Here is a 123,227-nt window from a genome sequence, read left to right on the forward strand (position 1 = left end):
ACCCAGATATATATCATAATACGTACCTTAAAGTATCTTAAATTCTGGCGACTGTGTGCACTGTTATGTCTTTTTCAGGATAGACATGTCTTTCTCCTTAGATGAGTTATGTGCATTAGTCAATGTAAAATACAATAGGGCACTGAATCACAGGTGAGGGACAGTAATGAGGAAGGTTTGTAGACAACTAAGATTAAGTCAGCCAGAGAAAAGGATGCAAACTCAGCAACAGTGTATTGTATTGGATACATTGTACAAAATGTGTTCCCCTTTATCTTTTTAAGATTCACTTGAAAGGGAGGAGGATGATTCTTCTGAATCTTACTCACCAAATGAATCTCAAAATGAAGGTAGGTATTATTATTATTCTTCTTATTATTAATTATTATTATTATTATACATTTTTTTGTATGCTTTTTTGTCTGTTATGCTAAAATTGCATCTCAAAGTGCTTTACAGACCATAATGGAGTAAGATTAAGAATTAATAATAAAACAGCACTATAGATGCTCTTTAAAGAACCAAGAAAAGGGGGCAAGTTTGGTAGTTACTGTTTGTGTTCAACATTCTCTCTCACTCTCACACATACACAGAAACGGTGTGAGAGCAACATCCATTTACAGAATGTTTTTCTCTCTTGTTAATTTAATCAGAAGGAGAAGGAGTTGAGGACAGCTCCTCAGGTGGTGAGGCATGCCAGGGACAGCTGAGGAAGAGGGCAAATCCAGAGATATGGAAGGTGAATGTCCAGAAAAGGAGGAGAATGTGTGGCCAATCCTATCTTGGATCTAAATAGAGAACCAGTGTTAAAAGAGGCAAGGCAAATGGGGAAACCTTCCCAAAATCCAGTAAACTACACTGCAATGAAATGAAAGAATCAAAGAGGGAGGAGATCTTTAAGTACTTTAGGGAAATTGGACTTGTTATGGACAGTAAAAGGAGAGTGTGCCCTCTTCTACCAACCCACTTTAAAAAACACCACTGCTTAATGCCTAGGGTTGACAGGAACATGTGATGACAAAGTCCTGAGAAGACTGAGAGAGTGAGGGTGAGGACAGAAGAGCAAGACTTCCTGAAGACCTTCCTCCTGGATCTTCCAAAAGGTCCATTGCACTACTGTAGATCCTCTTCATCTAAGTTGTATCTAGAACCTGTATTCAAATCCATCAGTCACCTCCACACACAGTATAAGCGCTCCTGTGCAGAACACGGCATCCAGGCTCTGTCAAGGCTTCAATGACTTAGTGACTTAAATCTGTCTCTCTTTCACCCAAAAAAAAGACCAGCGCAATACCTGCTGTGCATTCAAGACTGGCAACATCAAAGCAGCCACATGGGAAGAGCACTGCAACACTGCATGAGCTGAGAAGAAGAATGACAAAGAAAAGGCAGGCGAGAAGACCTTTGCATTGCTTTACAGGGCCCACAACTGCAAGCCTCCACCCTCTGGTGTCCATAACTTCACCATCTTTAACATGGCCTCACATGATGAAACAAATTACTTGTGGCATGAGGATGAAGCTGGTCTCTCTGCCAATGAGTTTGCTTTGTGCATCCTGGACTTTCTCAAAGCAACCCCTTGTGAAGAATACGTCCTGCCCTTCACAAGTGAGACAGAAGTTTCTTGAGAGAGGTCACACTCAGATGGAGGTGTGACCTCCATCTGAGCTGTGCATAGAGAGAAGTTAGGGAAAGAGACATCTTTGTTCTGGCTGAGTATGCTTCAGTGATCCAGGAAGCCCACTCCAATCCCAAGTGAACTTGGCTGAAGTTCATCCGGCCTGCAAGTCCATCCAACCGGGTAGAAATGCTGACAGTGCATTATCTTTGTGCAAACAGGTGAATTTTATTAATACACATACAGTACACAATGAGAAATTGCTTTTGTTCTATAGATCTGATCAACATGATGTGTGTGATCTCTCTACTTTCCTCAACTGAGCTCTTCGGCTCTTTACAGTTATTGTTTGTTATGTGGTTTGATGCTACAGGATCATTCCAGTCAGTTATTGGTGAAGTATTTCATGTCCATTGATCAGCTGTGAGCTGTGTCATTCACTCAATCACTCTGACCTGTCTGCTCAACACTGAGTTTTCTTTTCCTCTTGAAGTTTCACATTTTCCTCCTCTCAAAACCTTTGTTTTCTTTCCCTATTCTACGATTTCTTTCTACAGGCCAACTTTATGAGATGATAGCAGGTGGGATGAGAATAGGTGAGATGATAACCATTCCTATAATATTAGCAAACAAACAGTGTCCATGGAAACCGTAAAATTTTACTGTTGTAAAGTCTGTCATTGCTGTAAATTCCTTAAAGTCTTCCCTTAAATAAGGGAACCTTTTAAGAGATTATGTGGAGCAACCTGAAGTAACTCCCTCAGCTAAGGAGAAAGTCAACCTTAAGTAGAAAACTTAGAGTAGAAAATTTAAGGTGTTTTGTTCAACTGGACCAGTTGTTTCCCCCTTCTGGCAGTTAACTTAATCACACAAACACTGTTGATGTCATGTTGTAGCTACATAGCCAAATCCAAATATTTTACAAATACCAACTTTTCCAAGAGCTGTAATGTGACATCCATATCTCTTCTTGTTCCTCTTGGACAAACGGGTAGGGACTTTCCGGGGTCGAACAAGATGCGCCTGCCTACATTGGGGTTTTTGAGTAATCAGAGAGAATATCTAGGCTCAATAATCTGCTCCAAATATTAACAAATACCAACCTGTCCTAGGGCAGTAATATCTTTCAGTGAGGAAAAACTCCATCAGTGGTAATGAGTGTCTGACCTTAGCATCGATCACTTTCACTTTCAGACTGGAAGTGTCAAAATCATTCCCATCCCATCTGACCATATATAAGTGACTTAAATGAGTTTAAGGGTTCACTGACTTCCTCTGTATACAGTACACATTGTTCCATAAAGATGTTCACAGATAATAAGCTCCAGACATGCTGAAGACTGAACAAACAAATCTGCCTCCCAGTCAGTTGATCTAACAAACACTGAAAACCTAAGAGACAAGCTCACAGGGCATGTGAAGGCTGCAGTTGTATCGTAGGTGCTACTTCTTAATATCTTAATTCACAGATATTCCTGTGTAAGGTGTCCTTGCTACTATTTGGAAAGCACATCAACTGTGCATTATTTCTGGATGTTATGGATGGTTGTTGTGAGTTGCGGGCAGCAGGGAAGTGTGAATGAGCTAAAGCCCTCAGAAACCAATCCTTCTGTGCTGCTAATTCAGAGCGCCCTCTAAATTAACTCAGGTACTGAGGTGCTAAGCAAGAAGGGAGAATCTGGCATATCTCCGACCACTGCAACAAACTTCTCATACATGTGTCTCCTTTTCTGTAGGCCTATGGAACCGCCAGCCTGCAGTTAATAAAACAGATTTCATTTCTAGCTATGCTTATCAGCTATCCCTTGAGCTTGTGTCGCTCACTGAAACCTGGATCAAACCTGAAATCACTGCTACTCCAGCTGCACTTTCCTATAACCACACATTTTCCCATACCTCCCGGCTGTCCAGCTGAGGAGGTGGGACTGGTTTCCTCATTTCCAACAAATGGACATTAACTCAAATGCTACCTCCAGACAAATACTCCTCATTCAAGCACCATGCTGTTGGTGACTACTCCGGTGAGAGTCTCTGTGGTTGTCTTCTACCATCCACCAGCACAACAAGGTTATTGTGTGGAAGAACTAGACATACTGTTGTCTTCTATTCCTGACCATGTCTGTTCATGTCTGTCCGCTACAGACATGGTCTAAGTGGATGTTCAGTATGAATAATTCACTCCTTTGACTTGAAACATGTCTGCAGCCCTCCAACTCACAAAGCTGGTAAAGTACTTGACCTCATTCTCACTTGACATTGTTCGATAAGTCTATCGAACAGTCGTCTAACAGTCAAAGCTGGTGCTGAGGTGAACACCTACTACCACTTCTTCCTCATTAGACTTCGGGAACATTTTCACCTGTTTCCAGACTGGTCAGGTAACTGCTCTGCTCAAAGAACCCACACTTGATCCTGCGCATGTGGAGAACTATTGACCTGTCTCACTACTTCCATTCTTATCTAAGTGTATAGAAGATACTTCTGGTCTTTAAGTAGGTCTCTTCTTTACCACAGAACAATCTTCTCGATCCAAACCAGCCTGGCTTTAAGAGAGGCCACTCCACTGAAACGGCCTTGTTGTATGTGACAGAAGCCCTAAGGGCAGTGAGAGCTGCAGGTCAGCCCACAGTTCTTATCCTGCTGGACCTCTCAGCAGCCTTCAATACAGTGAACCACCGCATCCTGCTCTCTGTACTCTCCAACATGGGCAACTGGGCAAAGTCCTCTCTTGGTTTGAATCTTACTGGGCTCTTCTTCAGTGTGTCATGGCAAGGGAAAATATCCTTAGCCCATCCCCTCCCAACTGAACAGCCCCAAGGATCAGTTCTGGGGCCCCTCCTCTCCTCTCAGAGAGACAAGCTGAGATCCATAAAGAGACCATGGGGTGATCTGTCTCACACCACCTCCTTGGGTCCAGTTATCTACTCCCATGGCTTCTCGTATTACTGCTACGCTGACAACACCCAGCGATACCTGTCGTTTCACCCAGATGACCCCACGGTCTCTTTATGGATCTCAGCTTGTCTCTCAGACATGGATGCAGGAAAGACACCTTCAACTAAACTTCTCAAAGACTGAACTCCTAGGCCAATCAGTCTCTTCATCATTATATGATATCAAAATCACCTCTTTATCCCTTACCCCATCTACGGTTGCAAGAAACCTGGGTGTCATGTTTAATGCCCAATTATCCTTCTCTCAGTTCTGCTGCTTTGCTCTATACAACATCAAGAAAATCAGGCCTTACCAGACTCAGTCCTCCACCTAGCTCTTGGTTCAGGTCATGGTTATCTCTCACCTCGACTACTGCAATGCTCTTCTGGCGGGCCTTCCTCTGTCCTCAGTGAATCACAAGACAATCTCAGTCCAGACTGTGGTTCCCTGATGGTGGAACAAGTTCCAAATTTCCATCAGAGCAGGGGCATCGCCTCTCTATCTTCAAGAATCTCTTGAAAACTCGTCTCTTCAAAGAGCACCTCCCTTCCTAAAACCTAAAATGTCTAACTAGCACTTACTATGCATTTTTGATGCTCTTCCTTATATATCAGAATATCTGACCACAGAACGTTTGAGCAGACTTGTGGCTGCTTTGTTTGTCCTGCCAACTCTATGTGTTCAGACTGAATCCAGACAGCACTGATGACAGGAAACAACTGTTTTATGACTGTAATCTGATGAGCAGTTAATTTATGAGGAGGGTTTTGAAACATGAAGGGCAGAGTGGCAAATAATTACAAACTGAGTGTAAAGCAGCTGTGTCCTCACTGTATCAGATACAGGAAGATGGGTCTTGATACTCTCATGTCCTTTGGTCCAGGACCTGCTGCCACACCATCAGTCTGTCCACAGAGAGGTCAAAGAAACTCTATTCTTAAACAGTCTTTTCTATCTGAACCAGCTCCTCATGGTCCTCCTCCTCTCTGTAGATGATCTGGTCACTGTAGATGATCTGGTTGGTTATTCACCACTTAATCAAAGACCCACAAAACACACGTCACATCACAACAGAATGTTATTTATTTCCCAAACAAGGACAGATAAATAAAGCTTCATTATTTATTAAAAACAAGTCAATCATCCACAGTCATCAATACTTTGGACTCAAATTTGTACATAAAACATATTTACAGCTTCTGTTGATTTGCCCTTTTTCTTTGTACATGAGAGAAAAATAAAGTTTGTACCTTCTGTTTTTTTTTTTTAGTAGAAATACATCTGAAGAAGCTCTGTTAAAAGGAATCAAGACGAGTGTCAAAATGTGACTGTCATTTGGTTTTAGTGGAATTCTAGTGTGCAAGTTTGACTCAGGCATGAATCAGGTGTGACTAAGGTGTAAGGCCCTGCAGGTACAGACATGTATGAACAACATGAGTAGGTCTGGAGTAATTAATGAGTATTTATTCAGTTCATATTTTCTCTGTCCTGAGCACCATCATCACCTGTTGTGTGGTAGTAACAGTTGCACTATGATGATTGTCGCACTGAGCTTTCAAAGTCTGTTTACACCTGAATAGATGATCAGCTGATTACCTAACAACAAGGTCCCCTGAGGACTCTGTGGACCATGAGACGAGCTCGCTCGTCTCTACAGACTCCATCTGTAGAGACAGGCTCGCCTGGTGACTGATGTGTCATTGATTGTGGCCACACACACTGAAGTTGTTTCAGACGTCTAACTGTGTGTTCTTCCCTCTTGTGTCAGGTTCACTGAAACTTGAGTAAGAGTAGATGTGAAAGGTTCCTCCAGATGTTCAGCCTGGGAGACAGTGTATGTCAACAACGGATGGTTGATTCATGGTAAAGTTGAGGTTGTGACTTGAAGCACCATGTCACCTATGACTGACAGATTCATCCTCTTCTGTTCCTCACTCTGCTCTTTTTGATCCTCCTGAGCTTCTATCACATCTGGAACTGATGGAAGGTGGGCTTGTTTGGGTCCTGGGGTGGTGGGGTCCTGGGCTATTCTTGGCATATTTGCTGATTAAAACCCTCCTGACTGAATCCTCAGCTCACCTGGTCATTACTTTTTTTTACCTGAGACGCCTGCAAGTCTGTGAGTCTGCCATCAGAATCTGGCTGGCTCCTCATCCATGATGGCACAGACTTGGTCCAGGCAGTCTGACAGGCTGCGACAGGACCCAGAGTGGTCCTGTTTCCTGTGCTGGCCAGTGGTCTGGTTCCTCAAGAAGGTCAGAAGTGCTTGGTTCTGGTCCTCAGCAGAAGAAGATGTCTCCATCATTCTGAGAATCAGACATCACTTTGTTTTCTGAGGAGACAGAGAGACACAGTGATGATCTGGACACCAAACAGCCTGCCACAGACCCTTCAGGTCCAGAGCAACAGACCAGGTCTGGACCAACAGACCAGGTCTAACAGAGGTGCATACTGAAACTGAATGCAGCCCAGCATTCAGTTTCTCACCCTTATGTAGGGATGACACATGAATGATGTGAATGTTTGTGATTTTTAATGACTTCTAATTAGTAATCAGAGTATGATTTTTAATTATTAATCAGCACATGATTATTAAACAGGGCATGATTTCTTCTTCAGCTTTACAGCAATTGGACGACTCGTCTACCTCCTGAACTTAATAGCTTTGCATGGCAATAATTTCTCTCAAATGAATCTGGTGGTTGAGCATGATCAACCTTTTATCTTCCATGCCCATGCTGTGAAAAAGACTAATATATTCCAGACTCGGGAACATCTGGTTCTCATCGTACCCATGTGAGTGTGCTCCCCCCCTTTCCCCTTCTTCTTCTTCTTCTCTTTGGGTTTGGCCAGCTGCCGCAGTCTGGAGGGAAGCTGGGACTCCTTCTCTGCTCCCTGAGGCTTTGTGGAGGAGGAGGAGGAGGAGGAGGAGGAGGAGGAGGAGGAGGAGGAGGAGGAGAAAAGGTTGAAGTTCTTGCCCATCCTCTTGGATCCGATGCGGAGAAAAGGCTCTTTGGTTGGGGCAGAGGATGAGAGCTCCACCTGTGCAACATCAAGAAAAGACTTCTTATAGTTGGTGTTGGACTCACCAAACACCCGCCTTCTGACAAGGACTTTAGTTTTACCTCTTTTGGCTCATCTGCTGCTTCCTTTGGATCCAGATCCAGAGGTCCTAAGCCATGGAGCCTTATGGAGTCTTCAGAGGTGGTGGAGGGAGTTCGCTGGGACCTCTGAAGCTGCTCCTGCTGGAAGAAATGACACATAGAGTCACAAGACCTATACCCAGAGTTTCATCTTTAACGCAGCAGGTTTAGTCTTCAGGGAAGACCTGGTGGCTTCTAGGTCCAGGATTGAACATTAGACCACAGAGACATGAAGAGCTGTGAAACCTGCACATCACCAGATTAACAGCAGCTGAGAATCTTTTGCTGAACTCCCGTGGTTTGACTCACTATGATGCACAGGTGCGTCAGCTCACTGACATCCAGCCAATCAACGTGGCCCCTGATTTTCAGCCTGCTGTAGCTCTAACACCTGTACCTGCACACTGATGAACTGCATCTGCATCAACCAATCAGGGAGCAATACAGATACTAAGAAAACTAAGGTCTGCTGTGGCGTTGCTGTCAGTACTGGTAACTGTGGTACACAGCCTGACAGCGAAGGCCTGGGAAAACTGTGACATCACAGTGACGTCGCAGTGACAGTCAAACCAACAGTTCATCTCTGAACCACTTTAACTGGAGGTCAGACTGAGAGCGTCAAACTGCAGTAGGTCAAAGGTGAAGCAAGAAGTGGCTCTGTGTTCTCTGATGGTCTGACTGTGTTTAGACATGAACTCAGTACAACATATGACCCCTGATTAGCTGGACTGAGGAGTCATCAGCATCTAAAATAAATATCTCTGTCCTACATGGATCTATCACTCTACATGTTGTTAGTCCTATAGTCATTTTTAACAACTGTAGTTTAACTGTGTTTATTAACTACATCACAGACACACACCTGATGAAGTGTGTCAGTGAGGATGGATGTGACTTTGAAACAAGCCTGGTCTGTGATGGGACCTGAAGAAACAGGCTCTGTTATTAACACAGGCCATCTTCTGTTCATACCAAGTTCACCTGTAGGGCCCTGTACACCCTCACAGCTGTTAGATCTCCTCTTACAGAAGGGGGGCATGGGAGGGGGGACCAGGGAGTGAGAGGATCTGTACTCCGCTCTCCCCGAGCTGACAACAGCACTGGACTGCATTTTAGTCAAATGTGTAGGTTCTGGACCCTGACCTGGTATGTCCTCATGGACTCCAGTCTCTCTGAATCTCTCCTCAGGGCCTCCTGGTCCCTCTCGAGCCTCCTCTGAGCCTCCCTCAGCCTCTCCAGCTCTCTGTGGTACTCCTCTTTCTTCCTCTGTAGTGTCTCTCTCTCCTCAAGCAGTACCCGGTGCCTCCTCCTGGTCTCCTCCTCCTCATCCCTTAGCCTCTCCTCCTGCACTGCCAGACTTTTCTCCTTCAGATCCCACTCCTTCTCTCTCCTCCTCTTCTCCTCCTGGTGTGCAGCCTGCTGTTTCTGAAAGCAACCACAGAGGAGTGCATATTACACACTGTCAGAAACACTGTGGGACACAGATGATGATGATGATGATGATGATGATGATGATGACATTCTGCGAACCTGCAGGCTGGCCGCCTCCTGTCGCTGTCTCTCCAGACTCCTGTGTTTCTCCTGCTCAATGAGGGAGGAGGGACGGGAGGAGGATGAGGAAGAGAGCGAAGAAGAGGACGAGTGTCTGGATGAGTTGGCGGTGAGCCGGTCATTCAGGGCCTGACGCTGGTCCTCGACAAAAGAATCCTGCTGGACCACCACCGCCTGGAGGAGGAGAAGGAGCATGTAGTGAAAGTGGAGTGGAGACATGATACCTGAGGAGATGCAGGAGTATTCCTGCAGGTGTGTTTCAGTCCGTGTGATCCTGTAAGTGTGTACCTATAGTTGTGTTACTACAGTTGTGTTACTGCAGGTGTGTTCCTGCAGGTGTGTTCCTGCAGGTTTGTTCCTGTGGCTGTGTTACTGCAGGAGTGTTCCTGTCCGTGTGATCCTGTAAATGTGTTCCTATAGTTGTGTTACTGCAGGTGTGTTCCTGTAGGTGTGTTACTACAGGTGTGTTCCTGCAGGTGTGTTACTGCAGGTGTGTACCTGTAGGTGTGTACCTTTAGGTGTGTTTCTGTAGGTGATTTCCTGTCGGTGTGTTCCTGTAGGTGTGTTACTACAAGTATGTGTTACTACAAGTGTGTTCCTGCAGTAAACACACTTTTCCTGTAGGTGTGTTCCTGAAGGTGTGTTACTACAAGTGCGTGTTACTACGAGTGTGCTCCTGCAGTAAACACACTTTTACTGAAGGTGTGTTCCTGTAGGTGTTTTCATGTAGGTGTGTTCCTGTAGGTGTGTTACTGCTGGTGTGTTCCTGTAGGTTTGTTCCTGTTGGTGTGTTACCGCTGTGACAGACCGTTTGACCTCGAACCTCTGCTGTGTGTTCACTGAAGGTGTTTTCATGTAGGTTTGTTCCTGCGGCTGTGTTACTGCAGGTGTGTTCTTGTAGGTGTGTTACTGCAAGTGTGTTTCTGTAGGTGTGTTCCTGCAGGTATGTTTCTGTCAGTGTGTTACTGCAGGTGTGTTCCTGCAGGTTTGTTCCTGCGGCTGTGTTACTGCAGGTGTGTTCCGGTAGGTGTGTTTCTGTAGGTTTTTTCCTGTGGGTGTGTTCCTGTTGGTGTGTTACTGCTGTGACAGACCATTTGACCTCGGACCTCTGCTGTGTGTTCCTGAAGGTGTTTTCATGTAGGTGTATTCCTGTAGTTTTGTTACTGCAGGTGTGTTTCTGTAGGTGTTTTGCTGTAGGTGTGTTCTTGCAGGTTTGCTCCTGCAGGTTTGTTCCTGTAGGTATGTTTCTGTCAGTGTGTTCATGCAGGTGTGTTCCGGTAGGTGTGTTACTGCAGGTGTGTTCCGGTAGGTGTGTTACTGCAGGTGTGTTCCGGTAGGTGTGTTTCTGTAAGTTTTTTCCTGTGGGTGTGTTCCTGTAGGTGTGTTACTGCTGTCACAGACTGTTTGACCTCGGACCTCTGCTGTGTGTTACTGCAAGTGTGTTCCTGCAGGTGTGTTCCCACAGGTGTGTTACTGCAAGTGTGTTCCTGTCCGTGTGATCCTGTAAATGTGTTCCTATAGTTGTGTTACTGCAGGTGTGTTTCTACAGGTGTGTTCCTATAGGTGTGTTACTGCTGTCACAGAGTGTTTGACCTCGGACCTTGGACCTCTGCTTTGTAGGTGTGGTCCTGTAGGTGTGTTCCTGAAGGTGTTTTCATGTCGGTGTGTTCCTGTAGGTGTGTTTCTGCAGGTGTGTTCTGTATTAATGTTACTGCAGGTGTGTTCCTGTAGGTGTTTTCCTGTAGGTGTGTTCCTGTAGGTGCGTTTCTGCAGGTGTTGTTCTGCAGGTGTGTTACTGCAGGTCTGTTCCTGTAGGTTCGTTCCTGTAGGTGTGTTACAGGAAGTGTGTTCCTGTGGGCGTGTTCCTGTCGTTGTTTTCCTGTTGTTGTGTCGCTGCAAGTGTGTTCCTGTAGGTGTGTTACTACAGGTGTGTTCCTGTAGGTGTGTTCCTGCCATCACAGACTGTTTGATCTCTGACCCCTTCTATGTGTTACTGTAGGTGTGTTACTTCAGGTGTGTTCCTGTGGGTTTGTTCCTGCAGGTGTGTTCCTGTTGGTGTGTTCCTGTAGGTGTGTTACTACAGGTGTGTTCTTGTGGATGTGTTCCTGTAGGTGTGTTCCTGTAAGTTTTTTCCTGTAGGTTTGTTTCTGCAGATGTGTTACTGTAGGTGTGTTTCTGCAGGTGTGTTACTGCAGGTGTGTTCCTGGTACCTGCAGTGATATCAGCAGGTCATGGAGATGGATCACACTGAGCTGGACCTGCTGGAGAGACAGAATTCACTGATGAAATCATGTCACAGACACAGAGAAAAAAAAAAGAGATAGATATATATAATAATAACCTAATAACCCAGAGAAAGCCTACTGGGTAATTTACGTCAAACAAAGTCCACCAATGTCAGAGAAGCAGCTCACACACTTACTTCATTGTTTCTCTTCAGCAACATCTGTAGGCTGGCAGTGGCTCCCTGACACAGACACAGACACAGACACAGACACACACACACAGACAGACAGACAGACAGACAGACACACACACACACACACACACACACACACACACACACACACAGACACACACACACAGACAGACAGACAGACAGACAGACAGACACACACACACACACACACACACACAGGCACACAGGCACACACACAGGCACACACACAGGCACACACACAGGCACACACACAGGCACACACACAGGCACACACACAGGCACACACAGCATATTAATAATGTCTAAACTAGTCTTATTATTTACGTATGTGTCTGACTCAATCCACAGTAGAAGTCCATGCCGGGTCTTCCAGATAACAAAACTAATTAACCAGGAGTCACTTTGATCATCGATGAGTCACAGTGTGTGAATGGATGTTGTGACTGTCGCAGATATTACAGATATTACATGACTGCACTCCGTGACTCTGACATTCATACAGACATCTGGGAGACACACACTGCACACAGACACGCACCTTCTTCAGCACGCTGTCGGACTCAGTCCTGCGGAGGTCCAGTGACTCTTCCCCCTCTTCTTTGTCTCCATCTGAGGACACAGGAGAGAAGTGTGAAGGAGTTCAGGGGAGTCAGGTGACCATCAGCTGACAACATGTGATGAACCTGCTGTCACAGACCGTTTGACCTCTGAGCTCTGCTGCTGTCACAGACTGTTTGACCTTTACTGCCACAGACCATTTGACCTCTGACCTATGCTATCACAGACTGTCTGATCTCTGCTGTCAAAGACTGTTTGACCTCTGACCTCTGCTGTCACAGACCTTTGACCTCTGACCTCCACTTTCACAGACTGCTTGACCTCTGACCTCTGCTGTCACAGACTGTTTGACCTCTAACTGTGTGTATGAACGAACATGAGTGAGTTTACCCTTCTTACTCTTGCTGCTGTTCATCTGGTGACTGTCGAAGCCTCCAAATGTCTCGGCTCTGCGGGGCAGACAGACCGGCCCCACATTTCCCCCTGTCAGGCCAGCGGCAGCACTGCAGCCTGCTGCACCAACTCCACTGCTAACCAAAGTGTGCAGGCTCTCCACTGGACACAGGAGGACACAATTACACTCTTCAGTTAAACTTAACATCTCATCTCTGGCATACACAACACAACTCCTGCTCACCTTCTCTCAGGGCGTCGTGTATGATTGGTTCCCCCTTTGTCACCTCCCCAGGTGTAGCCCTGAACAACATGCGCTCCCTGACTGGTGTGTTTGTGTCCTCAGAGGCGGGATTACAGTCTCCCAGCTCTCTGAAGATGTGGACTTTCTCCTCCAGTAAACAGACGATCTGCTCGTCTTTTCTCCGCAGGAGCTCTGGAATAAAACACAGAGATTCATGACAACACTGTTTCAAAAAGACAGTTTTGTTAAAAATAAAAACGTAACATAAAAAATTATACGATCTCTGTCACTTTATTTCATATCAGATGAAATCTACCTCCACTTCTTTAGCTGGGTCACATGGAGCAGTATCTTACAGCTGATTGGCTCTCAGTGTACGACCAGTCTATCTTACAGCTGATGTATATTCCTCATTATCGGCACACTGTTTCCTCATTCAAACATGTGCTTTCATGTTATAATGTAATACTGATTTTTTTTGGGCCTGACAGTGATAGGCTTCTATAGTTTCGTTGAGTTTTTAATCACACAATAATATTCTTTTCTTATCTTTTTAAATCTCACTTCTGACAGATTAAAAAACCTAAAACTAACACTGACACAAATAAAAACTAAACTAAAACTAAACATTTTCAAAAAACAAAAACCAAACTAAACTAAACTAAACTAAACTAAACTAAACTAAATTAAACTAAAAACCTGGTTTAAAAATGAATCAAAACCAAACTGAAAAAGTTAAAACAAAAATGAAAACTAATAAAAATCCACAATTATTACAACTTTGCTCAGTGTAACATGATAATACAACCCAACACAGTACAGTATGTGTGTTCACCTCTGATCTCCTTTGCTCTGTTCTCCTGCTGCCTCCTGTCCTCCTCTGTCTCACTAGGAACTCCTTCATCCTCATCTTTCTCCCTGTAAACACAAAGACACACAAGCACACTGTGATGTTCAGACATCATCAAGTCTCTCTGAGAACCTGCGAAAGTCACAGACGTCAATTCTTCAGTGAAAATCCCGACTCAACATGTTTCAGTCCATGATTTATAGACATTCATTTTCTCACTAACAGGGCCTCATGTTTGCAGTTTTTCTCCCTGACTTAATAGATCAGATCTTCATGTTTGTAGTTTTTCTCCCTGATTTCATAGATGAGATCTTCATGTTTGTAGTTTTTTGAATTTTAGTTTTTTCTCACTGACTTCATAGATTGGTGGCTGCAGGAACTTCACAGTCACTAAGTGTGAATGTGACTTTAAACCTGATGTTGTTCTCCTCATTGTGATCCTGTTTAACAGGATTACCACATGTTCTGATCATTGTCTCTCCTTGTGCAGTTCATATAGAAACTGACATCTTTGAACATGAATGTAACACATTAAAGTTTGAATGTAAAGTCCACTCAGTCATTAGCAGTATAAATAGCAGTTGAATGAATTCACATAGAGCATATAACTGATAATAGTGGAAACACACAGGTTCCTCTGCACACACTTTACTGATAAAACTAAACAGTGATACCGTAAACACAGTGGTCATGGTCTGGTCCCAGGCCACACCCACATGGTGTGGTCTGGATGTGATCTGGGTGTGGTCTGGGTGTGGTCTGGGTGTAGAGGCCAGAGCTCTGTATAGTGCTGCTACATCAGAGCTGAAGAGAGGCATCAAGGAGGCAAAGGAGGCCTACAGGAAAAAAAACTGAGGAACACCTCATACACAATGACCCGCAGAGGGTGTGGCAAGGGATACAGAATATTATGTAAACTATAAAGGCAGCACCAACAACACTGCCCCCACTGATGCCTTACTGGCTGAGGAGCTAAATCACTTCTTTGCCTGGTTTGAGGTCAATAGAACAACTACAACAGTCCGAGTTACCCAACCCAATGACAACACCCAGGAACACCAAGTGAGGTGCGTGCTGAGATCAGTGAATCCAAGGAAGGCTACTGGACCAGATGGAGTGCCCAGTAAAGTACTCCAGGCATGTGCTGAACAGCTTGCTGGGGTCATACCATCTTGCCTAAAGTCAGCAACCATCATTCCAGTCCCCAAAAAGCCAGCCCCAGTGGATCTGATCAACTAACACCAGTAATAATGAAGTGCTTTGAGAAGCTGGTTGTACAGCACATCAAGGCAAGCCTCCCACCCTCCTTCAACCCACATCAGTTCACCTATAGAGACAACAGGTCAATTGGGAATGCCATAAGCCTCACAATCCACACTGTGCTGAGCCACTTGGAACATCAAAGGAGCTACAGTGGGGCAAAAAAGTATTTAGTCAGCCACCAATTGTGCAAGTTCTCCCACTTAAAAAGATGAGAGAGGCCTGTATTTTTATCATAGGTATACCTCAACTATGAGAGACAGAATGGGGGGAAAGAGTCCAGGAAATCACATTGTAGGATTTTTAATGAATTAATTGGTAAATTCCTCAGTAAAATAAATATTTGGTCACCTACAAACAAGCAAGATTTCTGGCTTTCACAGACCTGTAACTTCTTCTTTAAGACGCTCCTCTGTCCTCCACTCGTTACCTGTATTAATGGCACCAGTTTGAACACGTTATCAGTATAAAAGACACCTGTCCACAACCTCAAACAGTCACACACCAAACTCCACTATGGCCAAGACCAAAGAGCTGTCAAAGGACACCAGAAACAAAATTGTAGACCTGCACCAGGCTGGGAAGACTGAATCTGCAATAGGTAAGCAGCTTGGTGTGAAGAAATCAACTGTGGGAGCAATTATTAGGAAATGGAAGACATACAAGACCACTGATAATCTCCCTCCATCTGGGGCTCCACGCAAGATCTCACCCCATGGTGAGCTAAAATCCCAGAACCACACGGGGGGACCTAGTGAATGACCTGCAGAGAGCTGGGACCAAAGTGACAAAGGCTACCATCAGCAACACACTACGCCGCCAGGGACTCAAATCCTGCAGTGCCAGACGTGTCCCCCTGCTTAAGACAGTACATGTCCAGGCCCGTCTGAAGTTTGCTAGAGAGCATTTGGATGATCCAGAAGAGGATTGGGAGAATGTCATATGGTCAGATGAAACCAAAATAGAACTTTTTGGTAGAAACTCAACTTGTTGTGTTTGGAGGAGAAAGAATGCTGAGTTGCATCCAAAGAACACCATACCTACTGTGTAGCATGGGGGTGGAAACATCGTGCTTTGGGGCTGTTTTTCTGCAAAGGGACCAGGACGACTGATCTGTGTAAAGGAAAGAATGAATGGGGCCATGTATCGTGAGATTTTGAGTGAAAACCTCCTTCCATCAGCAAGGGCATTGAAGATGAAACGTGGCTGGGTCTTTCAGCATGACGATGATCCCAAACACACCGCCCGGGCAACGAAGGAGTGGCTTCGTAAGAAGCATTTCAAGGTCCTGGAGTGGCCTAGCCAGTCTCCAGATCTCAACCCCATAGAAAATCTTTGGAGGGAGGTGAAAGTCCATGTTGCCCAGCGACAGCCCCAAAACATCACTGCTCTAGAGGAGATCTGCATGGAGGAATGGGCCAAAATACCGCCGATGACACAACTGTGGTGACTCCACTTCCTCAGTGTGCTCAGGAGAAACGATGTGGAGAGGAAGCTGCTTGTGGCATTCAACTGGGCGACAATTGAGAGCGTCCTCACATACTGCATCACCGTGTGGTATGCGGGCTGCTCTGCAGCAGACAAAAAAGCACTGCAGAGACTACTCAGGGCAGAAAAGATAATCAGCTGCCCACTTCCCCCACTCTTCCCCCCATTCAACCTCCTATTTTTGCACTATGCTGCACCTTACATAATGCTGCACTTAACAGTTAAGAAATTTGTTGTTGTTTCTTTTTTTAATGGTACTTTATTTATTTATTAGAATGTTTAATGTTGTGTGTTGAATGATGAATGAATACACCACTTGAGTTTCTGCTACTAATTTCATTGTATATACTTGTACAATGACAATAAAGATTCTGATTCTAATTCTGATTCTCTTACATCACAGGTAGAGTCTGGTGCTTCCCCTCAGTCCTGGAGGAAGACGTACTCACACTGTAGGACACAGAGTGGAGGACAGGTCTTCGTCCTAACTGAGAACCAAGTCCTGGATACAGCTTGGTGGTTCTGGTTCCTCTGTGATGACAACTGTGTGTATGTGTGTGTGTGTGTGTGTGTGTGTGTGTGTGTATATGTGCTCACATGCAGTGCATGGCATCCTGTATGATGGCCCTCCATGTGTTGCGCTCCTCCTTGCTGCTGGCCAACACTTCCACCATCTCTGGTCTCTCCGTCCCAGCTGTGATCAGGAAGAGACCTGAGGAGACGGAACCTGAGTCAGTGCTTCACCTCAGTGCAGCCACAGTCAGTGCGTGTATCACACTGTGTGAAATTCAGACCTGATGCAATACTAGAAAACAGAGGAGAACTGACCTCGCTCCTCGTTAGCCACTTCTCTAACGATCAGGTTCTGTAGAGAGATGACTGTGGAGCGCTGGTCCTGAGGACAGAGAGGTCCAGATCAAACTCAGGGCTCATGACAATATGCAGTGAGCACGCAGTGTAAATGTAAATCATACTGATTTACATTTGGTGTCAACAAATGTATAACTGCATAATTTATATGTAAATCATACAGTTATATTTAAATCACACAGTGAACATTTAAATAACTGTATTTTTAAAACACACAGTGAACATTTAAATAACAGGGTAAATTTAAACCGCACAGTGTACATTTAAAGAACAGTGAACACACTGAGCTACTTACCAAAGAGGCAAAAACATATTTCTGGTCCTTTTCCTGAAGAAAGACCAACACGTCAGAGAGGAGCATGGCACGGACATCTGCAACACCAAGAAACAAACAAGATGACAACATCCTGCGTACAGAATGACATCATCTACACAACCCATTGATCTTGTGTGCAGAGCACAGTAGAGACAGACTGAGAACCTTTGAGTCGTCCTGCAGAGTTCTTCAGCTGCACCACTCCGTCGTGCAGCAGCTTCCTCCCTCTGATCAGATCCTCTTTAGCAAACATCTGACCGCTCTTCATCCTCATGATGGACTTACTGTCAGTCCGACTGGAGAGCATAGAAAACTAAGGTTACACTGAGGTACAGAGAAGAGCACAGGTAAAAGACCCTGGACTGAGAGTGAGGAGTCAGCTGCTCCTCGTTTTAAATACTGTAACTATACATACAGTATGTAAACATCTGTATATACAGGATCTATACATACAGTATCTACACGTACAGGATCTATACATACAGCATATATACATACTGTATCTATACATACAGTACATGAGGCTACTTTGGATATTTACTAATTAATAAACAATGACTGTCTTTAAGACACGACACACAGACGCAGACACAAAATGTGTTTCTATTATCTATAGAGATCTAAATCAAATCACTGTGGACACCTGGATTTTATTGCTATTCTAGAGTTTTCAAGCATTTCACACGATTTTCATCAGCTACTACTGGATTCTGTGAGATTGTGTTGTCAGGGACAGAATGACCTTTGACTGTGTGATGGGATTATAGTCGGCCTCAGACAGTAACAGGGCTGCAGATGTCAGAACCCAGAACAAATGTCAGTGCTTCTGTTCAGTGCTGGAGATGTCCTGTCACATCCTCCGTATCCGCTGATTCTAGATCTCATCCTGGATTTGATACACTCAGGGCCCCGGTACCGGTAGGGTGAGGGTCAGTGTGTGGGTATGTGTACCTGTGGACTTCCCTCAGCCTGCGTTTCTTCTCCTGCTCATTGACTTTACTGTCAACAGCGGCGATCAGATCCTTCACACAGCGCAGAGATTCACAGACGCCACTGTGGTCTCCATCCGAGTCTGCTGCAGCAGAGTAACAGAGTTAGTCCATGAGCCTTTTACTCCTCTCATCAAACACTTACTGCAGCTACACTCACAGTGTTGATCTAACATTTGATCTAACTGTGGTACCAGTCAGTCTACAGCCTCTCACTGTCAGTGTTTACATGGATCCCTTCTCTCTGCAGCGCTGAGGGTTTGAGACCACAGAGCCTGTGTTACAGAACATGTCCTGGACCTCACCTTTCGTGTGCTGGAGGATTCTCTGGATCAGAACAGGATATTTGGTGATTCTCTGAGTCACCAACAAAATGCACTCTGGGATACTGAGCCTCCGCACAATGCTGCTGCTCATCGTCCTCTGCACAGACACAGATACACTGAGGTTACCTCAGGTTGAAATAAAGAGAGCAGCGACATCAGGACAACAGCTGACCTTGATGAATGCCTGGAAGCGTTTGTCTTTGGCCTGCAGGTCTTTGTAGAGATTGACAGCTTCACTGTGGCGACTGCAGAACTTCCCATAAACTTTCTTCATACGTTCAGCACTGCAGTCTGAAAACTGAAGGAACAACAACAAAACTTCTCCTGTGAATCAACAACAACCCTTCTGGAACGAACAGAGGTTACTGCAATGGGCATGCTCCCCCCCGACTCTCATGGTTAGTGTTAGTAAGACAGCTCTACCTTCTCTCTCTCTCCCTTCTGTAATTAAACTGTAATGTATGTATTTTAAAGACCTGCATGTCTTCCTGTCCTCTGATCAGTCAGGCTGTCTCATTTAACCTGTGTCTGATTTCAAACATCCTCCTACTGCTTTAATCCCTGCAGCCTCTGTCCTACCTGCTGGACGAGGATGTCCCCAATGCGGCAGATGAGGAAGCTGCTGCTGCTGTGTCCTGGAGCTGATGAAGCTCTCTTGGTCTCCAGGAGCCGGGTCAGGAACTCAGTGTGTGTGAGCAACAGGTCGTCCAAGACAGGGAAAATCTACAGAAAACGACCACAGCACAAGACTTTAATATGTGGACTTTAAAGAACGTTGTTCTCATTGATGAGTGGAAACTAAGGAACACTGTTCTCATTAAAGATTGGACTTTAAAGTACATAGTTCTCATTAATGTGTGGACTTTAAAGAACACTGTTCTCATTAATGTGTGAACTTTAAGGAACATTGTTCTCATTAATATGTGGACTTTAAATAACATTGTCCTTATTAACACGTGGACTTTCAGGAACATTGTTCTCAATAACGTGTGGACTTTAAAGAACATTGTCCTCATTAACGAGTGGACTTTAAGGAACATTGTCCTTATTAACGTGTGGACTTTAACGAACATTGTTCTCATTACCATGTGGACTTTAAAGAACATTGTTTCATTAACGAGTGGACTTTAAAGAACACTGTTTTCATTAACAAGTGGACTTTAAAGAACATTGTTCTCATTAATATGCAGACTTTAAAGAACATTGTTCTCATTAATGAGTGGACGTTAAAGAACATTGTCCTCATTAACGTGTGGACTTTCAGGAACATTGTTCTCATTAATATGTGGACTTTAAAGAACATTATTCTCATTTATGTGTGCCCTTCAGCCGCCCCCCTCCCACCTTGTCCAGAGTGTCGGTCTCCAGCTGCACCTCCCTCTGAAGTCCTTTGTAGTAAACCTCAGACATGATTTTCAGTGTCCTCACATGGTGGAACTCAGTCTGGTACAACTCTGAGGAGAAAAAGGACATGATAGGAGCTTTCACACCCACTGCTGGTCTTCCTCCCAAAATAAGTCACAACATATTTTACCATAGATGACGTCCTGTCTCTTGATCTCATCTTTCTTCAGTGTCTTCAGGAACTTCTTATCCACTGTGCTGCTCCAAGAATCAGCCTCCAGATCCTTCATGTCACACTCAAACTCTCCCATCAGCTGACTGTCTATCATCTCAGTGCCTACACACACACACACACACACACGCACACACACACACACACACACACACACACACACACACACACAGACACACACACACACAAACACAGAAATAGACATCCAGGAATCAACTTCAACATCAGCTTCATCAAACAAATACACAAAGAGTCTCTTTACTTGTTCTCACAATGTGTGTGAGTGTGTGTGCATGAGTGTGCGTGTAGGTGTGTGTGTCTGTTAGTACCTTCATCAGTAAGAGACTCGGTTGAGGCGTTGACCTTGCTGCCCTGATGGAGGGAGTCTGTGGACTGAGACAGAAACTTCAGGCCTCTCAGTGGAACGTCATCTAACCTACAATGAACAAAAGGTTTCTTCATTTTCACTGTGTCCACACAACCAGAACGCCACCATCACAGACTGCTCCACAATAACAGGAAATAATATATAAAATAAATAAAAGAAAAAGAGAAACATTCTAACAGACTAAACAACCACTTACTGCATACACAGTGTACAGATCTACTGCAGCAGTGACTGCAGTGAAGTAACAGAGGTAACAAAGAGATTGTGACTCAGATTAACACAACATTTCACTTATTATTCTGCGGCACAGAACCTAACCTACACTGTCACTGACACTCTGTGTTAGACACTGTTTTTAACTAAGTCCCTTCACTGGTTTGGGACATTTTAAAGTGTGACAGTGAATGTATCACAGCAGGTGAACAAACTGTTCTGTCAGGACTGACATCTGTCATCAGCCACTGCTGCTGCCCCCCCTTCGCTGAGGGTGTTAAGGTGAAGTCACTGAAGTAATATTAAATGTAACTGACAACAGTGAATAAAATGACTTATTGTGATGTAACAGGAGGATTCCAACAGATGGAACAGACACTGAACAGTCACTGAACACACACTGATCAGATGCTGAACAGTCCCTGATCAGACACTGCACACGCACAGAACAGACACTGCACACAAACTGCACAAACACTGAACAGACACTGCACCACACACACACAGAGTTGTTTTTTAGGCCCTGAACTGAAAAAGTTTAAAGCAGCCTCTCATGTTAGAGGAAGTGATGTCAAAATCATGTTTAACCATTCTGCTAATGTCCTGACTGAGGTGGTGGATCAACATCCTGTGTGTGTGTGTGTGTGTGTGTGTGTGTGTGTGTGTGTGTGTATGGGTCATTGACAAATAAAGCTTTTAAAAATGTTTTTTAAAAAAGTCTTTTTAAAATGGATATTATGCATATTTTTGAAATTAGAATAATGTGTTTCAACAAGCCTTATTTGTGTTACAACATTTCAAAGTTTTAAATTCATTTTTTGACTGTATTTTTAACTTCACCACCTGAAAAATGTCAGGTGGCGCAACCAAATTTATATACTTTCCTTCTATTTATTCTAAGTGAAATTTTTGGCAAGTATACCTGAGTGTGTCTATAGTGGCTAACACATTGTTACTTTGTGGTTGAGTTTTTTGTTAACTATAATTTAAGATTCTTGCATTTCAGTGGCCAGGTATTTAATATTTTTAATATCCAATTTTACATTTAAATACAGAAAAACTTGTATATAAATATACAAATGAATCTATTTAATACAATAGCTATATACCTCAGAGTCTTCAACCATTTGTTCACTTTAACCTATCATTTATTGGTTTAAATAAATATTTTACCTGGTCGCACCACCAGACGATTCAGTTATGTCACCTGACTTTTGCAGCTAATTTCAAATTAAACAGGCTTCTACTTAGACACCTGTTTAACCTTAAGCCTTTGCTAGCAAGTTCATACATATAGTATTTTAATAAAATGAAGAGTTTTATAATAAAATAACATTTTCCTAGTTTTACCTGGGTTGTACCACCTGACATGAAAAGTGTACCAGCCCAACTGAATGTAGGAGTTGAATGTAGCTATTTTTATCAATATTTGAGAGAGCTCTACAAACCTTTTCACTCATCAATAAAGATCACTTGGGGTCCTCTGGCTGATGGAATATCCTTTTTGATGTTGTAACTATTCACTTCAGAATAAAAGATGTATGTATACAGTTGCACCACCCTGACATTTGACAATACACAAATTCCCGGAAAAAAGTTTTTGAATTATCTTCAATTCAATTCAATTCAATTTTATTTGTATAGCGCCAAATCATAATATACATTATCTCAAGGCACTTTACAGGGTAAGGTCAAGACCTTACTTTGTTACAGAGAAAAAACCCAACAGTTCCCACAACGAGCAAGCGCTTGGCGACAGGGGGGAGGAAAAACTCCCTTTTAACAGGAAGAAACCTCCAACAGAACCGGGCTCGGGGTGGGCGGCCGTCTGCCTCGACCGGTTGGTCTTAACACCTTTGAAACTTATATTTGTGAATTTAGTTTATTTGAAAGGTCTCAAACATGAAATCATGCCACAGTATTTATTTTGAATTTATTATTATTGAAATATCATATTTCATACTTTTCTCAGGCTGTTCATTAACTCGGACGGTTGTGCCACCTGACATTTTGGTGGTTTGAGATGCCAAAATATAAAATATATACATTATTATAATGTACTGAAAACATGGTCAAACTACAGCAGTTTTATAGAATAAAATGATGCATGTCATGAATTCATTAAAATTATTTTAAAGGAAAGTAATACACTCGGACACAAAAATATGCACGTCATGTCAATGACCCGTATGTATGTATGTACAGGCTCTTCTCACCCTGCTATGTTGCTGGTGGAGATGCTCTTGGCCAAGTTACTGTGTGGGGTGAAGAAGCTGGGGTGTCTCCGCCCAGGAAACAACACTGTAAGCTGGTCATCGGGGATGGTTACCGTGGACCAGCGTTCCCGTGACGATGAGGAGGATGTGGATGATAAAGATGATGCTGAAGATGTAGCTAGACATGAAGATCAAAGTGCACATTTAGGACTTTCAGATCTTTGACTGGTCAAACTCACACTGTGGCTCTTACCCCCACCCCTGAATAATGTAATGATAGTCAGAGACACTGCAGGTGTTTCTTACAGTCATGTACAGGTGAATAGTCTGACACCTTCCTGAAACACATTTAACATGTCTCCATGTTAATTTATATGACAGAGACATGTTGTGTTTTAATGAGCCTGATTCTTCTACTTCCTGCTTGATCAGCTCTTTGTTGATACAGTCACATGACTGCCTCAGTGCTTGTTTGTGTATAAAAAGTTAGTGTGTGCTCACTGCTAGTGTACACAGGACCAGGTCGAAACCCAGGATCTGTCTAGACCGTGTCTGTTCAGTGATGGAGGATGTAGTTGAAAACTGTTGTAGAGCAGTGTTATGTGTGTTTGTGTGTGTGTGTGTGTGTGTATATATGTGTGTGGTCTTACATTTACTCCTCATGTTCACAGCTGACCCAGGAGCAGCTTCTGGCCCCAGCTGCTGCTGCAGCTGCAGACAAAAACAGGTGACACGTTTGGTCTCAGAACAGATTGGAATCATTCTTTAAAAACAAAAAAAAAATGTATCTAAAAAGCAGCCGCCCGTCCCTGTCTGCTGTCACCACCCTGAACAGTGTCCCACCCACAGCACCATGTGATTGGTTACATGTCACGAATAACAGCCTATCAACACTGAGGGCTACTGTGTACACTGAGAGTTAGAGATGAGAGAGAGAGAGAGAGAGAGAGAGAGAGAGAGAGAGAGAGAGAGAGAGAGAGAGAAAGAGAGAGAGAGAGAGAGAGAGAGAGAGATACAGAGAGAGAGAAAAAGAGAGGGCGAGAGGGAGGGAGGGAGGGAAAGAGAGAGGGAGTATTAATATTTTAATATTGATATTTTGTTAATTTCTGATAATAATTCAATAATTGATAACTTCCAGTGCCCCACAGTATTGATGAAGACAGAGGCTGAACTGCAGCTGAACTGGACTGTGTCTGTTTTTAATCCAGTGTCAGATTAAAAGTATAGGTGTGTGATAAGACCTACCTTTGCTTTGCTCTTTGTGCAGACAGACACACTCTCTTTACAGCTCTTATGGACATGAACTCCACAGTCTGCAAACAACACAACAACACAGTGATTGTCATTAGTGTTGGAGTAAACTAGCCCCAGTGCGAACCCTCAAACCAAATCTCTTTTCCCAGACACACACAAACACAGACAGGTAAGAGTGAGATTTGTGCAGAAGCTTTCTTGATGCTTGCTGACATTTTACCACGGGGGGGAAGGACTCCTGTGATGATCCGATTCCTGTGATGATGTTTCCTATAATGATTTGATTCCTGTGATGATCTTACTCCCATGATGATCTGATTCCTATGATGTTCTTATTCTGGGGATGATTTTATTCCAGGGATGATCTGATTCCTATGATGATCTTATTCCTGTGATGATTCCTTTGATGATCTGATTCCTGTGATGATCTGACTCATGTGATGATTCCTGTGATGATCTGACTCCTGTGATTCCTATGATGATCTGATTCCTGTGATGATCTGACTCCCGTGAGGATTCCTGTGATGATCTGAGTCCTGTGAGGATCTGGTTTCTATGATGATCTGACTCCTGTGAGATTTGACTCCTGTGATAATCGGAATCCTTTGATGATTCCTGTGATGATCTGACTCCTGTGATGATCTGACTAATAAATAACTTTGCTCTACTCATGAATAAAACACTGAGCATCATTAATAAGTCACAAACAGAGAGTTCAAGGGGAAAGAGACAGAAATGTCACAGAGAAAAGAGTACAAGAGGAAGAGGGAGCCACAGAGAGGAGGAGCTGGATAAAAAGAGGAAGAGGGAAAAGAAAAAGAGGAAGGAAGGAAGGAGAGAGAGGAAAAATGAGACTGACAGAGACAGACAGAAGAAAACTTATCTGTGAGTGGAGGGTGTAGTAAAACAAGGAGGGAGAGAGTGGAGGAGGAAGGAGAGAGGTGTGATCTTACTGTTGCAGAACAGAGAATCCTTATGCAGAGGTCTGGTGCAGTGCTGACAGGAAGTGGAGGGAGACGGACTGATGGGGATGAAGACATGATTGTTTAGATTCTTCTTTTCTCTCTCTTTACTCTCTCTTTCCTTCTCTCCTCTTCTCTCCTTCTCCTTCTCCTGGAAAATAGGCTGCTGTGAATAAAGACGTTCTGCTTTGAAGAGTGACCTCATGATCCTCAGTTCAGTTCAGAGTCAGAGTCAGAGTCAGATTTAGACTCAGATTCAGAGACAGACTCAGACTCAGACTCAGACTCAAACTCAGAATCAGACCCAGATCTAGACTCAGTCTCAAACTCAGAATCAGACTCAGACTCAGATTTATACTCAGAGTCAGATCTAGACTCAGACTTTACACAGTCAGGGCTGTACTGACTCCTGTGATGATTCCTCATCTTAAACATGTCAGAACAACCATCTGCACTCAGGAAATACAGAGCAGGCTTCAGTGCATCAGCCTGATGTGTGTGTGTGTGTGTGTGTATACTCACACTGTGTGATCATGTGTGTTGTGGACATGAATATTAGTGTCTGTTCAGGGCCAGCTGGTCTGGCCTCTCAGCTCCACGGAGCTGCATACTGATTGGCTGTCTTTCACCCTATAAAGTCTCATTTGAGCTGCTTCATTATCATCATCATCAAAGTCATTTTTATGTAAAAACAGTGAGAAGATTCTGAAATGAAAATGTTTTCAGTTTGTCTCCTTGACTCTGTGAAGCTGTGGCGTTTTTTCCTTCAACCTGTCATTGACTAAAAGAATCATGGGTCATCAAAGTAACTGAAACTAAAACTTAAACATCCAGACGAAACTTCAGTGGTGATGCAGCTAACAGAAAAAGTGATGCAGCTAACAGCATCACCTTAATTTACAGCTGTAAGCTGCAGCACCACTGAACTTTGGTCTGGATGTTTTCTTCTTTCTTCACGTTCTCATTTGACTTTTTTATATTTTATATGATATTTTATTATTAATGCGTCTGACCAGTAAACCCTCCCACCGTCCACTTGCTGATGATCTTGTTACCACTGAAAACACAACCTCTGCATGCTTCATGATAAACACTGCATCCTAACATCTCTGTCTTGGAACGGTGTTCATTTATATATGCAGTTGCATTTTTGGGGCTGTAGAGGGCGCAGTACTTTCATTTATGTGTTTTTTGCATCCATGGTTTTTGTGTCAGCTAACAGGAAGTGATGTAGGCTACCCGGATGTTTTGTCCTTTACCTGCTCCGTAGCATTGTGCTCTTCCTCCCCGACGTTTGTGTTTAGCGTTTGGTAGAGGCAATATCAGTAAGTAAATCATTATTTACCGTTAGTAGATTGCAGACTCTTCCGTAGTCTATCGTTGTGTAATTTGTTAATGAAACGAGCAAGGTGCGATCTCAGACCTTCCACGTAGATCTGTCACTGTTAGATCCGCTACCTCTGTAGTAGGTTACACTTATATTATTTTATCTTGTAGTAATTGAATGTTTCTGTATTTCTTGCAGTTTCACTATTTCTGGCATTAAATTCGATCCAGATACAACCCCGCCTGTTCCTTGGATGAAAAATGACAGAGAAAGTTTAGCTGGCTGAGACTTTCAGTACACGACACTGGTCACACTGGATGAATCAGTACAGTGAAATCATAGCACTTGGTGAGGGACGTCAACAAACGGTTGGACACTGACTGTGACAGACACATACTCACCTTCACCAGCCCTTCTCAGCCAAGCATAATGGAAGCATCGGAGGCTCAAGGTCAAGATTGTGAGGAGACCAGATCACTCTCCGCTCACTCCTTAAAGTCCTCAAAATCAGGAAGGCTGACAGTAAGATCATCAGCAAGAGCTTCAAGCAGGTCATCTACATCGAGCAGAGCAAGTATGGCAGCAGCAAAGGCTCAAGCGGAAGCACAGGCAGCCAAAGCCAGGCTAGCCTACGCTGAGAAAGAAATTAACATAAAGGTGGAAAAAGCTCGCTTAGAAGCAACTCTTGATGTAATTGAGCTACAGAAAGAGGCTGATGCTGCCATGGCCAAAGCAGAGGTGATGGAGTTGGCTGCTGCTCAGCTCGACGCTGCAGAGCAAAGTGGTGAGTTTGACTTCTTGCCTACCCAGGCAACCCCAGAGCAGAAAGTGACTGATTACATAAATAAACACAAGCTCACTGAACTTCCTCAAAGTCAGAAAGACATTTTTATGCAGCATAGTGACACCACCTGTCAACAGAAACAAGCGAAACCTTCGCCAATCACACCTTTTCAACAAGAACCAAATCGCCACCAATTCTCACCACGAACCACACAGCTTCTGACAACACTGCCAGTGACCTCGCAAGGTTCTTAGCAAAGAGTCAGCTTGTGACTGGAGGACTGACTAAGTTTGATGACCAACCAGAAACTTATCTGAGCTGGAAGACCAAGTTTCAGAGTACCATTGCAGATCTTGGACTAACTGACACTGAAGAAATAAATCTTCCCCCTTCCCCCTGACATGCATGATGGCTGGAGAAGCTGGCAAGAGTCACTGCAGGATCTCCAGGCACTGCATATCCCTCGCACATATGTCTCCTTCTCCATTTCACAAGCTAAGTGTATTGAGCTTTGCATGTTCTCAGATGCTTCAGTCAGAGCTATAGCTGCAGTAGCCTATCTGAAAGTCACACATGGAGATGGACACACTGAAGTTGGCTTCATCATGGGTAAGGCCAAGTTGGCTCCAGTACCAGAGCTCACCGTCCCCAGACTGGACCTCTGCGCTGCGGTGCTCGCTGTGGAGTTGTCAGAGATCCTCACAGAAGAAACTGACATGAAAATAGACAAAACTACATTTTACACAGACAGTAAAGTAGTGCTAGGATACATACAACCAGCACAGAAGATTTCATGTATATGTAAACAATCGTGTACAGAGAATCAAGCAAACGTCCCTACCAGACCAGTGGAGATATGTCTCAACAGAGCACAACCCAGCAGATCATGGCTCTAGGTCTGTAGCGGCAGGGAAGCTTGCCAGCACCACTTGGTTATGTGGTCCAGCATTTCTTTTGCAGCCTGAGAGCACTACAACTGAGAAAGGCCCATTTGAACTCATCAACCCAGAGTCAGATGTTGAAATTCACTCTAATGTGACAGTGCTTGCCACCACAGTGTCAACAAATCATTTGGGCTCAGTACGCTTCGAGCGCTTCTCTAGGTGGACATCTCTGATCAAAGCAGTAGCTCACCTTTGTCACATCTCTCACAGCTTCATCAAATCCAGAAAAGAAACCAGTTGTGCAGGCTGGTACCTCTGCAAGACAAGTCTCACAGATGAGGCTTTAAGTCAAGCAGAACACACAGTTATCAGATGTGTCCAGCATGAAGTGTATTCAGAAGAAATCAAAGGCATCATGGCAAAATGAGGTCTGTCCTCCAACAGTTCTCTTCACAAGCTTCATCCAGTGATTGATGAAAATGGCCTACTGCAGGTAGGAGGACGCCTTGCAGAATCAAAGGTGTCAAGTCGTGAAGCCAACCCTCTTCTGATCCCAGGCAAGCATCACATTGCTACACTGCTCATTCGCTATCATCATGTGGCTGTAAAGCATCAAGGAAGGCACTTTACTGAAGGAGTGGTCAGAGCAAGTGGCCTGTGGATAGTAGGAGCCAAGAGGTGTATTAGCAGCATTACCTATAGATGTGTGACCTGCAGGAAACTACGTGGCAGAGAGGAGCAGCAAATCATGGCAGATTTGCCAGCTGAGTGTTTACAGACTGACCCCCCGTTTTCTTATGTTGGCCTTGATGTATTTGGACCATGGGAGGTCATTGCACGGCGCACCAAAGGAGGACAAGCCAACAGTAAGAGATGGGCGGTTTTGTTTACATGCATGTCCACTCGAGCTGTTCACATCGAAGTGACTGAAACTATGAGCTCTTCCAGCTTCATCAATGCACTTCGCAGATTCTTCGCGATCAGAGGTGCTGCTAAGCAGTTGAGGTCAGACTGTGGCACCAACTTTGTTGGTGCATCCAGGGAGCTGAAGCTGGATCCTCCAAAGCCTGGTGAGATGAGTGTAGACAACTACCTCCTCAATCAAAGATGTTCATGGGTGTTCAATCCGCCCCACTCATCCCACATGGGTGGCACGTGGGAGCAGATGATAGGAATTACACGCCGCATCCTGGATTCACTGCTCTTACAAGTGAGCCACTCCAAGCTGACTCATGACATTCTGATAACCCTGATGGCTGAAGTTACAGCTATTATTAATGCAAGACCTTTAGTGCCTGTCTCCACTGACCCAGAAGCTCCTCTGATCTTAACCCCCTCAACTCTACTCACTCAGAAGTTTGGTGCCCTCTCACCTCCCCCTGGAGACTTCACCAAAGCTGACATGTTCAAATATCAGTGGAAGAGGGTTCACGTTCTTGCTGACACTTTCTGGGTTAGATGGCAGAAAGAATACCTCAACATGCTCCAGAGTCGTCAAAAATGGCAGCTCATCAGGCCAAACATGAAGGAAGGAGACATTGTTCTTCTAAAGGACAAACAACTGAAAAGAAATGAATGGCCAACAGGAGTCATAGTGAAAGCTCTTCCAAGTAAAGATAGACTTGTCAGGAAAGTGGAGGTCAAGATTACCCACAACAAGTCTAACAAGACCTTCCTCAGACCCATTTCAGAGTGTATTCTTCTCTTATCTCCAGGAGATTAGATTATGTAAATTTGTTATTGTGGCATTTTTAAAATAATGCCAGACGGGGAGTGTCTTGGAACGGTGTTCATTTATATATGCAGTTGCATTTTTGGGGCTGTAGAGGGTGCAGTACTTTCATTTATGTGTTTTTTGCATCCATGGTTTTTGTGTCAGCTAACAGGAAGTGATGTAGGCTACCCGGATGTTTTGTCCTTTACCTGCTCCGTAGCATTGTGCTCTTCCTCCCCGACGTTTGTGTTTAGCGTTTGGTAGAGGCAATATCAGTAAGTAAATCATTATTTACCGTTAGTAGATTGCAGACTCTTCCGTAGTCTATCGTTGTGTAATTTGTTAATGAAACGAGCAAGGTGCGATCTCAGACCTTCCACGTAGATCTGTCACTGTTAGATCCGCTACCTCTGTAGTAGGTTACACTTATATTATTTTATCTTGTAGTAATTGAATGTTTCTGTATTTCTTGCAGTTTCACTATTTCTGGCATTAAATTCGATCCAGATACAACCCCGCCTGTTCCTTGGATGAAAAATGACAGAGAAAGTTTAGCTGGCTGAGACTTTCAGTACACGACACTGGTCACACTGGATGAATCAGTACAGTGAAATCATAGCACTTGGTGAGGGACGTCAACAAACGGTTGGACACTGACTGTGACAGACACATACTCACCTTCACCAGCCCTTCTCAGCCAAGCATAATGGAAGCATCGGAGGCTCAAGGTCAAGATTGTGAGGAGACCAGATCACTCTCCGCTCACTCCTTAAAGTCCTCAAAATCAGGAAGGCTGACAGTAAGATCATCAGCAAGAGCTTCAAGCAGGTCATCTACATCGAGCAGAGCAAGTATGGCAGCAGCAAAGGCTCAAGCGGAAGCACAGGCAGCCAAAGCCAGGCTAGCCTACGCTGAGAAAGAAATTAACATAAAGGTGGAAAAAGCTCGCTTAGAAGCAACTCTTGATGTAATTGAGCTACAGAAAGAGGCTGATGCTGCCATGGCCAAAGCAGAGGTGATGGAGTTGGCTGCTGCTCAGCTCGACGCTGCAGAGCAAAGTGGTGAGTTTGACTTCTTGCCTACCCAGGCAACCCCAGAGCAGAAAGTGACTGATTACATAAATAAACACAAGCTCACTGAACTTCCTCAAAGTCAGAAAGACATTTTTATGCAGCATAGTGACACCACCTGTCAACAGAAACAAGCGAAACCTTCGCCAATCACACCTTTTCAACAAGAACCAAATCGCCACCAATTCTCACCACGAACCACACAGCTTCTGACAACACTGCCAGTGACCTCGCAAGGTTCTTAGCAAAGAGTCAGCTTGTGACTGGAGGACTGACTAAGTTTGATGACCAACCAGAAACTTATCTGAGCTGGAAGACCAAGTTTCAGAGTACCATTGCAGATCTTGGACTAACTGACACTGAAGAAATAAATCTTCCCCCTTCCCCCTGACATGCATGATGGCTGGAGAAGCTGGCAAGAGTCACTGCAGGATCTCCAGGCACTGCATATCCCTCGCACATATGTCTCCTTCTCCATTTCACAAGCTAAGTGTATTGAGCTTTGCATGTTCTCAGATGCTTCAGTCAGAGCTATAGCTGCAGTAGCCTATCTGAAAGTCACACATGGAGATGGACACACTGAAGTTGGCTTCATCATGGGTAAGGCCAAGTTGGCTCCAGTACCAGAGCTCACCGTCCCCAGACTGGACCTCTGCGCTGCGGTGCTCGCTGTGGAGTTGTCAGAGATCCTCACAGAAGAAACTGACATGAAAATAGACAAAACTACATTTTACACAGACAGTAAAGTAGTGCTAGGATACATACAACCAGCACAGAAGATTTCATGTATATGTAAACAATCGTGTACAGAGAATCAAGCAAACGTCCCTACCAGACCAGTGGAGATATGTCTCAACAGAGCACAACCCAGCAGATCATGGCTCTAGGTCTGTAGCGGCAGGGAAGCTTGCCAGCACCACTTGGTTATGTGGTCCAGCATTTCTTTTGCAGCCTGAGAGCACTACAACTGAGAAAGGCCCATTTGAACTCATCAACCCAGAGTCAGATGTTGAAATTCACTCTAATGTGACAGTGCTTGCCACCACAGTGTCAACAAATCATTTGGGCTCAGTACGCTTCGAGCGCTTCTCTAGGTGGACATCTCTGATCAAAGCAGTAGCTCACCTTTGTCACATCTCTCACAGCTTCATCAAATCCAGAAAAGAAACCAGTTGTGCAGGCTGGTACCTCTGCAAGACAAGTCTCACAGATGAGGCTTTAAGTCAAGCAGAACACACAGTTATCAGATGTGTCCAGCATGAAGTGTATTCAGAAGAAATCAAAGGCATCATGGCAAAATGAGGTCTGTCCTCCAACAGTTCTCTTCACAAGCTTCATCCAGTGATTGATGAAAATGGCCTACTGCAGGTAGGAGGACGCCTTGCAGAATCAAAGGTGTCAAGTCGTGAAGCCAACCCTCTTCTGATCCCAGGCAAGCATCACATTGCTACACTGCTCATTCGCTATCATCATGTGGCTGTAAAGCATCAAGGAAGGCACTTTACTGAAGGAGTGGTCAGAGCAAGTGGCCTGTGGATAGTAGGAGCCAAGAGGTGTATTAGCAGCATTACCTATAGATGTGTGACCTGCAGGAAACTACGTGGCAGAGAGGAGCAGCAAATCATGGCAGATTTGCCAGCTGAGTGTTTACAGACTGACCCCCCGTTTTCTTATGTTGGCCTTGATGTATTTGGACCATGGGAGGTCATTGCACGGCGCACCAAAGGAGGACAAGCCAACAGTAAGAGATGGGCGGTTTTGTTTACATGCATGTCCACTCGAGCTGTTCACATCGAAGTGACTGAAACTATGAGCTCTTCCAGCTTCATCAATGCACTTCGCAGATTCTTCGCGATCAGAGGTGCTGCTAAGCAGTTGAGGTCAGACTGTGGCACCAACTTTGTTGGTGCATCCAGGGAGCTGAAGCTGGATCCTCCAAAGCCTGGTGAGATGAGTGTAGACAACTACCTCCTCAATCAAAGATGTTCATGGGTGTTCAATCCGCCCCACTCATCCCACATGGGTGGCACGTGGGAGCAGATGATAGGAATTACACGCCGCATCCTGGATTCACTGCTCTTACAAGTGAGCCACTCCAAGCTGACTCATGAGGTTCTGATAACCCTGATGGCTGAAGTTACAGCTATTATTAATGCAAGACCTTTAGTGCCTGTCTCCACTGACCCAGAAGCTCCTCTGATCTTAACCCCCTCAACTCTACTCACTCAGAAGTTTGGTGCCCTCTCACCTCCCCCTGGAGACTTCACCAAAGCTGACATGTTCAAATATCAGTGGAAGAGGGTTCACGTTCTTGCTGACACTTTCTGGGTTAGATGGCAGAAAGAATACCTCAACATGCTCCAGAGTCGTCAAAAATGGCAGCTCATCAGGCCAAACATGAAGGAAGGAGACATTGTTCTTCTAAAGGACAAACAACTGAAAAGAAATGAATGGCCAACAGGAGTCATAGTGAAAGCTCTTCCAAGTAAAGATAGACTTGTCAGGAAAGTGGAGGTCAAGATTACCCACAACAAGTCTAACAAGACCTTCCTCAGACCCATTTCAGAGTGTATTCTTCTCTTATCTCCAGGAGATTAGATTATGTAAATTTGTTATTGTGGCATTTTTAAAATAATGCCAGACGGGGAGTGTCTTGGAACGGTGTTCATTTATATATGCAGTTGCATTTTTGGGGCTGTAGAGGGTGCAGTACTTTCATTTATGTGTTTTTTGCATCCATGGTTTTTGTGTCAGCTAACAGGAAGTGATGTAGGCTACCCGGATGTTTTGTCCTTTACCTGCTCCGTAGCATTGTGCTCTTCCTCCCCGACGTTTGTGTTTAGCGTTTGGTAGAGGCAATATCAGTAAGTAAATCATTATTTACCGTTAGTAGATTGCAGACTCTTCCGTAGTCTATCGTTGTGTAATTTGTTAATGAAACGAGCAAGGTGCGATCTCAGACCTTCCACGTAGATCTGTCACTGTTAGATCCGCTACCTCTGTAGTAGGTTACACTTATATTATTTTATCTTGTAGTAATTGAATGTTTCTGTATTTCTTGCAGTTTCACTATTTCTGGCATTAAATTCGATCCAGATACAACCCCGCCTGTTCCTTGGATGAAAAATGACAGAGAAAGTTTAGCTGGCTGAGAATTTCAGTACACGACACTGGTCACACTGGATGAATCAGTACAATCTCTAACCTTCACCATCATCACAGTCATCCTCATCATCACACACATCATCATCTTCTTACCTCATCTGATCCAGGTTCTCCTCTCCACCTCACAGAGCAATTGAACCTCTTACGAAGCTTGACTGTAACAGTCCTTCTGTTTGTCTGTTTATCTGTCGGTTCATGTGTTCATCTGTCTGTCTGTTCATCTGTCTGTCTTTCTGTCTGCTCATCTGTCTGTCTGTTCATCTGTCTGTCTCTGACGGTTCATCTGTCTGTCTGCTCATCTGTCTGTCTGTTCATCTGTCTGTCTCTAATCCTCAGTCTGATGTTTCTATGATGTGTTGTCAGTTTGCTTTAGTTGTTTTTGTTATCGTGATATTTTTTATTTTGTTTCATTGGATTGAATTTGTTTTACTGTTGTCAGTGTTAAACATGTTCTTTATTATACTCTGGTTTCACTTCAGTTTTCATTTGGTGTCAATTCTATTTTTATCTTGAGTAGAGGTCACATTCTCCTGAAGTTAGAGTTATGGATGACCCGGTATTAAACATGAAACTCACCTGAATTCAGACTAATAAACTCTGAGTGATTCCAAACAGGCTCTTTGAATGCAGCTATGACACAAAGTCTGTCAGCTTATATTACAAGAAACTGGAGTCACAGCAGAGTTAGCGCAGAACAGCTAACTCTGTACGGAGAACAAAGGAATGACCAGCAACCTCTTCAGTGTCACAGAAGTCTCACAGCCAGATAGGAATCCACCAGGAAGTCACACAAACTCACTGGACCTTGCAAGAAGGCTGGAAAGGATCTCTCACTCTTGTTCCATGGATTATATAACATTGACTGGGCCTAACCTAACCTAGCACAGCATAGCACAGCACAGCACAGCTAAGCACAGGTCTGTTAACCTTTGTTGATGTACATGTACTCATCTGGTTAATATAGCCACTAAGCTTTGTTGTTGTGATGTCTGCTTAGGTTTTTGTTAGACACACTGTTGACTTAATACTAGTATGTTCATCACAGTACTAGGACTTGCATGCAGCCAACCCTCTTTTCACCCTTTAGACTACTTGAAGTGGCCTAAACAAAGAAACTCACTCTCCCTCCCCCAAATACTATGTGGTCTCAGCAGCCATCTTTAGGTCTGCTATATTGTGTAGTTTCTTTGTTTACCACCAGCTTGTTTGTGGTCTGTCTTGTTTAGGTCATGGGGTCCAAGCAACCATGTTGAATCAGCCATCTTGCCTTTGTCTGTGTCCCAACAGACGTACATCCAAACCCACTCACTCACTCACTCACTCACTCACTCACTCACAAACACACACACACACACACACACACACCCCCACTCATTAGATTAGCCACTGCGTGTTTTTCCCTTCACCTTGTACGTAAAGTCTTTAATTATTTCTGCTGGTGTGTTTATTGTTGCATAATGAAGAATGGTGCCAACCTCTACTCAGTAAGACTCAACCCTTCAACCTTCACCTGTTGTTATTATGGTAATTTTGGCTGTAGTTATTAAGTTAATTATTAAGTTCAAAATTAATAGTAACATTTGAGACTGTACTGTAATATTGGCTATCCATTTCCTGTTTCCAGATGGTGCCCTCGAGGAACATTAATTCATTTTAGAGTTAGAGTATTAATATTAATTTAGTTAATTTCTGATAAGCAATCGCTGATGAACTTCCAATGTGCCCAACAGCCCAACCAGATTTCTGGGGAGAGGGGGATCACTTTGAATTTACTGGTATACGGTTGCATCTGTACATGTAAGCTGCTGTGACCTGTTGCAGGAGTTCTCACCTTGCCTTTCTTGCTCATCTTACTGCGGAGGTAACTGAACGTCCGGCTGATCTTAGCTCCTCCTTTTCCCTCGGTGTCACTCCGCAGGGGCCCTGGCTCCTCCTCTGAAATACTGACAAACACACAGAGCCATCAAAGCCTGTCTGCTGATTTTCTGTGCACTTTTATCAGTGGTGCAGCACTGTAACACGTTTGATTTAAAGTCATTGGAAGCTGTGTGATAGTGTATTCAAACTAAAATCCATGCATCAGATCACAGCTTGTGTCAGGACATATTCTAACAACACAGTAAATAATCATCATCTACATCTTACCTGTACTCTAGGGAGCCAGAGTTACTGGAGAATGACCTGCCCACTACAGGAAGCAGAGAGGACAATCATCATCTGATCCGACAACACAGCTGCTACTCTGCAGCCATACTGTCTCCATGACACCTGTAACAAAGTGCTCGAACACAGAGGTTAACAGCAAACACAGAGGGAAGACTCAGGGGTTCAAGATTATTACCAGCTGTCTCCACAGTACATTAGATGTCAGTATAACACACATACAAAAAATAAACAGAGTGCTCTTCTGGACGGCTACATTCATCATATGAGTCATGTCTTTCATATCTTTCACTCTCACTGGACAGAGTCATGTGCTTCCTTCATGACAGTTAAATTGAACTTAATGAACACAGACAGGAAACCGATCCTCTCAGCAAACACAAAATGGTTTTTCTCTTTCCCTCCCCTTTCAGTAATGGAGGTGTGTAATGTTAATGTGAGTCTACAGTCTGAGATGTGAACAGCTGATGTCTTCAGAGGACACAGGATGTGTCTCTGCCTCTCTGGTTCTGCAGCTCCAGGAGGATGTGAGCACAGTTTAGTCATCAAGTGTTGTTTTGTTGGGCAGTGTTACAGGACCCACAGACAGAGGAAACACTCATCATACTCACTCTCTCCCTCCTCCTCATCATCACAGGAGGAGGAGTCAAGAGAAAAGCAGTGTCTGTTTTTGAGGAGGAGTGGAGAGATACTGAGGGAGAAGCTGATTCGTTGCTTTGATGGAGGGAATCCTCTCACTAACAGGTGTGGATGAGGTGAAAGCAGGATGAAGAGATGAAAAAGTAGAAGTTCAATAAACGTCTAAAGAACAGGATGAAGAGCAAGAACACAACAAAGCAGCAAAAAAAAAAACACCCAAAAAAACCAAACAAAAAAACCCCACAAACTCACCATCTTCATCACGGTGACTGATGGTAACCATGGAGATGGATTTGGTGAGGGTTTGGTGATGGAACATGGCAGGACAGCTGGTTGTCATGGAGAGTACCTGATGTGAGGTCTACAAGCATGAGCGAAGAAGAACCAATAAATAACCAAAGCTGATGAGAGAACTGGGCTGATGTTCTACTGACGTTCAACTGATATTCTACTGATGTTCTACAGATAGTCTACTGATATTCTACTAATATTATACTGATGTTCTACTGATGACACCCCTTCTCACATATTCACTCGTTATTCCCTCATTCTACCTGCCGTGGCTGTCATCTGTCATTTCAGCTGTTCTGTCAGCTGTTCACATCTAACCAATAGCAGGGTGACACACTTTCTTTTTAGCCTATCATCTGCTAGCGCTCCCTTTTTAAAGATGTTCCTTCTGAGCTTTCAGTCTCCTGCTCCGCTGATGTGCGCCCCTCCTTCTTTCTATCTCCACCTGGTTCCAGAGTTTCTCGGGGAGATCTTCAGCCATCTCAGCATCAGGTGGATCTTCAGTCTTCTCAGTGTTGGAGGGTTCTTCGGCATCTCCATGTGACGAATAGTGAGCCACCACGTCATCACGTCTCATTCTATTGATGTTGTACAGATATTCTACTGACGTTCTGCTAATATTCTACTGATTTCTACTCATATTCTACTGAAATTCTACTGATTTTCTACTGATATTCTACTGAATTCTACTGATATTCTACTGAATTCTACTGATATTCTACTGATGTTCTAATGATATTCTACTAATAGTCTGATATTACTGATGTTCTACAGATATTCTACTCATATTCTACTGATTTCTACTGATATTCTACTGATTTCTAATCACATTCTATTCATGTCCTACTGATATTCTACTGATGTTCTACTAATGTACTACTGATATTTTAATAATATTCTACTGATGTATTACTGATATTCTAATAATATTCCACTGATATCCCACTGATGTTCTAATGATATTCTAATGATGTTCTACTGATGTTCTACTGATATTCTACTGATAGTCTACTGATAGTACTGATGTTCACACACACACACACACACACAGACACGCACACACACAGACAGACAGACACAGACAGACACAGACAGACACACACACACCTGGCTGTCAATACTGCTGCCGTCTCCTTCCTGCTCCTCCTCAGTCAGGGAGACCAGTGAGCCTCTCTCCTGGCTGTCCAGACGGAAACACCGGCCCTCAGACCTCTCCTCCTGGTCCCTCAGACCGGGACATTGAGTCTGGACCCCTTCCTGCTGCACCTCCAGACCCTCCAGACTGTAGCTGGTTTCAAACACACAATGACAGAGCTGTGTCTCTCCTGCTATCCAGCCAGAACATGTTAATCTGACAGCTGATGCTGAGAGGCCAGAATCAGGTGTCTGACCCCCCCTTTACCTTCTGTTGTCTATTGGCTGCTGATCAGGACGATGCAGGTTGGATGGACACCAGCTCATACTGGAGGGATGGAGGGATGGATGATGGGAGACAGGGAGATGATCAAGTGTTGAATGGATTAATGATGATGACAATGATGTTATGATGATGATGGCAGAGCTGTTTCATAGAGGGCTGTGTGTGTGTTTTAATTTGAGTGAGTGAGTCAGCTGTAACTGTACTGGGCCCACTTCTACTTCCTACTGGTCCCAGTAGGAAGTAGAACTGGGCCCAGTAATGATGATGTTACTGTTCCTCTTCACCCCACTGGGTAAAACACAAAACACACACACACACACACACACACACACACACACACACACACACACACACACACACACACACACACAAACATACACACACACAGCCTCTGTCTGCTCAGATCAATGAGGATCAATGAAGATCAATCAGTAGTATTGAGTACATTGACGTCACTTGATGATGTCAGTACTGTCATGATGAATGATGTAGGTCAGACATCTTTAAAGTGTTTCACTTTGATCAGCAGCTGCACTGTGACACAGAGCCTGGAAATACAGACCAGCTTTTATCCAGCTGTTGATATAGACACATATCACAGTGGTCTCTATAATGGGAGGTGAGGTGTGTGTGTGTGTGTGTGTGTGTGTGTGTGTGACTCCCCTGTTCTCCTTGTGAGACTGTTTTGTACAGGAGACAGTCCACAGCTGGACAGATGTTTGTCTCCAGCTGCTGATCAGCTGACCTGACACACATTACTGCACCACACTACACTGAGTCACAGTGGAGACTCCACCCTCACTGCTACCAGACTGTCACTCCATTCACGACTTTTCCATTGGACTATGTGCGTGTGTGTGTAGGCTGTCATGTGAGCAGGCTGACACTGCACAGATGATGAAATCACTCCAGTAAGTAAACACAAACTGTGATGGTGAATGATGAGATTACGATTTTAAAACATCTCATTGTGTCACTCAACAGAGAGACACATCAGGTATGAGACAGACTGTCTGCAGGACTGGATGGTCTGGAGACTGGACGGTCTGGAAACTGACTCACTGATAGATCAAGCACACTCTCCACAGCAGTCAGGGAAGAAGGTGTGGGTGAAAGATGTACCTTCGTCTGTGGAGGGGGGGCTTGGCTCTCTTCACCTCTGCTGGCAGGCTCTTCAACGAGCTGGAGAAGGGACAGATGGACAGTTAGTGGAGGGACAGACGAGGGACAGATGAGAAGATGAGAGACAGATGAAGAGAAGAGAGACAGATGAGGGTCAGCTGAACTTGCTCATGTTAACTCTCACAGCTGAACCTCACAGGTGAAGCTGCTCAGGTGTTTCTGTTGTTCACACCCATCCCTGGGTGTAATGAAGTGAAGGGTTAATGCCCAGTGAAGCACTTCAGGTGCTGGTCTACAAGTGGTGTGATGAGAACCCCTGCTGCTCTACACGCACAGCATAGTCCTGGTGAACAGTGAACAGTTCACTGTTCACCGCTCCACAGCTGTCCACAGAGCAGGGTCAGAGGTCATCATGTTCCCTCCATGTTAAACCATCATGGAGGTTTGTTAAAGGACAGGATGATCCTGTGACTGCTCTCTGGAGCCCGACTGGTACTGTGAGGTGAGGTGCTCTGCGTTGTCATGGCGACTAGATATTTTACTGCCCTCACTCAGAGAGCCTTGAAGAATGCCGATACCTGCGCTGTGTGACATCCAGATCTGCTGCAGCGTTGTTCCTGCCCGGCTCCCAGCTGTGACGGCGGAACGGAGACAAGGACCGGATGGAGCCTCGAAGTATGGCGGAGGAGACCGGATTCTCTGGAAGCCGGTCTTTCTCTTCTTCTTCTCCTCCTCCTCCTGGGTTTACAACAGAACAAGATGGTTTGATATCACCCACCACAGTGGCATTTTCACGATGACATCACCTTCATTTTTTGTCAAGTGAAGGGGAAAGACATGTAGACTTGCACTGATAGACACACATTGCTCCTGGTCCTGACTGCTTCTGATTTGTTCTTTCTGCCATGTTTTGTTGTTATTAAGAACAGACAGAATATATATAACTCCTATGTGCACCGAATAAATGCTATAAATGCAAACACAGTAAAATCAAATATGATTAGAACAGAAAATGTAGACATGAAGTAGAGGGAACAGAAAGCTTCAGCAGTATTACTGTGGAACATGTCTCACATCAGTGTGAGGACAGAGAGTCTAATAAAAGTAAAAATAAACTCATCAGTTCTCTGGTTCCTGCTATCAGAGGCTCTGGAGGTCATTTCAAGGTCACAGAGAGGATGATTCTGGGATTTAGAGCTGTTGTATCAGGAACATGAACATGTTGTAAATTGTGTGCTATACCTCTGTCCTCAGTTTCTGACTTCCAGGAGAGTCGGGAGCTCTGAGGGACCACAGTGTCAGGGGTGGCCCCTGACCAAGCCCCCTCACTGGTACTGGGGGCTGCCTGCATCAATGCATGATCTGAGGAACAGGAAAGACAGACCCCTCGGCCCCTTAGGCCAGCAGAAGGAGGGGGGTCCGGCTGGGGAGGAGAAGAAGACATCAGAGAGTTAATGAAGTGTCTGAGTCTGCAGATGAGAACTCCTGTACTACTGAGGAGTACTGAGGACTCCTGTACTACTGAGGACTCCTGCACTGCTGAGGACTACTGAGGACTCCTGTACCTCTGGGGACTCCTGTTCGACTGAGGACTCCTGTACTACCGAAGAGAAACGAGATCACATCTCTCCTGTGTTAGCCTCTCTGCATTGGCTCCCTGTAAACTCTAGAATCGAATTTAAAATCCTCCTCCTCACCTACAAAGCCATTCATGGTCAGGCACCATCGTACCTTGGAGAGCTTATAGTTCCCTATTTTCCCAATAGGACACTTCGCTCTCTAAATGCAGGTCAACTTGTGGTTCCCAGAGTTTGTAAGAGTAGAATGGGGGGCAGAGCCTTCAGCTATCAGGCTCCTCTCCTGTGGAACCAGCTCCCAGTGTGGGTTCGGGAGGCAGACCCCCTCTCTACCTTTAAGATCAGGCTTAAAACTGTCTTGTTTAGTAAAGCTTATAGTTAGGACTGGCTCGGGTATGTCCTGACCCATCCCTTAGTTATGCTGCTATAGAGCTAGACTGCTGGGGGATTCCCATGATTCACTGGGCGCTCTCTCTCTATTTCTGTCTCTCTCCCCCTCTCTCTCTCGATAACTTCATGCCATTAACTTTGTATTTTTTCTCTCCCGTAGTTTGTGCTTCTCCTCTCTCTCCCTCTCTCTGTCCTCATTCTGCAGGTATCTCTGCCCCGGGAGCGGCAGGACCCAGATCCACCACTACTCATCTTTACTATTAACCACTGTTATCTGTCATCATTATTATTGATAACACCATTACCGACACAGCTGTTCCTGGTCTCTCTCTCTCTCTCTTCTCTCCCCTCTCCTCCCCCTCCCCCTCTTTCTATCTCCTCCTAAACCCAACCGGTCGAGGCAGACGGCCGCCCACCCTGAGCCCGGTTCTGTTGGAGGTTTCTTCCTGTTAAAGGGAGTTTTTCCTCCCCCCTGTCGCCAAGCGCTTGCTCTTTGTGGGAACTGTTGGGTTTTTCTCTGTAACAAAGTAAGGTCTTGACCTGACCCTGTAAAGTGCCTTGAGATAATGTATATTATGATTTGGCGCTATACAAATAAAATTGAATTGAATTGAATTGAAGACTACTGTGCTACTGAGGACTCCTGCACTACTGAGGACTACTGAGGAACCCTGTACTACTGAGGACTACTGAGGACTCCTGCACTACTGAGGACTACTGAGGACTCCTGCACTACTGAGGACTACTGAGGACTCCTGTACTACTGAGAACTCCTGTACTACTGAGGACTCCTGCGTTACTGAAAACTAGTGAGGACTACTGAGGACTCCTGCACTACTGAGGACTCCTGTTTACTGAGGACTACTGAGGACTCCTGTATTACTGAGAACTACTGAGGACTACAGAGGACTCCTGCACTACTGAGGACTCCTGTTTACTGAGGACTACTGAGGACTCCTGTATTACTGGAACTCCTGTACTACTGAGGACTACTGAGGTCTCCTGTACTACTGGGGACCCCTGTACTAATGAGGATTCCTGTACTACTGAGGACTACTGGGGACTCCTGTACTCCTGAGGACTACTGAGGACCTCCCAGCTGCTCAGTACAGTCTCACACTGTATGGACTTGATTATCTCCACAATAACACACATGTTGCCACCTCTACACTCTTATGTTTTCCGGTGTAGGGATTGTGTGGTCCAAGGCGACACTCCACAGCTCCATGTACCCTCCCTGTGTCCCACAGTTTATGATCCAGAGTTTTCCTCTGGTCCCTGCTAGGCTGCAGAGTGTTTCCCAGTCTGTAACGTAACCAGAGGTCTCCCCTCCAGCGTCATTTAGAAAAGAGCAGAGGTGCCTCAACCATCTGCCACCAGACATCTGCGTGTGTGTGTGTTTCATACCTTTTTAAAGACGCTGTCATCCAGCTCAGCAATGATTGTCAGACTGTCAGTGTCTCTGTGCGACACACACACAGACACACACTCCTCTGTGGCTGGATTGATGTCAGGAAAAAGAAGGACAGAGACACAAACCCTCGGTCAGTAATCAGGGTGAGACAGCAAGACTGTCCCTCTTGTTAAAGGTGGGCCATGTTGTTCTTCAACAGAACTGTGTCTGTGCATGTGAAGTGTTGCAGCGCTGGTTATAATCCACCAAGACAGGAAGAGAACCAGGCTGATTGTGAACCAATCAAAGGGCTGACTGGACATCCTGTCACCTGTTACTTCACTGCTGTGGAACTGAGATGACATCATCACCAAACATAACATCAACATGACATGAACCCACAGAGGCTGAAAACCGGTGGTCACACCTTTTTGTTTCAGGATCTCAGACTGTAGAGGGAGGTTTATCTGTTGTGATGACCACTCCTCGTTTGCTCTGTCTGGCCCTGCTTAGTTGCCCCCACCCCCTTTGCTTTTCAGGAAGTAACTAAGCAGAGTGGTCATCAGCCAGAAGTGGTTCAACCATTAAAAAGCTGCATGCTCAGTCTGTCTCACGCTCTCTCCCATTTGCGATATCCCTTCATTGTTTCTTTCATTCGTTTGGTTATTTTTTGAACACTTAACACTTTCACTCCTCATGCAGGACCACATACTGATGTTACTGACTCAACATGTCCTGTTTTGGTTTAGATATGTAAATAAGTTATTTTCATAAACATACTTATGTTGTTTGATTTTGTGAGGTTTGATTTGATGTGTCCTCTCCCACCTTCTTTGTTGGAACTTTGAGCCAGTTTGTGATACTGTCCAGGTATATCCTGGTCTGTCTAGGACTCTCCAGGTCTGACCCACATCATGTTTTTTATGTAGACTAGGTTTTTTGATGACTGGTGTCAAATAGTCTCTGTCACAGTTTACCTCAGATCAGAATCAGTGAGGAGACAAAAACGTCTTCAGATCTCCATCCTACATTCAGGTTCAGGTTCAGGTTCAGGTCAAATCCTTCCCACTGTATTAATGGGTTAGGCTTAGGGTAACACTGACTCAACCTTTATGCATCAGTCTCTACTTCTATGAGTATCAGTATCTGATCAGACCGCCACAACAAGGACTTCTGGGAGCTGGTTGTCAGACAGTCTGAGGAGGTCGGGCCTGCAGCAGTACTGGTCTTGTATAATATGTGGTTGAGATCACAGTCTGAATGACACAGTCACACTGAGGACCACAACTCTCGGGTATCGAACCACCATCGACTGTCTGACAAGTGGGCGACCCGCCCTACCTCCTGAGCCACAGACGCCCATAGTGACATCGTACCTGCATATGATGTTCCTGTACTGGGCTGGGGACGGGGCTGGGGGCAGGGCTGGACAGGGTAGAAAACATCGCCCTCTCTCTGGATCTAACAGAAGGAAAGAGAGAAACACAGGGACATCACAATGAATAGGGTGTCGTAGCAACACAAGCCCCCCCCCCCCCCCCCCCCCCACACACACACACACACGGGTCACAAGTTTTTGATTGTTCCACCCCTGCAGCCAAACACAGACAATCCAGTATGAAGAGTAAGCGATGTAGGAGGGTTCTCTACAAGACGTCTCTCTCTCTCTCTCATGCATGCACACACCCACACAAACACACACACACACACACACAAACACACACACACTATGAGAGGTGAGAAGGGACACGCATACATATGTCCATTTGAACATTTATAAAACGTTTAAAATGTGTGTGTGATCAGAACATTTGTAATGATGTGCATAATTATGTGTGTAATAATGTGTGTAAAAATGTGTTTAATAATGTGTGTAATAATGCTTGTAATGATGTGTGTAATAATGTGTGCAATGATGTGTGTAATCTGGAGTCTGATGGATTTGAACTTGGTGATAAAACGGCTGTTTTACTTAGAAAGAATCCTCTCTTACTCTGTTCGCTCTGAACCTGTCAGTGGCAAAAACAAGGACTTCAATGCAGACACAGGGTGTGTGCACAGATGTACAGACACACACGTCTGTGTGTTTGGAGTCACACGTGCACACAAGTGGGTTTTGTACTAATCACACACAGACACAGACACAGACGTTAATTCTCCTTACTTGACATTGTGACTATTGCACATATCACAGTGTTGATGGTGCAGCCTGAGTCAAAGGTTTCTCTACAGTCCACCTCCTGTAGACCACATATATATGCTGGTATCTGGTCCATCTACCTTAGACTTATTTTAGTCCAGTTCATCAGGTCTGATCTTTGAGACAGGTGTGTTCAGAGTTTATTGTACACCTGGGTAGGGCCCAGTGAAGACAGCAGGTCCTGAAGGTGTGAGAGATCAGAGGCTCTACTCTGGAACAGGCTCTGGTTACCTGTAGTTCACATTGTCCTGAGTTCAGTTAATGTGTGGTGTGGACTGAATTCAACACAGGTGAACATATCATGTAAGTGTCAGTGATCAGTGATTTATTTATTGATCACAATGACATCATATGAAAGAAGGAATAATTGAATGTTGACGTCAGGTTCAGGATGTTTGTGCTTAGCTGTGGACTGATGAAGTGTAAAGTTGGTTATTGAATCTAAAACTGACAGACATCAGGCTGGGGGGCTTCCTGCTCGCTGTCACTCCACGGGCCTCCTTGCATTTGGGGCTGTTGCCTCTGTACTCCCTCATGGGCTCCCCTTTGGATCGGGCACGTGGCTATCGTGAGGACATGCTGCCTCGGGTCCTTGGGCCCCGGCTGCGGTTGCTGTTATTGTTGTTGTTGTAGTTGTAGTTGTTTTTCTCTGTCTCTCCACCCCCTTTTTTCTTTTTTCCCATATTCTCTCTGTTTTCCTCTTCCTGTCCCCTCTCATTCCTGATGCAGTCCAGTTGTCTTAATAAAGTTAAAATATGCAGCAGGAAAAGTATGCAATACTCCTCCTTGCAGAGTAAATCTGCCCCAACAACACAAGGCTTCTAGACCACTCATACTGCTTGCCTATGGTACCGGGACAGGACACACAAAAAAAAAAAAAAAAAAAACATAAATAAAACTGACTAACGTTTCCATCATGGCAGAAAGTGAAATGTCATGTACAAGTCGCTGATGGAGTCACTGTCACACTGGTCTCTGAATTGACCAATCCAAATCCAGGTACCTGAGATGGCCTGGTTACAAGTGAAGTCACATCTGGTCCTGATGTGGTATGAATGTAAATGATTGAAGAGAAAACAGCTGATTGAAAGTTATACATGATGGAAATCAACAAGCTGACCCCAGTGGTCTATTGTATTGCTCCTGTAGGTGGAGTCATCAGAGTGACATCATTTTTTGCAGTGAGATTATTAATCAATGAAGACAACATGTCTTTTGTCCCCTCGTCCACTTGTCTCAATGGATCTGTTGTCCCGGCTCTGTCTATTATCAACATCCTGCAGACAAGAGAGCAACTCTCCAACACACCAGAGACAACAGACAGCATTCATCAGCCTGCAGCCAGGCACCACATGTGGACGAATGTGTGGACACACGGTCATCTCTCCCCTTGATCCTCCATATGAGCGTTGAAGTTCAGCACAAGAGATCATGTGATATTATCTGATATCAGTGGATGTTAGCGGTTAGCTTAGACGATGCTTCGTGTTTGACCTCAATTCACATCCATCTGGGGGCGCCTTGGTGGCTCACCTGGTAGAGCGCATACCATTAAGGCAGCGGCCCTGGGTTCGAATCCGACCTGCGGCCCTTTGCTGCATGTCATCCCCTCTCTCTCCCTGACTTTCCTGTCACTCTCTCACTGACCTATCCAATAAAGGCACTAAAAAGCCAAAAAAATAACTTAAAAAAGAATTAAAAAAAAAAATTTCACATCCATCTGATGTTTCCTGGCAGATTGAGGGCATGACTCACACAGCCATGAGGGGCAGGGACCGATTATCAGCCTAGTTGATTACCAAAAAACATTGATCAATAATCAATGGATATTCAGCATTTTGATGATTATAAGAATCATTATTTTTTAACCAATGGTTAAAATAAATTAATTTGAAAAAAAAATAAAATCTGATGTGGGTGCCTCTCCCTGTCTATAGTCACATGTCCTGCCCACAGCACCATCTGATTGGTTACACTGAGGGCTATGTGTACACAGACTGGAGCAGAAAAACAACTGAAGTGACAAAACAACAAAACCTGATGAATGAGCTCATCAGTTGATCCAACATAAAGAGCAAGAGGCCATCGCTAACTGCTAAGCTAAAGTATAAGATCAGCATGTGAATGACTGTGGATTAGTAAGTCTCTAAAAGAAGCAGAGAGCTGTTGAGTGCAAAGTAGAACTAGTGTAAGTTTAAATGTACACAGGACGTTAACAGGTAGTAAACGGACTAAGTAACATAAAAACATGGACTGCAGCAGGTCAAAGAAGAAGGAAAATTACTGAGTAAAACTGGACTCAGTCAATTCAAATGTACTCCGAGTTACTGTGGGAGGGGGAGAGGCCATAATGCTACATAATGATGATGATATATGATATATGAACAGACTGACTGACTGATCATATTTCCACCACTGGTCAGCTGAATGTCATGTGACTGAGTTAGAGTTTCCTCATTGGTCGTTGCTCTTTCATTTCCATTACATTTTTACATTTACTCATCTGTCAGATGCTTTTGTCCAAAGCAACTTACCAATGAAGGACAATAGTAAAGAATCAGTGCAGTGGGAAACCTTCATGTAAGTATTAGGTGCCACATCTATTTAATAAGTGCAGGAGATTGTATAAGGAAGTGCATCAAAAGTACATACTAAGTTCTAGTTGGACATGTAAGGTTTTAGGAAAGGAGGTGCTCTCTAAAGAGATGAGTTTTCAAGAGATTCTTGAAGATAGAGGGACGTATTTTTCCCATGATGCTCTGCAGTACGTGTCTGTACTGATAATCAATTGAATGTGCAGAGTGAGACAGAGAAAAGAAGCTGGACAATACTTATCTACTGTCTCATGATTTTAACAATGTGTAGAAACTGGACCTCATTCTGTGACTGACATCACATTATCTAAGTTATGCCAAGCTAACTCGCACCCTTAAATACAATGAGCAATATTAACTGTGTGTATCTACAGCCTGGTGGATCCGATAACGGACACAGGCATCCGCTTGACCCGCAAAGATGTTTTACAGTTTTTACTTATTCCTCACAGTGACTAACATGTGACTAACAGTTAACATGTTAACTTAATGTATGTGGAGCCTTGTGTTAACTTCAGTGTGTTTGTCATTACAGAGTGTCAGTGTTGTTGTATTAACATAAGATCACAGGTAATATTGACGAGTGGTTACAGTCAGCAGCAGTGTAACACCAGAGTATTGTATTAAAATACACTCCTCACAGTTCAGACTCATACAGTGAGCTGATAACTAGTCACAGACCTGGAGCATCATGATCATCAGCTACAGGCTTAACTGTAAACTTCCAATACCGAAGGAATCATTAATAAATTTTAATTTTGATTCTCCTTATCAGTTCCTTTCCCTTGCATTTGTTTCAGTCTCAGTACCAATAATCTAACAAATGTTTTTCAGGGCAGGATGCCCTTCTAACATGGTTAAAAACCTTTGCCAGCATCAAGGAGTGTACACAGGTACACTCATGCCTCTCATGCCTCCTTGTTCTCACTTCAGGTATGTGACAGGTAAAGAAGAATTATGTCTAATCCTTAACAACGAGAAAGCTAACAAACTATAGGTGATCGAGTTGCTAAAAATCACTGTGACTTTAACAAACTGTGTGAAATTTGTGAAATACTGTAATTTATTTACAGGGACTGATGTCCTCACAGTGCACATACACAGATTCACTGGGTTGGTGCTACTATAAAGTGTTGTAGCCTCCACGTGAGACCTTCAGTCAGTGACTGTGTGTTTTTGAAACTTATTTCAGGGCTGCAGCTCACTCTGTCATCCCAGAGCTCAGTGTAGCCGCAGCATCTCTGGTGTAACAGCACTGCCCTGTACAGGTGTGTGTTTGTGCTCTGACACAGGACACAGCCTGTTCACCTGGGGTGAATGTCTGTTAGATTGTCCTGACTTGTGACAGCATTGTTCAGGACCACCACCTCATTGTCAAAGCACACTGTTGTCACAAGGTTTTTCAGTTTTGTGTATTTGTTATTTGGAGCTGTTGTAATTTTGTCAGTGTACTGAGCACCATGCACAGATGTTTGTACTTCTGTGTTGTCAAAACCCAGATGGCTGCAGCTGCCTGAACTGTACTGGTGAGTTGATTTTTAGACTGTTGTGGGTTAGAGTTACACTACAGTGAATGACAAAAGGACTGAAGTCAGTTGTGAATACGAAGAGACGTCATGACTTCTTAAGTCATGGTTTTGTTTTTTTAATGGTCAAGGTATTTAAAATAAATTTCTGTTAAATAAGCACATCACCTATTTTGACCTTGCCACTACCCAACACTACTGCTAAAAGCTTGTGTATAAATGAAAAAATGGACACCTCCAGGCGTTACACAACACACAACTTTAAAACATGACAATGTGCCGTCAGACCTGACCTGTGAGGCTGCAGATTAATAGATATTTCCATCACTTTTTAAATCTGTGGTTTCAAACACGAACGTGCTCAAAAACACATCAGATTGTTCACATCATCTATAATTCACAGACACACATGGACGGACACAGACACACACACAGCTTCCTACCTTGATCAACACCACGTCCACAGTGGTCTCTCCTTTGGCACAGAAGCTGTACCTGCGCCTGTGTCTCTCATACATACTGCATGGACGTGTTAACACACACACTGTGTATGAACCATTCTGCAGGTTTAGTCTCTCTCTTCACTCCGACTGTCAGAAAAACAGTGTGACGGGACGAGGGTGGGGCTCCCAGAGGAAGAAAGCTCCAACAGCAGTTTGCTGCCACAGATCAGATGAACCTTAACGTTATTGTCCCACTAACAGGCCACAGAAGAAGTGAGAGACGTGGCGAAACAAGTCAGTGTGTCACAGAGTCTAAACCAGAACACGATGAAAACTCCAGAGCTGATAGTTCATATTAAAGTAAAGATCCAGATCCTGGTGTGTAATGCAGTGAGTCTGCTGCTCCTTTTTAGTGCAGTTTGGATGGAAAATGAGCCTCGTTGCCCACATCTGTTCAACAGCCCCTCCCTCCATCCCTCCTTTCCACTCTCCCTTCCTTCTTCCTTCAGCCCCTCCCTCACACACTCCACCCATTACATCTGTCCTTCAGTGGAAACAAACTCGCTCTCATCCATTTGCTCCTCACAGCTCGGGAACAATGGACCTCTTTGTGATGAATAAGTGACAGACAGAGGAAGAGAAGAAGCTGCTGTAGCCACATTGTCAAGCAGTGGTAATTATGTATAATTCATTTATAATGTACTGTCAGTAATCTACTGTAATCTACCCACACAGAAAACTGAGTCCTCTGATTCATCTGGACTCTGGTTCCTGTTCTGTTCACATTAGAGGAGCAGAGGTGGTGTTTTCATGTAAACACAGTGTGTGTGGAGGTGGTGGAGGTGTGACCTGCAGAAAAAACTTCTAAATGGTGGAGCTGAACACAGACATTAAACTTCAGCTTTAAAAACATCTGAACTGAAAAAAGGAAAAAATGACATTAAAAAGAAAATTCTTATGTGTTTTTCAGTGTGTCTTTTTTCAGTATCACTGGTTTTCAGTTTCAACTGTCTGTCTCCATTTTGGTGCAGAATAAAGAAAAAAGACTGACAGTGACAAAGACAAAAAATACCAAAATACAATATGATATTAAGTTTGTAAGACTGTAGCTTAATGCCTCCGTTTTATTTTTCAGTAGCCAAGTGTTTTTTCAAAATAAGTTTAATATCTCTGTTTTATCTCTACAGTTCACCTGCTGTGAGACTGACTGTATTTTCAGCCTCATAACTCTGTCACTCTTTCATACATCTGTACTGTCAGGAAGAGTTGGTGGCGCTCTGACATGTGAAAATGTAAAAGTGTGTTTAAGGAAAAAATCAGTTGATGAAATTCAAAGATGTAGTCAATGAAAGCATTTGGTGTATCATTGCCGCTGAGCTGACTGTGTGAAGAATTACCTGAAGGTTACCTGAGAGTTAGCTGAGAATTAGTTATATTCTATGTGAATTATGAATGGTGCTCCACAAACCACTCACAATAAACCTCTCCCACATTCAGCAAACTACATTGTGAGTGTGATTTTGTGTGTGTGTGTGTGTGTGTGCGTGTGTGTGTAGGTACTATCAGTCAGCTCCATCTGTAACCAATCAGCAGCACACAAACACTGCTGTAACTGTGGCAACAGCTGTACACCATCCAGCTGTGACGCACAGAAGGAGAGACGGACACACATCTGCAATTAGGTACAGCTGCTCTGGCCACCAGGGGGGAGCAGAGGACACATGAAGACAAACACAGAGGCTTCACCTCTCTCTAAGAAAGACCCTGGTATCTTTGTATGAAGGGAAAAAAACCCTTCACATGACAAATGATCCACTACAGACACAACTAATTCACCATGGCAACCAACAGGTGACCAACAGGTCAATGTGACGTGTGCGGTGTCACGGTCACATGGTCAACACTGGGCTATATTTGTCCAGGAAACACTGACAGTCAAAATGTTGGTGATAAAATGTGAAAAACAACCACAAGACTCTACTGCTTTCACCTGTATTAAAACGCTTTGGTGAAGTCTGATATTACACTTACATAGAAATTAGAGTTCACACAGTACTGATTACGGTCACATACTGGACGTCACAGACTACCTGAAATGTAGTATGTACTATGTACCGTTCTGAACTGACCTTAATCTCACATCAGTGATGTGTTGAATCATATCAGCTCTGTAGGTGATTTATTTTGATTTGATCAACTCTCGAGAAATTTAGATTTATTGAAAAAGCCACACCCACTTTAATCAAACACTATCACTGCTGCCTAAGACTTCTGTGTCTTCTACCAAAGATAACGTCTCTTCATCTCTACACACACACACACACACACACACACACACACATACACACACACACAGAGTAAGGTCCAGGGCTGAAGGTTCTCATATCTCCTACTGTGACCTGCTTCTCCAGGAGACCAGTTACTGCGTCATTAGAAGACCCTGGACAATGATTTATATAGTTTCAGGTGACCCTGGTCTTGTCTGGTCTGGTCTGGTGTAACTTGTAAAGAAGAGCAGTGAGGATGTGTGCAGCTAACTCACGTAGGAGTGAGCAGGACCTGGGAGTCTGGTTTCACACCTGAGTGTAAACTCACCTGTACAGGCTGTGTGCTGTTTGAATCTCTCCTGATTCCCTCAGACTCTTGTTGGAAAGGTTCTGCTTCTGTAGAGGACAGAGAACATCATCATTACAGAAGAGGACAGAGAACACCATTGTAGATACTGATCTTAATTGATACCGATTTTGATTGATACTGATCTTGATTGAGACTGATCTTCATTGATACTAATCTGGTTGGTTACCATGGTTACCTTTGGTTACTGTAGTCCTGGACCCTCTAAAGCTGTGAACAGACCTACAGGTCACTGAAACATAGTGAGTGTGAACACAGAACATTACAAACATACACACACCTCTCAGTCCTTTATATTATACAGACAACACTGGAACATCACACACACACACACAAACACACACACACACAGCAACCATTTCATTTATGGTAACTTAAGTTATTTTTAGCTTGAAGCTTTCTGTGTTCTGCTCAATGCTTTTATCACCAGGAGCTTCAGGTTCAACTGACCCTCAGGGTGAGGTTCAACTGACCCAAAGAACCAGGTTCAACTAACTTACAGGACCAGGTATGACTGAACCACAAGACCAGGACCTTGTTGCTGTGAGACACCAGTGACCCACCACACACTCTGCTTCAAACACTGCAGGTCAGTGACTGAGTCACAGCTGTTTACAAGATGATGATGTGGCTGTGCATCACTTTCCACACACACACACACACACACACACACACACACACACACACACACACACACACACACACACACTTGTCAGCCCAACTCTAGTTTCACTGTCCACTGTTAAGTCTTGGTGACATCATCAGGTTGCCTGGATACAGTACTCCATACAAACAACTGTTACACACAGACACACACACACAGTCCCTGCCCTGTTGCTGACATCACTCCCCTGTCTCCCCTCTGAAGACAAAGCAGCTGAACCTGCACTGTTAAAAAATAACTTTAAATAAAGGAAGATGTTAGAGTGAAGTTTTACCGTGCTAAAACTCCAGAGACAGAGACAAGGTAGACAGAGAGAAAGACAGGCAGAGAGAGAGAGAGAGAGAGAGAGAGAGACAGAGAGAGAGACAGAGAGAGAGACGGAGAGAGAGACAGGCAGAGAGAGAGACAGAAAGACAGAGACAGAGAAAGAGAGAGAGATAGATGGAGAAAGATATAGGCAGAGATAGAGAGAGACAGAAAGACAGAGAGACAGAGAGAGAGACAGAGACAGAGATAGAGAGGGAGAGAGACAGACAGAGAGGGAGGGAGAGAGAGAGAGAGAGAGAGAGAAAGACAGAGAGGGAGAGAGAGAGAGAGAGAGAAAGACAGAGAGGGAGAGAGAGAGAGAGAGAGAGAGACAGAGAGACAGAGAGAGGGACAGAGAGATAGAGAGAGACAGAGAGAGAGATAGAGAGGGAGAGAGACAGACAGAGATGGAGAGAGAGAGAGAGAGAGAAAGACAGAGAGGGAGAGAGAGAGAGAGAGAGATAGAGAGATGGGTATTTACGTGTGTGGGATGTGTCCTCTTCTGTCACCTCCTGTCTCCTTGCCTCCTCTTCTCTTTCCCTCTTGTCTTTTTCTCTCTGCTTCCATCCATCCACTGTATCCACAGGCTCTGGGTCTTCATCCTCATCATCCTCAGCCACAGACTCAGGACCTTTGCCGTGGAACATGGCAGTGATGAGTTTCATGTCCACCAGTGACTGGGATGACTGGGATGACTGGGATGACTGGGATGACTGGGATTCAACTATTTCCACACTCAGAGGGACAGTTGGTTCTGGACAAGGACCAGCCACAGGAGCCCAGTCACAGGGGCCAACAGGAAGTGTTACAGTGGGACCCTTCCCCTCACATGGTGAGTCTGACCTGTCTGTGACACCTGGATGGCAGCCCTCTCCTGGACTGTCCTGCTCATGGCCCCGCCCCTCTCCCTCACCTTCAGCAGCTGCAGACTCCACAGGGAGACTCCCACCTCTATCCTGCGTCTGTCTGGCCTGATACTGGTCTTGGGGATTACACTTAGACTCTGGGCACAGTCTGTTAGGGGACTCTGGATCTCGTCCTGTGTCCACACCAGGACAGGACAGTTGGGTTTCTGTCTGCATGTGAGCTCGGCTGTCCCCCCCAGCTGTGATGGTTTTATGTGGTACAGGTTTCATGTGATCTCCAAGTTTGTTTTGTGTAGTTGCTGGTTGAACTTCATCTGTCTGGAGCTTTGGTAGTCTGGGGGTGTGGAGGTTGGCCTCGTCTGTGTGGTAGAGCTGTGCTGCTGTCACGGGTATAGGATGGGACTCCTCCGGTATGTCAGTGTTAGCTGGTCCCTCAGGGAGTGGGCGGAGCTGGTCCTCAGTATCAGCTGACAGGTGACGGGTCTCTGTGTGTGTGGACTGACCGCTGCTGTGCACACATTCCATCAGCTGTGTGATGTTAGCATTTTGTGCTAACAGTGGACCATCAGCAGACTGCTGACTGTCGGACCGACGGCCTGCTGCATGCTGCCTCAGCTCTACACTCACCACCGCAGATGCTATCGCCACGGCCACGACTGCAACCGCTGTGGCAACCAGGCTGCGCTCTGTTTCTCTGTGTGATGAGGGAAAGTCCTCGTCCTCCACCTTTTTCCCTTGGAATGTGAAAGACCAGTCCTCACCACGCAGCATCTGACTGTCCTTCTCTTCACCCGTCCTCTCCACGCTTGTCTCCTCACCCCAACCCTCCTCATCCCCTCCTTTCTGTCTCTCGTGCTCCTGATCTCTCAGCATCTCAGAGGACAAACGCTGCTCAAAATGTTCCCGCTCCATAGGCTCAATGCGTCCTTCCCGTGTCTGAAGTGGTGGACCTTCACATGGCAGAGCTACAGAATCCAGACCTGGTTGTGAGTCCACAGATTGAACATGTTGTGTATTGTGTTCTGGAAATTCCACCAGAGACAAGTCCTCTGTGAGTGCTGTCGGATCTGAATGTCTGACAGGAAGTTCCTTTAGACACCGAGATTCCAACAGACCTGTGGGGTCCACGGATGCTACAGCTCCACCAGCAGCGCTCAGATCCTTGGTCTCCTCTGCATGGTGGACTGGAATGGCAGCAGTCTGTGAGTCCAGCTCTGAAGGCTCAAGTGTTTCCTCTCCTCCTGGTGGCATTGCTCTTTGTAGGTCCTCTCTGAAGTCTGTTTCACTCAGGTCTGAAGCCATGGCAGAATCCGGGTCAGGGTTCTGATCCTCTGATGATTCTGTGGCCTCAGTCAGACCTTTTCTCCCGTGGTCTGTGGGACCAGTATAACTAGAATCTGAGGCTGTGATGTCACAGTCAGGTCCATGAGTGTCCCTGGACTGGCTTTTTGTCTGGCTGGGTGGATGCATGGCGTCCTGGTCCTGGGCTGGTTCAGACACAGTGGGAGACTGGACGAGTCCCCCTCCTGTTAAATCCTGGGCCTCTGGCTCTGTCTCTGACTGAGGGCTCAGGTTTGTCACTGGTTCCCTGAGTGCCTGGGTCTCACCCTGACTCTGAGACTCGATACTGGAGCTGGAGCTCAGCTTAGCCTCTCCTCTCCTCCCCCTCTTCTTCCTCCTCTTCTTCCTGCTCTTTGCTCCTCTCTCCTCGCCCCCCGGCGTCTCTTCAATGTCTGCTGGTTCACAGCTCTCTCTGCTGTAACTGGTCTCTGTGTGATCCCCCTCCTCTCCTCCTTCCTTACAATCTGGCTCCACTTCCTCCCCTCTCTGTGAGCCATGGACTTCCCGTCTTTGTGCAGCAGACCCATGTGACGGTGCTGGCCACGCTCCAGCAGTGTGTGGCTGAGTCAGAGCAGCACACTGTTGACGAGAACTGAGACCCTGTTCTGACAGCTGTGGAGGACTAAGACCAGGAGCTCGGGTTGAGCTCAGACCACATTCTGCCTGCTCCAGCTGTTCACGTTTTCTCTCATCCACTACGTCACTATCATACCAAACTGACTGGGAGTTCACTTCGTGTTTCTGGGAGTCCTTACTGACACCCTGGTCTAGGTTTTCACCCTGATACCAGACTGTTTTTGCTACTGTTTCTAGTCCACATGGGGGCGGTCCCATTGTGCTTCCGATCCACCCTCCATCTCGCCACAGCAGCCTCCGGGGTTTTCGTTCTACATCCGGGGACCTGAGGCTGGTCCTACTGCCAGACTGAGGACTCTTGTTGGTGGAGTCGGGTTGGCTCGGCTCCTCAGGGTCTGACTGGTGTTCCTGGGATTGTTCCTGGCCCATGGTCACTGAAAGAGGACAGGATCAGATTAAGGCCTGCAAAGGAAACATGTAGTTTTCTCTAAAGGACTCTTGTTGATCATGACTCAAGTCATAGTCCTGAACATGGTTTCTGAGGGTTACTCACCAAGTTCATTACTCAAGAAGAAAACCAACACCCTACCAATAACAACACACTGCTCAGAGACCTGCATGAACCCAGCTACAGAGGGTCAGGGGTCTGATGGTCTGTATGTGTATGTAAACTGTATATATATATATACTGTATATTGATGTGCATGTACACTGTATTCATACTGTACATTTTTGTGTATGTAAACTGTATATATACTGTATAATGATATGCAAGTACACCGTATATATACTCCATATTGATGTATATGTAAACTGTATATATACTGTATATGGATGCGTATGTACACAGTACATATAGTTTATGTACTGTGATGTTGTATTAGCTAACAGTATGAGCAACAACAAATTATGATTTGTTTGTTTATTTCATCATTTATTTGGCTATGGTGACACAAATACTTCTGCAACTGGACTGGTACTGGACTGTTGCCTAGCAAATCAAAGACATTTTCCTGACCCACACACTAGTTTGCTACTATATACACTCACTGGCCACTTGGCTGATGTCATATGAGCGCACCTGGAGGTGTGTGCTGAAGTATCCAGGCTTCTTTCCTTCCCTTCATTCTCTGACAACCAAACATCATTTAATTCAAATGTCATCTCTGGAAATATATTCAAGTTTGAGATGCAAAGTTTGTTACAATCTAAGATAATGTCAGTTAATGTAACGCTAATTAACAGGTAATAGAACACCTGTAAAGTGGAGTGATACATGTAGTTAAAAATTCCAGTGCTGTTGTACTCTATATCAGCACTTATGGACTGTCTTGTTCGTCCAATCAAATTACTTGGTTGGAATTAACTGCTGTATGAACAGTATACACTATGTATACAGTATGTCCATATACAGTATACTGTATATTCACTGTACAGTATGTATATAGATACAGTCTATATACTATATATACACTCACTGGCCACTTTATTAGGGACACCTGTTCAACTGCTCATTAATGCAAATATCTAATCAGCCAATCACATGGCAACAACTCAATGCATTTAGGCATGTATACATGGTCAAGATGACCCGCTGAAGTAAAGGTGATTTAAGTGACTTTGAATGTGGCATGGTTGTTGGTGCCAGACGGACTGGTCTGAGTATTTCAGAAACTGCTGATCTACTGGGATCTTTCCGCACAACCATCTCTACGGTTTGCAGAGAAGGGTCTGAAAGAGATATCCAGTGAGTGCCAGTTCTCTGGTCGAAAATGCCTTGTTGATGCCAGAGGTCAGAGGAGAATGGCCAGACTGCTTCGAGCTGATAGGAAGGCAACAGTAACTCAAATAACCACTCATTACAACCAAGGCATGCAGAAGAGCATTTCTGAACACGTTGAACCTTGAAGCAGATGGGCTACAGCAGCAGAAGACCACAATGGGTGCCACTCCTGCCACTTAAGAATAGGAAACTGAGGCTACAATTCACACGGGATCAACAAAACTGGACAATAGAAGACTGGAAAAATGTTGCCTGGTCTAATGAGTCTCAATTTATGCTGTGACATTCAGATGGTAGGGTCAGAATTTGGCATCAACAACATGGAAGCATGGATCCATCCTGCCTTGTATAAACGGTTCAGGCTGGTGGTGGTGGTGGTGTAATGGTGTGGGCGATATTTTCTTGGCACACTTTGGGCTCCTTAGTACCAACTGAGCATCGTTTAAATGCCACAGCCTACCTGAGTATTGTTGCTGACCATGTCCATCCCTTTATGACCACAGTGTACCTATCTTCTGATGGCTGCTTTCAGCAGGATAATGTGCCATGTCACAAAGCTAAAATCATCTCAAACTGGTTTCTTGAACATGACAATGAGTTCACTGTACAAGTTCACTGGGGCGGCTGTGGCTCAGAAGGTAGAGCGGGTCATCCACTTATTAGAAGGTCGGTGGTTCGATCCCCGGCTCCTCCGGTCCACATGTCAAAGTGTCCTTGGGCAAGGCACTGAACACCAAATTGCCTCTGATCACATCAGCATATGAGTGTGTGTGAATGTTAGAAGCACTCCACGTGTAGATGGCTTTGTGTGTTTGCTCACGTTGTAAAGAGCTTTGAGTGCTCAATAAGACCAGAAAAGCGCTATATAAGCAGTCCATTTACCATTTAACAAATGGCCTCCACAGTGACAGATCTCAATCCAATAGAGCACCTTTGGGATGTGGTGGAATGGGAGATTGGCATCATGCAACTGCGTGATGCTATCATGTCAATAAGGACCAAAATCTCTGAGGAATGTTTCCAGCACCTTGTTGAAGCTATGCCACAAAGAATGAAGGTAGTTCTGAAGGCAAAAGGGGGTCCAACCAAGTAATACCGAGGTGTACCTAATAAAGTGGCCTGTGAGTGTATATACAGTCTATAGCCTGTATGTTTATAAAGTCTAGGGTATTCAGATGGTTGCAACTATTCTGATGGCTGCAGTTTACAACCTCACGACTAGATGTCACTGGATCCTCCACAATGGTCATTTAATGCTCATCACAGCTAATCTAAAAGGTGACAGATGGTTCCTCAACACGGTCAGTTAAAGCAGCTTTAAGTTTGGTTGAACTCACTAACTAACCTGCTGTGTTAGTTAAAGCTCAGTCTAACATATTAAACTACTGATCAACACACAGTACAATGGTTACAGTAATTTCCTCTAGGAGATAATAGTTAATCAATAATCAGCAAGAGAGAGCCTGACTGATTCAACTGATGCTGAAGGATTCACCTGATCTTGACTGATTCGGGTTAAAGAGACCACATCTCTGTTCAACAGTAGACGTCATGTGACGAAGTTTAAATCAATCAAAAGCAACTTTTTATTGGCTGAAGAATATAGTGGTCACTGAGTGAGAAACTCACCTGTTCTGTGAGCAGCTGGTCCCAGAGGTGAGGTCACCTGGTCTCGTCCTTCAGGGGGATTCTCTCTCTCTGTCTCTGTTGCCTGCTCATAGATCAACACATCCACTTCCTTCTCCTCTTCTTCCTGTTTTTCTACCACGGTGGTGGTAGGCAAGGCAACTGCCTTCCTTCCTACAGACGTCCCATCACCACCTAGTGCAGACAATGGCTTTCTGGGTAATGGAGTCTCCTCTGCTCCGGGACTATGCTGAGTTTCTGTGACTCCTCTGTCACCACGCACAGATGGCGCTGCTGAAACAGTTTCTTCTTTCTCTGGTCCACTTCCTAATGTCTTGGTGGACCCTCGTGCAGTTTCTCTACCGGCCTCTGAGGTGTTTCTATTTCCTGCAGATTCTGTTGCACGTCTTGCGGTTTTTGTAGTTCTCTTTTTGCTTTTCCTGTTCTGGCCAGCAGGACAGTTGGCAGCTGGTGTGGCCCTAAGTCCTTTCCCGGCTTCCTGGCTCTGACAAAGCTGTCCTCTGGTACAGGATGTCTGAGTGACATAAGCAGGCTCTGCCCCTTGTGTTCTCTCCTCTAGTGATGGAGGACTTCCCTGCTCCCCTGTGGTTACCACAGCCAGGCCTGCATCCTGCCTGGTCCCTGGTTGTCTGTTGGAGCAGAGCTGCCGCCCAGAGGCAGGGCTGACCGGGGTCGCTGTGTGGGACTCTCCCTGCAGCAGGAAGTAAAAACACAGTAAGTGTCACTACACAAACGGCCTCACCAGCACTTTTAACAAACATATACACACCTCTCAATTAAATTCTCACTCTGACTGACACCACCTGAGCAGGTGCAGCTGATGTGTCAACATGACCTGAGGTTTAACTACGACGTAAGTTCAGCTATGTGTGTTTCAGCGGCACACAGTCACCATGACAACCAAACAAGCCTGATATAACACACACATCTGGGTCAGTAAAGACGAAAACAACTGTGTACAAAATTTAAATAATCACTTCACTGTTAATGTCACCTCCACATACACATATGTGTGTGTGGGTGAGAGATAACTGTGAATTCAACAACAAAAACTGCTACCAAGCCATAACTTTATTTGAATCTGTATTTTCTGATGTGGTTTGTACAGATATGTCAGCAGTGTGAGTGTGTGTGTGTGTGTGTGCGTGCTGGGGGGGGGGGCCTGACAGCAGCAGTTTAATAAACTCTGTCTCTGAGTCAGAAAACTGTCAGCTCACCTTTGAGTGTCTGTGGATCCGGATCAGTCTCCTCAGCTCCTCTACCTCCTCCTGTATGCTGCCGGTCTCTGAGCCCCCCTCCCTCTGCCCACAGCCAGTCGATGTTAGGGTGTAGGTATCAAGATTGGCATGGTGCTGAAACACTCGGCGTTCTGGGTACAGGTGCAGCTCCTCCTTTGGTTCCACCTGGATACCTGAAGACGCCTCATACCTGCAGTAACACCAAAGACCACACCCACTTGAGAAACACATGACATATCAAACATCCATGTAACTCAAACCTGCATCTCTCACCTGTCCACTCTGCGAGGACAGAACACTGACCCGTGAAACCAGAGCTGGACTCAGACTGCTCCACCTGAGTGTACGCTCCACAGTGTATGCTCCACATACACTGGAGCATACATGCTCCACATACACTGTGGACTGACTCTGAGACATAAACCTGGACTCAGAGCAGCACTTCTGCACTGCAGCCTGAGGTCAATGACTCTGAACCCACAGTAATACTGATCCAGTTAAACTCATCATCGTTCTCTCCTAGAACCAGAATCATCTGCACCAACCAGTCCAGTGTCAGGACACATGGTCACAGTCTCCCCTCTCTGAGTCACAGTGTTCAATAATGGCCAGAAGTTGTTGTTACAGAACATTATGATGTCACAGTGAAGTTGACCTTTGACCTTTCACCTAATTCTAATCAGTGAATCTTTCGGTTCCCCCTGAGGTATCACGTTCATGAGAGACATTTTCTCTTCTCCAGCAGCTCATCTTGACACTGATATCACACTCACTCAGTGAAGAGCTCCACTAGCTGCTGATGTCCTCTGCTCTCTGCCACACCTATTGCAGTCTGTCCCCGAGCGTCAGTCCTCCTCAGAGAGTCCCGGGCTCCTGGCTGCGACAGAAGGAACGACGCCACTGTCCTCAGACCGTGACCTGCAGCCAGGTGCAGCAGGCTACACAGCTGCTGACTCTGAGAGGCAGCTGGAGAGGAAGACACAGGAGAGGGTGGGGTGGGGGTGGAGTCAGCTGAGAGGCACACACCTCCTGGTGGAGAGAGAAATGTCAGAAAACATTCATCTGTGTTGCTGCTTTCACACTGATAGCAGTCTGAATTTAAACCTCATCACATGACCTCTCATCTGCTCTGTGACAACACATATTGTCTTGTTGGTACATTAACTTTATTGTTTGTATTTCCACATCAGCTTTTATATGGTTTGATTTCATTTTAATTACGCTGATGAATTAACACACTTTCCATCTGATATAAAAACTAATGAGATTCACCACATTTACCACTTTAAAACTTTACACAAGTGGTTTAGGGCATATTTGTGGAGATAGTGTCTGAACCCAGAGTCAGTCCACCATGAGGTCACCCACTGGTTTGCAAGCTGCTGTCTTGAAGCCTCCAGTATGTAATTTGTCCATTGCCATCTTGGCTTTTTGAAAGCTGAAGAAACCATATTTGGTTTATACAATCAGACTTCTTTCTACAACCAGTGGAGCTACCCCCCTGATGGTCATTAGATAGAATGCAGCTTTAAGGCTCTTCCGCATTGGTTTAACTTTTCAGACCCAGAGTCTGCATCCAGGTTTATAAACAGTCTGTGATCTGAAAGCATCAAGCCTATGAGTGAGTGTTGTGGTGACAGCTGAGTATGGACTGAAAGCCACTGTAGAAGACAGTGGCTATTGCTACTACTGGCTAACGCTAAAGGGTGGCTAACGCTACACAGTGAGCTCAGCACTCAGAGTGGTCGAGTAGCACACCGACCAGAGGACACAAGCAACAGTGACTTTCAAAATAAAAGCATGCTAACTCACCACTGCAGCTGTCCAGCTGGGTGGACACATCCATCCAGGACTCCTTGTGTATCTCTGTGCTGTTTCTGTCCGTGTCACTTTGTGTGTATGTGTCGGTTGCTTTGCTGGTGTGAGTCTGGTGACACATCTGTCTGTCCACATCTGCATTTGCAGTCCTGTGGTGTGGCATGCTGAGGTGTTTCAGGGCCAGGGCCAGGCTCTCATCCAACCTCTCACACTCCCTCAGAGGAATCTGACAAACACACACACACACACACACACACACACACACACACACACACAAAGAACATGCTTGACTGATGTCTTTCCTGAAGCAGTAGTAGCAGACCTCTCATGACCCCTCCCACTTACCTGCTCATCATCCAATAGTAATGCTTCCTGAGGACCTGTGCTGTCAAGCAGGAAGTGGGCCATGTCAAGGGCCAAGTCCTACACAAAATACAAACATTGATTCATTATTCTGGAAAACTCAGAAAAGCCCATTCGCATGACTGTGGTGATTTCAGTCCATTTCAGGGACATATGGTTTCAGTCTAGTGTCAGCTGGTTTCAGTCTAGTTTCAAGTGGTTTCAGTCCAGTCTAGTGTCAGTTGGTTTCAGTCCAGTCTAGTATCAGCTGATTTCGGTCTATTGTCAACTGGTTTCAGTCTAGTTTCAGTCCAGTATCAGCTGGTTTCAGTCTAGTGTCAGCTGGTTTCAGTCCAGTATCAGCTGGTTTCAGCCTAGTGTCAGCTGGTTTCAGGTCTCAGGTACAGAGACTACAGACTGAAGACATAAAGGATCAGATGTATAAAACAGGCTCCAACCCCTCAGACAATCAATATACTGTGGTCACAAAGGTCATTACAACATTATCAGCATCAACAGCAGCTAACCCAGGACACGGGCTGTCCTGCTCAGAAGCAGAATCACCTCCCTCCAGTTCACTGATCAGCTCTGCCTGATAACAACATGTTGTGCAGACAAGACTGATCCACATCGGAGAGTCCACCTTAAAGACAGGAGAGGCCAGAGCGGTTACCTGAACAAAACAGAAGGTCTCCTGGGAGTGTGAGTCCACTGTTCCACTAGGCCGAGCCCAACACAACGTCACCAAGACCTGCTCACACACATTATGGGCTGCACGCGCACACACACACACACACACACACACAAAGAAAAATTAAGTCAAAACAACATTACACATAATTTTAATCACACAACCACACAGAGGTTTGTACACTTGTTCACTTGCAGACACAGAGGAAGTGTACCTGTACACCTTCAGGTCAGTCCAGTTTCAGGTCTCCACAGAGATCCACTAACCTCCAGACCAACACATTTATCTGTCACAGTCAGTGACATGAGGCCAACATGCTCACCATGTCTTATTTTGAAAGTCCCTCTGCAGAGGAAACAATGACTGTGTTTATCATCGGGGGACCCACTGTGTGTGTCCATCTCCACAGTGAGAAGAAGAAGACCGACATCAACCAGAGGAAGAGACAAGACAAAGACACTTTCTGTCTTTATACTACATCACTGTCACCACCATCACACAGGAGAACAACAACTTCACCTCTTTTATTCTTCTACCTGGTGTCCCCCCCCCCAGCTTTAAAGGACTACAACCACATTTGTGGAATTTGGCACAGTTGCTCTCCTCCTTTAATCTGAGGTGTAACTACACCCAGTGTAATGACCCTGCTCATGCACATGCTCTGCCTCACCCTGTGACATCACGTCAGTGTTGAGCAGTGTGGTCACACCCAGAGGCGGTTGTAGGAGTTTGTAACTGTGGTGGTCCAGGGAGGAAAAGAGGCTCTAAACAAACCAAACATTAAGGTACTGTCTCCTTAACGTCCTTGTTGAGGGAGGGGGAAGCACCAGGTTAGATGTGCTGGTAAATAATTATCCTCCCTCCTGTTACCAAACCTGACAAGAAAAGATTTGGTCCTGTAAATAAAAGATTAATTGGTCGTCATAAACTGATGATGAGAGTGACCCACTTCTGGTCCAAGTTCTGACGGAGCTAAGTTTGAGTTCATTTAACTGCATCTTTAGTTTGGTCATGAGTCCAGTGCATCAGAGTGTGCTTTGTCAGTATCATGTGTGTTCCAGCTGCTACCAGTCCAGGTCTCTGGCACCATCCTACCACAGGGCAGATCCTTCATCCAGCTGTTTCAGTCTAAATCCAGGCTCCTCGAAAACTAGTTCAGCTTCCAAACTCTCAGTGACATCAGAATAATTTTGTTCTAATAAAATATGTTGAGCATATTGACACAGTACAAATATCAGACATGTAATAAGAACTAAACTGATCCAGTTCAGCCAATATTACTATGTTACTATGAAACTAGATTTTAACAAACCACAGTAAAATGAGCTTCACATGGAAATAACTCATAACAGAAATAATAGTTACTGGATGTAACTCAGTTCTATGAGCAGGTGTGTAGTGAGTGTGTGAAAATATTATGACAACTCAACAACAACTCAACCTGTTGGCACTATTCGTCTCATGCTCAATAATAATAATAATAATAATAATAATGTTATCATTAGATAGACCCAAAAATTTCATTCTTATGACATTTCTTTTTCATAACTGGCTCATGGTCACAGCACTGCACCTTTATATTTGTAGATTTGTATATTTATATAGTTGTATATTTGTATATTTCAGTGGTACAGCTTGAGGTTTCACTATTTCTTCACTTAACAACACAAACACCACACAGTTCATACACTGGAGAAAAAAGAAGCACATACTGGAGGCTGGCACTGTGTGTGTGTGTGTGTGTGTGTGTGTGTGTATGTGTGTGTGTGTGTGTGTGTGTGTGTGTGTGTGTGTGTGTGTGTGTGTGTGTGTGTGTGTGTGTACTTGTACTTGTTACATAGTAAGGACCAAAAAAAGTATTTTACTAAAAGAGTGAGGACATTTTGGGAAAGTGAGGACATTTTGGCCGGTCCTCACTTTTTGAGACACCTTCAAATCACATGTTGAGGGTTAAGACTTGGTTTTAGAGTTATGGTTAGAATTAGGTTTAGGTTAAGGTCAGGGTCAGGGTCAGGGTTAGGCTCTCAGGTGTGATGGTTATGGTTAGGGTAAGGGGCTAGGGAATGCATTATGTCACTGAGTGTCCTCACAAAGATAGAAGTACAAGTATGTGTGTGTGTGTGTGTGTGTGTGTGTGTGTGTGTGTGTGTGTGTGTGTTATACCTGGACACACAGCCTGCAGAGTGACACGTCTGACTCTCAGAGTGCTGCTCACATGACTCTGTGTGGAGCCTGAGAATAAAAGATAAAACTCCACCTCATCTTCCTCCTCCTCTTCCTCAGCTCGACACACATCATCATCATCAAGTTGAACTGTTAACACGCACTCCCCCTGAGAGGAGACACAGATTCAACTGTATGAAAGGTACTATACAAATAAATACAGTGAGTAGTGGTCATTGCAGTGATGATGTCAGAGCAGTGATTACATCAGAGCAGTGATGATGTCAGAGCAGTGATTACATCAGAGCAGTGATGATGTCAGTGAGGATGTCACTGCAATGATGATATCACAGCAGTGCTATGTCATTGTGGTGATGATGTCATTGCAGTAATGATGTCAGAGCAGTGCTGTTAGAGAAGTGATGTTAGAGTAGTGATAATGCATCCACACATTCCATTAAGTATCAGGGAAAATGGTCAGAGTCACCCCTTCCTCTGTTACAGTGTTGAATTGCTAACAGAGTTTATCTGAGGCTAACTGAGTTTATCTGAGGCTAACAGAGGTTAACTGAGGCTATCTGAGGCTATCTGAGGCTAACTGAAGCTATCTGAGTTCTCTGAAGCTAACTGAGTTTATCAGAGGCTAACTGAGTTTATCAGAGGCTGAATGAAGCTATCTGGGGCTGACTGAGGTTATTTGAGGCCAACAGACGCTAACTGACGCTAATTGTGACTAACTAAGGCTAACAGTGGCTAACAGAGGTTTACAGAGGCTGATGGAGGCTAACACAGACTAACCTGTTGGTCACTAGCACTAGCTCATGGATTTACTCAAGTCCTTTCACAGAAATACATTCATAGATAAATAACTGTACATGGTGTGATGCATATCAAGTGTCACTGTTTGAGACAGAGTCATTAGTTGTGAGGCAGTTAGCCACTATTAGCTTTAACATGTAACCAGACTGCTGACAAGCAGCAGGTAACAGATGTAGCTCAGTGACAGAAGACACCAGCTGCTGGAGGACTGAATCTAAAGACACCAGACATCTGTTCTGTCCAGACCGACCACCAAAGAACCCACATGTGAGGTTCTTTTTATCTTTAGGAACCTGAAAGAAACTGTTCCCAACCTGCACCAACCATCACCTGAGATGAAGAGGCAGCTACATATCACAGCTGTGCTGAGGTAACCTCCATGCTGCAGTGTTGGATACTCACATAGAGAGGAGCCTGCTGGGGGTTCAGTCTCATGGTGCTGGACTCTAGAAGGAAACATAGGAGACAGAGACATGAGCGATGACTCCGGAGGACACATGTCACAACTTATGATGACTCATGATGACTTTAAACAAGATGAGGCTGGAAGACACCGAATGACTCTGAGGCTGGAGCAAAACCAGGGAAATACTAAGCAGAATCCAACACAATACAATTAACCCAATCAACCCTGTTAACTTCAATACACAGCAGCAACAAACTGTCATGACAGTTTGATACTGACACTCCTGTTTCCACACAACGAAAACCTGAAACCATCACAGGAAGGCTGAAATACAGGTTCCTTATACAGGGCCCTTCAGCTGTCAGATATATCTACATGGTAAACATGGTGTCAGAGCTGGGTGTGTGCTGTGTGATTCATATCTGATTGGGCTGGCAGGTCACCAGACACTCAGACTGCAGCAGTTAAAGACCTGTGCAGACAAGGTCTCCAGGCTATTTTCATGAAGTCTTACACAATCAGAGAGCGTCACAGCAACATGAGTGAGTTCTGTTCAGCCGCACTGTGATTTACAGCTGAAGTCACCTGTCATCAGACACATGAGGAACAGTCACGTCACAGCTCATCAGTCCCATGTTAACCAGCTGCGACAACAGCTGCGACAACAGCTGCCCTGACTGGGCAGTTTACATTGTAGTTACACTCATCCACTCTGAGAGGACTCTGAGATGACCCTGTCTTCAGGTAAGACAGGTGACACTCTGAATCCCTTCATGTGGACATGTTCTCATTAACAGATTGAAAGAATACTGAACTTCAGTCCTTGCACACCTACACAGGTCTTTCCTGTCTTCTCAGGGTGATGAACAGGCAGAGACATGCAGGGACACACAGTGTCTACGTCTGTCTCCAGAGGATGATGAAGTGACCGTGATGTCAGTGTGTTGACGGCCACACAGTCCTGATCACTGACCTCAACTGTGTGGGAGGGGCATCAGTAACAGTCTCCACATGTAAACAGGACAGGACTCTGCCATCACAACAGTAACAGCTGTAAAGTTCACCATCACAGTCAGTGTCTGTGTGGAGGACGTCAGCTGGTGGGTGGAAGTGACACATGACTGAGGGTCAGACTCACAGCAAGTTGCAGTGTGTGTCCATTGTGTTAGTGTGCATGTCATTGTTTTTTTTTTCGTCCTGTCCCGATATCATTGGCAAGTAGTATGAGTAGTCTGGATGCCCTGTGTTGTTGGGGCAGATTTACTCTGCGAAGGAGGAGTGTGGGATACTCTTCCTGTCGCATATTTAAACTTTATTAAGACAACCCGACCGCATCAGGAATGAGAGGGGACAGGAAGAGGAAAACAGAGAGAATATGGGGAAAAAGAAAAAGGTAGTGGAGAGGCAGAGAAAAACAACAACAACACAACAACAGCAAAACAACCACAGTAACATTAACAATAACTAACAATAAAAAAAAATTAGAAACATCTATTTTCAGAGACCATGTCCCCAGAGAAACATCTGTCTCCAGAGAAACATCTGTTTCCACAGAAACATCTGTCTTCTCAGGAAAATCTGTCTCCAGAGAAACATCTGTTTCCACAGAAACATCTGTCTCCTCAGGAAAATCTGTCTCCAGAGAAACATCTGTCTTCAGAGAAACATGTTTCCAGAGAAACATCTGTTCCCAGAGAAACATCTTTCTCCAGAGAAATATGTTTCCAGAGAAACATCTGTCTCCAGAAAAGCATCTGTCCACCACCTGCTCATCATACAGACAGCACATAGACTCAGTCAGACAGCAGCTGTTGAACAGAGGTGCTTCTATCAGCAGCTGGAGGAGACCAAACACTGAGTTAAAACAGCAGGAACACTGGACTGAGATTGATCAGGTGACACAGACACCACAACACATGGAACATCATGTTGGTCTGTGACAGCTGGATGATCAAACAGCTGTTTGAGGTATTACAAGTGGGCCAAAAATCAACACTTTTGGTGAAAAGATTAAATTATATTAAAAAATGAAAATATAAATAATGTTTTAAAATGAATGAAAATGACATTATTATTACATTATCATTCTGTGATCATTTTGTTTTAATTACATTTATTAAAGAACTACAAAATAAAACCTACAATCCACAGATCTTCAAAATAAAAGTCAAGGTTAGATCCTGTTGACACTCTCAGAGCTCACACACTAAACACAAGACAACACAAATGATGAATGAAGTAGTCAAGTGACACAGTGACTGGTCTTCACATTCACTCACTGTGCTAATAAAGGAACAACATGTTTGTGAGGGCCCTCCACATGTAGGGGCCACTGGTCCCCAGCACTCAGCTGCTGACTAAGATTGCTGGTACAGACACAGTGACTGACGTTTATAAAACACACAGGTTTTTACTGCGTTAAAATTGTGTGTTTAACACCAAAGTATCTGTGCGTAGAAGGAGTGTAAGAGGACACAATCGGCCACTCTAAGACACGCACGCATGCACACACGCACGCACACACACACGCACGCACGCACACACACACACACACACACACAGCTGTGTTGAGAGCAGCAGAGAACTTGTTGTAATTATGTGTTATACAAGAGATGCTGACTCTGAACACAGAGACTCACTCAGCTGGTTAGAAGTTATGTCTGGTGTGAAGGAATGAGACGGAGGGGGGAAACAGGGGAGGGAGAGGAGGAGGGAGGAGGGTGAGTTAGGGGGAGGACGGGAAGCAGAGCCTCAGTGTTTCTCCTCCAGCAGCTCCTCTCTGCAGTGCTAAACAAGCCTCTACAGCTCCAGATGAACCTACTCTGAACCTGCTCTGGTCCAGAATCCAGGCTCTGACCCTTCAGATCCTGGTCTCTAGTCAACCTGTGCAGATAGGAGTCACACACAAACCCACTTCCTGTTCAACAGAAGAACAGGTGTGAGCTGAGCTTTGGCAGCTGAGGCTCATGTCAGAGTCACATGACCAACAGAGGCGGGAAGAAAAGTGCATCACAGCCACCAAAGTGTCAGTAACAACATTAGTTAGTCTCCATGGAGATGACGCTGCAAGTTAACATCACATCTTCAAACTCTTCATTCATTCAGCCAATCAGTGTGCAGTATTCAGGTCAGGTGATGCAACATGGCTGTGAGTCTGTTGAGCTGGAGATGTGCTGTGTAGCTTTGACTCAGTCCTCCACAACATTATAATCTGTAACTGTTCCTTATTAAATGTCTCAATTCAATTCAATTTAAGTAAGAAATTACTGGTCATCCAGGTTTTTATGACCTTAAGACACACCTGAAGCTTGGCCACCTGGTTAGTCTCACCTGGCTTCATGGATAAGGGTGTCATCTGCTTAACAATGGAAATCTATCTGGTGTTTCCTAATAATATTTCCTCAACACAACCAGACCTGTGTTGTATGTGTTGTTGTTATTGTTGTGTTGTTACATCATCACTAATGTTAGATACTATGGCCCCTCTGAGAAAGAAGGTAGTGAGTCAGAGGAGGGTCCATGGTACAACTCAGAAACATGAGCTTCAAAGCAAAGTTCAAGAAAGCTAGAAAGGAAGTGGCCTTCTACTAACTTGGAAGAATTTCTAAGGTCTTGGAAAGACAGCCTATTGGCATATAAAAAAGCCAGAAGCTCCTGTTATTCACCATTAATAGAAGAAAACAAGAATAATCCCAGGTTTCTGTTCAGCACTGTAGCCAGGCTGACAGACAGTCACAGCTCTGTTGATCCATCTATACCTTTAGCCCTCAGTTGTAATGACTTCACAAGCTTCTTTACAAATAAAATTGTCTCTGTTAGAGAAAAAATTCACCATCTGCTCCCCACAGCTGGCTCAGATGTACTGTCCAGTTCAGCAGCCTCAGAGTTCACTGTAACTGGCTTATATTTTGACTGTTTCTCTCCTGTACATCTCTCTGAGCTCGCTTCAACAGTTTCCTCATCTAAACCATCGACTTGTCTTCTAGATCCTGTTCCAACATGGCTGTTCAAAGATGTTTTTCCTTTAATCAACACCTCCATATTAAATGCGATTAATTTATCTTTATCAACAGGTTATGTACTGCAGGCTTTTAAAGTCACAGTAATTGAACCTCTACTTAAAAAGCCTACTCTTGATCCAGATGTTTTAGCCAATTATAGACCTATATCCAACCTCCCCTTTTTTTTCTCCAAATATGTGATTATTTGCACAGGAATGGTTTGTTTGAAGATTTTCAGTCAGGTTTTAGAGTCCATCATAGCACAGAAACAGCTCTTGTTAAGGTTACCAATGATCTCCTCATACCCTCAGACAATGGACTTGTCTCTGTACTTGTCCTGTTAGATGTTAGTGCTGCATTTGACACCATCATTGAAAAGATTCTATTACAGAGACTAGAACGTGTCGTTGGTATTAAAGGAACCACAGTAGGCTGGTTTAAGTCAGACTTATCAGATAGATTAGTTCGTTCATGTTAACAATGACTCTTCTCTGCACAACAAAGTCAGTCATGGAGTTCCACAAGGTTCTGGTGCTAGGACCAATACTTTTCACTCTATATATGCTTCCTCTAGGAAACATTATTAGGAAGCACCAGATAAATTTTCATTGTTTTGCAGATGACATCCAGCTGTACTTATCCATGAAGCCAGGTGAGTCTTAAGGACATAAAAACCTGGATGACATTACATTCAGACAAACTGAAGTTATTGTACTTTAACCACCTCAGAAATACATTATCTGATAATACACTCACTCTGTATGACATCATCTTGCCCTCCAGTGCTACTGTCAGAAGACATGTCCTTTACTTCACACATAAAGCAAGTCTCTAGGACAGCCTTCTTCCACCTGACCATTATTCTGAAAGTCAGACCCATCCTGTCTCTAAACTGGGAAGCTGAAAAACTAGTTCATGCATTCATTACCTCTAGACTGGACTACTGTAATTCTTATTATCATTATCTTGTTATTATTATCAGGATGTCCCAGTAACTCAGTGAAAAGCCTCCAACTGATCAAAAATGCTGCAGCAAGAGTACAGTAACTAGGAAACAAGATCACATCTCTCCTGTGTTAGCTTCTTCACATTGGCTCCCTGTAAAATCCAGACTAGAATTTAAAATCTTCCTCCTCACCTACAGAGACATTAAAGCTTCAGCAGGCAACCATCATTTTGTCTTTTTTGCTGAATCTGTCACTATATTCTGACAGTAGTACATGAAGCAGGTGATTTTGGGAAAAAAATCCGGCTCCTCTGGCTCCACCTGGAGCTCGTAATGTGATTTGCAAAAATCCATCACCCACGGTTCAATACCACCAATCAGACCCAGGGGGAGTGTTGGCTAACTGTCAATCACAGCTCGTGCACACACTGCAGACAGGTTTACCCCCCACCTCCCTTGCGCACGCTGCCAGATGTGCCTACTACACCGCTCTCGCTTGTTCCCGTCCGTCTGTGTGTAGAAGCAGCTGAGGGGATGTGCCTTGGTCTCAAAACTCTTTCCACATCAACAGGTAAAAATGTCACATTTATCAAAGTGCCAGCGAGTAAAATGCTGCAGTGAATACCAACCGTTACTTATCGGTAACCTAGGCTATGTAAACAAACTGTACTTTCCGAAACATCGCAACCTTACTTTTATCCCAAAGTTGACTATTACAAAGTAAACAGAAACGCTGAGTCTTACCTAAAGTATAAAGTCAATATCTAACGTTATTTGAAAGTAGAATAGGCTAGTTCTTACTTCCGTGTGTTTCATACTTTGTGGGGTCTCCGGTTCCTCTGGATACTGTGCTCGTGTATCCAAGCTAAGATGCATGCACGCTCTCTGGCGTGCACTACCTCCTCTGTAGTCGGGAGAGGGACTTGGGAGACAGTTTTGGAGCTCGGCAGAAAGTGGGGGAGGGACTCAGATTACACACACTAAGTTCACAGACTCAATACACACAAACTCAGTTAACAGACTCAGTTCACAAAGATTCTGTTCAAAGACTCAGTTCACACAGACTTGGTTCACAGACAGCTCACACAGACTCAGTTCTGGGGCTGTATCCTGTTGACAGAGACTGTATCTTGTTCAGCAGACAGGACAGCAGGTTCATTTGGAGGTTTGATCATTGAGGATAATCATGGATCTTTGACTGGTGATTTTGAACTGGGTAAACTGGTTTTTCTCTCTGTACCAAGATGATCTATGATTCATATAGTTTTTATATTACAGGATCCTGAGCAGACATATGGAAACTAAAAGAGGCAGCAGCCAGAAAAGGAGCAAATTACACTAATTAATTAGTGTTAATTTATCATCTGTGTAAGATCTGGGAGAGAGGGAGAGAGGGAGAGATATAGAGACAGGCTAACAACACTGTCTGCTCAGTTGTGTTTGTCTCTCAGTGTCCACAGTGTGAGAACAGACTGTAGACTGATCCAGCCTCTGAGTTCACAGCTGCCAGACTCAGTCAGTCAGAAGACAAAGGAGAATAATCTCTGTGTCTCACTGGACCAACAACTAAGTGAGGGACAGACACGCTGAGCTGGAGGTGATCACACGGATCATTAACACTGATGATTAAACACTGATGATTAAACAGTGATCATTAACACTGATCATTAACACTAATGATTAACACTGATCATTACCACTGATGATTAAAACACTGATCATTAAACACGGATCATGATCATTAACATTGATCATTAACACTGATGATTAAACACGGATCATTAAACACTGATCATTAACACTGATGAGTATTCAAATCATCAGTGTTTAATACAAAGTGGACCTCAGGCTGCAGGTCCAGTGTTCTTCTTCTGTGGTTGGTCAGGTATTGGCTCAGCTGCTGTCCTGGTCTCCTTCCATATAAACCAGACTGAGACCCTGGAGAGTGACCTGGCTCCACCACCAGCAAGAGACACAGTGTGTGACTACAGTGTACCTGTCAGTGACACCTGCGGGCTTAGACAGGTAATGTATTTATAGGTCGAGTTCACATTAAAAGCCCCAGTGATTTAATACTGGATCCACCAATCAATGATGTATGAAGAGGATGCGACTCGTCTGTGTCTTCAGTCCTGAACCTGATGACTTAGTCTGAGCCAGCAGCAGGGATGGGGTTTAAAACAAGTCCAGAAGTAAGAGACACAGGAGTGAGAGAACAGGAAGTGCTGCTTATACTGGAGATGGCAGCTCACTGACCTCCACACTCCACAAACTACGACATGAGGAATACCTGAGGAACACCTGAGCAGCAGGTAACTGTGACATGAGCTCACTGCTGGAAACAAGTCAAACACAGACTGAAGAGGAGAGGAAGTGAAGTACACAGGTTTGTCCTCTGACTGACAGATTGGCAGACTAACATCATTAATGACACCTCTATTCTGCTGCTTAATCAGCTGTTTAATCAGCAGTGTAGTCAGCTGACCCCTGCAGACATCGGCAGCTTTAGCTGTGACAGGTGAGTCACACCTGGTGTGTGTTGCTGCTGTGTGCATGAGGTCAGATGTGACATGACTCAGCAACATCTGGACACGTATTCAGGGTGTGTTCTGTGATGCCATGTTGACCAGAGCTTTATAATGAGCAGTCTGTCACTGTCGTCTCTTCAGATACACCAGAAATACTTGGTGTGGTCATTCACAGTGCCTCCACATTCCTTGTCATAGTTATGATAACATATGACAGCTGCAACTTCACCCATCAATTTTTCATCAGTGGTGTCAAATCCAAAAAGCCTCCACAAGTTCCTCCTCCGTCAGGACGCAAACACCTGGACCTTCGCTAGTATGTTAGCACCTGGTTAGATACCTGAAATAACCTCAATACATTTTCACTTTTTATTCTATTCTATTCAACTCTTTATTCTCGTGGTCCAGGAAAAGAAGGACATACCTGGAGGAGCCTGTGAGATGAGACAGACTGGTCTCACAGTCAGATGACGTGTAGGACGAGACACACCTGAGCCACTCACACACACACACGCAGTGGCATCCCTGTAGGACCTAACAGATCTCTCAGCAGCCCTGTCTGACCCTGGCTGCAGACAGAGGCGATTCTTCAGCACTAACATGGAGAAAAGTCTCTGTTCACTGACTGACTCTCTGCTGACGCCATGGAGCTGAATGAAACATGAGCAGAACACTGGGATCAACTCTTTACCATCTAATAATTATCATTCCACTTCCTCTGTTCGTCCTCACCATAGTTTTCTTCTGTTTCTGAGGTCAGACCAGAGCAGCAGAACAACCAAATCATTCTGCTGTTTACTAAAGGTAGAACCTGGACCAGACAGAAACACCCTTCTTCATGACAGTATCAGGATCTGTTAAGTCCAGGTCCTGTCCTGTCTCATGGTTTGGTGCTGTCTGTCTTTTCTGTGCTGAAAGTCTCTCTCCTCCATCTTCACCTTTCTCCTTCCTGTCTGAACTGACACTGAACACATCAAGTTAACAGTGCAGTTATACAAGGATCATTAGACCAGAAGAACCAGGGCAACCAGGAGAACTAGGAGAACCAGGGGAACCAGGAGAACCAGGTGGCTCAGACTAAACACAATGTTGTTCAGAATAGTGCAATAAATAACTAGAACTAACTATACCACAAACAAAGGCTTCAAACAGACCCGTGATCCGGATCGTCTGATACTAATCCCAGAGACTTGATCAAAGCACCCTTACTGATCACCAATAACCAACAGGAATCCTTTTATTGATCAAAAGTAGCTGACACTGTAGAAATGAGGCCTGTGCAGAGTTACACTACTAACATCTCTAGACCTTCTGCTTTACTCCGCTGAAAGTGATCAGGATCAGGGTCAGGGTCAGGGACTGAACCAAGTCCCTTAGTGAATCCATGTATGTTCAGAGTTTTTAGAGTCTGACATCTGCAGGCTGAGAGGACAGAACCTGTTCTGATGGTTTCTTCATGTTTCACCTTCAATCTGACTATATGGAGGTGTGTGTGTGTGTGTGTGTGTGTGTGTGTGTGTGTGTGTGTGTGTGTGTGTGTGTGTGTGTGTGTGTGTGTGTGTGTGTTTCCTGTTTTTGCTACCAGACCACCAAAAATCTGGTGGTCTAGTAGCAATCCTGCAGTGCATCACAGCTTTAACCTCTGAGTGCATCAACAAGCAGTAACAAGGAAACACACAGAGCTGAGGACATGGCAGCAGAGAGAAAGGGAGCATGACTCAACAGTCAAACATCCAGCACTGGTTAGCCCCCGCATACCACAGCTCACTGCTCACAGTGAGAGGAGACACAGTGTATTTCTGCCTTTTAAAGAGCCTGAGAGACAAGTGATAACACAGCTATAAATACAGGCGTGTTTGACAGCTGACATGTTCCCAGTGTTTTGTCTGTTCTCCAGGACAGACACCTCCTCCCTGTCCTCTGCTGGTGTTCAGAGGACAGGAAATGTCACCTGTCCTCATCACATACTGTCTGTCTCGGCCTCATTCCCACATTTCCACACTTGATCTGAAACAGTCTTAAAATCCAGCCTCTGAGGGACTGTGTGTCAGCAGAGTGAAGACTGAACCATGGACAAGGACACAGACACTGTCCTGCTGCTGGAGCTGACAGCTGACACACAGGTGGTGTCACAGGTGAGCTTCTCCCCTTAGGATCAAGGAGTGGTCAGGTAGACTCAGCCTGTGCTACTTGGATCACTGCTGACTGTGGGGACATGGTTGAAGGCTCTCTCTGGACTATCTGGACCATTGTCAGGGATGTGGAGCCATGTCCCTTATCTAATTCCTCCCCACTAGTGATGCACCCATCATGAGGCCAATCAAGACCATCCAACCATCACGAGAGCCAATCAACACCATCCAACAATCATGAGAGCCAATCCGCACCATTCAATCATCATGAGAGCCAATCAATCAACACCATCCAGTCCACAAAAACTGGCTGCATTAATCAACCACTAGACCTGCAAACTTTCAACTGTCTCTCTCTCTATATATATACACAAATGTATTGGTGCAGACAGATAAAGTTCAGTGTTGCACATTATTGACAACAGAGACAAGAGGACCAGCACCTTCAGAGAGAGACAGAGGAAGAGGAGGTGGACTATTGATTGGACAAATAATTAAGGGGGCGTGGCCGTTTTGAGTGACAGTTGGGTCAGTGTATGTTTGTCACAAACCAGCATGCTCTGAAGTCTCAGCCACACACGCCCCACCTCTCTGACCATTTTTGGATTAGATGGGGGTTCGGGGCTCTTTACAGTCTATGGTTGGTACCAAACCTGTTGTTGTGGGTTCGCAGACACAATGATTTGTGTTATTAGTTCACATAGGTTGTATTTGTTGTAATGTGTATATGTGTGACCATACTTTGGTGTAGGACAAGTGTATACACTAAGGGGTTTCACTTCCTTTTCCTGCCACTATTCAAAGTGGGAGCTGCTGCAGAGTTCAGCCATGGTCTGGTGAGGGAAACAGACACACTGAAGCATGACCACACACACACTCAGCTCAGACTAAGTGTGTGTGTGGTCATGGTCATGACAGTCTTCAGTTTGTGTTTGGAGGTTAGTTGTACTCTGTGCTGCTGGTTTAACAAAGCCTGTCCTGACTGGTGTAACTGGGGTGGACAAAATCACAGAAACACTTCTCACCTATCAAATCTGTGACACTGACACTACGGGGAGGTAGGCTGCCATGTAGGATGCCACCAAAATCACAGCAGAACTAACTTCCGGCGCACTTTTTACAGCAGACCCACAGACCTGCCTGACATAGATCATCACGAGGTGCTTCGCTCTGACACAAACAGTAAAAATAACTTCCGGTGGCCTGGACTCGTTTGAAGCTGCAGCGTTGCTTCACGCTGCTGCACGAAGTTTCACAACAAACACATCAAAAAACAAAGTCAAGACGAGTTGTGCGTCTGTACTTGTGCTGCTGTACAAACACACAGTCACTCTCAGCGGAGAGTTCGACCCAGCTCTGGCCCAGGCTCGTCTTCTTACCTTGTTGCAGTGAGATCGCTCCCTTCTCTTCTCTTTCACACTGGAAATCTTAGCGGGAATCTTTCGGTATCTCGGCCCATTCTCACAGCGACACGACGACGAATCCGGATCCAACTTCTGTCCCGTATGATCCTGTTAGCAGGCAGACGTCGGTGGGGAGGATACTGGGTCCATGCTGAGAGTCAGCCCGGGACGTCAAGTTCCACAACAGGGACGCTGCTTATTACCGGTGATAAGTTTCAAAACAAGGGTCTGCTTGACCCAACTGGTGACGAGGACCACAGCAAAACCACTTTTCATTGGTTTCCATGACTGAACATACAGCAGCATATAGGGAACCACAATGCTTTACGTTTTCACCTTGTGACAGGTTTATGGCTTTATTTTGAAGGCGAAATAACTTCTGTCTACTTCCGGTATTATCCAGTTAAACTGTGGGTGAGTTCTCTCGTGACTCGGAGGTGTGTTTCAGGTGACATCAGGTGAATTTAGTTTCAGTGGAGTTTCTCACCTCACCTGTGTCTCAGGTGTGTTTACAGTACAGTCCTTTACGGAAAATACAGTTCTTTAAAAAGCCAAAAATATACCTCACAGTGGTGAGACAACAAGATGTCAACTAAATACTGAACCACGTGACAACCAAGAGTCGGTGAGAGAGGTAAACTACTGAAGCTTTTCTGTGTCAGCTCACTGACACTCTCTGTTCTTTCCTCTGGGGTCAGTTAGAGAGGAAAGCATGGCCTCTGGCAGGAGAAGTGCGTCTTATAGCAGAATGGCACAGGAGTGAACATAGATTATCATATCAATCACATAACAAAACAACATAAGGACCCTAAGTGATGTAAGAACCACAACATAAATAAGAATCCACTAACAACATTAACAGCTGTAGTTAACCACTGACAGACCTGGCAGTTTGCTGTACATGGTGACTGCAAGTCTAATAAAAATATCTTTATTACATCTTTGAAGTGAGAATAACTACCGAGGTGACAGGTACATTAATATACAGGAGTGCAGCTATGTAATGGAATATGGAAAGGAGGAGAATATGAGATATCCTTTAATCAGGAATGAATGGAAGAAAGGGACAAGGCAGTTTGGATAGAGATTTGATGCAAGAAGTCAAAAAGGAAAAGGATCGGGTTCAGTGAAGGTCTAAATCAGCCCCCAGATATTGAACACAGGCTCAGAATCAGAATCAGTTTTAAGAGGAGGTTTATTATCCACAGTCTGATTTAGACTGATGGTTTGTTCCCTCTTCTGTAGGTGAGTGGCAGTTTGTGGGAGGCAGAGCAGGTGGACCGGAGCAGGTGAGTGAAACTGGACTGTGGAGGTGGGTCAGAAACTGGAGTTCATGACAGAACTGGGCAGGTGAGGAGCTGATGATCCAACCAGAGACGAGACGACAAGTACAGAGCTTGAAGCAGAATCAAAATGGAGGCTAAGTGATGATCCAAACGAGAGACAGGCGACAGGGTTAGACCTGGAGACTGACAGCTGAGGCCAACTGGAGCTATTAACCTGGACCACTGGGAAACTCAGAATTTGAAAACATGCAAATAGATACGACAAACAACAGACTACCACACGGTAGGCTGTCTAGTGGAGGCTGGAGGGATGAGCTGGGGTTTAAATAGTGCAGCTGGCTGAGGAGGTGATGAGGCACAGCTGTGCAGGTGAGTTAGTGGGAGATCAACCGAGTAATATGCCCTGGGTGATTTACCCCGGTAAGAGGTCGTAGGATGGAAAACCCAGGGTTAAACCTGAAGTTACTTCGATGACCTCAAATCCTACTTTGTAGTCTTCGTAGTAAATTCATCCAACCTGGATCAGGTGCTCAGTAGAGGTCTTAGGGATGGCATCACTTCTCTCTGTAACAGATTACCTTGTGCACATCAGTGCTTATCTTGTCTTTCCTGACATATTTTGACTTTTTTGTTGAAAATGCCACAAACGTGATATTTATGGCCCGTGTTGTATTTTAAATGCAGCATCAGTTGACAAAGAATCACAAAATCATAAAAGTCTGACATCAGTCACATACAGGTCACCACAAAATAAAGAACAAGAATGAGCCACTGGAAGAGCGGCGCTTCAACTTCCTGTGAAGGGTTTCTCCTCTGACAAACACATTACAGCTCTCTGGTTCAAGATCAGATGGAGATGGCTTGGTCCAGTCTTTGATTTATCAAAACAAAGTAAAGTCAGGCTGTGCTGACAGACAGCTGGAGTGACCCTAACCATTTGATATGTTGGGTTACAAAAGTGTCCACATGCAGCAGCAGTGGGTGTGGGCAGGTGGGGATGGTGGATCCATTAAGCTGTACCTCAGTTATCAGGTTGTCACTGCTCAGGGTTCATACCAGAGATCAGCAAACACAGGAACCAGCACACCAGGAGCAACATCATGAAGACCATGCTGGACCTGAGGCCGGGATTCATAAATGATGCATCCACCATCTCCCCTCGCGAATCTGTATCAATGAACAGACTGTGATCACCTGATCATTCTTCTGATCAGGTGATCATCTGTTTTTTAGAGCAGCTGAGTTAAAGACACAGTGAAGAGATAATAAAGAGGAGACACAGTATAAAATCAAACTCAACAACTTCACTAAGCTTCATTCATTATCATCATCATCACATTTAAACAGTGATGAACAGAAATAATTGTGTTTGTGTTCTCATTGTTTAACATCATATCCTCATCATTTATTGTGAAACCATTGTGTGAACTGTTTCTATTTGAATATTCACTGATCACAGTCTGGGCCTGTCTGGACCTGATGAAGACTCTGGTCCTGACAGAGGAAGGTCAGAAACAAAGAGGACTTATAACTATAACTACAGTTATTGAAGTAAAGTTCACTGATCAGCTCCTGTTTGTGATCCACCAACAATCAGTTCAGTTGTGTGTCTTTGTTGTCGTTCTTTCCTGTGTCTGATATCTTGTGGCTCAGACAGTGTTGTTGTCTGCAGACTGACGATGAAGGAGAGTCTTCATCCTTTATGGTTAACTGCGGGAGTGGAAATGAGGCTTGTGATCGTGAGTCCAGTTTCTCAGTGAGTGAGATTGTTAAACAGAATCATGTGAACGCAGCACAACTTCATAATCCTGACCAGAGACTGTGTGTGAATGTTTCTGGTTTTGTGTGTTCACATAGTTTTAGTCCTGAATCTACTCAGAAGTTTATGGACCTGATCCCTGGTCATGCGAGCTTGGCGATCCAATAAAAACAGGGTTTTTGAACCCAACCACATCCCTGAGGGGATGTTGTGAGTGACCAGGTCCCACAGGGATGGCTTTAATGAAGTCCTGCTGCCTGCATCAGACCCTGAACAGTTTCCTACCGAGTGGGACTCAGCTATGATCAGAGTCAGCATCTCTGGAGCTGAGGTTCTCCACAGTGGTTCTCTTCTTTCAGCTTGAGAGCATGTTTCTGCCCCACATGAAGGAGCTTTAGCTTTGGTGAGGTCCTGGTGGGACCTTGTCTGGAAGAGGGAAGGCTTCCAGATTGGGTCAGTAGCAGTAGGTATGTCAGGAGCTCTGCCAGTCATGGTGAATGAAGATCAGATTATGGTGCCTAGTTCTCTATTAGGAAGTATTACAGAAACAAACTGAGAATAGGGAGGCACCACTTAATACTGGAGGGATTCTGCAGTACACCCCATCTGACCTGGGCAGACCCTCAGATGCCCAAGAAGGAGCTGGACATGAGCTGAACTGGACTGGACTACCTGCCTTTTGGAGGGGCAGCCTGGATCAGGATTGTGAACAGAGGTTCACCCAGCAGACTGGGTCTGTTCAAACAGGGCTGGATCTCAACATTTATTTGATGTGAATGTGAAGTTCAGTCAGTCATCCTCTTCAAGTCCAGATTGTTGGAGTCATTGTCCTCCAACAGAACAGTGCTATTCATTGACAGCTGTAATACCAGCAGCAGCCCTTGTTAGTGGAGTGGTCAGTATCTCAACCTGTCAACGCAAGATGCTGGTTCGATTCCATGACAGGGAGGACTGCCTTGTTCTCAGAAAAAGAGCAAAGTGGAGGTGATAAGTGTTGAGTAGATTTTTGTAGCAGAGGAACAGAAACTTTTGACTAGGATTAAACATTTCCTTATCAAAGGTGCCTCCCTCCCTGGACCTTATGTACTGTATGTATCAGTAAATTAAAGTCTCCTACTAATACCTTTTACTTTGGACTGTAATTAAATCAATTATCTTCTCAGTTGTATTCAGGTCTCTCTCTCTCATATGTATTTAATAATGTGATATATTTTCCATCTATCTTCCCACCACCAAAACATATCTGCCTTCTTTATCATGTATTCTCTGCTTCAAATGGGATGTGGTTCCTCCTCACGATTATAACACCTCTGCTGGAGTGACAGGATGAATAGAAAACCAGGACCCCCCTCACAAAACCTCTTCAGGCTAAAAGTTTCTCCTCACTGTCTAATTCTCCAGAAACTCCTAAAAATACTCATCCTGTCCATCCTGACTGCAGGACTCCTCATGTTTCTGACTCAGACTAATTCACAAAGACACTTAGAGCTAAAAGTAGAACCTGAGTCTGGAGGAGTCAGAAGTAGTGGAGAGGATCCTGACTCACTGAGACCAGATCACAGTGAATTATAAAGGGCTGTGGTCCCCTCATAACACTGTCACTCTGTAATGTTGACACTTGGAGATCTCCAGTGTCTGTGAGACGATTTGTTCACCAAACAATAAATGTTCTAAGTAGAACCCACATCACAGGACAGTTCATATGGTTCCCTCTAGAAATGTAGCAGTTTCATCAGGTCGACCTGCTGTGATCGGAGCCAGAGATAGAACCATGTAAAAATGACTGATCCATAACAAGACAAGGATATTTCTGTGAACAGGAAAAACATCACACATCAACAGGTCCTGATGGTCCTGGTGGTCCTGTTGGTCCTGATGGTCCTGATCACACAGGTTGTGTTGGTCCTGATGGTCCTGGTGGTCCATGCTGCTCCAGCTGCAGACGTTGTTGTAAAGTGGATCTACACATAGTTATTGATATAAGTGGGAGGGGCCTGAGGCAGCTGTTTGACAGGATCATGTTCATCATGTGTGTCACTGTGAGGGACAGTGGATATCACACCTCCCTCCCACCACAGCCTTTTATTCGTTTTTTTAATTTAAGTTTTTATTATAAATGAAATTCTCCAGTTCGAAACGGACCTGATCAGACTGATGAGAATCCACTACTTTATTAACAGAGTAATCATCTGTAATTATTTAATCTGTTATTATTTAATTTGTATTCGTTAAATTCTCAGTGTTTCTTTATTATCACTGCAGAATGATGCTTGTGTTTTCACAGACTGGTCTTTCATCAACCAATCAAAACTGACAGTTTAGTTAGAACCTGTGGGCTCTTTCTCTAGTGACAGGTTTAACAGTTCTTCAATGAACAGATCGATTACTTCTTCAGTCACTTCTTCTTCTACAGCCACTGACACTGAATTTAAATCTGTTTCTATTCAGGGAGCATTGTCCTCATTTCAGGAGGAGCTGCGTCTGGATTCATGTTCAGCCCTTTTTCTCATGGTTACCTCAGATACTCCTATAGGTCGCCTCTCTGTTGGTTTACCTGCTCTCACCATGCTCTTCTACATCTTATAATGGCTGTATCTGAACTCCACAGGATGCTATGAAATGGTCTTGTATCTAGACTGACTACGTAACTTCTGCTGAGCAGCATCAGCAGCCTCTGCAGCCACAGCTGGTAGCTACATGAGGCTGGTGCAGAGTCTGAGTGGTTCAGGTGATGGGAGGCAGCGTACCCTTGAAGCTAACAGCTGATGTACAGGAAACTGCTGATGTCATAGTGACATCCTACCAGATCACACAGATCTGACACCTTCCACTATGTCTTTATGTCTATACTGAATTTCATGTCACAGACATGAAAAATATAAAAATATGTTATAGTTATTTCAGTAACTGTGTTTGGAGACAGTGGTGTTTAGAGACGTTCTCTGTCAAAAATAAATCAGAAATTAATTTAAAATGAAGAGAAATCCAACATTAGAGTCTCCTGTAAACTCTATGTAGAGACAGAGCTGCAGTAGCAGCAGCATTAGAGCTTGCCGTTATACACACTTCTAACAGGAGATGGTACCTGCTCATGAGGGCCATCAGAGTGAGACCAGGTGTTCAGGGGGTTGCATGGTATTAGCAGGTAAAACAGTTTAATAATGTTGCTTTAATCAGCTTTCCTGGAGTTGTTTGTCATGTTCCTTTGCTACAATACTGACCCAAGAACAGTTGTATTTATGCTACAACCCACTGAAACTCTTTACTACAGGTGATCACAGTTTAACTACTTATCTAAAACCTCAGGCTGCACCAGAGATGGTTAAGGTCCTACTGAAGGAGGTGAATACTACTGATACAGACAGGAAAACAGGAATACAACATTAACAATCTGACAGCCTCTAATACCACGAAAATAAGTCTGATCTGATCTGAAACAACAACTTCATGAATCACCTGACGGCTCATTAGTAACAACAGGTGATTGAGAAATGTGTCGACCTCTGAGGACATGAATGCGTCCTGTTGTTCTCTGAGGTAAAGTAAAACAAACAGACTCAAACATGTTAAAGCTCTGTTAGTTTTTATTTCATCAACAACAGTAAGTGTGGCACAGACTGAAGCTGTCACTGTGATGTCACAATCTCACAGAAAATACCACACAACAAGAATCCACCATGTTCACAACAAACAACAAACTGACTGATCCGTCTGACTCACTCTTGTTGGTTCATAACAACATGTAGCGGGTGACGCCCCCCCCCCGCAGCTCCCTCAGACGCTGGCAGTGTCGCAGCATGTTCAGGATCCCCTGGAACCGTTTGTCCACCTTCATCTGAGTGAACTCCCGGATGTCGTCCTCCACCACGAAATACTGACCTGCAAGACAGGTCAGCACAGGTCAACATGGTTCAGCACGGGTCAGCAAGGGTCAACAGGGTCAAAGCGGGTCAACACAGGTCAAAACAGGTCAGCACAGATCAGCACGGGTCAGCATTGGTCAGCATTGGACAGCACGGGTCAACATGGGTCAGCACGGGTCAACATGAGACAAAACGGGTCAACACAGGTTGACATCCGTACCTGTACCTTTAGTGTCCTTGGTCTCCTGCTCCTTGAAGCGCTGCTGCAGCTTTCGGGCGTGGTTGTTGAGAGTCTTCAGAGACTGATGGAGGATCTTGTACTTGGCTGTTACAGCTGTGTTGATGCTCTCCACGGCTGCATTGAGCTGGTCATATGACACACGTCCTTTCATGTACCTGAGAGGGACACACACACACACACACACACACACACACACACACACACACAGAGATCTGGGTCAAAGTTAGTCTGAGTGATGACCTGTCTGTGCTGTTTTAACACAGGTTAAAACAGCACAGACTCAGGTTGTGGTGATGAAGACACTCCTTCATCATCAGTCTGCAAACATCCCCGTCTGAGCCACAAGTTATCAGACACAGAAAAGAATGATAAAAAAGACACACAACTGGACTGATTGTTGGTGTATCACAAAAAGGAGCTGATCAGTGAACTTTAGTTCAATAACTGTAGAGTCCTGTTTGACATCTGTCAGGACTAGGGTTGTCACGATACCAGAATTTCAGTAGTCGATACCAATACCTGTGATTTTCCACGATTCTCGATACTAATTCGATACCACAATTTAAAAAAAAAAAAAACACAGGGCAGCCCGATGGTGGCGTGGTTAGGGCACGCACCACATGAGCGGATGCAGGCGAGTGCCGGTTCGACTCCCGACCGGCCTGACTCTTTCCTGCGTGTCATTCCCCCTCTCTCTCTGCCCCTTTCCTGTCACTCTCTACTGTCCTGTCAATAAAGGCAAAAAAAATGCCCAAATATCTTTTATTAAAAAAAAAAAAAAAAACAGAACCCATGTACTTTTAAATTCACTAATTTATTGAAAACTGCTTTAAACTGTCAAGTATTTAACACCACTATAAAAACAAGCAATACTGTGCTTTATGGTAATAAATAACGACAATATTCAGCTATTTACACTCAAAAAAGAACAGCAGTGGCATGGAGCCTTCAAGTATATAAAACAAACAACATTCTTCTTCTTATAAATATGCAAATAAATAACTAAACTACAGTGGTGTGGAGCCTGATCTCACATAACTAAAACCTCTAATACCAGCCACTGTTTGCATGTCGGCTTGTTTGTGTCCAGAATTGCTCCGTATTCATCCGCCTCCAATGCAAAATATTTCCACTCGCGACTCTTCGTACCTGTTTCGTCACGGAGCCGACATGTTGTGCTTCCACTCCCACTTGCTGAAGCCATTGTTATTGTTATCCACAGACTGTATATAAAAGTTGTTATCTCAGGTTTTCTTCTTCAGCGCCGCTGACTGCTCTGTGCTGCTCACACGCGTATTCTGCCCCCGTCACTTCCGCCAAGAATCGACACGGCTCGCCGAGGGAAAAGTTGAAAATTCGGTTCTGACAGTACCAGAAAAAGCAGGTATCGATGTATTTTTTGCGTGTTGGTATCGAATTGGTACCGGAAGTATCGGTTCTTGAGACAACCCTAGTCAGGACCAGAGTAAATGGTAAATGGACTGCTAGTATAGTGCTTTTCTAGTCTTATTGACTGCTCAAAGCACTTTACAAGGCGAGCCACATTCACCCATTCACACACAGTCATACAGCGCTTACATCTATACATGGACCGCTTCTACCGTTCACACTCACTCATACACTGATGGAACAGCCATCAGAGGCAATTTGGGGTTCAGTGCCTTGTCCAAGGACACTTCGACATGCGGACTGGTGGAGCTGGGGATCAAACCACCACCCTTCTGATAAGTGGACGACCCGCTCTACCTCCTGAGCCACAGGAGGCATTCATCAGGTCCAGACAGGCTCAGACTGTGATCACTGAATATTATACATTATCTCTGTATGCGACACACAGTGATGACATGTTAACCAGCCCTCTGGTTAATGACTGGTTAAGTCTTCTGAACCAAATGTGTTGTGAGGACAGCGAGTTGAACAGCAGTCATGTTCACACACCTCTGTCCTCATCAGTACATCAACATGAAGGGGATTGTCCCAGTGTTACGACACCATCACACTCACTGAGGGATGCCATCGAACTCCGGCCTGGTGATGACCTCCAGCTCTCTGACATAGCTCCTGGTGGTCTTTCTGACCGTCTGTGGCTGCAACACCTGGACATCCTCTGCCTCCTTCTTCTTCAACACAGGTTCGATTCCACTGAGACACAGAGGAGCATCACAGGTTTATATCAGCACCATGACGCCTGCTGTTCCCTCCTAACTCTTTAGTTAATGAACTAACCCTGACTCTTTAATTAATGAACTAACCCTAACCATTTAATTAATGAATTAACCCTAACTATTTAATTAATGAAATAATGCTTTAATTCTCCTCCCTGTTCTCCTCTCTTATCGCCTGTGTTCTCCTCTTCGTTCTCCTCCTCTGTTCCCGTTTCTTATCTCTTCTGTCCTCCTTTCTGTTCTTCTCCTCTGTTCTCATCCTCTGTCCTCCTCTCTGTTTTCCTCTGTTATCCTCTCTTTGAGCAAAATGAATAGGCCTGATTTTGTTGCTGACCTGGTCTAGAACCAGGTTTCATACTGTATCTCAGTAACATGATGTGCTACCTTAGTGTTTCAGTCTGTATCAGGGTCTTTATCATCAAACAGTATGTAGAATGACAGTTAGTGTGTCCTCACTGTGCTGGGACTTTCTTCCTGGGTATGTGTGCAGGGACGTTGTCCTTCATGTGTCGGACATCCTCCACATCCTTCTGGAACAGCAGCTCAACTTCCTGAAACACAAACAAGTGTTATGTGTTTCTTCATTTCTTCATTCACATCAAGGTTGAAGGTATATGGACAGATGTTTTTCATCTTCAGGCTGAGCTTTGGATGTGTAACCATTCAAATACTTGTGGCCTTGACTCCATGTCTGACTCCATTCAGTGTCTCCATTAGAGAGTCAGTAAAACACAGTTTACCACTCTGAAATGTTCTGCTCACTGCACCATTCTTATATAATTCTTATCACAACAACCACATTTCATAGATATTTATTCAAAAAGTATGTAACCAAACAGGTTCTAAAGTTTCCAGCACTGAAACAAACCAGAAAGGGTCTGTGGCTGCAGCTGCTGCACAGCTGGATGAAATGTCCTGTGAAGCACTACCTCCAGTTTACTTCCAGTTTACCTCCAGTTTACCTCATTTTTACTTCCAGTTTACCTCCAGTCTACCTCCAGTCTAACTCCAGTTTACCTTCAGATGTTTCAGCTGCTCCATCTGTTGCTCAACACATTTCTCAAACCGCTCCAGAAGTGTCTCCAGTGCAAAGAGCTCCTGTCCAAGTTTCTTCATCTTGCTCTGAGGCAGCTCTAAATGTGAAGAGAGGACAGACCCCTTCAGTGACTCTTCACTTTACCTTCACATAGTAATGAAACACTCAAATACACTACTCACAATAAGTTAGGGATATTGTGAGAGACTCAGTGGATTTCATACATACGGTGTTTGTTTCACTTCAGAGATTTTTGGGATAGGGAGGCAATTGTATTGGGGTGATAGACACACCTCATTTTATGTTTTCCACGTAATGGTCTCACTGTGCACAGTGTGCCTTACATATTGGGGCCAATACCAAAAAACTAAAAGACAACCCTTTTCAATGTGGCATCAATTTCAACATTCTGTGGGTATAAAAAGCTGGTATTGTCAGTAAGTCATTCCAAGTTCATCATTCAAACAGCCATGAACACACAACGTCACTTAACGGACGAGCGGCGCCACCTGGCCATAGTGCGCCTTCGGGTCGGTGGCAGGCAGTCAGATGTTGCTCGTGAACTTGGTGTGTCTCAAAGCGTCATCAGCAGACTTGCATCAAGACACAGAACTACTGGCAGAGTTTGTGACAGACCCAGGAGTGGAGCCCCACGAGTGACAGACCGCAGCGATGACCAGTACCTAAGGACCTATGCACTCAGACATCGTTATGCAACTGCCACACAGCTGCAGGCCCGTTTACAAGATGTGAGGGGTACGAGGGTTTCCAGACAAACCATTCGCAACCGACTCTACCGCTTTGGCTTGAATGCCAGACGACCGTTGCAGGTGACTCCACTGACACCAAGACACCGCCGTGAACGTTTGCAGTGGGCACAAGACCATGTGACCTGGACAATGCAGCAGTGGTCTACCGTCCTGTTCACTGATGAGTGTCGGGTCACCTTGCACAGAAATGAGGGTTGTCAGCGTTGCTGGAGAAGGCGAGGTGAGCAATACGCCGAGGTCAACATGGTCCCCAGGGTTCGCTTTGGTGGAGGAGGTGCAACAGTTTGGGCAGGCATCACCAGTCAGCGCAAAACAGATTTGGTTATTGTAGATGGCTCAGTCACTGCACGTTCTTACCTCAGAGACATCATAGAACCCACCATCATCCCCCAATTCCATCAGCACATCCCCAACTTTCTGTTCATGGATGATAATGCTCCATCCAAACATTTGGGGCTATCCTTGTTATTGTCTAAATTTTTGGGGTAATAAATATTAAACTAATGAAAATGGTGTTTCTTCTCATTCATTATTAGTAATATCAAAGGGAACTTTTACTTATTTCATTAAAATTCAGACCAAATAGGAAAAGCACTCATGTAAATAACAATATCCCTAACTTATTGTGAGTAGTGTAAATGACCTACCAGCTGCTGACAGGACCAGCAGGCGCTGCAGGGTTGATATCCTGTCATGGATGTGGAGGCTGACGTCCTCCAGCTCACTCATGCTCCTGAATCAGAGACACAATCACTTCATCACAAACACATCGTCACCTGGTACCTGGAAAATGTCATGGATCAAACCAACAGGTGAGAGGAGCTGACATCAGTAAGTTACCAATCACTGTACGACTTTATTAAAGATCAAACAACTGGATACTTCCTCTTCAGGAAGAGCCCAGCCCCACCCACCCCCATCTCCCTGTGTGACTCCCCCGTGGCCACCGTGGAGCATTTTCGCTTCTTGGGAACCACCATCACACAGGATCTCAAATGGGAGCTAAACATCAGCTCCCTCATCAAAAAAGCTCAGCAGAGGATGTATTTCCTGAGGCAGTTGAAGAAGTTCAACCTGCCAAGGACTATGATGGTGAACTTCTACACCTCCATCATCGAGTCCATCCTCACCTCCTCCATCACCATCTGGTACGCTGCTGCCACGGAGAGGGACAATAACAGACTGCAGCGTATCATCCACTCTGCTGAGAAGGTGATTGGCTGCAATCTTCCGTCCCTCCAGGACCTGTACACCTCAAGGACTCTGAGGCGTGCAGGGAAGATTGTAGCTGACTCCTCCCACCCTGGACACAAACTCTTTGAGACACTCCCCTCTGGCAGGAGGCTGCGGTCCTTCAGGACCAAAACCTCTCGCCACAAAAACAGCTTCTTCCCATCTGCTATCAGCCTCATCAACAAGGCTAGAGAGCCCCACTGTTGCTGATCAATTGCACCAATCACCAGAAAAAATTCCTTGTATGTGAAAACATACTTGGCAATAAAACTGATTCTGATTCTGATTCTGATGTACGTGTTACACACACGGACACACACACAACACCACCACTACCACTACCAACAACACTAGAACCGATGAGAAGAGAGATGATGAAGTTTCATGTTAACATCAGGGTAAAGTTCAATGATCGATTATCGATCATTACAAACACAGACACCGTGAACAGAAGTTATATATGGTTACTAATAGAGACAGTTGATGTTAAGTAGGTTTGGGTGGTTAACGCTGGTTAAAACAGTGAGCTCTCTACAGCTAACGTTAGCTAACGTTCAGTTAGCAGGAGTCAGTTCAGAGTTAGCGGTGTTAGCCACATAGCTTGTTCAGTCAGATGAATAAACAGAGCTGCACCTCAAACCTAAATCAGGTTTAATCAGAGAACTTACTGTCAGGATCCACCGACGTTGCTCTCCCGGCTCCGAATTTCAAATGCTAGTCCACACGACACTGCGCATGCTCTCTCCCATTGCTGCCTTCAAAGACTGTAGGAAATATCAAAATTATATCAGAGACAGTACATAAAGCCACATGATGATCGCCCCCTCTGGTGGTGGACTGACTTGTAGTATTCTTCATCACGGAAGTGTAGAGCTGTGTAAAGACTAGCTTCTGCTGAATGTTATGAGATTTTCTCTGTGAATTTAACAATTTCAACTGAAGATGTGGACAGTAACTAAGTACATTTAGCAGTACTGTACTGAAGTAAGTATTTCCAGTATCTGTACTTTAGTTGAGAATAATTTTTATTATAAACTTCTGACTTTTACACCACTACACTTAAAGACAAATGTTGTACTTTTGACTCCACTGTATTTCTATTAAGTACTCTTACTGTGAAGCGGAGCTTTTAGTCAATGGAATGAATTTTCTTTTATTTTGAAAAATGTGATAAACCAATCACAGCCCACTCCTCCTCTGTCAGTCATGTTGTGTTTGCTGCATTTTTAAACAGCTCAGTTTGAAGCTGCCAGTGTCCTATCCTTATCTAATGAAGCGTCTAATGAAGCTTTAGATAAGGATGAGGCAGAAGATTCTTCACCAGAGAACAACGACCTGATCTGAATTCCTGAGGACATTTCAAGACTCCTTTAGTTTTAAATTTTTGCTGTGTTTACCAAGACCAAACTTCATCACAGTAAAAAAAAAAAAAGAAACAGAAACAGATCCTGTTGTTGACTCAGTTTTTATATTTTTTTTTACAGACTTTGTATCATATTCTCTAAAATCTTTATTCTACAGGTTCCATAGTCACTCAGTCAGTAGGTTGGAGCATGTAGAGGATGGATCATCCACTCCAATATGTCCCTTGTAACAATCTGTAGGGGTTTTAGTGCTGTTCACCCTGTGGCCTCAGAAGGTGGATAAGCAGGCACTCCATGGTCTTCATGATGTGTGATGTGAGGGCCTCTGTTTTGTAGTTATTTATTTCGGCAGGGTGTCCTACTTTAAGTAGACATGATGTTTTCTACAGGACCGGGACCCTCCCTATTTGCAAACTTAGACTGAAGATCTTCTGGAGAGGCTCAGCCTAACTGAGCTGCACAGTCCTTCAGCAACCTCAGATACACACCATCTGACCAGGGCCTTCAACATGTACTGGGCTGGTTTGGAGCCCAATGTGAGGCAGCTAGGGAGAGGGTCAGCATCTCCAAGTCTTAGGTCATTAGGTCAGGTCCACTTTGCTGGAAAACAGTGTATTGCGCTTTCTTTAATGATGTGATGGAGTTTCTGCCCCAAGTGAAGGAGTTCAAGTATCTTGAGCTGTTGTTCACATGTGAGGGTAAGATGTTCACAGGTGAATCAGGGCAGTGTAAGCAGTAAAGTGGGGCTCTGTACCGGACCACTGTGGTGAACAGGGAGCTAGGCAAAGTTCTTGATTTTCCAGTCAATCTTTGTTCTGACCCTCACCTGGTCATAGCTGCTGCTGCTTCATGCTGAAAGGAGCCAGTTGAGATGGTGCTGGGTGCCTCCTGGGTGCCTGCCTCCCAGGCCTCCAGGCTGATCCAACTGGTAAGAGGCCTTGGGGGTAGACCTAGAACACACCAGCAAGATAATGGGCTCTATTTGGGAGTTTTTTTAAGATGCAATAAACCAATCAGAGAGCCATGCCCCATTCCCTTTCCCAGGTACCTTTAAAGTGAATGGGAGGTGTGCCCTTGTGGTCAACCATATAGCCCAGTCCTGACCAATGAACCCAGTTTTGACCAGATAGCCCAGTCCTGACCAATGAACCTGGTCCTGACCAGTGAACCAAGTCCTGACCACATAGCCCAGTCCTGACCAGTGAACCCAGTCCTGACCAGTGAACCCAGTCCTGACCAGTGAACCCAGTCCTGAACAGTGAACCCAGTCCTGACCAGTGAACCCAGTCCGCTGCAACCCAACTTTAGATAAGTAGATGCAAATAGATGAATGGATGTTGTTTGGTGCATTGTGGGGATTCAGTGAAAGATGTCAGGTTTACCCGGTGTGCAATGGGTGCCCGAACAGGTGGACTGTACAAAGAGAGTGGGGTAAGACTTCAGGTGTTATATCCAATGAGTTTGTCTGTGGGGCCTTTTGTTTTCCAAATGTTGGATACAAGACATGAACTGAACAACCCTGTTTACTAGAAACTACCTTCACACCAAATACATTTTTAAAGAAACGTTATGCTGAGCACATACCTTTTTCTATTAATTCAATGAGGAGGTGTTCTGACAAGTCATAAAAATGTTCTCTTCACTTTAGCAGGGAGGGTTGGGCTGAAGGAGGTGGCAGCAGGATGTGCTCAGTCACCTGCTTCTCCAGCTGTCAGCCATGTTTCTGGTTACTAGTGGGTCAAATTTAAACTTTTTGCTACTTGCTGCACTGCAGATGAGGCACTAGTTGAAACCTCAGCAAACACATGCAGGACATATGTGAACCTAGAGGGTGGTGGTGAACCAGGAATGCTTTGTTATCTGAGCATGAATCCTTTCTCTTCTCTTCCAATTTGAGCTAAAATGCGACACTCACGCCATGTCATGTTGGGTCACCGGAGGCATGCAGTCACCCTATATTCAAAGGGTAAACATGGGCCTTCTGTTTCTCTCCAGGATAAACCTCCATGTAAGTTCTGCAGTGAAGGATAAATACATATAAACACCAAGTGCCCACCTGACAAAACCTAGAATCAGGTTTATGCACTGATAATAGTTTTTATGGTATTCATTTTGCTGTGTAATTTATAACACCACAGCTATTGTTAAAAAACTCAGCAACGTCTGCACTTCCTGAGACTGCTAAGGACTACTGCTCCTCCATAGGGATTCTGCTGACACATTGCATCACAGTGTGGTATGCAGGCTGCTCAGCCGCAGACAAAAAAACACTACAAAGGATCAGAGACACTGCATAAAATTATCACTGGCTGTCCTCTTCCTCCCTGGAAGACATCGCCAACACCCGCTACCTCACCAGAGCCATAAACATCACTCAAGACACTTCACATCCTGGACATTACCTGTTTGACCTGTTGCCCTCTAGCAGGCACTTCAGGTCACTCAAAACCCGGACAAATAGACTCAAAAACAATTTTTTTCCACATGCAATCAGTACTTTAAACACACACAAGTACACAAAATGAACAGTCTGATGTGCAATATATTTTAAGTTAAACATCACTTCGATTCTGCATAATTTTTTCTGTCTGTACAATATTCATTTATTGTATTTTATACTCACTTTTATAATTATCTACTTATTTATTATTGTTTAAACTGGTTTGAAATGTGGATGTGTGTGTGTAATGTGCAGGTGTGTGTTTTTTTTGCAATACAATGACTGTAAAGGCTTTCTATTTGTATTTCTATTTCTAGGTCAGACAACAGAGATATGATGAAAGAGCTGTGACAGGACGTCTTCAGTGACTCTGGTACATTGTCTGTGCTGCCACAAACAGCCATGCTGTTCACCAGAGGACGGCTGCTCGTGGCTCATGTGTGTTGGAGATTGGGAGTGTGTCAACAGAGCAGCTTGGGTTTCAGGCCTTGTGGAAAATGCTATTTCAGCCATGTACAGCTTGACAAGTGCAGCAGCTATCAATACAAGCTCTTGTTACACACTCAATGTTGATGGATGGGGGCACACGTCAGAAGAGTTGCTCTTCAGCCAGCGTGTAGGGGACTCACCAACCCTAACCCCAGCTGGGGGCCAGGTCTTTAAACCTCTGAGTAGATTCAGGACTAAAACTATGTGAATGCACAAAACCAGAAACATTCATACACAGTCTCTGGTCAGGATTATAAAGTTGTGCTGCGTTCACATGATTCTGTTTATTAGTCTCACTCACTGAGAAACTGGACTCAAGCCTCATTTCCAATCCCACAGTTAACCATGATGAAGACTCTCCTTCATCATCAGTCTGCAGACAACAACACTGTCTGAGCCACAAGATATCAGACACAGGAAAGAACGACAACAAAGACACACAACTGAACTGATTGTTGGTGGATCACAAACATGAGCTGATCAGTGAACTTTACTTCAATAACTGTAAAGTCCTGTTTGTTTCTTGACCTTCATCTGTCAGGACCAGAGTCTTCATCAGGTCCAGACAGGCCCAGACTGTGATCAGTGAATATTCAAATAGAAACAGTTCACACAATGGTTTCACAATAAATGATGAGGATATGATGTTAAACAATGAGAACACAAACACAATTATTTCTGTTCATCACTGTTTAAATGTGATGATGATGATAATGAATGAAGCTCAGTGAAGTTGTTGAGTTTGATGTTAAATTCTGTGTCTCCTCTTTATTATCTCTTCACTGTGTCTTTAACTCAGCTGCTCTAAAAAACAGGTGATTAACAGACTGTGATCACCTGATCATTCTTCTGATCAGGTGATCACAGTCTGTTAATTGATACTGATTCATGAGGGGAGATGGTGGACTCATGGTCTATCTAACTACCATCAGGGGGCAACTCCACTGGTTGTAAAAAGAAGTCTGATTGTATTGAAGTCTACTGTATGTGAAAATGTCTCTACTTCTGACTTTATTTATTACTTCAGTAAATGTTTTCTTAATGAGTTTATGGTCGCAGTCTCTAGTTTCAAGTCTTCTTCAATACAACATGAAGATGTTCATTTTTTAAATCATGGTCCATTTCTAGGAAAATAGACCATAAAGCAGGGGATGAATTAGGGGCTACCCTCTAATTGCCACATGGTGACTTGTCAATCAAGAATGAATTATTGAATTTCCTGGAGTCCATACAGTTTGAATTTTGACTTTCCATCATGTTTTCAGTTTGTGAAAGTTAATTTTAACATTTTGTTTGTCTACAAAATGTCTCGTTCAGCGTTCAGTTGTACCAGAGGACACTTTAAGGAATTGGTTGCTCAGTTTATCCAGTAAGTACATTTTATTATTAGCTTAAGCCTGTTTTGCTAGCCAAAATGAGCATCCCAATTCCCAACTGATATCATTGCTATGATGAATTACAAATGCACCTTGCTAACCCAGCTAGCTAGCTAGCACTAGCTGACTACCAAGTGTTTTCTATGCTAACGGGACCTGGCTCTGCCAGGATGGTGACCTGACCTGTGTTTACTCTTGTGAGGTGTTAACACATGCTTGAATATAATGTTAAAAGTGCAAGTAAAAAGCACATGTAACTAATGTTAAGGTACCGACGTTATTATTGTGTTTCTGGAACACGGGATCCAGTCGAAGTGAACTGCATTAGTGTGTTGGGCTCATATTGAGCTCCATTAATGCAAGTTCTTAAAATGTCAGTTCGGATGTTGTGAAAGTTTGGGTTAACTTCACCTTAACGTAATTTAAATGTGGTTAACATGTAAACTGTAAATGATGCTGACTGGAACAACAGAAGCCAATACTACATTTTCTGATCAGGTCCTCAGTTCACAAGCGGCAGATAGTAACAATAGCATTTACTGGATCTGTCCGTTTTATTTAACCCAGATATTCTTATTACTGGACAATCAGATATGCTCATAATTTGAAGGACCCTAGAGATTATGTCTCCGTAAAGTCAAGTGTTAACTGTTAACTGTTGATGTGTTGTGCACAAAAGGCACATGTTAGAGTCTCTATGTAGAAGTTCTGTTCATTTGCTTTGATCATTGCAATACGGTTAGAAGTTATGTATAATACACAATGTAGAAAATAACATTAGTACATAACATGTAGCAGTTCATTCATTTGATGCTGTAAGTGCAAACACAATAGTCCTCAACTGAAGTAGACATTCATGCACCTATCCTGACAGCTGGTTTATGTATGTGATTAACTGATCCATCATGTCTGAACTCAAGTCTTTTACTGTGATTTGAAAGGTATCCATGCTGAAAGCTGAAGGACCACTGCCAACAGAAGGAGGACCTCATGTATGGAGCACAGTATTCGTTTCCATTCATCTGGCTGTGGAGAAAGGAGGCTGCATGCACAACATCCTTAGTTCTCAAATGGATGGTGATGATGATGCTAGAAATCCACTTCCAGTTCAGGTGCCTCTGATGAAAGGACAGACCAGCATTTTAGAAGTTTATTTAATATTCTGTCTTTAGTGTTCACAGGTTCAGTTTCTTACTTTTGACTTCTGCTGTTGTTGACATGTGATGGTAACAAACAGAATTTATAAATATTAAATTGATGGATCAACTCTAGTCAGTACTTTCACAAATTAAAGTATTCAAGTTTGACATTTAAAGGATCTTCACTGTACAAGAGCTGGCACCATCCAACCAGAAGTGCAACCAGGAGCAGAGTGTGACTCCTGTAACAGATGTGTGCTGCTGTTACCACTTCAGAAGTATTAGCCTTCAGCTATCAGGCTCCTCTCCTGTGGAACCAGCTCCCAGTGTGGGTTCGGGAGGCAGACCCCCTCTCTACCTTTAAGATCACGATTAAAACTGTCTTGTTTAGTAAAGCTTATAGTTAGGGCTGGCTCGGGTATGTCCTGACCCATCCCTTAGTTATGCTGCTATAGAGCTAGACTGCTGGGGGATTCCCATGATTCACTGGGCGCTCTCTCTCTATTTCTGTCTCTCTCCCCCTCTCTCTCTCGATGACCTCATGCCATTAACTTTGTTTCCTTTTCTCTCCCGTAGTTTTGTGCTTCTCCTCTCTCTCCCTCTCTCTGTCCTCATTCTGCAGGTATCTCTGCCTCGGGAGCAGCAGGATCCAGATCCACCACTACTCATCTTTACTATTAACCACTGTTACCTGTCATCATTATTATTGATAACACCATTACCTACACAGCTGTTCCTGGTCTCTCTCTCTCTCTCTCTTCTCTCCCCTCTCCTCCCCCTCCCCCTCTTTCTATCTTCTCCTAAACCCAACCGGTCGAGGCAGACCCCCCCCCACCCTGAGCCCGGTTCTGTTGGAGGTTTCTTCCTGTTAAAAGGGAGTTTTTCCTCCCCCCTGTCGCCAAGTGCTTGCTCTTTGTGGGAACTGTTGGGTTTTTCTCTGTAACAAAGTAAGGTCTTGACCTTACCCTGTAAAGTGCCTTGAGATAATGTATATTATGATTTGGCGCTATACAAATAAAATTGAATTGAATTGAATTAGCCATACAAAATCTCTGGTGTGTTTTGAAGATTTGAAAGTGAGATTTCAAAACAGTTAAGAAATTTATACTGGAGAAAGGACATGTCCTTTCATGGGTTGTCTTTTGTATAGTGTAGTACATTAGTTTTATTCATATCTACAGTTATTTTCACTGATATGTGTGAAATGTGCTTTTGTAATGTGTGATTTTAGTTTTGTTTTATGGAATTTTAAATACACCTACTGTGATCAATGCGTACTGAAAGGATTTTCTATTAACTACAGAAGTATTGCCTGGGTTTTCCACCTTGTGATGAATCTAACAGGAAAGGTTGGTGAATTTGTGTTTTCAGTGTCATTGAAATTGATAATTTGTAGTACATAAAGTACATAAAACACATGGAAAGCACAAACTCACTTATCTGTCTTTTGATCCATCATTGTCAATGTTCTAGGACATTAACATTTGATAAATATTTGTATTATTTATGTTGTTTATTAAATTTAACATAGAAATAAACTTCTAATTACAAATTCTGGCAAAACCTCCATCAATGTGTTGTTGTATAATTACAATATGTGCGTGTTGCTGTTAGAAATTTATACCAGATATAATTCATACCATAAGACCATCAACAAACTTAGACCAAGAGATTCATAAATACTTTTATTGCACCTTTAAAAACCATCAATATCAACAGTATCATTAACCATCAACAACACTGGAAAGGTATGTAAAAAATGTAATAAACTAGGGCTGTCAGCATTAATGCGTGAATCATGATGAGATTAATGACCAAGCATAATGTGTGTTTTTTTTTTTTATTGTGTTAATTGCATGCTGCCAAAGATTCTTTATTTTACACCATCACTGGTGCTGTTACCAAAGATTCTAGAGTGCTATGGTCTAGAATCTTTGGGTGCTATTATTTTGACCCTTTGACCCACCTTACTTGTTGTCAGGCTGCCATAGACACTTCCTACAAAGATTTTACATGGTGGAGCAAAATACTTAATGGCAAGTCATGTCCATGGGAGCAAAAGAGGGACCGTTATGGTCTGCATAAAGGAGCGTGTCTTCTTTGGTAAAGCTCGAACGAGCTGGAAAATAAAAATATAAGTTACCCAGAGCTCGTCTTCAGATAAATAAATTATCAGACATCTTCATAATTACACGTCAGACATGCTAACGTTAGCTTCTAGTTCAGACAGACTGATGGTTATGTGTTGTCAAGCAAGAGAAAACAGTTATGAAATGCAAAATAATAGAATTTTAATCATGTGATAAAACGTGATTAATCGGACTAACTACTGAAATTCAGTGATTAATCACGAGAAAAGAAGAAGAAGAAGAAATGTGAAGAAGAAATGTATCTTTTGACAACCCTAAATAAATGTAATAAAATAAGTAACTTTTATAAAAGTAAAATACTCTTGTGGATCAAGGTAAAGGTCAGCTGTCACAAGTATATTCATAATAAATTGTTCAATCCCTAATTTTTAGTAACAAGTAGAAGAGGTGTTACACAGCTCTTCCACTTCAGACCACTCTGGCCAAACCAATGGATAGAGACACCAAGGTTACTCTCCGTGGTCTCTGTGGCTCTCTGAGCTCCACGCTGGACATAGCTGTCCCCAATGATCCAGACCTTGACTGGATGGACAGACACATTGTAATAGTGAGATATGTATGATATTGTAGTGAGAAAAAGGTTAAATAAGAAGCACTCTTATTAGATGAAGAGTGCAGTTATCTGAAAATACAGTACTCCCTCAGGTTAGTTGTAAAAACTGCTGTACTCTTCTACAATTAATAAAAGAATAGAAACTAATACTGACTCAACCTTAATGTAACCTTTGATTTACAGAACCAATTTTAAACCACAATATTTTTACCATTTACAGTCTATGGGTAAACACAAGATGTTATTCTCTACAGATAGCTTACATCCATGTTGACAGTGTGTAAGCTAACACACGGTAACTTTAGTTACACTAACATTACATTACCTGTGTGCACATTACATTCGCATGTGTAATGTTTTCCAAATGTGGACATGTATGCAGTTAGCTATTAAAGGTACATTAACACTTAGTACTAAAGTTTACCTCAACTTATGGAAAATTACTGATTCATATGGAGCAGCACCTTCACCCGGATCCGGTTCAAGTGGATCAGATACAATAGTGTGTTCACTGCCTCTGAAGAGGAGCCGGGGTGAACCGAGGGTGGAGGGAACATGGTAGAGCAGAGTCCGTCAGGTAGCCGGCATAGGTCCACCCTCCTCTCCAAATATGGTTTCTTCTGGTTTAAAAAAATCACGTCTCAGTGGGTTGCCACTTGGTACAGAGTAGGACTAATGCTGTCACTATGTAACTGGTTAATGTGTAGCGTTGTGTGTGTTGTGTTTTGATGAGGCAGTCTCTGTTTATTCTGTCAAAAGAGGATTATAACAAAATCCTTATGATTTAGCTTGTTAACGTGAACAGAAAGAGTAACACATGTAAATATTTCAGATCACAATGTGGTTGCTCACCTGGCCTGTAGAGTTCAACAACAGAGAGGTGAAGTAGGGAAACTAACTGAAGTTCAGGTAGTGATACAGAAACTGAAAGGTTCCACATGTGAAGGGCTAACATGTCAGGTTATATGCACAGTACTGTGTCATTATAACACTACATATTACTGCTGTATAATAGATTCTAGATTACATGTATATAAAGTGTATATTATGACACAACCTCAACTGATGTTACTGACTCCTTTCAACAAAAATCAAAATATGTTTGTCATTGATCACTTTTCATAAAAAGGACAATGAACAAGTCTCCATGTTTTCCTGGATCACTGCTGTCCATGGTCTTGGTCTTGTTCATGTTCTCAGTAGTTATTAAAAGAAGAGCAGGTGATTGGTTCCTTCAGGTTCCAAACCTCGACAACTCTGAATCTAATAAATTGGACCTGATCAGAGACACAAGGCTGCACCAGCTGATGATGCAGAGGTAAACAGAGGTCTGGACCAGCCCTGTCCAGATCAATTGAGGCTGACAAAAGGTACTAACTAAACTAAACTAAAACTAACCTGCCTACCCACTTACCTATCTTTGCCCACAAGTCAGCCTTACCTGATCATCACACAAACAACCAGATGTGTGCTGGTGTGTCTTTTCTTCTGAACTGTTGGAAATGTTCAGTTCACAATAAAAACAAAGGTCACATGATGAAGATATGAAAAAAGTCAAATCAGCAGCTACACAGAGAAGAAGCTACTGATTGGACGCACCACCTGACAATCACGGCAAGTGGCCCAAATCAAACACACCTGCCAGGTTGCGTGACCAACATGTGCATGCTAGGTGTGGCTAAATGCTAAATGCTAATGGTGGATACTTGTGGTGTAGTGACCTCGAGTGAATGGTCCAGGTACCCACAGTGCAGTGCATGTTGTGACCACACGGATACACTCACAGTGAGTCACAGCCTCAGTTCCTTATCTCTGGATGAATCTTTCTTCTCTGACGGTTGACTGAATAATTAGGTCTGATGTGATGGTTCCACCATCACGACCTCTGATGGTGAAACTTCAGCAGGGCTGTCCGTCCACACTCATTAGTTGTCTATGAAAGTCACAGATTCGTTGGGGAGCCCTTTAATGAAGCACTGTGGTGTCGTCTAAATATCCATCAACATATTTATTTGTTTATTCTGCCTCCCCTCCACCATGTTCCCTCTACCCTCGGTTCACCCCGGCTCCTCTTCAGAAGCGGTGAACACACTATTGTATCTGATCCACTTGAACTGGATCCAGGTGAAGTGATGAAGCTGGGGTATTTTCACTCAGATAGGGTTACACCTGAGGCTATTTCAAGCAGGATCAACCATGTCCTCTTGGCAATGAGAGAGTGCAATGAGAACACTGAAGTTTAATGATGAGGGGCAGCTATAAACTCTGTCTGCCTGTCTAATGCAGAGGGAATTAATGCTTGTTAATATGTGATGATCAGGAAACTTCATTAAGAACAAAAATAAAAGAACCTCTCACCTGCACATCAAATGTTTTCACTGTTCTCCGACACAGTATGAAGGGAAATTACCTTAAATGACTCATGAAATTAATGGTAATAAAAACCTTCAGTGACCCACTGTACCTACTGGGGGAGAAGCATTGTTGCTCAGCAACCGTGTTAACCTGAACTGGGTTCACTGGAAGAAATTATTTTTACTGCTGGTAACTTTAGCCCATAGAGAAGGACAAACTGGGACCAGCAGTACTTTTATTTTAGAAGTTTTATAAAGATGTGGCTGTGACCTGGTTAAAGACTGAACTCTGTTTCATGTTGTAGGATAAGCAATGAGGTATTGATGAGTTCTGTAGGTGATTTCATGTTCAATCAACCAGTCAATCAATCAATCAAACAATCAATCAATCAATCAATCAATTGGACTTTACTTGTATAGCGCTTTTCATTCATGTAACCCAAAGTGCTCTACAGAACAAAAGCACACACACACACACAAACACACACACGCCCCCCCACACACAACAATAAATGAAGTACTAAATAAAAACAATAAAAATACAACAATAACAGGAACTGAGGAATCACTGAAGACTGGAAAGCAAAGGAAACAATAGGGTGATAAAGATAAAATAATACACTAAAACACTAAAACAGAGGAGATAAAAGGAAAGGTCTTAAAAACCAAATAAAAATTAAGACACAATAGTATAAAGATAAAATAATAAAATACAAAAAGAGAGGAGATGTTTGGAAGTGAGTGAAACCAGAAAATAATCATAGAATTAAAGGACATATCAGTAAAACAGCTTCAGATGTATAATGTATATTGATCTCTGCAGCCTGTTGCTTCATGGGATAACTCTGCAGTAATCATCTCTGTCTTTATCTCCAGATTTACTCACCATTAATCTTCATTTCAGACTGAAACTTGAGATCCAGACCTGTACCTGTTGAGTCAAACTGTGAGCTGAAGGCAACATGAGACAGGACCAGAGCATGGCTCACATGCCAAGATGATGTTCTGTTAAGTCTTGGAGATGACAAGTATGTCTCTGTATGGCTTCCTCTACCTCTGGAGCTTGAACCACTGAAAACCCACCAGCAGCTACAAATATGGCAAAGGCAGAGGTCAGTATTTTCACAACTTCCATGGCTCCAAAGTCTTTTTTTCATTTGATTCAGGGAACCACAAAAAACAGGTGGTTTTCCTGCCTGGATGAGGTGGATGCACCCACAAACAAGCAGACAGTGTGTGCACAGTGAGACACGATGAGATAAGAAGTAGGGAGGGAGCTCCACAACTCTGGTGTGGTTTAACTTTCAACCGTCTTCAAACATGAACAAGCAGAAACAGGACCACAGGTTTCAGCAGTGGGGGATGGGACCATTCAGAACTCTGAGGCGTGGCTCTTTGTCTGTTTGCAGGTGTTTGTCTGCAGCTTTCTACACCAGCAGGGAGAGAGAGATAATGGGGTCTGAGTGGAGCCAAAGAGCAGTTGTTCAGGTCTTGCACTGCTTTCACTCGTTCGACTGAAGTTGAGTGTCGTTAATGTAGAAAAGAAACATGTATTTTTGAATGACACGGGCAGAAGATGGGATTGAATTTCTGATGGAGATGAAGCACCTTTTATAGGGTAAGGTGAAGGAAGAACAGACTGTGGCTGAGCCAGAGCTTCAGCCTGAAGATGAAAATGCTTTGGTTACTCTATCAGAGGATGGCACAGTTCCCTGGATCAGCAATCCTGATGCCCATCATTCTGACATTGATAGCTGCCTGTGCAATGCCTCCTAGGCTCCAGGAATGTCCCCCTGTAGTTCTCTATGTCTGCTGGGGGCAGGGAATAAACTTGTCTGCTGCAGCTGGCTGCACTGACACAGAGCAAGGCTTAGTCTGTGTTCCTGGAAACAAGCCGAGGTGGAGCCATTCAGGCCCACTGAAGGAGAAATATCCCATTGCAAAAAGACTCCATGTCAGTAAGTCCTGGTTGTACTTCGGTTAAGGTGGTATTATGAATATTGAGCTACATTTTACAACCCTGTTTCCAAAAAAGTTGGGACACTGTGTAAAACGTAAATAAAAAATATGTTTTACGGACACCCAAATGCCCTACCATCATGAGCAAGTCTTAACACATGACTCCAAAGTTTAGATGGCACTACTACTTAAAAGATGGGATCCCCACTAAATCCTTACCATGGGGCAACCCCTTCTAACCAAAATGCTGTCCTGAAAATAATAGCCACTGGCTACATTCTTCACCCCATTGGCTGACAGCACAGACACAAACAGCTCCTCTAAAGATGGGTCAGCTCTTTGTTCACTCTGTGAGACACAGAGAAAGGAACATCAAGTAAACACGGCAAAGTAGTGTCAACCTCACCTTTATCCCCATTAGACTCATCACCCGTGTAAGTACACATGCTGGAAAAGCTTCAGGAAAGTGCAAAGCACTCTCACAGGCCATAGGATGGGTGGCTACTGGAGAGTGACCACTTTTGACAACTGGGGGCGGGGACACATCGGCCCAAACACAGCTGCCAGTCAAGTCTTTACAGAGGATGATGTCATTGCCGTCCTCTGGTAATGCTGGTCTAACGCCAGTAGTCACATCACCATACACCAAGTCACAATCCAAGTTCATCCTATGCACTGGGACAGGCAACACCTTCATATCCATTCCCCGCATAAAGCTTTTATCCACAGCATTGGTCTTCCCTAAAAACGGCAAAACAAACTCCAGTCCAAAGGAGTTGAAAGCACCTGTATCTCTCAAAATCTTAACAGTCACCTTAATGTCACTACCAACCTGTGTTACAAACCATCCTCTGACAAAAGGTAATCAATAATCAATTCCACCAGCCAGGCCAGATTCTGCATGCCCATTCTGCCCCATCGTCACATCCACAGGACCAGGAACAATTGCAGCCAGTGCAGCAGATTTCACATGACCTCCAGAATGCTGCTTCTTAGCCCTAAGCATTGTCCTGCTTCATGACAGTAATTGCACACATGGTCTCCTTTTCCAGATGCCCCTTGGGATCCCTTAGCTGAACCACCTCCAAAACCAACAGGTTACTTTGCACCATCATCTTTATGCACAACTGATTGCCACACAGGCTCATCTGGCCAGCTTTTATGAATGATTACATACTCATCAGCCAATCCTGCAGCATCATTTTTAACCTTATGTTCCTTAAGGTTTGTTCCTTAAGGTATGTGGCAACACGAGCGGGCAAAGAGCTCATAAACTGCTCCAAGACAACCATATTACACAAACTCTTAAAATCATCTATCTCAGAAGCCATACACCACAGCCATACATTAAAATGATTAGTCAGCTCCCTCACAAACTCCATATGCGGCTGGTTAGCCCTTTTTACCCACATTCTAAAACATTGGCGATACGCTTCTGGGACTAACTCGTAGGCCCTTAGCACAGCAGCCTTGACTGACTTATAGGTTAGCTTATTGGCACATAAAGACGCAAATGCTTCCTGTGCTTTTCCTGACAGGACACACTGTAACAGCAAAGTTTGTTCTGGGTCTTAGCAATTTCTAGCTTGCGCATTTCATTCAACTGCTACTTGCTTATTCACCTCCATCTTATGCCGTTCCATTTCATTCTTTTGCCTCTCCAGGTCCCTTTCTAGTTCCAACTTCTGCTTCTCTTTTTCATGAGACAACTATAATAAAAGCAACTCCTTTTGCTGCTTGAAGGTTAATTTTCCTGAAGGGACTAAAGATGACTGTTGTGCCAGAAACAAGAGCAAGTGTTGCCCAGGTCAACTGGTGCACCAAAAGAGACAATGATAGAAGTCCCTCTCTACCTAGACGGCCCATCCAAAACTAAGCTATCTCACTGAACCCCTAGTCTCCATGCAGGTTAGAGGTGGGAGAGTTATATACCTGCCTGCCTGGACTGAACTCCTCAGACTGAAACAACAACCAGAATCAGAATCAGAATCAGAATCAGAACCAAACAACCAAATCAACTTCCCATCCCAAATGCATAAAATAATATTTTAATCATCATATCTCAGGATCAGTTAGTTATTAAGATAGCTGTACAGTAAATCTCTCCCACCATTGCCCAATTCATCACCCTGTTGATTAAACCTTTCTTATCACCTATAACCTATCTTATTATTACATCATTAGATTTACCCTATAGTTAGTATTCAATAATAAATACCTTTATTTAAACTCAGTCGTTGTCCTGTTGTGTTCCTCTGAAGTAGAGATCAGAGATATTAGACTTATCAGATCCATTCTATTAATTAATTAATGTAATAATTACATGAAGACATGTTATATATGACATATATGTCCCTATATCAAGAGTGATTTTATCATGTCACCTATATTATTATCACATATATACATCCATAGATGTATGAAATACCCATTGTAAAATGTGTATATGTATATATACTAAAAATATCTATATGGTGAATTTTTATATAACATGTTGGGACCACATATGTTAATGATATATGTTTAATTCATATATGCAAGTTTATTATAACAACATACATATAAAAAAAAATCTATATGTTTTATTTCTCATTAATTTTAAACATATCTCTTCTCATTCTGATAAAGTGTCTCAGACTTTTGGGATGCTACTATTTATAACATCCCCACACACTGACGATGATATATATCTATATAACATGTGTCTACAATATAATCATACATACATAAACATACATGTTTGTATGGGCTGGACATTTTGGACAAATTGTTCTAATTTCTAAGACGTTTCATGTATAATTTTTTAATATGTTTTTGTTTCATAAAAATATATATTTCATATATGGAAATTCAATATATGTACATATATTTGTATAAGGGAAATGCATTAATTATAAATATATATGTTCCTGTTCGGAGCTGGTGCCCTGTCAGTGACGGTTTAAATTTTTAAAGGGTGGCCTTTGTAATGCTGCACTATTTATATACTGCTGATGGAAGGGGGGGGGGGGGGGTCGTGGTGTGGGGATGGAATCCCTTTAAAGACAAATGAACACCACAAATGCATTCCCTCCACTCTTTCCTGCGACCCCCCCCCCCCTCGGGTTGATGTGTTTCACAGCAGCTCATCAGAAGGTAACAGTGGAGCCTTTGACTCACTCTGTTGACAGGGCTGATTTACATGCACACACAGCGTTCACCTTATACCACACACACACACACACACACACACACACACACACACAGGGGCTATATGTTCACCCCACCTACCCCTCTGTACGCACACATGCACACACATACACACACAAACACACACGCACACAAACACACACACACACACACACACACACACACACTGTGGTTTGACATTTGCACTTCTAACCAATAGGCAGGCAAAAGGCACAAGGGCATTTTAAAGCTCAGCCAGGTGCTTAAAGTGGTGCTCGCACACTCGCTCTCTCTCCCTGCAGTCACACAGGGTCCCTCACTGTCAGTCCCACAGGAGGAAGGAACCTGTTTTTATTGGTTCTCTGTCCATTTAGTCTGAAACCAGACACACACACAGGGAGGAGGATTCACACACACCTGCAGAGAAACAGGTGAAGCTGAGGTAATGTTCGCTTACGGCCGAAATAATTTCACCTGGAACGGGACTCTGAGGGAGCTGGAGGGCAGCCACACACACCTCTGCACAGGTAGGCACAGGCTGGCAGTGTGTGTGTGTCTGTGTGTTAGTCACATATGTTAATGTGCAGGGAGAGTGCTTTGACTCGACCAGAGCCCTTCAGCATTTAGCTGCAGCTGAAGGTTCATGCTGTGACCTTTAAACCTGACAGTGATGATCTCACAGCCATCTTCATCTTCACAGTCATCATCCTCACTGAAATAAGCTGACAGGATGTTGTTGTGAGGGAGAGATGCAGAGAATAACACACAGTTGTGGAAATCAGCTTCTGTGTGTGTGTGTGTGTGTGTGTGTGTGTGTGTGTGTGTGTGTGTGTGTGTGTGTTTGGTCATGCTGCAGTGCTCAGTGCTGCTGCTATTTGTGCTATGTGACTCTGCTATGTCCTGAATGTGACTGTGTGGGGAACAGAGCAGCTTCTACTGAGACATCAGAGACTTGATGATGCAGCTGTGAAGCTGAAGGTCTCAGCATCAGACTGAGGATCAGGGTCAGTGACACTCAAACATCTCTCCTCTTCACTGTCTAATCTTTAATGTCCGCCATTTCATTACAGTGTCTGAATTCTGAGTGAAACTGTATGATGGTTGTGTCTAGTTTGTTAATTACTGTTAGTTGTTGATATTTATGAACTTGTTTGGAAACTAAATGTTTGAATGTTTCTGTCTGACTTGAAAATGAAATAAAACCCTCCAACGGTTTTAAAATGAACATACAGACATGACAGAACGCTACGTCAGCGTGATGACGGAGGAAACTCATCATCCTCACCAGCTGACATGAGGACAGTGGAAATAAGGATGATACTGTGGTATTATGAGTAAAGTTAACCTAACATCACATACGCAACAACTGGACAGACAACACAAAGATCAGGTTTACAAGAGAAGGCCTGGTGGACAATGAGAATGTGTCAGTCCTGATCGTAGCCTGGAAACACTATCATAACACTGTTGGCAGCTAATGCTGTGCTAATGTAGGTATCAACAGTAATGGATACCTTATTCAATCCATTCACACTCTTCAGCTAGTTAGTTAGTTAGTTAGTCAGTCAGTCAGTCACTCAGCCAGTTAGGTAGAAGGTGAGTTAGTTAGTTGGTTAGAAGGTGATGTATAAAAGAGCAGCACTGTTCCTGTACTCAGACAGAGAACACGTGTCCCTGATCCAGCCCCCAGAGTGTAATTTCAGTAATGCTGCTACACAGACGACTGTCACTACTGCAGACATTTCAGATACGTAGACTATGCAGTGTTTCTTGTTTTCATCAGCTCTGTGATGTATTTAGAGATGGTTACAGACGTACAGAGGCCTGATGTTTAACATTAGACTGAAACACAATCAGGGTTCAGTGACATCTGACCTGTGTCTGTCACATCCACTTCATAACACACATTATCTGAAGGCTCAGGGCCAGACTTTAATTATCATCATTTAATATTAGTGGCAGATCTGGATCCTGCAACTGTGTGTGCGTGTGTGTGTGTGTGTGTGTGTGTGTGTGTGTGTCTGTGTGTGTGGCGTGTGTGTGTCTTTGTGTGTGGCATGTGTGTGTGTGTGTGTGTGTGGGATGTATCATGTTAAGTTGCTAAAAGCAGACCTCTAAGAAGTAAAAGCTGAGATCCTGTTTTAGCTTCTTTTCCACTTCAGCATGCATACACACATCTTAACAACCACACACATATCTTAGTCACTTCACATTCAGTGGCATATAATATTATATTATATATTATATCATATAAGATGTGATGTAATTCCCCATAATGACAAAGCCAAAACAGAATTATTTTACAAATGTAGGCCTAGTAATGAGTAAAAAAATCACACTGACAGAAGTATTAAGACACTTTACTCAGGACTCAGTGCCTTAGTGTCATATGGACCCTCTGCCATAGACCAGTTCAGTGGAGCTGCAGTGATGGTCGTCCTTCTGTCACAGTCTGTGAACACGTGTCTGAATACTTTCTGAATGCGATGTGATACATCATCATGTCATATAATTCAATTTATATAATGTTTCTGTGATTCTTAGTCTTATGTCATAAACAAATCTGTCATAGCTCCGAAAACACAGGACTCAAATCCACAACTCTGAGATAGATTCAAACAGCTCATCTGTATCAAAAGGTAAGGACAGGTAAGGACAGGACAGCTGGGATGAGAGTCAGAGTCAGAGGGCAGTGGTTGTAACAGGCAGGTGAACCAGACACAGAGAAGTTCAGAAACACACAGCAGGTAAAAACCTGACAGACAGGTACAGAAATAGAGGCTGGAGAGCTGCTGCTGGAAGAGTCCTGGAGTCTGGCCAGTATATCCACTGGACCATTCTGGACCAGTATATATACTTCCCCACTCTGGTCTAGTATATATACTGCCCCACTTTGGTCCAGTATATACACCTGACCACCTGATCAGTGTGGTTCACAGCTCACAGAGATCACAGTGAGGTGGCTGGTTCAGAGCAGCTGTTCATGTTCACAGCAGCAGGAGGAGGGAAATGTGTGTTACACAGATTTTTGCCATTCAAACACTTCTGGAATGAAAAGTGGTTTGACCCGGACCTCAGAGTTACTACCACGACATGTGTGCATCTCACACACACACACACACACATTGCCATGGAGATGTCACGGAGAAGTCACATGAGAGACAGAGAGGGAGTGTTTGTGTGTGTGTGTGTGTGTGTGTTTGTGAGACACAGGTGGACATCATAACTCAGTTACTTTCTGCACTCACAGTCACTGTGCTGCGTTCATTGACTGACAGAGAAGGAGACGCTGACTCTTTGTATCGACAGCAGAAACACCTGAAGGTCACAGGTGACGTGAAGCTCTGGCAGTCGGTATCTGTCATATTCACGTCACTCACTACCTGGATCAACCTGAGGATGAACTGTGTCAGTGACCTTTTTGTCACCTGAAGACTTCCACCACACCAGAGTCAAATAACTCACACACAAAAGTGTAATTTATGTACATATATTAAATGTCCATATATGAAATATATGGACATATAAAACAAAAACATGTATGAAAATATTATAAAACCTATTAGAACCTGGAATAATTTCATATATTATGAGATATGTCCAGCCCATATAAATATGTATGTTTATGTATATATGTTTATATTTTAGACACGTTACATAGATATATATCATCCCACAGTCTGTCAGTATGTGTTGATGTTATTAACGGTAGAGTCCAAAAGTCTGAGACACTTTATCAGGATAGATAAAGTGAATGTATATTGTTAATATAGTTACACAAACAGTTACACATCTCAACAACTGAAACACAAAAACCAGATTTTCATAAACTCTTAATATGATAATGTAATAAAAACTTAACTGAGTCTAGTGTAAAATGACCAGTGTTCATGTTGTGAATCAGTGAATCAGTGTTACACTGTTCTTTTAAGACCCCAGAGTGGATTCAGACACAAACAGACAAAGATGGTTTGATGAAATAAAAGTTCTTTTATTGAAGAGCCCCACAGATAGAGAGAGAGAGTCCTTCAGGGGGTTTGGAGTTTGGGGAGAAATTATTCCAGGGAGGGTTATATGGTGGCCAGAGGTGAATGGCATGCAAGTCCAATGATTATGCAGCATGGAGGCAGTGGGTGAGTAATGAGAGGAATTTGGAGGTGAAGCCTCGGCCGAGGTTGGCAGCAGCAACCTGCAGAAACCTGAGGCAGAGAGAGACACAAGTGAGAGTGTAACCGATGGGTTCTTTTCATTTCATTTCACCAAAAATCCATTTTATTTTGTTATTGCTGTTATTTTTAACTTATATAGGCTTTTCTTTGATATTCTTTTGTGGGATCTTTTTATTTTTGTTAGTTTTATTTTGGTAATGTGACTCTTCCCTTGATGTCACATCCTGTTTATGTCGCGCCGCTTTTCTCAGTCCGCCAGAATGGCTGCTGAGGAAAGGTAAGGCTAGTGAGTGCTCTTGTTGAAAATATGTAGAAAAAGGTTTGAAATGTGTGTTTTTCTTATGCCATTCTCGGACGGTTCTCATACCTTGTCTTGTTGTTGATCGGGTGTATGTGTGTGTTGCTGTGTGTGTGGTTGTATGTGCGTTTTGCACGGCATTCTGTGAATCGAAGTCACGAGCGTAAGCTAAGCTAATGGTAGTGTGCTAGTCTCTCATGCGGTTGCTATTTCTCCTCCCCTCTAAAGGTGTGTGAGTCTGGATGAAAAGAGTGCTGTGCTGTACTAACACATATGTCACTGTACACAGGTATGTGCGTACCCATTTATACATGTATTTGTTTTGTATTTTATTATATTTGTGTCATGTATTCCGAGTTTTCCCATACACACTGTTTATATTCCTGTTCATATTTTTCTTGTGTATAAAATAATGAAAATGTTGCCAGTAGGTCTTTGGGGGGGTAATTCTGAGGAAATTGTCATGTGACTTTACTATTATTACCATGAGATTGTTGATGATTTGTGTAGTTACACACTGAGTCCGCCAAAACAAAAGAAAAAGATTAGTAATTGGTTTTGTACAGCTATATTCTATTTCTTGTTCTGAGTATATATTTGTTTTTTGTGTATTTTATTGTGTACAGTTGAGTGCTGTAAAAGAAATTTAAAATGGCATTCTTTCGGGAGAAAGCTGGGAAAGTTGATGATGACAAAATATCAGCTGACATTTTTAATCTTTCTGTTGGGAGGGGGAGATTTCTCGGTAAGTTAGCCAGTACTCCAGTCAGAGGTGCAGCAGATGTTGGTTCACCAGCTCACTGATCCACACGTGCACCTGGTAATGTCGCACCTAGTTCCAGTCAGGGTGCCACACCTTCAGGTCTTCCAGACACGACAGACCCAGTGTTAAATGACTTGATAACACATATTGCTCAACAAGTAGGACAGACTATAAAAGATCAATTGAGGGTTGATTGTGAAGGGAGGGATGTTAGAAGCACACAAGCTCAGAGCAGTGTTAGCCAGATACCCAGTGACTCTGCTTACCTCAACTTGACTGGTACCAAGTTAGTCCTACAGTCAGACGTCAGAGAGCCTCCAGTCTTCAGAGGAGATGGCTCCGACAAGAACACAGTCTGTGAGTGGGAAGAGTTGATGGAAGTTTATCTCAAGAAACGAGCCACACCTCCACAAGAACAGTACTTTGAAATAATGTCCAAGCTTATGGGGAAAGCTAAAGATGCAGTAGGGATAACTCTGAGGAGCAGTCCAGCCATGAGACCTGACGAAGATCCAAAAATCATCTATGACATTCTCAGGCGACATTTTAGTGATGTAACTTTTTCATGCATGCCTATGGCTGACTTTTATAGCACCGTCCCGGTGCCAGGAGAGACCCCTGTAGATTATTGGCTCCGCCTGAACAAGGCCGTTGATGCAGCAGAGGAAGGTTTGAGAAGGTTAGGCAGATATATGGAAGACTCTTGTCAGGAGGCAACCATGATGTTTGTTAAATACTGCCCTGATCCCACTCTCACTGCTATTTTCAAGCTTAAAGCACCAGATAAGTGGACAGCTAGTGAGATTCAAGAGCACATTGATCGCTACCAACTTGAAATGAAAGAACACACTCTCACCAAATCAAAGCGCCGTAAGCCAGTGACAGTTCAGGTTCAGGCTCCTGCACTTGATGATCATGGGAAAAGCTGTCATTCAGGAGAGTCGCCTGCGCAGAATGAGAGGCCTGCATCATCAAATTCCCCCTGTAATGAAAAATGCCTCCAGGTATTAGTCAGCCTTTTTGAAAATGCCCTATCGCAGAAGAGTAATGCTGCCCACAAACCAGTCTCCCCTGACCAGTTCCAGCGTAGCTCCTGTCGGGTTTGTAAGTCTACAGAGCATTCCACCCATGCACATTGCAGGCAGAAACACCTATGTCTGGCATGTTTTGAACCTAATCACATTAGGAGGAACTGTCCCAACCGTCAGTCCAACCAACCACGGAGTGCCTCACTGCCACAAAACACTCAGCCTTTAAACAAGTGGGCCTGCATCTGGCGAGGGGATGTGCGGGTGAAGAAGGAGAAACCCTCAACAGTGTTGATGAGCAGCACTACATAAAAGCATGTGCAGCAGCACCAGTTGGTGCTAAAGTAATAGTCCAAAATACACAAAGACTGGGTCCTTATGATGAACTGTTTTACACCCCAGTTACAATAAACAACACATTTCAGGTGCAGGGGATGATAGATTCAGGTTCCATGGCCTGTACACTAAGTGAGCAAGCAGAGCAGAAGATGTTGAGTGAAAATGTGCTTTCAGAACCTTCTTCCTTGACTCAAGAGATTGTGTTAGTAGGGTGTGGAGGAACATTAACAAAACCAAAGTGTATGTATGAGGTTGAAATGAGGCTGTATGGAGAGAACAGTGTTGTGCCTGTCCTCGTAGTGCCCGGCCAACGTGATGATTTGATCATCGGCACAAATGTCATCAAGTTTCTTATGCATCAACTGAAAGTAACATGACTATTGGCGTCTTGTCTCTAGTGGCAGTCTTCTTCCTGAGTGTGAGCATTTCCTGGACCTCATGGCGAATTCTTCCCGGTGGAGAGGTGAAGAGCTTCCAGATAGGATAGGAACTGTCAAGCTCCAGCAGTCAGTCACCCTGCTGGCGAGCCAAGAACATCTAGTCTGGGGTAAACTGCCAAATAATGTTCCCATGTCACCAGGCAGCACAGTAATCGTGGAGCCCACCTCATCTAAGTCCCTCCCCCGTAACATCATGATTGGTCGTGTGATCACACCTCTGTGGGGTGATAGGTGGATTCCCATGAAAGTTACCAACATGTCAGACAAACCTATTACATTGAAGAGAAACAGTAAACTGGCAGACGTGTCTCCCTGTTTAGCTGTAGAAGATTTTGAGGTTTTCCAGGGCACCAGTCAACCTGAAACAGTCAAACATGAGAAAACACATGATGAGGGCAGAACAGTGGACCTAAAGCAGCGACTACAACAAGCTGGGCTCACTGACATCGACATTGATCAATGCCATGCGGGTCCGATGGGAAAAGAAAAATTAGTTGAGCTGCTTATCAAGTACAATGACATCTTTTCAAAACATGCACTGGACTGTGGTGAGGCTAAAGGGTTTGTGCATCGCATTAGGCTCACTGACGAAAGACCATTCCGCCTCCCTTATCGACGAGTACCACCAGTCCACTACCAGAAGCTGCGACAGGTTCTATCTGAAATGGAAGAACAAGAGATAATAAGGAAATCAGTGAGTGACTACGCATCCCCACTCGTTCTAGTGTGGAAAAAGGATGGGAAATTGAGGCTCTGCACTGACTTCAGGTGGCTTAACATGAGAACCCTCAAGGATGCCCACCCACTGCCACACCAATCAGACTGTCTCGCTGCACTGGGTGGAAACACCTATTTCAGTACAATGGACTTGACATCAGGTTTCTATAATATCACGATGGCAGAGGAAGACAAAAAATACACTGCATTCACGACCCCCATGGGACTATATGAATATAATAGGATGCCACAGGGTCTCTGCAATAGTCCTGCCTCATTCATGAGGATGATGCTGAGCATATTTGGGGATCTGAATTTCAGTAGTTTGTTGTGCTACCTTGATGATTTGCTTGTGTTTGCTTCAACAGAAGAGGAGGCTTTGGAGAGGTTAGAGGCCGTGTTCCAGCGGCTCAGGCTTCACAACCTCAAACTGAGCCCCAAAAAATGCCACTTAATGCGATCATCAGTCAAGTTCTTGGGTCACATTATAGATGGCAGTGGCGTGGCTGTGGACCCAGCAAAAATTGAAGTGATCTCTAAGATGTCAAAAGCAGATCTCATGCAGGAAGATGGCTGCACACCATCGGTCAGGAGGATAAAATCTTTTTTAGGGATGGTTTTCTATTACCAACATTTTATCCCCAACTGTTCTTCCCTGGCCAAGCCATTGTTTGTACTCACTGCTGGGCAGAAGAAACGTGCTAAAGTCCGAGCAAACTCCAATGCTGGCTCTTACAGAAAGCTGAAACCCTCTGATTGGACATGTGAATGTGATGTAGCCCTGTGTGACTTGAAAGAGAGCCTTTTGAACTGTGTTGTCCTCTCACACCCAGATTTCTCTCGTCCTCTCATTCTATCCATCGATGCCTCACTGGACGGACTGGGGGCTGTACTGTCACAAATTCCAGCTGGTGAAGCGAAAGCCCGCCCCATTGCTTTTGCCAGTCAAACTTTGAGCAGCTCTCAGAAGAAATATCCAGCTCATAGGCTGGAATTCTTAGCCTTGAAATGGAGTGTGTGTGAGAAGTTTAGTCATTGGTTGAGAGGGCATCCCTTCACAGTATGGACTGACAACAATCCTCTCACCTACATCATGACAAAACCAAAGTTGGACGCATGTGAACAACGCTGGGTGTCCAAGCTTGCCCCTTACACCTTCGACCTGAAACACATACCTGGCACCAAGAACACAGTGGCTGATGCTCTCAGCAGAGATCCCTTCGCAAAAACGATCAGTCATAGGCTCATCACTGAACATTACAGCCACCTTCTCGCTGAAGCTGAAGCTGTCAGTCAAGATGGCATCCAGGATGTCTTCCGAGTAAAGGTCCAGTCTCACCAGGCAACAAGAACAGCTCGTGGTGTCGCCAGGTCACAGCATGATCTTATCAAATGTAACTGTGATGTTGTAGCTGTTAAAGCTTTGTTAGACGCACATGACCAGTGGGAGGCTGCTAGTGAGACAAGAGCTGTGGAGCTGATTCAGTCGATCCAGGATCTGTTGCCACCTGGGCAGGATACCCTTCCTGTGTTTACATTGGAGGAACTGCAGCGCAGTCAGGAGTTAGATCCCACTATTTCAAGCATCATGTCATTCGTTATCCGCAAGAGGCGTCCCTCTAGGCGTGAGAGAGTGAAACTAGACGGGAAAGCCATGGTGTTTATTAAACAGTGGGAGAGACTCCGGGTTCAAAATGGTATCCTTTACAGAGTCATTAAAGATCACATCAGTAAACAAAGGAGACACCAGTATGTTTTGCCTGATAGTCTCAAAGAGAAAGCACTACATGGCATCCATGATGTTGCTGGGCACCAGGGGCAGGCAAGGACCCTGCATTTAGCAAGACAGCGGTTCTTTTGGCCCAAGATGGAGTTTGATGTGAAAGAGTATGTTAAGTGCTGTCAAAGATGCATTCTAGCCAAAACACCGGAACCCTCAGCCCGAGCCCCACTTGAAAGTATCAGGACCTCTGCTCCTATGGAGTTAGTGTGTCTGGATTTTTGGAGCGCAGAAGACAGTAAGCAGTGCTCAGTGGATGTTCTCGTTTTAACAGACCACTTCACAAAGTTAGCCCATGCTTTCCCATGCACAAATCAGACTGCAAGACAAGTAGCTAAAAAGCTGTGGGATCACGTCTTTTGTGTGTATGGTTTTCCTGATCGCATACACTCTGATCAGGAAAACCATAGCATAAAACTATAGCAGAACTGCTGTCACTTGCTGGAGTTTCGAAATCACACACTACAGCCTACCACCCCATGGGAAATGGAGGAACTGAGAGGTTCAACCGAACACTTGGAAACATGTTGCGGTCTCTCCCTCTCAAGGAGAAACACAAGTGGCCTCAGCAAATACAAACCTTGACATTTGCATATAATGCAACAGTACATGAGACCATAGGATACGCACCGTTCCAGTTGGTCGTATCCCAAGGCTTCCGGTAGATGTGATGTTCAAGCAGGTGCTTCAGGATCCAGTGGTTGTTGATCACACGAGCTATGTAAACACGCTAATGTCATATCTCCATGAGGCAGCCAGAGTTGCACAGATACATGCAGTGAGAGAACAAGACAAGCAGGCAAGGAGCTACAACAGAAAAGTAAAAGGCACTCACCTGAACATAGGAGACAGAGTACTCGTTGCAAACAAGACTGAGAGGGGGAAGAGAAAACTGGCTGACAAGTGGAGCGCAACAGTGTACACAGTTAAAGACAGAAACCTGCAAACTCACACATACAAGCTGGAAGACAGTAGAGGTGACACAAAGATAGTACACCGCAACCTGGCTTTGGACATCAGCTTTCTGCCTGTGGTGACAAGTGAAGAAGGGCTGTGTGACACTGAATCTGAGGACCTTGATTGTGAGGAGGAAGAGGATACAGGAGACAGGACAAGTGATCGGATAACGAGTGGATCAGAGGACATTCAGAGCCAGGAGGCTAGGAGTGAAGGATGGGCTGACACAGACAGGTCAAGTCAAGACACTCCAGAGCTGGACTATGACGAGCCACCTGAAGATGACCAAAGCAACCACTCAACCAGAGACAATGACATGGACAGTTTGATAGTAGAACCTGACTCAGACTCCCCAATCCTGTCAGATGTGTCTTCAGGACACCCATACACTCAGTCACATCCAGAAGACTCACACGTTGACACAGAGAGTAAGTCTCATTCAACAAACCTGAGACACGACACTGACAGACAGTTGCATTCTTTAACAGACACAGACAATGTTGTCAGGACACGGGTGGGTCGGGTTACTAAGAAAGTCAACCGGCTCATTGAGTCCATGGTTCAGAAACCTTTTTATTTTAGAGACTTGGCAGGTTCAGTCAGCAGAAAGTCTCAGTCGCTCCTCACATTGTTTTAAGAGGGCAGACATGGTTTTTTTTTTAAATTTTCTTAATCTGTAAAGATGCATTTAAGGGACACTGAGACAAATTGTAATGTGTTTAATAGAGACGGGTAGTTGTATGGTGTAGAAGGCATCATATTGATCTAAGAGATGCTAAGGCTTGATCACCCTTATGTTTTCTCTGAACCTATATTAATAGGTGGCTCATATGGCCGATGTTAAAGCTGAGACCTTTCAGTGAGTCCTGGCTGGGTTTAAGCATTATGGTTCAGGTGTCCCAGTGTTTTACTTTGATTTATTCAGAGGTATGGTATGGATTTTGGTGAAATTTAGGAGGGGAGGATGTAACCGATGGGTTCTTTTCATTTCATTTCACCAAAAATCCATTTTATTTTGTTATCGCTGTTATTTTTAACTTATATAGGCTTTTCTTTGATATTCTTTTGTGGGATCTTTTTATTTTTGTTAGTTTTATTTTGGTAATGTGACTCTTCCCTTGATGTCACATCCTGTTTATGTCGCGCCGCTTTTCTCAGTCCGCCAGAATGGCTGCTGAGGAAAGGTAAGGCTAGTGAGTGCTCTTGTTGAAAATATGTAGAAAAAGGTTTGAAATGTGTGTTTTTCTTATGCCATTCTCGGACGGTTCTCATACCATGGTTCTTGTTGTTGATCGAGTGTATGTGTGTGTTGCTGTGTGTGTGGTTGTATGTGCGTTTTGCACGGCATTCTGTGAATCGAAGTCACGAGCGTAAGCTAAGCTAATAGTATTGTGCTAGTCTCTCATGCGGTTGCTATTTCTCCTCCCCTCTAAAGGTGTGTGAGTCTGGATGAAAAGAGTGCTGTGCTGTACTAACACATATGTCACTGTACACAGGTATGTGCGTACCCATTTATACATGTATTTGTTTTGTATTTTATTATATTTGTGTCATGTATTCCGAGTTTTCCCATACACACTGTTTATATTCCTGTTCATATTTTTCTTGTGTATAAAATAATGAAAATGTTGCCAGTAGGTCTTTGGGGGGGTAATTCTGAGGAAATTGTCATGTGACTTTACTATTATTACCATGAGATTGTTGATGATTTGTGTAGTTACACACTGAGTCCGCCAGAATGGCTGCTGAGGAAAGGTGTGTGAGACTGGATGAAAAGAGTGCTGTGCTGTACTAACACATATGTCACTGTACACAGATAATAAACCCTCCCCTGCTGGCTGAAGAGAGCCTGGTCGTATTCAACTTATTGACACAACACAACGCAGGAAGGTCTTCCGAGCTCGTGGCAGGGTAGACCGGTTACAAGAGCAACCCAGAAAACAACGAGAAGAGACCACACAAGGTTTTTCTTCACTAGAGAGCTTGAGGTGTTCCCATCGAAAGAGCAGAAACAACCTGGGGATGAGTGGGTGAAGAGCCAGGGTTTTTGTACTGAGCTTGATGAATGATGAGATGCAGGTGTGCCAGGAAACCAGTGCTGCGCCCCACCCCTGCTGAGAAGCACACACACACACACACAAAGATGAGGTGACACTGTGAAGACAAAACACAACACAAACACAGGAGACACTGACATAAACTGGAGGTCGCAGCATGGCTGTGACAGTCAGCTGGTTCAGTTCATGAAGAGTGAACCAATGAATTTCTTTTAAAGGATACACGTTTTATTCAGCTGTGACACTCAGCCCCTCAGTGGCCCCTCAGTGACTCAGTCTAATGGAAGAAAACCAAATCTTAAAAAAAACAATGCTCCAGAGTGTTAAGGGGATTATTTCAATGATGATTATGATGATGATGATGATGATAATTGATGAGCTCTCCTCCACTGTGCTCTGACCTGACGGGTGACTGAAGGTGTCTCTGTTGCTTTGTGTGGAGGAGGGTGGTGTTCCTCCACATGTTTCTTTGTTTGTTCATTCCGTCCAATTTATGGGGACATTTTATCACGGACCCCCCTCCCCCCCATACTTCAAGTTTCCATTGCAGTGTGATTTATTTCCCAGCAGGCATTAGTGTTAGAGCAGAGACGGCCCAGCATCTTTGCCATGGAGCTGCTCTTGAGCTCATTGTAGATGCCTTAAAAACCTTTTACATCATTTAAAACAGATGATCCTTGTTTTCTCACTCATTTCCTCTGCAGCCTCTCAGCTGTTTTCACTCCTCTCAAAGCCAATCAGCATCAGCTCAGAGGTACCCATCCCCCCTTGTGTGGGGGACATGGGACAGAGCAGACACCATTCTTTAAGATAGAATGATCGACAGAGACAGTAACCAATAGCAGCACTTTGTCTGACTGAAAGAATCGTGTCATCGGTTTTTCACTCAGGTGCGCTTGCTGTCTTCACCCAGGCCTCCTGGAGTGAAACCTGACCAGATCTTTACTGGGAGACCTCCAGTTTGTAGCCAGAAAGCTAACAAACACAAACACACCTGCTGACAGGAAGAAGGAAGGAGAGAATTAATTAAATGTGGAGAGAAGTGCTGCAAATAGAGTGACTCGACAGTCTGTAATGGACATGAATGGACAGACAATAGGACTTTATGACCTCCTCAAAGGTGGAGAGTCACCACAGCTTCACTGGTTTTACTGGTTTAATATGAATAAATTATAGTTATGTGCACATGGTTAGTGAAACATGAACAGAATATTTGAATTGTGGAGACTGACTGATCTAACCAGTTATAACAACTCAATACTGACTAAAGTTTCAGAGTTGACACCTTCATAAAAACTCTTTAAACTGTCTGTTGAACTGTACAGTGAACACATTAAACTGTCTGTGGACCTGCTCAGTGATTGTGTGTTGCTGTGTGTGTTACTGTGTGTGTGTATCTCAGTAATGTGAGCACAGTTATAGATGAAAAGGCGAGTTGTGTATCAGTGTCACAACCTGTTGTCTGCACACATCAATGAGACAGATTAACTAGACAGCTGAAGTTACACACAGGGTCTTCCCTCATTATTCAGGAACTGTGTGTGTGTACCGTATATATGTGTGTCAACCCAGGGGAATCCATTGTGGGACAGAAGTGTGTGTATGATTTCACCTTCTATCTCTTTGACTGTTTCCATGTGTCTGAAAGTGTGTGTGTGTGCAAGTGTTTAATGCCATGTCGAGATGGGATTACGTTGTGTGCGTGCGTGCGTGTGTCTGTGTGTGTATGTGGAGAGAGGGTTCATGTGCACTGGAAAGATGGCTATGACTCACAGGCTGACTGTTAGGATTAAGGATGGGTATTCTCAGCCAGTGTGTCCTTCAGCTTGACTCAGTCGGTCTCTATACACACACACACACATACATACACAGACACATACAGTCTCTGTCTGTCCACAGAATTAATTATTTTACAAGTTGTTGTAAATGTGAGAAAACACCTAAAAATAAGACAACGATGATGATGATGATGATGATGATGATGATGATGATGATGATGATGGTTTACACTGTGCATTTGTCTTTCTGTGGCCCTCTGGTGGTTGAATGGTGTCAGATACAAATCTTTGACCTCCTGTTAACCAACCACTGGTCACAACACGTCACCTCCTATACCAGGTGTTACCAGGTGTCAGACTGTGTATGTACTCTGTAGCCTGTATGAAGTGATGTCATGGTTCAGTATGGTGCTTCACTCTCGTGTCTGTGAAATGACTTGAAACTGTAACCAGTTAACCTGTCAGTCATCACCTGTCGTCATCATCATCATCATAATCATCATCACTGTCATCATCATCATCATCATCATTATTGTCATCATACATGTGAACCTACTGTTCTACAGCTGGTACACACGTGAACCTACTGTTCTACAGCTGCTACACATGTGAACCTACTGTTCTACCTGATGTTTAAAGGTCCAAAACAATGTTTCTATGTTCAGTTACGACAAAGCAGTGTGGCTCCAAGGAGGGATCAGTCTGGTCAATCACTACTAAAAGTCATAGTACACCATTCCAGACTGAGCTGCATGTTTGTCTGGGTTTTATCTGTGGCATTAGTTGCATGCTGACATTTTTATGGAAGAAGAAGAAGAAGAAGAAGTATAAGATTTGAATATGCACATATAATAATAATATTGTCAAGGACATAAACAAGTTTTATTTCAGTTTTAACTTTTAATTCATGTTTTCAAGACCCTCCATACTTCTGTTTATCTTTGCAAAGCAATGTCTGCAG

At 44.0% G+C, this 123,227-nt stretch overlaps 2 protein-coding genes and 1 long non-coding RNA gene across 6 annotated transcripts; all 3 read right to left on the reverse strand.

Moving 5' to 3' along the window:
- Positions 1–5,617: 5,617 nt before the first annotated feature.
- On the reverse strand, positions 5,618–7,463 carry LOC139627585 (uncharacterized). The gene is made up of 2 exons (XR_011692593.1): positions 7,345–7,463; positions 5,618–6,884 (listed from the first exon to the last, which is right to left on the reverse strand). It is a non-coding gene; the product is annotated as an uncharacterized lncRNA (long non-coding RNA).
- Positions 7,464–7,465: 2 nt separating this feature from the next.
- Positions 7,466–79,102, reverse strand: akap13 (A-kinase anchoring protein 13; the record flags this gene model as incomplete). Its single annotated transcript, XM_071488098.1, has 48 exons — positions 78,572–79,102; positions 67,582–67,625; positions 66,361–66,529; positions 64,180–64,277; positions 63,510–63,587; positions 63,159–63,390; positions 62,120–62,375; positions 61,326–61,536; positions 60,091–60,799; positions 54,377–57,112; positions 53,104–53,157; positions 52,887–52,954; positions 44,905–44,989; positions 43,543–43,634; positions 41,411–41,591; positions 40,747–40,906; positions 40,169–40,228; positions 39,029–39,088; positions 38,734–38,914; positions 37,588–37,696; positions 37,308–37,433; positions 36,679–36,721; positions 36,365–36,476; positions 25,581–25,755; positions 24,619–24,686; positions 24,024–24,084; positions 23,374–23,551; positions 20,886–20,992; positions 20,515–20,661; positions 20,325–20,434; positions 19,560–19,703; positions 19,153–19,278; positions 18,960–19,077; positions 18,617–18,740; positions 17,831–17,961; positions 17,645–17,721; positions 17,308–17,374; positions 17,077–17,191; positions 13,717–13,799; positions 12,882–13,073; positions 12,635–12,799; positions 12,225–12,295; positions 11,669–11,713; positions 11,457–11,507; positions 9,226–9,420; positions 8,839–9,120; positions 7,678–7,794; positions 7,466–7,594 (listed from the first exon to the last, which is right to left on the reverse strand). Coding segments are annotated over exons 2-48 (8,931 nt in total), but the record flags the coding sequence as incomplete, so codon positions are not given.
- Positions 79,103–85,206: 6,104 nt separating this feature from the next.
- ska1 (spindle and kinetochore associated complex subunit 1) lies at positions 85,207–91,727 on the reverse strand. Of its 4 annotated transcripts, none has more exons than XM_071488496.1 (7): positions 91,617–91,727; positions 90,363–90,448; positions 88,927–89,042; positions 88,366–88,460; positions 87,749–87,886; positions 85,730–85,899; positions 85,207–85,519 (listed from the first exon to the last, which is right to left on the reverse strand). In XM_071488496.1, the coding sequence occupies exons 2-7, from the start codon at positions 90,442–90,444 to the stop codon at positions 85,371–85,373; spliced, it is 750 nt and encodes a 249-aa protein (XP_071344597.1). In that variant the 5' UTR covers positions 90,445–90,448; positions 91,617–91,727; the 3' UTR covers positions 85,207–85,370. The 4 variants fall into 4 exon arrangements, with proteins under 4 accessions (XP_071344597.1, XP_071344579.1, XP_071344606.1 ...); XM_071488478.1 differs by having other exon boundaries at positions 85,724–85,899; XM_071488505.1 differs by having other exon boundaries at positions 90,363–90,498; positions 91,617–91,659.
- Positions 91,728–123,227: the final 31,500 nt, after the last annotated feature.

This window comes from Trachinotus anak, unplaced genomic scaffold (assembly GCF_046630095.1).
Source record: "Trachinotus anak isolate AG129_WGS33_773 ecotype Australia unplaced genomic scaffold, CSIRO_AGI_Tana_v1 ptg000002l, whole genome shotgun sequence".
In the NCBI taxonomy this organism is placed as follows: domain Eukaryota; kingdom Metazoa; phylum Chordata; class Actinopteri; order Carangiformes; family Carangidae; genus Trachinotus; species Trachinotus anak.

Coding starts and splice junctions, on each gene's coding strand:
- ska1 (XM_071488478.1), bottom strand. CDS start 90,444: ATGAGTGAGCTGGAGGACGTCAGCCTCCACATCCATGACAGGATATCA. Junction 87,887..88,365: donor AGGAAGAAAGTCCCAGCACA/GTGAGGACACAC, acceptor TCTGTGTCTCAG/TGGAATCGAACCTGTGTTGA. Junction 85,900..87,748: donor GAGTTCGATGGCATCCCTCA/GTGAGTGTGATG, acceptor TGTCCCTCTCAG/GTACATGAAAGGACGTGTGT.